Genomic DNA, 144179 nt, shown 5'->3' on the forward strand with positions numbered 1-144179 from the left:
TATTAACAAAAGAAAAGATAAAAATCAAATGATCCTATCAATAGATGCAGAGAAAGCATTTGACAAGACCCAACAACGGTTTATGTTGAAAAGCCTCGCCAAAATGGGAATAGAGGGGACTTTCCTCAATACAGTTAAAGCCATCTACCACAAGCCTACAGCCAGCATCATCCTCAATGGTAAAAAACTGAGGTCCTTCCCTCTAAGATCAGGGACGAGACAAGGATGTCCACTCTCTCCACTGCTGTTCCATATAGTACTGGAAGTACATTCAATAGCGATTAGGCAAGAAAAAAATATTAAGGGCATCCAGGTAGGAAAGGAAGAAATCAAGCTCTCACTATTCGCAGATGATATGATACTATAATTAGAGAACCCTAAAACCTCTACCAAGAAACTCCTAGAAACAATAGACTTGTAAAGTTAAGTTGCAGGCTATAAAATCAATACCCAAAAGTCCATGGCTTTCCTATATGCAAATAGTGAAAGAGTAGAAAGTGACATGAAAAAAACAATCCCGTTCACAATTGTGCCCCAGAAAATCGAGTACCTAGGAATCAGCTTAACTAAGGAAGTAAAGAACCTGTACAAAGAAAACTACAAAACGCTACTTCAGGAAATAAAAGAGGACACGAGGAAATGGAAAAATATCCCCTGTTTATGGATTGGGAGAATTAACATTGTCAAAATGGCAATACTTCCCAAAGCACTGTACAAATTCAACGCAATCCCTGTTAGGATACCCATAACATTCTTCAAAGAAATGGAGCAAACACTACTGATATATATGGAACTGATATATATATATATATATATATATATATATGGAACAATAAGCCCCCATGAATAGCTAAAGCAATTCTTGGGAAAAAGAAAATGGGAGGAATCAATCTCCCTAACTTCAAACTCTACTACAAAGCAGTAATAATTAAAACAGCATGGTACTGGAACAAAGGCAGAGCTGTAGACCAATGGAACAGGGTTGAATATACTGACACCTCCTACCAAGCATACGGCCATCTAATCTTTGATAAGGGGGCAAGAAAAGTGAAGTGGAGCAAGGAAAGCCTCTTTAACAAATTGTGCTGGCAAAACTGGATGGCTACATGCAAAAATGTGGGCTCAGATCTCTGCCTAACGCCATGTACAAAAGTAAGATCAAAGTGGATTAAAGACCCAACATCAGACTGGAATCCATAAGGTACAGTGAAGAAAATGTTGGCAAAACCCTCCATGATATTGAAGCTAATGGTATCTTCAAACATGTCACGCCACTGGCCAAGCAAGTGAAAAAGGAAATAGACAAATGGGACGATCTTAAACTAAGAAGCTTCTGCACCTCCAAAGAAACAGTGACCAAAATACAAGGACAGTCTACAGAATGGGAAAGGATATTCACCAAATACACATCCGAAAAGGGGTTGATATCAAGGATATACAAAGTACTGGTTGAACTCCACGAGAAGAAAATATCCAACCCCATCAAAAAAATGGGGTGATGAAATGAATAGAAACTTTCTCAAAGAAGAAATCCGAATGGCTAAAAGGGACATGAGAAAATGCTCTACATCATTAATCATCAGGGAGATGCAGATCAAAACCACAATGAGATATCATTTCACACCACAGAGACTGGCCCACATCCATAAGAACAAAAGCAACTGGTGCTGGTGCAGATATGGCGAGAAAGGGACCCTCCTTCACTGCTGGTGGGAATTGCCGACTGGTTCAGCCCCTTTGGAAAACAGTATGGACGATTCTCAAAAAATTAGAAATTGAGCTCCCATTTGACCCAGCAATACCACTCCTGGGAATATATCCCAGAGAAGCAAAAAACTATAGTCGAAGTGACATCTGCGCTTGTTTGTTCTTTGCAGCACTCTTTACAATAGCCAGAATCTGAAAAAAACCTGAGTGCCCGAGAACAGACGACTGGTTAAAGAAACTTTGGTACATTTACACATTGAAGTACTATGTAGCTGTTAGAAAAGACAAAGTCATGAAATTAACATACAAGTGGTACAACATGGCAAGTATCATGTTAAGTGAAATAACTCAGAAGAAAGGGATAGACATAGAAAGATTGCATTCATGTGGGGAACATAAATTAAGAAAATAGGAGACTAACACCCAGAATGGCCGAAATTAGTACCAGGAATTGTACTCCATGGCTTGGAGGCCAGCCACACATGCTAGGGGGAAAGGCAGCTCAGATAGAGAAGGGAGCACCAAATAAAGGGTGTTGGGAGGATCCTCCCAGGATGGAAGAAGCATGCTGAAAGCAGACTGTACACCAAACATGATTGTCACCCATTGCCTCTTTTACAAACCACAACAATACCCAATAAGAGAGAGAGAACAAAAGGGAATGCCCTGCCACAGAGGCAGGGTGGGATGGGGGAGATGGGGGTGGGGGGGATACTGGGATCTGTGGTGGTGGGAAATGGGCACTGGTGGAGGGATGGTATTTGATCATTGTATAATTGAAACCCAAGCACAAAAATTTGTAAGTCTACAACTATACCTCATGGTGTCTCACTAATAAAAATTTTTTTAAAAAATGGCCTTTGCCCATCCACATGCCAACCAAAGGAAGGACTAGGCCTGCTTCACACGTGAGGCCATGAAGGTGTATAGGAAAGGAGGATGTGAGCACAAGTAGGATCCAAAGGGTCACATCAGCCCTAAAGTCAGGGACTCTATCAGAGTTCCATGACAGGGTATGGGGGACATCCTGCGAGCCATCAAAGCATCACGAGGGCTCAGGGGATCTCAGAGAAAACAAGTAGACATGGCTCAAGCAACAAGAGCCAAAGTAAAGAGCAGGGAGGGGAGAGGGACCTCAGGGTTCCCCGAGAGGGTGTGGTCTGTGTATGTCATGGCTATGGTTACCAACCCCACCTTCTGACCCTTTATGACATGTCACTGCTTCATAATGGAAGTGGGACTATATATAAAGGCCCTTTTTGCTCAGGGTTTCAGTTTCCTATGGAATTCGTTAGGAAATGCCTTTACCTTATTCCTTTGGTCCTCCATGTGAGGACTCACCTAAAAATAATTTAATTTATGTGGATTTGCTCCTGTTCCTGTTCATTATCCTAACTCTCTTTATCTACTGCCTCAGCCACTATGCATTTGAGCAGCCGAACTTATATCAGGTAAGCACACAGGGCGAGCTCCTGAAGTATTTTGTGGCAGGCCTGTGTGTAAGACTGAATTTGTTCACTTCAGTTCACTTCAGTGAAGTCGCCACCAGTGTGGGCCAGCCTGAAAAGACTGAAATGATGTAGAATTGTAAATGATTCAGGGAAGAAATGATTCACAAAATTCTGTTGTGCTCTCAGATTGACTGAGTTTTTTGGTGATTGAAAGGAGAGAACCCACAAGCTCACTCTTTCTTTTCCTCACAGCCTGGAAGGACAGCTAGGCGCCGTCGGCGACGCCAGAGAAGGAGAGGTAAGGATCTCTCCAAAGAGAGACCTTTCTCCCGAAAGTAGGCACCTCTGAGTGCTGAGGGGTGCTGAGTGGTGCGGGAGGTTCTTTGTGACTCTTGGGACAGAGCTGCCCGATGCCTCTGGGAGCGCTGGAGAAGCAGCTCCGCTGCTGCTCCCCTGACACGAGCCCCTCTTGCTTCTCTAGGAACCAAAGTGACATGCGACAGCCAGTCGGGGCAAGAAATCTTCAAGACTATCTTGGCGACGAGGTGATTCCTCTTTCCATCTTCCCGATCCAATTCCAGAGTCCTGGTGATAGCGCCCGTGGACAGGGGTGGGGGAGCCCTGGTAATGGGGTGACCCTGTCTACTGTGATAGGACGAGAAGCCTAGGGAGGTGTAACTGCACGGGGTCCCCCTCGCCCTGCCAGCCAGAAGGGCGGCTAGGGTTTCTCCTGGATTGATCCCCGTGCTCTGTGTCCTCTGCAGACACCAGATTGCCATGGGCCGGAAGGGGACACCAAATCCGAAAACCACCATCTTGGCCTGCTGGGGAGGAGCCGCCGCAAGACCTGACGTTCGCAACCTGCCCCGGCCTGATCACTTTCCCCGCCGCGTGTCTGGCCCTACCATCATGGGCGACGTTCGCAACCTGCCCCGGCCTGATCGCTTTCCCCGCCGCGTGTCTGGCCCTACCATCATGGGCGCCACGATGCCACCTCCTGTCTCTGGGCCTTTTCTCCCACCACCCCCTGCCCCCCCCTCTCCACCCCTCCTCCCTCTCACCCGCTTCCTGACTCCACCGCCTTTGCTCTGCCCTCTGATAGTGTCTTGCTGGAATCTGCTCGCCTGCCCCCCATTTCTCTCGAGGCCGCCTCGTTCCCCTCAGGCGCCTCTGGCCCTGCCCTCCCATGACCATTCACCACGGGGGGCTCAAACATCTGGGGCCTGTCGGTTGGGGAGATTTGAGACCCTGGATTCCCTGGTGGCTCTCAACGATGAGGACGATCCGGCCAGCGCCGCCGTGGCCATCGAGGGCGCCCCGGCTGGTCCTCGGTCCCTGGACACCGTCAGGGGAAAGACTCCCCGGGCTCGCCAGCACCGTTGGGAAGAGGAGATGGACAGAATCGAGGAGCTCGAGGAGGCTCCAGAGCCTGGAAGCCGTGGCCGGCGTTGTGGAGCTGCTGGGGGGTGGGCACAGGGCCCAGAGTCCGGGGACGGGTGGCGCGGGGCATCTCGGGGCGCCAAGCGCCAGGAACAGCAGCCCCGCAGCATTTTAAAGAACCTGAGGTTCAGCCTCCTGCAGGGTCCTGCTGGGGACTCTAGAGAGTTGCTGTGGGAGGGGCCGGGCCACAAGGCTGGCCGAGTCGGGGGCTGCTGGGAGGTGCTGCGCTTCAGACGCAGCAAGAGGTTCCGGTTTACTCTGCCCAAATGCGAATCACTCTCGAGGTCAATTCGTTTCCCAAAATGCCTACGGAAAATGTTCTGCTGCAAAGAAAGCATGACTTTCCAATAAAAGTTTTTGTCCAACGACTATGGTGGCAGACCGGGACATTCTGTGGTGGGAAGGGGGACGAGGGGGCCAGGGACTCGGAGCTTGGGCTCCGGGAGAGACCAGGGATGATGCAGCCCCAAGACTTGGTCTTGCAGCCCGTGCAGCAAGGGCTATTTTGGAAAATAGAAGGATGCGCCTCCCCCACTTCCCTGGGGAGGGTCGGAGCTATCTCAGACTTCCTGATAATGGAGTGTGCCCCCCCCCCGCCCCTCGCATTCTAGGGCCACGACAGCAAGAGAATCAAGAATACAGATGCTTCCTCCCTAGAAGTGTGACCAAAGTTAACGTCAGCCAGACTGACAGGGGGTGGAAAGGCTTTCTCCATGGAAACAAGGGGTCCCCTTATGGAAAGGCACCCTGGAGAAGTGACCTCAAACCACAGCATTAGCTGTCGCTTCCGTGCTGAGACACTCAGCAGCACTGTGGGAGGGGACACTGACCTGGAAGCCATGGTGACCTGGGGCACCTAGAACTGAGAAAAGGGAAGCGATGCCTCCTGGGAGAGCAGGGAAATGGGGATGTGAGCCACAATTGCCATAAGATTTTGTCCTCTGAGGAGGACCCTGGGGTAGGAGCTTCTCCAGCTGCTGACTCCCCCTGCTCCCTTCCCCCACAGTGGGTCCAGGTACTGCAACAGGATGCAGGGAAGTGTCCCACACAGCATCCTGCTGCCTATACAGGGACAGTTCATATGTCTTTGACAATGATGGTCTGTCGGGATGCTGTCGGGCATGTCTCCCCCTCTGAGGATGTTTTCTGGGTTCCTCAGACATGCAGGACAATACACATGACCCTTAGCTACTTATGCATTGGTTTCTGTGAAGGAGCAGCCCCATAAGGTCTTCATGTTTTTGCTGTCACTGATGTTGGTGGGCCCCACATGTAGTTCATGTGAAGTAGGAGAAGTCCATCAATTTTTCCCGATCCGCCTCTGCCACCCTGGACCCAGGGTTACCGGGTTCCCGTATCACCCCCAGAAAGAAATTTCATGAGTAAACAAGCAGTGAAATAAAATTGATTTTATTTGGTGGGTTTTTGAAGGTGTGGAAGGGGAGTGAGTGAGAGAGATAGAGAGAGAGAGAGAGAGAGAGAGAGAGAGAGAGAGAGAGAGAGAGAGAGATTGAGAGGGGCTAGAGCGATAATCCAGTGAATAGGGTGCCTGCTCTGCTTGTGACTGACTGGGGTTCAATCCCCAGCACCCATTATGGTCCATCAAGCTATGCCAGGAGTGATTCCTGAGCCGGGAGTAAGCCATGAACACTGCTGGGTGTTGCAAACAAACAAACAAACAAACAAAAAACACCTCTGACCTTCTCCCATCCCATTGCTCTTAGCACCATCATCTCTTCTCTGGTTCTATGAACCAGAGAAGCCCCACTGCTGGGCCCATGGACAGAAAACCTACTCCTCAGCCCCTGGTCAGAGCTTCTTGACACACATAAATGAGGTCAGAGTTGAGCATCAGCAGAGTGGGTCTGAAAGGGCAGGTCATGGGTTGGAGGATTGAGCAGTAAAGCTTTCCTGGTTCACAGGACTGGGGAAGAGGTGATGGCACTGGGAACAAGAGGTCAGAAGGCTACTTAATTATTTTTAGGTACTGGAGCATAACAGTGGGTTGGGTGCTTGCCTTGCATGCAGCCAACCCTGGATCATTCCTGAAAGGAACCCCAAACTCTGCCAGGAGTGACCCTGAGCACAGTGCTAGGAGTAAGCTCTAAGCACATCTGAACATGGCCCAAAAACAAACCATAAAAGGTTTTTCTAATGATAGTCACATAGGATATAAAACATTAAAAATAAACATCTCTAACTTTTAATTTTATGCTTAAAATAAGTTTCTTAACTGTATAAACAATTGCCTTAGCTTTATAAACAGTATTTGTAACTCTCAGAGAAATAAAATAAGTAGGAACTGTGTTCATGTGTGTGAAAGAGATTTCCTTAAAACAGTTGGCTTATGATGTCATTGCTGACCCTAGTCAAATGAGTCTGAAATCCAAAGCATAGATACAAAGAATAGATCACAATCAAGAGGTACCTCCATGGGTACAGATCAAAGCTATTGCTCACAAACAGAATTTCTTATTTTACTAAGCCAGGAACAAGGAATGCCTAGTGTTCATTACTATTTTTAATGTTCTGACATTGCAAGAAAAAGGTGAAATGGGGTGTGGGGAGTGTGGAGTAATAATACAGTTGGTAGTGCATTTGCCTTGCATGCAGTGGACTCAGGTTTGATCCCCACCAGACCATATGGTGCACCCAAACCACCACAAAGACAGAAATAAATCCTGAGCACTGCAGTGATGTGGCCCCAAAACAAAATACTATAAAATAGTTCTTATGAACACTGGAGAAAGTTAGATAAAATGGTGTTTCATTATTTTCATATACTAAAATAAGTCAAAGTCAGTGATGAGAGTCATCACAATTATTTGATGGCTTAACAGAAGTTAGGGCTGGAGCGATAGCACAGCGGCAGGGCATTTGCCTTGCACACAGTCAACACAGACAACCCGAGTTCGATTCCTCCGCCCCTCTCGGAGAGCCCGGCAAGCTACCGAGAGTATCTCGCCTGCACGGCAGAGCCTGGCAAGCTCCCCGTGACGTATTTGATATGCCAAACACTGTAACAACAAAGTCTCCAATGGAGACGTTACTGGGCCTGCTCAAGCAAATCGATGATCAATGGGAGGGCCTTTACTTTTGCCTTTTAACAGAAGTTAAAGCAATACCTTCTCGGGGGTATGGTGCCGCCAGCAGGTCAATCTATACTTGTGAGGTGAATGCATCAGCAGCCTGATGGCGCCTTCAAACTTCCAGATACCCCAAAGTGGCTGCTGTGCCTTTGGCCAGACCCCAACAACTTGGGCAAAGTTTACCAAGAAAGTAAACGTCCAAAAGTCAGGTATGTGGGAGACACACCCACAAACCACCTCCGGCTCAGCTATATAATTGGAGGCATGGCCTCTCTGGTTCCTGATTGAACTGCTTAACGGCCATGATTCCAGAGACTCAGAAACAAATCTCGAAACCCAATGACTTTTGGCAGAAATGCGTCCAGTCCCTACAGTAGGTTACCAGTGAGGGGTCACTCCAGGTGGGAATAGGTTTTGTGCCTTGGCCTGTTCCTCCTGGTGGCCCAGTGGTCATCATCCTCCAGAGGCCATTGGACAGTCAAGTTTTGGCCCACAGTGATGAGACATGTGGGGCCTCAGGGGATAGGGATGGAGCTGGCCCTTTCTTCCCCCCCCCCCCGAGACCCCTCGTTGCCACCCACAAACGGCCTCTCTGGCCCCTGATCAGGCTGCTTAATGGCCATGATCCCAGAGACTCAGAAACAAATCTTGAAACCCAGTGGCTTTTGGAAGAAATGCGTCCAGACCCCAAAGTAGGTTATGTCGCCAGACCACCCCAGAGTGAAAAGGGTGCTGTCCCCCCGCCTGCTCCCCTTAGGCGGCTCGGTGGCAACCATCCTCCAGAGGCCATTGGACAGTCAGGTTTGGGCCCTCAGTGACAAGACACGTGGGGCCCCACAGGATGGGCGTGGAGCCGGCCCTTTCCTCCCCACCCCAATGAGACCCCAAGTCGCTGCTCATGAACAGCCTCTCTGGCTCCTGATCAAGCTGCTTAACAGCCATGATCCCAGAGACTCAGGAATAAATCTTGGAACCCAGCAAGTTTTGGCAGAAATCCCTCCAGATTTAATTGTTAAAATTTCGAAATTTCAAAATTACACGGCCACTACTGCAGCCATGCAACATCCTATGTTATTCATAACCAGCAATAGAAAGCAAATTGTCTACTGTTGCCTTTTCAGCAGATCTGAGTGTTGGGGTAAAATCCCAAATAATAATGATGGGTCTGGTGTCAAAATATTGAATGTGATCAAAGTAGAAAGAGAGAGTAATGTGGAAATCATTTGCCCCACAGGTAGGGGGAGGGTGTGGGATGGGGGTATACTGGGGTTTTTGGTGGTAGAGAATGGGCACTGGTGAAGGTACGGGTGTTTCACTGTATGACCGAGAATTAAACCCAAAAGCTTTGTAACTGTTCTCATGGTGATTCAATAAATAAAATTATAAAAAATGAAAAAATAAAGTAAGGTGGAGTTCATGCCCAATTCAATCAGCTAATCAGTGGTTGAATAAATAGCAGTACTCCGACATAAAAAAAAAATCAATACCTTCTCTATCCAACCCAACAGTGCTGAGGACTCCTGGCTTTGCAACTCACAGATAATTCCTGGAGGTTCTTGTGGGACCACATACAAGGTGCTGAGACTTGGGCCCAGATTTGGTTCATCCAAGACAAGTGCCTTATCCACCCTACTGTCTTTATGGTTCCTCTAAGATAGTTTGAAGTAATAAATATAACCTGTTCATTGTCATTGTCATGGGCTGGAGCAATAGCACTGCAGTAGGGCGTTTGCCTTGCATGCAGCCGGCCCGGCCGAGCTGGGTTCTATTCCTCTACCCCTCTCGGAGAGCCCGGCAAGCTACCGAGAGTATCTCGCCCACACAGCAAAGCCTGGCAAGCTACCTGTGACGTATTCAAAATGCCAAACACAGTAACAAGAAGTCTCACAATGGAGACGTTACTGGGCCCGCTTGAGCAAATCGATGAACAATGGGAGGACAGTGCAGTGCAGTGCATCCACTGTCATGACAAATCACATAGAATTAATTTAAATGAAGTATATACGATATACAAGAAATATCTTTTAACACTTATTATACGCCAGGAATTGTAGCAATAATTTGTCTATTTAACTTCAATAATCCTATGGGATGGTAACTATTAATATCCCATTATAAAGATCAGAAAATGGCACAGAGAGAGTAAGTAGTTTTCTAAGAACACACAGTTGGTAGGTGATAGGGGTGAGGGAGAGACGTAGTATTCAAACTGAGTGATTTTGAGCCCCGACATTTAAAAAAATACAATTTTTAAATAGTTGTAATCAACTGAAGACATGGTTGATCGGTAGATTGCCTGCTGCCTGCTTTCATGTGTGAGGCCTTGGGTCAGACACAAGCATAATTATGTATGGAGAGAGAGAGAGACAGAGACAGAGAGAGAGAGAGAGAGAGGAGTTAAACTCATGCACACTAACTCCAATACCTTATCTACTGAGGATATTCAGCTCATCACTAGAAAGAAAACAAACATAGTTTTCAAATGAAGCTGCATTTCTGACCTAATGGTGAAAAATCAAGGTTGAGAGGATATGGAAGAAGGATATGGCTTGAGAAGGATATGAACGATAATTCTCCTGCATTTCTGAAGGAAATGTGAATTTTCCAGATTTTGGGGAAACATTCTGGCAATATTTTTTTCCCTTTATTTTATTTTATTTTTTTTTACAGTTGTAGATTTACAATTTTTTGTGCTTTGGTTTCAATTATACAATGATCAGATACCCATCCCTCCACCAGTGCCCATTTTCCACCACCATGGATAATATCCCTCCCACCCCCATCCCCCCATCCCCCCTGTCTCTGTGGCAGGGCAATCCCCTGTGTTCTCTCTCTCCTTTTGGGTGTTGTGGTCTGCAAAAGAGGCATTGAGTGGCAAACATGTTCAGTCCATAGTCTACTTTCGACATGCATCTCCCCTCCTGGGAGGATCCTCCAAACATCCTTTATTTGGTGCTCCCTTCTCTATCTGAAGTGCCCTTTCCTCTAGGATACCCGACTGGCCTCTAAGTTATGGAGCAATCCTCCTGGTGCTGATCTCAGCTATTCTTGGGTATTAATCTCATACTTTGTTACTTTATATCCCCCAGATGAATGCAATCTTTCTATGTCTATCCCTCTCTTTCTGACTCATTTCGCTTAGCATGATACTTTCCATATTGTACCACTTGTATGTAAATTTCATGACTTCATCTTTTCTAACAGCTACATAGCACTCCATTGTGTAGATGTACCAAAATTTCTTTAACCAGTCATCTGTTCTTGGGCATCCAGGTTTCTACCAGTTTCTGGCTATTGTAAAGAGTGCTGCAATGAACAAACAAGTGCAGATGTCACTTCGACTATACATTTTTGCCTCTCTGGGATATATTCCCAGGAGTGGTATTGCTGGGTCAAATGGGAGCTCAATTTCTAATTTTTTGAGAATCGTCCATACTGTTTTCCAGAAGGGCTGAACCAGTGGACATTCCCACCAACAGTGAAGGAGTGTCCCTTTCTCGCCACATCCACGCCAGCATCGGTTGCTTTTGTTCTTTTGAATGTGGGCCAGTCTCTGAGGTGTGAGATGGTATCTCATTGTGGTTTTGATCTGCATCTCCCTGATGATTAATGATGTAGAGCATTTTCTCATGTGCTTTTTTGCCATTTGGATTTCTTCTTTGAGAAAGTTTCTGTTCATTTCATTGCCCCATTTTTGGATGGGGTTGGATGTTTTCTTCTTGTGGAGTTTAACCAGTATTTTGTATATCCTGGATATCAACCCCTTGTCAGATGTGTATTTGGCGAATATCCTTTCCCATTCTGTAGACTGTCTTTGTATTTTGGTCACTGTTTCTTTGGAGGTGCAGAAGCTTCTTAGTTTAAGATAGTCCCATTTATCTATCTCTGTTTTCACTTGCTCGGCCAGTGGCGTGGCATCTTTGAAGATACCATTAGCTTCAATGTCATGGAGGGTTTTGCCAACTTTATCTTCAATGTACCTTATGGTTTCTGGTCTGATGTTGAGGTCTTTAATCCATTTTGATCTTACTTTTGTACCTGGTGTTAGGCAGAGTTCTGAGCCTATTTTTTTGCATGTAGCCGTCCAGTGATGCCAACACAATTTATTAAAGAGGCTTTCCTTACTCCACTTCACATTACTTGCACCTTTATCAAAGATTAGATGAGCATATGATTGAGGGGAGATGTCAGTGTATTCAACCCTGTTCCATTGGTCTGCAGTTCTGACATTCTGGCAATATTTGTTAAAATTTAGAGTATTCTTTTTCTTGAAGCCAGAAATCCCACTTAGTAATCTATCTATCGATTGGAGGACACTTCTGTACCTTATGAGAAATTCTAGAAATCAAATGCCTGTTAATAGAATAATTGCATAAGCACTGAAAATTAGTCATATTGTTAGGCTCTGTACTCATTGTTTTAAAAGATTTTCCAGGATCCCAGGACACTGAGGCTCAGTGCAGCAGTGGCATTGGAGACCTGGCTTGCTATTCAACAAGGAGGTAAAGGACCTCTACAAAAAAAACACAAAACAAAAACTACAAATGCTACTCCACGAAATAAAAGAGGACATGAGGAAATGGAAACATATCCCCTGCTCATGGATAGGAAGAATTAACATTGTCAAAGTGGCAATACTCCCCAAGGTACTATACAGATTCAATGCAAACCCTATAAGGGTACCCATGAAATTCTTCAAACAAATGGATCAAGCACTCCTGAAATTCATATGGAACAACAAACGCCCACAAATAGCTAAAGCAATTCTTGTGGAAAAAACGACGGGAGGCATCACCCTCCCTAGTCTCAAGCTCTTCTACAAAAGACAATTAAAAACAATTAAAACAGTACGGTACTGGAATAAAGGCAGAGCTTCAGACCAATGGAAAGGGTGGAATATCCCTACACACAACCTCAAAAGTATGAACATCTAATCTTTGGTAAGGGAGAAAGAAATGTGAAGTGGAGCAAGGAAAGCCTCTTTAACAAATGGTGCTGGCATAACTGGACAACCACATGCAAAAAAATGGGCTTAGACCTCAACCTAACACCATGCACAAAAGTCAGATCAAAATGGATTAAAGGCCTCAATATCAAACCATAATCCATAAGGTACATTGAAGACAAGGTCGGCAAAACCCTCCACGACACTGAGGCTAACGGTATCTTCTAAGATGACATGCCACTGACCAGCCAAGTGGAAACAGAGATAAACAAATGGGATTATATTAAATTAAGAAGCTTCTGCACCACAAAAGATACAGTTGCCAAAATACAAAGAAAATCTACAGAATAGGAAAGGACATTCACCACTACCCATCTGATAAAGGGTTGATATCAAGGAAATACAAGGCACTGGTTGAACTCTACAAGAAGAAAACATCCAACCCCATCAGAAAATGGGGCGATGAAATGAACAGAAACTTTCTCAAGGAAGAAATACAAATGGCAAAAAGGCACATGAAAAAATGCTCTTCATCACTAATCATCAGGGAGATGCAGATCAAAACAACTATGAGATACCACCTCACCACAGAGACTGGCACACATACAAAAGAACAAAAGCAGGGGCTGCAGCGATAGCACAGCAGGTAAGGCATTTGCCTTGCACACGGCCGACCCGGATTCAATTCCCAGCATCCTATATGGTCCCCTGAGCACCGCCAGGAGTAATTCCTACTACTGGTATCTCCTTTAATTTTAATTATAAATGAATGTATAGAACGATACATTTTGTCTATCCTCCATTGGTTCAGAAGGGTCACAAAAGTAGTAGTTGTGTATGCTTTATCACAGGGTCTTGGACTGACACATAAAAAGCATTCAGCTTAAAGATTACAGAATAAATAATGGACAATCTATTATTGGTGGATCAATATCTATAGTATAGAAGTAATTCAACCCATTTCATCATCAGACAGTGAATTCTACTTTTTTTAACCTGATAAATTGTGAGTTTCAAAAGAAAAATGCAGAGGCATGCGGGATGAGAGCATTCAGTGGCTGAGAACCGTTCCCCTGGCCAGCCCACAGCGAGAGACGGAAGAAGGACTGGGGAACAGAGAAATAGGAACTGAGGCCCAGGCTGGTTGATAGACAATTTATTTCTCTCTCTCCTCCCCAGCATAGTCTAATTTCTCTTTTTACAGCACAATCGTAGTCGTGGTTTTGATCGTAATCCCACTCATCACAGTTCCATCATCCTAGTCTCCTCATAGACTCAAAGTCTTCTACTAGTCCTTAGATTTCTAGTCTAGTTCTTCTCTTTCTCTTTCAGCATAGTTATATAGAAATCATGAAGGGTGGGGGTACACATAGGTGGGGTTGAACATTATCATAACAACAAGCAGCTGTAAAGCCACTCTTTCAGGGGGAGTTCTAGGAGATTAACTCAAGGACAATATCTCATCTGAGGGTTCAGCACTCCAGATTACTTAGTAGATCTTCTCAAGGGCAAGATTCCATCCAGGGAATCTTTTCTGCAACTTTTAACCAATCATAGTAAATTTACTCCTTATAATATTTATAGTCATTTTGTTTGAAACAGTAAGAGATATACTAAGCTTAAAGGTTGGTTCTTTCTGGGAACATCTTGCTATATATCCCAGACAACAGTCCTCAGATCAGGTTAGCCTTTCCTAAGCCCAGCAGGGTCCTTATTCAGTTACTTCTTTTTTGGGTCATGACAGACTTTGCCCCATGACCATGCTCTTAACTTATACTTATGGTGCTTAGCTTGTCCCTTTCCAATGCCAGTGTAGCTTACAGCTTACCCTGGGTCCACCCAGTTCATTTGTCGGGACTCTGCTTTTTGAGTACTATTAACTAAAGGAAACTGAGGCTTAAGTCAAGTAAAAATGGATGCCCAGGAGTAAATATTATTTTGGAGTCAATTAACTCCCATATTAAAAAGCATAGCATGAACTGTTTTCCTGTATCTATACAAAAAGGACATTGCAAAACCTTGCAAGTGACATAAAGGGAAGAGAAAAGCAGTATAGGATTATTAGTGCCTGATGGAATTGGTTGTGCCTCAGGAGCACTGGTGTGGGAGTAACTCAATAAACCTAAGCTCCTTGAGAGAGACGCAAGGAGAACCCAATGTTATCCAACAATAGATCTGGGACATTGACTGTGGTAGGCTACTCTCCAGTGATGTCCGCAACCAATTCCCCAGAATCTGAAAATGTTTTACCTTACACAAGAAAAAAAGACTTGAAGGTATGATCAGTTAAAGGTCTGAGATGAGATTATTCTGACTTATCCAGGTAAACCCTATTTCATCACAAGGATCCTTTAAAGCAAAAAGTAGAAGAGGGCTTTAGAGTCAAAGAAGATTTGATAATGAAAAAATAAGTCAGCACAATGTGGCCATAAGCCAAAGAATGAGGAGAGCCTCTGAAAGCTGAAAACCATATGGAAGTTTTCTCTCCTCATCAATCGATGAACAATGGGAGGACAGTGCCATTTACCAATAGTTGTGGGAAACTAACACATCCTGTAGAGAAGGCCAGGGGACTGCAGATTAGACTGATGGAGTGTTCTGCACTGCACTGTAGCACTGTTCTCCTGTTGTTCATTGATTTACTCGAGCGGGCCGAGTAACGTCCTCATTGTGAGACTTGTTGTTACTGTGTTTGGCATATTGAATATGACACGGGTAGCTTGCCAGGCTATGCCATGCGGGTGAGATACTCTTGGTAGCTTGCCAGATTCTCTGAGAGGGGTGGAAGAATTGAACCTGGCTTGGCCAGGCTGGCTGCATGCAAGGAAGATGCCCTACCACTGTGCTATATCGCTCCAGCCCAATGAAGTGGAGTGCTCAGGGGGGAATAAAGGGAGGCTTGAAAATGAGGGCATACCAGAGGGGAAAGGGTGTTGCTCCCTTCCGCCCTCCTCCCTCTGGAAAGAAAGATGGCGGCCACATGGGAGCCTTGTGGACAGCAGGTATGAGCCGGGGGTGTGGGGGCGACTAAAACCTCATGGGAAGGGGGGCGTTCTGGTCCGTCCTTCACGCCCTACCGAGGTCACCAGTTGCCCCCCGCGAGTGGCTCTCCAGCACAGCCACGGCCCCAGAAGCACAAGGACTTAATGCAGAACCCAGCAGCTTGGAGCAGAAAAGTGAACAGACTCTGCATTGATCCAGGCCATCAAGTCTGCCGGAGGGGAAAGGGTTTTGCCCCATTCGCCCTCTCCTCTCTGGAAAGAAAGATGGCGGCCACATGGGAGCCTTGTGGACAGCAGGTATGAGCCGGGAGTGTGGGGGCGACTAAAACCTCATGGGAAGGGGGGCGTTTCGGTCCGCCCTTCACGCCCTACCGAGGCCACCGGTTGCCCCCCGCGAGCGGCTCTCCAGCACGGCCAGGACTCCAGAACACAGAAACCAATTTCTTAACTATCTGACTTTCAGTAGAAATACTTCCAGGGTCAATAGGTAAAAGAGCAGAAATCCAAAACCAACATTTAATTCTTGAACCCAGCCGTAGAAAGCAAATCACTTCACAATGCTTTTTCAGCATGTCTGATTTGGGGGGGGGGGGGTAAACTCTAAATAATAGTGGTGAATCTTTTATTGAAACAATGAATCTAATCAAAGCAGATAGAGTGTTAACTAGAATTCATCTGCTTCACAGGGACGGGGAGGGGTGGGGGGTGGGGCTTTATTGGGGTTCTTCATGGTAAAAAATAAGTATTGGTAAAGGGAAATGTGTTTGATATTTGCATGACTGAGACATAAACCTGAAAGCTTTGTAACCTTTCCCACAGTGATTCAATAAATAAATTAAAAAAAAAAAAAAAAAGAAAATGAGGGCATAACACAAACTTCCAGAAGAAAAACGCAGGTATGCAAGACCAGGGACTGAAGACTCTAGGCCACATAGTGGCAGGGTTGGGCCATCCCTTCCCATCTCCTTGCCCCTTCGGGGTCCTGACTGTTATGCCCACCAACTGCCTCCAGGCACTATTTAAGCACATTAATGGCCTCGATCCAGAGACTCACAAATAAATATCAAAATGGATTAGCTTCCTACAGAGATGTCTCTGGACCCCAATCATTTACAATTTTAGAATTCCAGGAGTGCGTGGCTGCTTTTGTGGCCATGCAACCTCTCATGATATTCATAATAAGCAACAGAAAATAAATTATCTAGCTAGTACCTGCCTCTGGCTGGCAGGCTTGAATGATGGTGGGAAAATTCGAAATAATGGTGGTGGGATTGGTGTTGAAATATTGAATGTAATCAATTAACATGAACAACTCTTATTAAAATAAAATTTAAAAATAAAAAAAGAAAATGAGAGCATAAGAGTTCACAGTATTATGTGACAGCTATACAGAGTAGATGGGATTAGAAAGGACATACAGAGTATGTAGAGTAACAAGCGAAGAGAACCAGCAATAGGATTAAATTAGGTATTCATGACTAATGCCCTTCCCCATAGTTTGTGCAGTTTGGTTAAATGAAAGAAAATGCTACAATAGAAAGTGAAACAAAGCGGGTTAATAGCCTAAAATAAACTTTAGAACTTTGTCCACAACCTGTTTGAGGGAAGCCAAGTAACAATTGTTTACGAACCCCTTCATTCGGCACTCTGGTAGTTCAACCCTATCTCTCCACTATATGATTTCCCCTGTTTTATATCTTCATTCCAAAACTTCTATAGCACTCTGCTTGCTCCTTTATACTTGCCAATGATTTTTATGTGTCATAATTCATTGATAAAAAGCAAATCAGAAAAGAATCCCTTCACTCTCTTTCCCTCAAAATCTGTAACTGCTTTCATTTGTCTTCTAAATCTATTATTCTTATATACCTGCATTTACCTTACATGCCGTGTTAAGCCCGGGATTCTGGGTTCCCAAGCGGTGAGACGGACAGAAACATGAACTTGATAATGTAAAAGCAGTAGGAGTTTTATTCCAATATACTGGGGTCACCTATATCACCCACAGAGTGATCTCTTGATAGCGACCCTGACTTCAGACAGCAAGCATTTTATATAGGGTTTGATTACATAAGCAATTACATGCCTTACTGTGTCTCAGAAAGAAATCTTACTTAACTACCAAACAAGGTATTTTGGCAAGTGTCTAGGGTAACAGTAGCCAGGCAATAGTTAAACAATAGTTTTCACTAGCAGTTATGGTTATATATGCTACTCGTTCTTTTTAGGGTTAACTCAAGGCAATTTCTGGGGCATTGTGAGAATTGATTGATTGAGCCCACTTGCTGAGTCCAGGAACTTTTCCAGGTGGGTTCAGGTTGGCTAGATACACATTGTTTCATTGCTGGGAAACCAAGATTGTTTTAGTTCTGATAACTGGACCTAAGGCCTAGCTGATTTCTGTCACCTGTCATGGTGTCCGTTTTGCCTTTACAGCTGTAACTACAGAGAAACCTCCCACTAAAGGCCAACCCCTCTTCTTATGCTCTTCCCTTTCTTATTTTACCCATACAAATGCTCCCCCCACCTCTTCCACATCATCAACTTCTCTTTAAGAGAGTATATCTTAGGATCTTTCATTCTTAAAGTATCTTCCATCGACCCCTTAGTCCCATCCTGCTCTCTGCACCCAGTTGCCTATCATTGTCTCCATTTCCTCATATTTGTTCCTCAGGCATTCCATATGTTCTTTCCACCCCCCTTCTTTAGAGACTACTATGCCAACCTTTTCATTAGTCTCTATACTGATTAATCTCATAACCTGTGGCTTCTGTGTTACTATGCTCTGAATTGCCTCCACGGTTTCCTTTCCTCCTCTATTTGACCTCCAAATAATGAGCAGTTGCATAGCTTTGTCTTTATCCCTTTCTCTTTAACTACATTTTTTTCAGGGCATCCCTTCCCTTCCAAGAAATTGAACTTATCCAAATGTCTACTTAACATCTCGTGCACCTCTAAAAGTCATATTCAACTTAACCAAACAATTCCCTCTCAGTCTGCTAGTTCCATTTTTATAGTTTATAAGTAGAACCACCATGCACAATTTCCCAAGTTTAAAAAAACACCAAACTAAAAAAAAAAATAAAGTACACTCTAGTGTTCTCTCCTTAAATTTAGCATCTAAACCACTAGCAAGTCCTATAGGTCTTACCTCCAAATTACTCAAAATTCATTTAATTTTCTGTTTTTCTTTACTCCTTATCCCAAGCTACCGTTTGTTATGCACTTGTGGATGTATCAGCTCTGCCCTTCTTTTTCACATGATGCTTGTTCCTTATTATTTGTTAGACTGGATTTTTGCCATTTGGATATTAGCTTCAAGCTAATATCTGAGGTAGAGTAATAGTACAGTGGGTAAGGTGTTTGCTTTGCACCCAGCAGAACTCTTTTTGGTCCCCAGCTTCCTGTGTGGTTCACCCCACCAAGATCCATGAGAGTGCAGAGCTAAGAGTAATCCCAGGGCACTGCAGGGTATGGCCTCAAAACAAAATAAAAATCAACAACTGTAGGATAACATTGGTTTGTCCTTTCTCCCTTGCCATAGGGATCTTAGGTTTATTGGGTTACACCCATCACAGTGTTCCTGAGTCACTCCTATTCCTTTATCTGTAACCCTTTTGTGCTCCGCTTTCCCAACTGGTCTATCACCTTTTTCCTCTAATCAGACTCTGTTAACCTGTAAGGCCAGATCCTTCTAAGGACACTTGACTTGTATTCATGAGTGAAATATTGCCTTTCACCTCTCCTTATGTCTTTTGCATGGTTCACTTTAAAGCAATATTCAAATAAATAAATAAATAAATAAAGCAATGTCCTTTTTTGTATAGACACAGGTAGACAGCTAATATTATGCTTTTGTAACTTGGGAGTTAATTTACTTCAAATAATATTCACTCCTAGAATCTGCTTTCTCGACTTGAGCCTCAGTTGCCCTTAGATCCTAGCACTCCAAAAGCAGGGTACTGATGAGAGACTGGATGGACATATGGCAAGCTGTGAGCTACCCTGGCATCAAAATAGGTCAGGCCAAAGTGTCACAATACTTAACTATATGTTAAGAGCATGGTCATGGACAAATTCTGTCATGATCCAAAAAGTAATGACCTGAATGAGTACCCTGCTAGGATTAGGAAAGACTAATCTGGCCTGAGCACTATAGTCTGAGATCTATAGCAAGATGCCCCCAGGAGAGCCACCTATAAGCTTAATGTATCTCTTACTATGTCCATAGAAAACTGACTAATATGATGAATGTTTATATATTTATCATATTCATAAGTAAAGGAGAAACACACCCATAGATGGAATTTCACTCTTAGATGGGTTATCTTACTAGATGAGAATCTGTCCTAGAAGAAGCTTCCCCTGAGAGAAGGATTTCACCTCTGTTGATTGTATGACCAAACGTGTAATTATTATCCCAACCCCTCATGATTTGGGATTTAACTAAGGCTGGAAGAGTGGGCTGAGGGATGCAGAAGCAAGAAGGAGAAGTATAAAGGAGGAGGATGAAGGGGAAGAGGAAAGGGGGAGGAAGATAATGGAGATGGGAATGAAATAAACTGCCACTGACACCAACCAGCCTGACTCTCCTTTCCTCCTTCCACCGCCTATAGCCATCAGCTGCCCTAGCCTCCGGGGAAGGCCTCTTCGGGTGGGACGGGCACTCCCGTGGCATGCTGGGAATTGTAGTCAACGACTGGAAATACATGGAGATGAAAGGTTTTGAGACTCCTGCTCAGGAAACCGTGAACTAGGACTTGCTGCGTTGCATGCTGGGAAGTGTAGTCTTTCACACACGCACACCCGCGTACACACATGCGCACACACGTATGCACGCACTCCCCCCTACACACGCACACACCCCTCTCACACACACGCTCACACGCACCCCCCCACACGCACGCACATACACACACACCCCACACACACGCACGCGCGCATACACGCGCACACACTGCGCCACCGTACGTCAGGGGTGCGGCAGCCGGGAGCCAGCGCGCAGGCGGGCTGAGCCCCGGCTGCCGGCTCCGCCCCCAGGGCGCCTGGCCCCGCCCCCTCCCAGGCCCCGCCTTCCCCCACGTGTCTGCCGCCTAGGGGAGGCGCCTGAGCCGGAGCGGGCTGGCTACCGGACCCCGTCGGCTCCCTGGGTCCTGTCGGCGGCCCCCGGAGCGGCGCGGCTCCCCGATGCTCCCGCCCCGGCCGCCGCGGGCCGGGCTGTGCATTTAGTGCCCCGCTCTGGCCCTTTAAAGTGCCGGCGGGGGAGGGAGCGGCCTCGGCCCCGCGGAGACGGAGCGGCTGGAGGACGAGGCGGCGGCCGCGGGGAGGAGGATGGGGGCTAACCAGTTGGTGGTGCTCAACGTGTACGACATGGTGAGTGCGGCCCCTGGCGGCCCCGGGCCGGCTCGAGCCCCCGGCCCCACGCGCTTCCTGCCTCGGGTCTCCGCCTCCAGCCTAGTTCTCTGGGCGTTGCGGGGGAAGGAGAGGAGGTCTCGTCATTATTAATTTTTAAAATCCTGTTGGCGTGAGAGCTTTGGCCGAGGCTCGGGTTGGAGGAACCTCTCCTTGAGCCCCTGGGGGGAAGGCCTCAGCTTCGTCCGAATCCTGGCTGTGGGCCCGACCCCCGGAACGATGAACCGTGTCCTTTCCGCCGAGCTGCCGTCGTGGCTCAGACGCCTCCTGCCACGACCCGGCTGCCCCACTTTACTCGGGCCGATCTCCGCCTGTCGGTTCCCGTGGCTCGGCCAAGTCTGCAAAAACTCCCGAGTCCCCCCCGCCCCCCTCCACCCCACCCCCGGCCACCTCCCCGATGCCCCCCTCCATCCTCCCGTAAGTCCAGAAAGTCTCAGCCCTCACGCCTAGGCGAGAATCTCCTCAAAGGTGAACTGGGTGAACTGGAGCCAGCACACCCTTGCCTCTAAGTCAACGTCGTTAAAATGAATGAGGCAAAAAATTGTCCGGAAAAGAGCTCCGCTGAATTATTTAGACATCATGGGCGTGCACCTTCCCTAGATTCTGAGACCACTTTGCAAGTGGTGCAACAGGTCTCTGACATGCCCAGAGGAGAGGGGATGGAAGAACTTGTTTGTTCTCTCTTAATAACTTTGGAATAGTGCAAGCGCAACCGCCGAGTCCAAGGGTTGGTTTTTGCCTTGGAAATTGCCACTGAACTGCCCTGGCCGGGAACATGTTTGAGGTTGTTTCTGCCTTGTAAGAGGGTCACCTCTGCCCATAATGTTTAAAATTTCTCTGAGTGGAATTGACAAGTGAACAGGCTCGGGTCTTGAATTTGTAATGATGCCAAAGAGTAAAGTTAATAGCGATCAGAAGTCTTGGTCCTTATTCGTCCAAGTTTTTTGGTTCCCTTGTTTATATGTGACTGAATGTACAGTGTAAATTCTTGGGTAGGAAGGAGATGCCATCATGGGGGGATTTTGTCAGCACGTTGTCGAGACTGCCTGAGAGTTACTTGGGTGGAATGGAGTTCTGATGGGGAGGCGGAAGAGATAGGTCTGAAAATCGAGAAAAGTGAAATGGGAGAGAAAAAGTTACTCTGAAAATCAGCTGGACTGGTGCAGAGGGAGGTTCTCAAGCGTTCTTCCTTATTTGAACCTCTTGGTGAGTTTCTAATATCTATTAATGTCTTTCTTATATTCCACAATCATGATCGTGACATCCTTTCTGGGGTGGAACCCAAGTTTCCATATTTACTGTTTGTTTAGGTGATTCCCATGCACGGTGTGCTTTGAGAATTGATGTAGAGGCCCTGGTATTAAAATAGCACTTTTTGAGGTCTTTGGCCTATGTCACTGGTTAAGAAATATTTCGCTAGATTTAATTTTTGTATAGGTTCAACTGAGTACTTACATATTTTGAAACGTTATTGCACTTGTGCTGTTTCTGGACACAGTATCCCATAAGAATTTGACTTCTTATTCATGAGGTATCTTGCAAAGCATTCTCAGGATATATTTTTACTCATATGTCTTTTCTTTAAACCCTTTTATAAATTAGAGTTATGCAGTGGCTGAAGAGCTGTAGTTTCATAGCCTGAAATTTATCTATGGAAAAGGAAGAAGAGTTTTATACTTTTAAAATAAAACAGAAAATACATTCTTTGACATGTGAGTTCATTAAACTATTATGTGAATAATGAAAATCATCCGCGTGCCAAATGTGGAGAAAACTAACAATGATATTCATACCAGTGCATTTTAAAGCAAAGAATATTTTGAAGGATGTTAAAAAATGCTAGCTAATTGACAAAGATCTTATTCCTCTTATCTTATTTGTTAAGAGGGTAGGTATAGAAAATAGAGAAAATAATTCAACCTGCCCAGATAACTGAAAATAACATTTCTTTGCAATGGTGTGACTGTTATCTTCTCTACCCAATAATCCTCCATGTTTATTTCTTAGGCATCACTTTTTCTTAAAAGAAGGAGCATATGGATGTTTGTCATAATGGTAAATACTTGGATTATTAGTTTTCTATTAAACTTAATGCTGATATCTTCTTTTGAGAGTTCCTGTCTGGGACTTCAAAGCATACTAATTTAGCACCCTACAGTTACTTATTTTTACTCAGTAGATGTCACAGAAACGAACAGGGAGGGTACGAAAGTAGTAATAATTCAAAACTAGAGTTTGATTTTATATAGCCAGGAAACAACTGTGTGCAGTTATAGCGTTAGGCTTCTACACCTGTTGAGAAAAGGACTGAGGAGCGTGGTCCAAAGGAGTGATATCAGACTTTTCTTGTTGGTCGATTTCTGCTGGATTGAGATACTGATTTGTGCCTTTCACACTCATTTTTCTCTAGTCATTTTTGGGGTTTTGAAACATTTTTTGCTTAATGTCAAGGGTAAATTCCTTTTGTTAAAAATAAAATCTTCAATGATACTTTCTGTTCTTCATCAATTCCTTTGAAGAGGATTGTACAGAACTAGTACATCAGCTCTTGTCCAAACTTTGTGAACACGAAACTCAGCCTTGATATTTGCTTAATCTCTGTTTATGACTTCTTGCTGTACATCTATGTCACCTGCTCTCGTGCTGATTGTATTTTTCTTATCCAGGTGGCTGCTGATCATTTCTTTGGCCATAGGAACCATCTGTGGGGAAATAATTGAATCAGTGTCACTTAAATTACTTCCTTATGATGGAGGAATAGTATAATCCTCAAAAAAGTTGTGTTATATTACATAGGGCTGCTAAATTATTGCTCACCTTCTCAGTCATTACATTTGTCTGTATCCTTTAAGATAACCTACCACCATTAAGCAGCTCCTAGAATTATTTGCTGCGTTTTCTTATCATGTGATTCTAATTTGCAGAAATGACATGGTAAAGCAGGTGATTCAGGAGTCCTTTCAGTTGCTGGGCCAATCTCTGGTGTCACTTCAGCAAAAAGTGTTTCTCATTCAGTTACATTTTCAGATTGTCTTGGTTACTAATTTCTTTAGTGTAAAGATACGTGTTCACAACGTGTATAGATTTGTTCTGTAATCAGTTTTTATTTTGTTTGGGGGACAGCTGTTAGTGCAGGTTCTCTCCTGCCCCTGCCCTCAGGGATCACTCCTGGTGGTCTTGGAGGTCCAGATGGGATACCAGGTATCAAACTTCGGTTGCCCAGCAACACAAACTCTGTACCTTCGGTACTATCACCCCAGCCCTTCAATGTTTTGTTTTGTTTTTTGTAAATAAGATACTTTATTTAAACATCATGGCTTAAAACTTGTTATTAAATATAGTTATTAGCAGACTTTCAGTGTTCAAATACCAACCCTATCACCGAAGTGACCTTCCCTCCAACATTGTCTCATTTACCAAAACAACTCTCCAAGCCGCACCCCTTAGCAGTAACACAATAATTAATTTTATATTGCTTGTTGCAACTAAATAGCTAAAGGAAATTAAAAATACTTAAATAAAAGAAAATTAGTAAAAAATGTTACATCTCACCACCGGCTTGTTAATTCCTTGCCTAAGGATTTATTAAGCAGTTTGTTGATAACTGAGCCTTCAGTGTTACTGTTCTTATTTGTTCAGTTTAGTTGGAGTCCATGCTACTTTCCCCTGTAATTTGGTGTGCTTCTACTGGAATCTCAGTATTAACGAATCTGGAGGTGTTATGCACAGAGTCCAGACACTTTCGAATATATGATCTGGGCCAGTGAGTTGAGAACACCCCAAAGTTTGCAGTCTGGACACCAGGAGCACCTGAAATATTTTGCAGTTTGGTATCTCTGCAGAGAGTTTTAGTGAAGCGGTAGAGTTGAGCTGTTGGTGTGGTTGCAGTGGTGGGTTGTGGGTACAGCTGCCGAGGCTTCTGCAGGCTGGGGATTTGGCCCACTACTCTCCCTAGCAGTTTCTCAATTTTTAAATAGTATCAGTATATCTTTAGGGTCTTCAGGGGCGGGGGGGTGGAGGAAGTTTCTAGGACTCTTGAAAATAAATCTTTTTAGTGCTTGGGAAACTCTTTGTGGTGCCTGGGATTCAACCAGGGCCAGATGTGTACACGGCAAACCCCTTTCCTTTTCTAATATCTATATCTCTACCCCCACATAAAAAAGTTTTAATTCAGATTCCATTCTTTCAGCCTTCCTTTATATCTCCATTAGATTCCTCCAGGCTGGAGCAATAGCACAACGGGTATGGTGTTTGCCTTGCACATAGCCCACCCAGGTTCGATTCCTCTGTCCCTCTCAGAGAGCCTGGCAAGCTATCGAGAATATCTCGCCCACATGGCGGGAATTCGATATGCCAAAAGCAGAAACAAGAAGTCTCACAGTGGAGAAGTTACTGGTGTCCACTCAAGCAAATCCTTGAACAGTGAGAGGACAGTGCTACAGTGCTACAGATTTCCTGCAAGAGTGAGATCATGGATGGGATTTGATCTAATTTTGCATACATCTTTCGATCTGATGCAGACCTTTCAAAACAGGTTTATACTCGAAAACTAAATGATTCTATAACCGCTGTAAATTAGTTATGTCCAGGAACCGACTTTCCCTTCTCCTTCCGACAGTAGATCTATTTTACTCTACCTGACATTTTCCTCTCCCCAGAATAAATCTTGGGTTTTTTTGTTTTTTTTTTTTCCCTTTTTGGGTCACACCTGGCGATGCACAAGGGTTACTCCTGGCTCTGCACTCAGGAGTTACTCCTGGTGGTGCTCAGGGGACCATATGGGATGCTGGGAATTGAACTCAGGTCGGCCACGTGCAAGGCAAACGCCCTACCCACTGTGCTATCTCTCCAGCCCCGTAATTAGCAGTTTTTTGAATTCAGCTCTCCAAGCCAGAACCTTGGGCAGAAAATTAAATTTCTCCTTATTATGATCCTTTCACAGTCAAATCACCAGGCCTTGTCTTATTGTTTACTTTCATTGATTCTGTCTGAAAGTAACAGAGCTTTACTATCTTAAACTGGCAGGATACTTAAATCTAAAGATAAAGTCTCTGGCTTAGTTCACAGCTCAGCCAAGTCATTAAGGACCAAGATTTTCTTTCTATCTGCTAACCTCTACAAAGCATGTTGTCATTTGGTTTTGCTTCTTTCCTCATAGTTGTAAAAATGATTATCATGGCACAGAAGTGTAAGTATCCTCAGACAGCAAGAAGCAAAGGTAGGTAAAGACAACCAGGGCATTTCTCTATATGTCTCTCTCTCCCTTTATGGATAAGAAATGCTTTGCCAGAGTTTCCTTTCTTTCCCAGTAGATTGTCCAGAATTGGCTCCATGTGACTGTTGAAACCACGATAAGGTTTATCTGTTTTTCCTAGTTTTCAGAGTGAATAGGTATGCAGGACATTGTAAATGACAGCCAGGAATCTATGATGTATGTCGTATTTTTTGCTTTCTGAATAGTCTTTAAATTGCTTATCTTATCTCCATTCTCTCCATTATTTTTCAAGTTCAGCTTCTCATTATCTTCTTTTGTATAATATAATTGCCCTCTTCAGTGTCCAGATATTACTTCATTTTAATCTATTTTCTCTTCTGTTTTCAAATAAATCTTTTCGAAATGTGTATGATTGTGTTATTCCTCTGCTTAAAATTCTCCAGGACGAAGTATTGTGCCCTTTATGATGGTCGTCTAAGGCCTGTTTTCTACTGGTCCCCCACTACTTCCCACCTCATCCCAAAATACACACTTTATGCTGACACAATAATTTTTTTTGTTTGGTTTCTGAATATGCTATTCTAGTTCACACCTCAGTAGCTTCTGTATGCTGTCCTCTCTCTGAAAGGGCCTATTTCACCATTGATCAGCTACACCCCCCTGTTCCTCCTGGCTGTAGCATTAATCTTTATTCATCAGACTTGGATGACCACCTGTGCTGTGGTGGTACCACTGACTATGGACAATGAGAGACTAGACAATGTGCATATCCCCACAGAACTGAAAATCTGAATGTAACTTATTGACTCCCTCAAAACAACCACGAACAGCCTACTATTGACCAGAAGCCTTTTGAATAGTAGTTGCCTAAAGTATACTTTACATATTGTCTGTACTGTATGCTGTATTGTTAAAATAAGTAGAGAAAAGCATATTAAGAAAATCATTAGAAGATCTATTCATGACGATCACGACCATCCTGTTATTCATTGATTGCCTCGAGTAGGCCCCAGTAACGTCTCCTTTCGTCCTAGCCTTGAGATGTTTAAAAAGGTGCCATATTCAAGGCTTTTTCAGGGTTAGGAGAATGAGACCCATCATTGTTACTGGTATTTGGCATATTGGGTATGCCACGGGGAGTTTGCCAGACTCTGCCGTGTGGGCAGGTTATATTCGGTAGCCTGCCAGTTTGTCCGAAGTAGGAATGAGATAATAAGATGTCACATGGCCGCAAATGCGGCCGCGCGCTTCCAGGAGCTGGGTTTTATAGTCCCTGAGTCTTGGCCATTAATGGGATTACACAGCACCAGGGGGCCAGTTGGTGGGTGTGACCCCTGCCTACTGGAATTCGGAGGATCTGGGTGGAGGATGCTCAGCCTCGATCCTAGCAGGCTTGGAGATCTCAGCCCCAGGACCCGCATGCCTTTGTTCCTCTGCCGGTACCTTCATGCGTGTGGAGAGTGGTCTCAGCGTGGTGGTGGTTGGTTCTGGAGGTCTTCGGCTGCCGGAACCCTGGTTGGGGTGGGGAGGGAAACTCAACCCATTCCCCTCCAAGGGACCCGGGTGAGGACAGCCTGGCACAGGGACAGGAGACTCTGCGCTCTTCCAGGAGCTGGGTTTTATAAAGAAAAGTTCTATTATGGCGTACTATATTCTCTGGGAATAAAATTGAAAAAAAGGTGCCCCTCTCACTTCAAGCCTGAATTATGAAGGGTCAGTGATACTAATTGTATAAGTATCAGTCACTGCAGGTATTTATTATAGTTCTTTGTGGCTCACTAGACTGTAAATTCTTTGATGACGTCATCTTGTGTATCTAACTGAGCACCTAATGATTGTTGCTTTAACTAGGCATTTTATTAGGAAAGAAGCAAATACAATAAATGGCATCTGATCCCCCTTTATGAATTTTTCCACATCTGTTTTGTTTTTTTCCATTTACCTAGTGTGTTGCTGGATTTCACCTTTGAGTATTGGAATAGGATGACCAGATAACGCTGGGGGAGGAATATAGAAGTGGGATAGGAAAAATATTGTATTCTCTTTTGATGGCCGGGGGTGGGGTGGGGTTACAGGTAGGCATGGGCCTTCCCAGGAATGCGCCTGGGGTCTGACAGCCATCCCCTGAGGTGTTTCACTCCTACATTGCCAACCTGAGAGTTTGGTGCCTGGGGCCACCCGAGCTGTGCCCCTTCTACCTACTCCCTCCTTCCATCGCTCCGCCTCCTTAATTGCTCCTATTTCCCTCTTCTTTCTTGTTTTTAATTTAACGTTATGAGAAAAGAATTTGGTCTGTTTCTTTTCTATTGCTGCAATATTAAAAACTTGCAATGAGAAGAAAGAAAAATAGTTTAAAACTGTGATGATTAGGCCAGAGAAATAGAGCAGGTTTTAAGGTGCTTGCTTTGCATGCAGCTGACCCCAGTTCAATTCATTAGCACTGTGTAAGGTCTCTGAACACTTGCAGAAGCAAGCCCTGAGCACCACTGACTCTGGTCCAAAAGCCCAAAGAAAATAAAAATTACAAATACAACAATGAAGATTAATTATCTCACACTTCTGTCCATCAGAACCAGTTTCACGTGTCTGAAATTGAGTTAAATCCTCATATATGCCTGAGATCAAACCCAGATTTACCATTTTGCAAAGCAAACACCTTTCCTGCTGTGCTTGGGTCAAGTACATTTTTCACCAATATTCACTTGCTTGCACCAGTAGAGCTGAGCTCTCATTTCTTGCTTGCTATATCTTGGAACCTTTCTCAACTGCTTAAAGCTTCTGATAGTATTCCTCTTCTGTTTCCTTCATCTCAAACCAGCTAAAAAAGCCAATCTTTCTCACCTCAAATATATCTGACCTCTCCTTCTGCCATTTTATCCTTTCTCTATCTAGAGGAAATTCTCAGCTTTTAGGGGCTGTAGCGATAGCACAGTAGGGCATTTGCCTTGCAAGAGGCCAACCCAGGTTCAATCTCTCACATCCCATATGGTCCCCCAAGCACCACCAGGAGTAATTCCTGAGTCCAGAGCCAGTTGTAACCCCTGAGCATTGCTGGGTGTGACCCCAAAAATTTCTCTGCTTTTGGAGACCCATGTAATTTGAAGGAACCCACAAGGATTGTTCCAGAGTTTCTCTATCTTAATTGTGTAGTTTTAGAGGGATCAGAGCAATAGTACAGCAGATAGAATGCTTGCCTTGTACATGACTGACTTGGATTCAATCCCTGGCAGTCTATATGGTGCAAGTCCACTAGCAGTGATCCCTGAGTCCAGAGCCAGGAATAAACTCTGGATACCACTTTGTGTTCCCATGCCCTCCCCCCCAAATTGCATGCATAAAGCCCCTTTGTCACATAACATGTTACAGATTCTGGAGACTAGGGTATGGACATCATAGGTTGTCATTCTACCTACCATATCATCTAAGGAAGGTAATTTGGAAATTCAATAATGTCTAGTGTTCCCTTTCAACAGTTTTCTATCTTGGCTGGAATAATATTAACCTAATAACTTTTAAGAAATTACTCACTTCCCTTATTGCATTTTGTTCTACTTTATAATTTACTCATAACTTACCAGTCACACTGGTCTTTTTTAAAAAATAATCTTTAAAAATAGCTTTTAAAAAATCTAGGGGTCAGGAGCTAACTAACTGGACTGGAATGCATCCTTTTAATACAAGGAGGTACACATTCAATCCCTAGCAGAACATGATCCCCTAAGATCTGCAGAATGCCCCCAGATACTGAGCCACAGGAGTAACAAACCTGAACACTCCAGATGAATCCCTGTGACTCCCTCCCCCCAAGCAATTTTTGTGAGTTATTGAATTCTTCATAAAATAAGCTGTAGACATTTTTCATGATTGGTATATATTTATTTTTGAACATGACTAATGACTACAGGCCCTTGAAATTGCAGTGTTTTATAGTAAATTCTAGTAAATCCTACATCATCAGTGGGTTCTTGAGAGAAGTGACACTAGTGAAATGTCTAAGGAAACCAAAATTATTCTGTAGCACTGTCCTGCTGCTTTTTATCGATTTGCACGAGCAGACCCAGTAACGTCTCCATTATGAGACTTGTTGTTACTGCGTTTGGCGTATCGAATACACCACAGGGAGCTTGCTAGGCTTTGCCATGGGGGCAAGATACTCTTGGTAGCTTGCTGGGCTCTCCCAGAGAGCGGGGTGGAGGAATCGAACCTGGGCTGAACCTGGGCCAACTGCCTGTAAGGCAAATGCCCTGCCTGCTGTGCTATTCCTCCACAATTAAAAATAACTTATTTTTAATTAGGAATGGGGCTGTCAGCTTGGGGGAAGCAGGCAGGGTGGGGAAGGTGCATGGAGGGTGGGGAGTTAGAATCTGAATGTGGGGGCACAGGGCGTGAGGGGTGAGCTGGGAGAGGGGTGGACTGGAGACAGAACAAGGCCAAGGAGGCAGAGGGAGTTGAGGGTGGGACCAGAGCAAGGAGGTGGCAGCCCCCAGGCCCTGGATGTAGTCACGGAGCTGTGGGTCCCTCCATTTCCAGGTTTACAGATGCCCCCAAGGCTGGGGTCATCAGAGAGCAGTCCCCCAAGAGCACCAAGGCCGGAGCAGCCCCCCTGGCCCTGCTGGCTGTGGTTCCAAACCCATCCTGCACCCACCTCCCCCCCCCAAAAAAAAAAACACTGGAAGAAGAGGGGAGCAGGGCGGGGCTGTGGGCAGGGCGGGCTGTGTGAAGGCAAAATGGGGGGGGTTGTCATTGGGTGGCTGCACTGGCCCCCACCCCGAAACCTCACTTTCTCTGTGCTCTGCGGCTCAGGAGGGCGGAGCCTGAGGTGTCCCCAAGCTGTGCAAAATTGGTTTCCCGAACAGAAAACAAAGTGGAGGGTGGGAGGGGGCTGATATTCATTGGTTAATTAATAGAAATTAGAGTAAAGTTTCTATAGTGTGTTTTTGGTTACAAAAACATCACTAAGCTTCTAAATAATGACTAAACATTTCTATAAGTAATGATTTGTGTTCGTTCACTCTTTTTCCAACCCACTTATTCCAATTCAGAGTCATGGGTGGCCAGATCTTATCCCAGGAGCTCAAGCTTCAAGGAGAGAACCTAACCATGGAAAGGACTAGACTCCTTTTCATCACAGGGTATATTTATATCCCCATTCACACTCTTCAGACTGGGACAATTAGACACTCCAGTGGCTCTAATAGGAGCATTGTTGGAATGTAGGAGGAAATCAGGAACCCAGAGAAAACCCACACATAAATGGTGAGAACATGCAGACACCACACACATGGTGGCCCTAGCTGGAAAACTGAACATGGATATACAAAAACCCATATATGTAACCAGTAATTCATACATTTTTCCTGTTTTGTTTTGGGGCTACACATGGTGATGCTCAGGTGTTATTCTCGGCATTGAACCCAGGAATCACTCCTGGCAGTACTCAGAGAATCGTGTAGGATGCCAGGGATAGAACCCACATTGGCCACATTCAAGGCAAGCACCTTGCCTGCTCACTGTCAATCCAGCTCCTCCAGCTCCTAACCATACTGTTTTTTTTTTCTCCAGAAAATGACATTTTTTTCTTCTAATTTTCTATTATTTGTAAAGCTTTTATTAAAGCCCCATAATTTACAAACTTAGTCATATTTGGGTTTTAGACATACTGTGTTCCAGCAGCAGTCCCACCACTAGTGTCACCTTCCCTCCCATGTTTTTTCCACCCACCATTTCATCCCCAGCCTGTCACCTTGGTAGGTACATTTTTAAGTTCAGTTGTTGAAGTTTGGATCTCTTGTTTTCAGTATTGCTGACTCTGTGGATTGGATATTGTTCTGCCGCTTATTTACACCACCTGTTACTCGGAACCCCTTTGCCCCTCTTCCGCATTGCTCCCCATTCTCTTCCTGTCCCACCCCCCACCTTGATTTCTTTTCCTCTCTTCCCTCTACTCTGGGGCCAGGGGTGACCTAGACATCCCCCCTTACAAATATTACATTCCCTCACCCAGTTATTGTACATACCACATTCAAATGAGATTATCTTGCTCATTTACTTCATTTAACATGATATTTTCCAGGTCCATCCATGTTAGAGCGAACTGCATGATTCCATCATTCCTTCCAGCTGTCTCTTTATATACATTCTATTCCACTGTGCACATGAACCACATCTTCATGATCCATGTAACTATCATTGGACACATAGGTTGATTCCATATCTTTTTTTATTTTTTGCTTTTTGGGTCACACCCGGCAATGCACAGGGATTACTCCTGGCTTTGCACTAAAGAATTACTCCTGGCGGTGCTCAGGGGACCATATGGGATGCTGGGAACGGAACCTGGGTCGGCCGTGTGCAAGGCAAACGCTCTACTTGCTGTGCTATCGCTCCAGTCCCATGATTCCATATCTTAGCTGTTGTATTAAGTGCTGTAATGAATAATGGTGTGCTTATGTTCCCCCACCCCCATTGGTTCTAACTTTATTTATTTATTTATTTATTTATTGAATCACTGTGAAAAAGGTTACAAAGCTTTCAGGTTTAAGTCTCGGTCATGCGATCATCAAACACATTTCCCTTCACCAGTACTTATTTTTCACCACCAAGAACCGCAATATACCCCCCTCCCATCCCTCCCAGTGCCTGTGAGGCAGATGAATTCTAATTAGCACTCTATCTACTTTGATTAGATTGATTGTTTCGACAAAAGATGCCCCATTATTGTTTAGAGTTTACACCCCAAAATCAGACCTGCTGAAAAGGCATTGTGAAGTAATTTGTTTTCTACAGCTGGTTACAAGAACCAAATGATGTCGCGAGGTCGCAATAGCGGATTTTTGATATTTTACTTATTAAGCCTGGAAGTATTTCTGCCGAGAGCAAGATAATTATGAGATTGGTTTCTGTGGCTCTGGAGGCATGGTGCCGTGGATTAACGCATAGTCCATTCACTTTTCTGCCGCATGCTGCCGGGCTCTGCATTAAGTCCTTGTGCTTCTGGAGCCATGGCCGTGCTGGAGAGCCGCTCGTGGGGGGCAACCCGTGACCTCGGTAGGGTGTGAAGGACGAGCCGGGAACGCCCCCCCTTCCCATGAGGTTTCAGTTACCCCGTCACCTCCGGCTCATACCTGGCTTTCCAAAGAGCTCCGAGGTGGCCGCCATCTTGCTGTCCAGGAGGGAAAAGCTTATATTGTTTTTGAGTGAATGTTTTTGTGACCTGGTGGTAGATACCCAGAAGTGGGTTTTATTTTTGTTTTGTTTTTTTTAATTGGAATTGCATTAAGCCTGTGTGAGCTTTTGCAGGGGCGGGGGGCATATTAAGTGTAATTCAGTAAAAATGAACTACCATGGGAGTTAGGATCAGAAATATCATGCAGGAAAAACATGAGCCAAAATATCCTAAAGATTTGGGATCTTTTATGAAAGTCCAGTGTGACTGGTAAGTTATGAGTAAATGTTAAAATGGAACAAAATGCAATATGAGAAGTGAGTAAAATTCAGATTCTATCAGTCTACGTGTTATTAAAAGGAATTTATACTTTAGAGTGCCACATCTATAGTGGAAAAAGCTCAGATGACTTTATAAATATAGACAGACATAAAAACTACAGCATCTATTGGAATATGTGGAAGAATAGGCAGATTTTGGAAAGATGTCAAGATTTGAAAGAGAAAGTGAGCTTACAGCCTTAGTAGATAGGATGGGCTTTCCATTGTAGTTTCCAGCCTTGAGGCAAGCAAGACACATTCAGCACAGAGTCTGGCTAAAGCCCAGTTGAAAATTTGACATTTTGCTGGTCTTTGAAATTAAAGTTGAAAACAAGCTAAAGCAAATGGAAAACTTTTAAGTAGTATTTCAGTAATTAGAGAACTTGGAATCAAGAGTGCTGAGAAGATTATAGTACATTTTGTATATACCTAAATGTCTTACTGGTTTATGTATTACATGCACAGATTAGAGTCAAAGCACCCTTGAAAGGACAAAAGAACTGAGCAGAAATTTGAGCTCACATTCAAAAGAGACATTGCAGTCAGTGTGAATCCATCTGAATTAAAAATATGAAAGCAAAAGCAATATTTTTTAGAGACTTAAGAATATGTAAAATATCTATGATAAGATCTAAATTATTCTACAAAAGAATCAGTACAACACTGCCTATTTTCTCAAAAGAAAAATTAATATAGATTGAAACTGCATTCAGTGATGGGATGGAAAATATAGCAGTCATTAATATGCATGAAATCTTAACAAAGATATAAGATCTGTTATTTTTAAAGCATACAGGCTTTAGAAATGAACAATATCTGAATTTTTTTATTCTTTGGAAAAAATGGAGATAACAAGGAAAGAATCAGTAATTTGAAAATAAGAGTGTATTAAAATGTCTGAAAAGCTTTTTCTTCCTTCAAATCCAAGTGATAACTGGGCAAAGTAGAGTGATTCTTGTTAGGAGGTCTTTTGTATTCAACCTTCTGTGTTTATATATGTACACACATATCATATATCATTCTGTTCTAGTAATAATCTGCTCATAATCTTAAAAGAATTCTTTTATATGTGAATCATTGCCTTTCTCTTGCTACTTTCAGGATTCTGTAATTTTTTTTAAATTTTACTTTTTTCATTTTGGTGCCAGAGATCAAACCAGAACTTCTCACATGCAAATCATGCACTTTACCTACTGAGCTACTTCCCTGGCCCTATACCATTTTAATTGTAACATATATTGTTCTTTTAAATGGGAAAAAATCTTTGTATACCAGTTACCTACCAAGGGGTTAATCTTTGAAACATAAATATAAAGAACTCACAAAATTCAGCAGAGTAACAGCATCATCAAAAAATTGGGAGAAGGGCTGGAGCAATAGTACAGCGGGTAGAGCATTTACCTTGCACGCTGCCGAACCAGGTTCAACCCCTGGCATCACATCTGGTCCCCCAAGCACCGCCAGGAGTAAATTCTGAATGCAGAGCCAGGAGTAACCCCTGAGCATTGCTGGGTATGTCTGAAAAAGGAAAAAAAAAATGGGAGAAGAGCTGAATATACAGTTCTTCAAAGAAGACGTACAGATACTCATAACGAGCATGAACAGAATTGCCCAACATCACTGGTTTCTCAAGACGGGAACACCAAATAAAGGGTGTTGGGAGGATCCTCCCAAGATGGGAGAAGCATGCTGAAAGTAGACTATCGACCAAACATGATTGCCACTCAATGCCTCTTTTGCAAACCACAGCACCCAAAAGGAGAGAGAGGGAAATGCCCTGCCACAGAGGCAGGGTGGGATGGGGGTTGGGGGGTGGGAGGGATACTGGGATCCGTGGTGGTGGGAAATGCGCACTGGTGGAGGGATGAGTGTTTGATCATTGTATAATTGAAACCCAAGCACAAAAATGTGTAAGTCTGCAACTGTACCTCATGGTGTCTCACTATTAAAAAAAAAATTTAAAAAATCACTGATTTCTCAAGAAAATGCAAAACAAAATAAGTGAAATCTCACCTCACATTAATGATGATGTTCTAAATCAGTAAAACCAGAAACACAAATGCATGTGTAGAAAAAAGAACCACCTTCATTTTCTGTTGCTGGGAATGTAAACTTTTTCAGCCTCTATGGAAAACTGTATGGAGATGTCCCCAGCAAGTGAAAATGGAACTCTATGATGTAGCAATTTTACTGAGAAGTGTCTATCCCAAGAACAGAAAAACATTGCTTGGAACAAATTTAATCACACCTATGTTTAATATAACCAAGCTCTAGAAACAACCCAAGTGCCCAAAGGCAGATGAGTGGATAAAGAAGATAAAAACATCAGAATACTTCTGAAATGTAAGAAAAGATAAAAGTTTTGCTTTTTTGCTTTCAAATGAACGGAACTGTAGGATGTGCCATTCTAACGGAGAAAGAAGAAATAACATAGATTTCACACATAGGTAGTGAAAACCAGCCTTTACACATCTGACAACAGAGTGTGAAGGTTACCAGAGTAGTGAGGTCCTGGAGGTGTGGGGGATGAGAAAGTAGAGAAAGGTCTTGTGGACTAGAGTGAAGAATATTAGTACTTTGGTGGTAGGCTTAGTGTGATCACATTGTGCCCCTAATAAGTATTCTTAAAAAACTAAGAGTTTGACTCAAAACATTCTTATAAACTAAACGTTCTTATAAACATTCTTACAAAGAATATGACTCAAAACATTTTTGAATATAAAATATAGTATTTCTAGGTATGTAAGTTTTTTTTTTTTAGAACTCTTAGTTTACTGAATCTGGGTTTCTGTCTCCATCAGTTTAGAGAAGTTCGTGACTGTTCTCTCTTCAAAAAAAATTTTTTTTAACTTTAAAAAGTTTTTCACAATAATTGATTACATTTAATATTCAAACACCGATCCCACCACTATTATATCTTCCCACCACCATATTTCGAGTGATTCCATTCCTTACCCCAAATCCTAGGGCTGGAGCAATAGCACAGCGGTAGGGCATTTGCCTTGCACGCACCAACATGGTCGACCCAAGTTTGATTCCTCCGCCCCTCTCGGAGAGCCCGGCAAGCTACTGAGAGTATCTCGCCCGCACGGCAGAGCCTGGCAAGCTCCCCGTGACGTATTCGATATGCCAAACACAGTAACAACAAAGTCTCCAACGGAGACGTTACTGGACCCGCTCGAGCAAATCGACGAACAACGGGAGGGCCTTTACCTTTTACCTTTACCCCAAATCCTGCCCCCAAAGCGCAACCAAATTATTTTATATTTCATAATACATTTCTTATTATGAATAATATGCTAAAAATGAGACCAAAAGTTTTCTTAGAGGAAGGTGTGTGAGGATAGTTGTATCTCAGCCAGGAGCCATTAAACCCTTCTGTAAGAGATTAGTAACATGTTGTTAAAGGTTGAGCCTTGTGTACTTATATCTATATCTGAATAAATATATTATCCCCCTAAGATTGGCTGCCTTCTGCTTTAAACCCCACCAGATGTAGTGTGTTACTCTTGGTGTATCAGTGGTGTAAAGTATGAGATATCCAGGAATAGATTCCCTCGTGGGTCAGGCCTGTCTGAGCGTGTAGAGAGCAGCCATGGTCATGGCAGTGGTTGAGTTCTGCAGGTTTTTGGCTGCTGGGACTGGCTCTGTTGGGGTGGGGAGGGGCCTCACCTGCCCCCCCCTCCAGGTTACCCCAAATGAAACACCCTGACATGGGGTCTGGAGGCATCTTAATGGTGTAGCATTCTATACTCTCTTCTGAAAGATTTACTCTCCAAGAATTTTTGCCGATTTTGAATATGGTGCCCCATGCACCATCAGAGTGATTTCTGAACACAGCTAGGTGTGGCCTCAAAACAAAAATGTTCCCCCTCACCATAATGCTGCTCACAGTAGAGAGTAGAGTACATACCTTGCATATGTGAGGTCCTGGGTTCAATCCCTGATGCTGAACAAAAATGAACACTTCCCTCCTCCCCTCCTCCAATCTGCCCCCTTTCTCTCCTCTTTTCTTGGTCTATCTATGATGTGAATGTTACTCTTCTTTTTCTTTTTTTTCCCTTTTCTTTTTATATTTTTAAATTTTTATTAGTGAAACACCATGTGGTACAGTTGTAGACTTACAAATTTTTGTGCTTGGATTTCAGTTATACAGTGATCGTCAGTTATACAGTGATCGAACACTCATCCCTCCACCAGTGCCCATTCTCAACCACCACTGATCCCAGTATCTCTCCCATCTCCCATCCCCCTCATCCCACCCTGCCTCTGTGGCAGGGCATTCTCTTTTGTTCTCTCTCTCCTTTTGGGTGCTGTGGTTTGAAACAGAGGCATTGAATGGCAACCATGTACGGTCCACAGTCCACTCTCAGCACGGATCTCCCATCCCAAGGATCCTCCCAACACCCTTTATTTGGTGCTCCCTTCTCTATCTGAACTGCCTCTTCCCATAGCATGTGCGGCTAGTCTCCAAGCCATGGAGTAAACCTCCTGGTACTTATCTCAGCTATTCTTGGGTGTTAGTCTCCTATTTTGTTACTTTATGTTCCCCAGATGAATGCAGTCTTTCTATGTCTGTCCCTCTTTTTTCTGACTCATTTAGCTTAGAATGATACTTTCCATGTGGTTCCACTTGTATATAAATTTCATGACTTCATCTTTTCTAATAGCTACATAGTACTTCATTGTGTAATTTCCAGGTGTTTGACTTGGTTCTCCGTGTCTGCGTGTGATTCACTTCTATTCTCAGTGCATCGTGGACTGAAAAGATTGTCAATACTATTTCTATCTTCCTGATTCTATTGAGGTATGTTTTGTGTCTTAGCACATGGTCTGTTTTGGAAAATGTTCCGTGTGCACTGGAGAAAAATGTATACTCTTTCTTTTTGGGGTGTAAAGCCCTGTATAGGTCTATAAGCCCTCTCTCTTCTATTTCTTCTTTCAAAGCCAATGTTTCCTTGTTGAGTTTTGTTCTTGTTGATCTATCCAGAGGTGATAAAGTGATGTTGAAGTCTCCAGCTACTATTGTGTTGCTAGCAATGTCTTCCTTAAAATCCTTTAGCAGTTGTTTTAAATATTTAGCTGTTTCCTCATTAGGAGCTTAGACACTTAAGAGTGTGATTTCTTCCTGTTGTACACATCCCTTGATGAATAGAAAATAGCCTTAGCTGTCCCTTCTAATCTTTTTCAACTTGAAATTGATGTTGTCGGATACTAGTATGGCGCCACCCCAGCTTTTTTGAGGGAGCTGTTTGCTTGCAGTATTGTTTTCCACCCTTTAACTTGCTCTGACTGTTGAGACGATTTTCTTGTAGTCAGCAGAATGTTGGGTTCTGTCTCTGAATCCATTTGCCACTCTGTGTCTCTTAATTGGTGAATTTAGACTGTTGACATTGAGAGATTATTGTTATGGGGTTTTGTGTCATCTTTCTGTAAGGGTCTGTTGTGCTTATAGGGTTTGTCTTATAGTAGCCCCTTTAGCCCTTGTTTTAGGTTTGGTTTTGAGTTTGTGAAGTACCTGAGCTGCTGTTTATCTAGAAAATAGTGTGCCGCTCCTTCGAGTTTGAGTGAGAGTTTAGCCAGATAGAGTATTCTTGGTGAAGCATTCATGCCAGTGAGTTTTTTCACTATATCCCGCCATTGCCTTCGGGCTTGGAGGGTTTCCTCTGATAAGTCTGCTGTGACTCTAAGGGGTGCTCCTTTGTATGTGATTTCCTTCTTTGACCTTGCTGCTTGCAGTATTGTATCTCTATCGGCAGCATCGATCATAGAATATGACATGTCTTGGAGTGTTTTTGTTAGGGTCTCTTTTAGCTAGCACCCTTTGGGCTCCTTAAATCTGAATGGCTGCATTGTCGAGCTCTGGGAATTTTTCAGCAATGATTTGTTTAACCGTGGCTTTTTCATTGGGATGGTTTCCCTGAGCTTCTTGTACTCCTATGATTCTAATGTTGTTCCTCTTGGAATCATCTCCTAGGACTCTGATATGCTCTCAAGCTATTTTGAGGTCTCTTACCATTGTTTGTTGTTGCCTGTTGGTTTGGTGCAGCTGATCTTCCAGCTCACTGATTCTCTCTTCAGCTGTGGTCATTCTACTGTTGAGGGCACAAACTGAGTTTTTTATTTCATCTACGGAATCTTTCATTGGTGACATTTCTGTGCGTAGCCTTCCAATTTCTGCTCTCATTTCTTCCTGTATTTTATTGATTGTGTGATCCATTGTTTCTTTCATGTCCTCTTTCAATTTACTGGATATCTGTCTGATTGTTTCATTAAGTTCATTGAACATCTTCATGACTTCATCTCTGAATTCTTTCTCAGAGAGGTCCCTTAGGTGAGTAGCACCTACTGAGCCTTCTGGACTCTTCATTGTCCTCCCCACATGGTGGGGATTTGCGTTGTTTCTTCATGTTGGTGTGTAGGTATGGGAACTATGATGTTACATTAAATTTCTTGGTACACTAAACTACCTGCGGCCACGTGAGCATTGGCCCGCCTAAGATTAGGCCACGCCCACTTCTGAGGATGTCACGCCCGCTTCGAAAGAGGCCACGCCTGGTTGGGGGTGGGGCAAAGGCTGGAGGGGGAAGAAGACCCGAGCAGCGTTGGGGGTGAAGAAGAAGAGGCTCATGTCTGCTTTTGTCCCAGGGTCCTAGAAGACTCCTGGGGCTGTGCAGGGGGAAAACCAAGTCCCGGGTTTGAATACTGGTGGGCAGACTGACCTGGGTGGGGAAAAAGACCGGAGCAGCGTGGGGGTGAAGAGGAAGAGGCGCACGTCTGTGAATGTTACTCTTCTTGATGCTGCCCCATATAGTTTTGTTTTCTTCATCAGTTTTAGTTCTTTTGCTGATGTCTTTTGATTGTTTCCAATACTTTAATTTTACTACTTTGGGTTTTTTGTTGTTTGTTTGTATTTTTGCTGTTGATTCCTTCTATTGTACTTTTCAGTTCTGCTGCTATATTCTTTAAGCTCATGGTTATGTTTGGACTTCTCTCAAACTTTTTCTCATACTTTCTGCCTTTGCTAGAGTTCACTTCCTCTGTTCTCTTTTCAGTCTGGACTAGTGCTATAAAGTCTTCCTCAGGTAACATGTTTAGCTTGGTTGCATTGGGAGTTTTTCTCAGGCTGTTATCTTGATCCATCAGTGCCTATTCCTCTATTGCCCTGTTGTTCCACAAGAGCTTGGGAAGGACCCAGAAGGCTGTTTTTGAGCAGGCAGTGACCAGGAAATTTGAGGTCACAGGCCTGATCCCCTCTGTGGCTGAGTTCAAGCAGGCCTGGGTTGCCCATGGGGGTTTGCTGTCATTAGTGCCCAATCCCAACTTTGGCCCTGAGTACACAGGGACACCTGTGTATGCCAGATATGAGTGGGCATAGACAGTGGTCAGGAGTGGTCAGAACAATGGCCCAGAGGCCTTGTGGGCCAAGTTTGAGAGGACCAGGACAGCAATCAAGGGCTCAAGGTCATGACCTTGTAGTTGCCATGGTCCCAGAGACCTGGGCCAGGTCAAGTTAAAGAGAAGGCTGAAACCTTATTCTCAGCTTGTCTTTTAGTGAGCACTCTGGGACTGGCAGAGAGCAGAGGTCAGCTGGCAGTGGACAGGCAAGGGAGCTTAATACATTGTGGGGTCCTCTTGCTTCCTTGCCCAGCTTTTGGGAGTTTGCAGCGTTCTATCTGTAGGGACACGGCTTGCTGGCAATCAGATGGAAACTGGCAGGGGTCTGGTCTGTTTGCTAAGAGTAAACACTTATTAATTGTCACTCACGATAGCACAGCGGGTAGGGCGTTTGCCTTACAAGCGGCCAACATGGCCGACCCGAGTTCGATTCCTCCGCCCCTCTCAGAGAGCCCGGCAAGCTACCGAGAGTATTCGATATGCCAAACACAGTAACAACAAAGTCTCCAATGGAGACGTTACTGGGCCCGCTCGAGCAAATCGACGATCAACAGGAGGGCCTTTACCTTTACCTTTACCTTTGCTAGAGCTGGGTAAAGCTTTCCTTCGCAGTCATCCTCAGTCTGGAGTGTGAGGTCCAGTTATGGCTTCCACCAGCACTGCTGTCTGCAAAGTTGTGCAAGGTCACCAAGATAACACCTTCCAGTGATTCATATCCCTCTTTAGACTCTCTATAAAGGTAAGAAGGTTTATAATTTCTCACCTCCTTTTCCAGTGTGATACACACAGGATTGATTGTAGGATCTGGGTTGCAGACATTCACTGTACCTCCCCCCACTTCTCCTCAGTAGCATTTTGCACCTTAGAAATTTCTAATTGTAACTGACTGTCAGACAGTGAGGGGGGTTTCTTTCTTGGGGAGGGTGTATCTGGGTCCGACTCACCTGTTTCTTCTGTCTCCTAATGTGAACACTTTGTTGTCAGGGTTTCAGGTCAGTTTTTGTGTACATTAATCCAAGTTTGTGATCATGGTAAAAATTGTATGTGTGACTAAAACTGTTGTTTTATGACTTTTCAGTTTCATGTCATCCCAGAAAGACCTGTTTTGGGGGCACAGCTGGCTCTGCTCAATGTTTATTCTAGCTATGTGCTCTGGGGTTCTCCTGGCCACGTCTGAGGGACCATTTGCAGTGCCAGAGATCAAACCTGGGTCGTCTGTGTGCACAAAAGCAAGTGTAGCCCTACCTGCTGTACAGTCTCTTTGTCGTCCCAGAAAGACTTTGTTCCTAAAATTTCTTCATGCTTCTCCCCAAATGAAAGGCTAATTATGTCAGTACTACCTATTGAATGATCCTTAGTTTCATGTGTTAATGGGAGGTACATGCTACATTTATGCTTTCAAGTTGCCTTTTCCTAAACCATTATCAGATGCTTAATCACAATAGTCTAATATGTTTTGATATCCAGTGATGCAAAATTTTCTGAGTTTTTTTCCATATTCTTCTTCCAAATAATATTCAGATTCTTCAAGACTCTGTGGAATTTTAAGTATAATGCATTAGGTTTAGGATTTAGTGGAAGACTTGATATATTTACAACATTGTGTAAATATATAAGAGGTACAACGTTTTAAAGTTATCTCTTTGCCAGTCATTGCACTAAGCCGTTCCTTTTTTAAATGTTGAAACGGAGCGTAAAACTTGTTCAGAGTCATTCTATCAGTTGTCTTTTTTTGTTTGTTTGTTTTTCTCTTTGGGTCACAACTGGCAATGCACAGGGTGTTACTCCTGGCCCTACACTCAGGAATTATCCCTGGTGGTGCTCAGGGGGCCATAAGGGATGCTGGGAATTGAACCCGGGTTGACCGCGTGCAAGGCAAATACCCTGCCTGCTGTGCTATTGCTCCAGCCCCCTCTATAAGTTGTCTTGAACCAAGAACTCTGTGGCTATAATCAGTCTTTCTTCCTCCCATCCACATTTCTCTTGTCCATTTATTTGTCCCAATTTTCACCCTTCCCTGAACTGTGCTCTGGAACTCATAAACGGGTATCCCGCAGTTTGCAGTATTAGCTCTTCCCTGGGTTTCCAGCCTGCTGTCTTGACAGTTTTACAGTTACCATCTTGCTCAAAGGCACGAGCCAGTTCTTACTCTCTGCCTCCTTAATTGTCTGCCTACTCATCTGATTGATTCTGTGGTCTACCATTTTATTCAGTTTCTTTACACTTATCTATCACCCTATAACTATTAATCTTCGTTAAATTGAACTCTATATCTACCCTGCACCTTAGAACTGAATACAGCCAGAAAACAAAACAAAATTGTACATTTATTACCAAAACGTTTAAATTGTTACCACAGCGGCTTAGGAGGTGGCTCCAAGGGTCTGAAAGCGTGCTTTGCATATCAGAGGCCTGGGTTGATCCCTAGCACCACATGGTTCCCCAAGCACCCCCAAGTGTGACCCCAAAGTAAAAAAGTAGTTACAAAACCCTTATATCTGTTCATCTGACTCTCCCACTCTTCAAGACTCTCTCCCATTCTTTATTCTTAGGTGATTACCTATCTCACTTTATTTATTTATTTATTTTTGCTTTTTGGGCCACACCAGTGATGCACAGGGGTTATTCCTGACTCTGCACTCAGGAATTACTCCTGGCGGTGCTCAGGGGACCATATGGGATGCTGAGAATCGAACCTAGGTCAACCGTGTGCAAGGCAAACACTCTACCCGCTGTGCTATCTCTCCAGCTCCTGTTTGTTTTGTTTTTTATTTTATTTTTATAAAGTAGTTCACAATATTTGATTATATTTAGTATTTGAACACCAATCCCACCACCATTAAACCTTCCCAACACCATATTTCGAATGTTTCTATCCCTAACCCCAACCCCTGCCCCCAAAGCAGAACCAAAATAATATATTTTGTATTGTTTGTTATGAATAATCCACTAAAAATGATCCAGTAGAGGAAAGTGTGTGAAGATTGTTGTATTTCACCCAGGAGCCATTTAAGCCCAAATATATATATATATATATATATATATATATATATATCCCCCTCTGCCCCAAAGATTGGTTGCTTTCTACCTTAAACCCCATCAAGATGTGGTGCACTGCTCATGGACTAATAGTGGTGTGAAGTTTGAGATGTCCAGGAGTAGATTCTCTCATGGATGAGGCCCATTGGAGCATGTGGAGAGCGGCTCTGAGCCTGGCAGTGGTTGAGTTCTGGAGGTTTTCGGCTGCTGGGGCTTATCCCACTTTTTTTTTTAAAGGAGTATTTGAAGACAACTTTTCTCATCCTTCCACTATCATTTTCCACCCCCGTATCACAAATAAGGAGTTAATTCTCATGTCCCATCTGAGATCAGACCTTTCATTATAGGTTGAATCCCATAATCTTTCTAAGCAAGGGCATCTCTCTTCAGAACTGTCACCCCTTTCTCCTGCCTCATCGAATATGAACAGCTTACTAAATTTCCCAGTCATCATCCATTTTAACTGAGAATTGATGGTATACCTTAGTTTTTACCTCTATTTGCCGTCATCATATTGTACCGTCTTTGAAGCTTCTGGAGGTTTATGGGGTTTTGGAGAGGGGGTTATTTGTTTTCTGTTTCTGTTGTTTGGGCCACACCCAGCTACGCTCAGGATTACTCCTGGCCCTATGCTCAGGGATCCCTGCTGCCAGGGATTGAACCCAAGTCTGTTGGGTGCAAAGCCAGCACCTTACCCACTGAATTGTCTCTCCAGTCTGGTTTGTGGTTTTTTTGAAATCAACTTTTCCAGAAATATATATTTATGTAATATATTTAATAATAAATTAAATATGTTATTTAAAAAGATAAACATGAAAGAATGCAAGAACTGTGTCAGTCTCCTTTTATTCTAACCTGTTATTTTTTCTGTCAGTATTGAACAATAGTGCCACAGCATGGATTTTGCAGTTCTTCATTCTACAGTGAGTTGGGGGGTAAAGTTGCTCTTACTTTTTATTCCCAGACTTGGTATATAGAAAGTACTTGCAGAATTTTTTAATTGGACCCACTGGAAATTCCCATAGGAACTGTCGTCCTGAAACAGTTCCTTCCTCCACTCTACCATCTTGTTCATGGCTGCTGTTCATAGGAGCATATAGATTTGTATTGCTGGACACCAGCAATTGTTTCTGTGTGGCTGCACATCACAGTGAACCTGCTTCTCTTCTGTCCTACTATATCTCCTAGCAAGTAAGAGAGTCCCATAGAGTCACATCATCCACACTAGGTCGGAACAAAAATATCAGTTGAGAAAGAATAAGGTCTGAGGCAAACGGTCCTCCTACTTGGTCAAGCCTGCTGTCTGGACTCTGCTATAATAGCGTAATGCAGTTCTTTGTCTTATGGGGTAGCCTGGAATCGGTCTGTGTGGACTTATCTCCTTCCTCCTGCTCTTAGTTGTGTGACTTTAGGAAAATTACTTAACTTCTCTGTGCTTCTGTTCCTTTTTGATATGAGAATTATACTGTACTTAGCTCATAGGGTTGTTAACAATAATCATGAATTAACATAAACAAAATTGTACCCAGAAGATAATAAGCACTAAGGTATACTAGCTATTGTCATTACCAGCATTTTTATATGCAGGATATTAGAAGCTAAATGAGCTCTTGTTTGGATGCTTTCAGCAATTAGAACATTTAATACTTTAATTTTTTGAATTTTCTCACTTTTTCTAAAGGAGTATATATAATATAGTGCAAAATGCTCCAAAAATGACCATTACAAGTAAGCTTATCTTTGACACAAGCTCTATGATAGAATCACTAAAGTTGGGGTTAATTGGATAGCCTTTCTCCCTTGTGTTAGATTTGACAGCTGGTCTGCTGAACCTTTCAGCCAGATGAACTTAATGGAGCTAATTCATATGTCAATATTTGTGGAAATTAGGGGGGGGCGGTGGCTGGGAGGGGAAAGTTAGCCTGTGATGGCATAGTATACCTTAATATACTGATAATTTCTGGTTCATAGTCCAGCAATAAATTTTTTAAATAACAAGGCATTCCAGCATGTCAAATTGTCCCTAGCAGTCTCAGTATAATCTGTTGTATATTTTATAGTTTATCAGGAAGTATAAAAAGAGTTGTTGGAGAATGAGTGCAGGAGTTTAGGTGATTGCCTTTCATGCAGTTGGCTTGTGTTTGATCTCTGGCACTGCATATAGTCCCCCAAGAACTAGCCAGGGCTGATGCAAGAGTACAGAGCCAGGAATAAACCCTGAGCACTACTAGGTATGGCCCCCCAAAACAAAAGAAAGTTCTCAGAGGCTAAGGATAGAGTACATACTGGATTCAATCCTGGCACCATAGAGCCTCCCAAAATATTATGGGGCCAGTCCCCCAGCTCCTGAGCACTGTTGAGAGGAAGAAAGGAAGGAAAAAGGGAGGAAGGGAGGCAGAGAAGGAAGGAGGGAGAGAGCGACCTTGTTTAAGTGCTATTGAAATCCTGATTTCCATAAGGAATTTATCCACTGGATTCCCCCCTTCAGGTGTGAGGGTTAGTTGCAAATCCCAAAATAGGAAGTCTCTACTGTACTGCATTAGTATAGGCACACCTTAGGGGTAACTGTAGGTCTACCTCTACACCACTGCAATGAAATTAATTTTGTGATGAAATAAGAAGAGAACTTTGGCTTCCTGGTACATATAAAAATAATATATTCTCACTATATTTTAGCCCAGTGTTTATGAAAGTTTACTAGCGGTAGGTGGGGCTGGGTCGGGGTTGGGGGCAGGCAGTAGTAACCTCAGGAGATGCAGGTCAGGGGTGTTTTATGTTTGTTCACTTAAGTAAGATTGATTTCCGTGGGCACTGAACAAATTTTTTTTTCCTGAAAAGGTGGTATTAGCCAAATAAGTTCAGAAACCTCCGTGTACTCTGTTAAGTAGGCAGTACTAGCATTATGTTAAACACACACACACACACATAACTTTAAAAAATACTTTTATTTGGAGGTTGGAGCAATAGCACAGTGGGTAGGGTGTTTGCCTTGCGTGCGGCCGACCCAGGTTCAATTCCCAGCATCCCATATGGTCCCCTGAGCACCGCCAGGAATAATTCCTGAGTGCAGAGCCAGGAGTAACTTCTGAGCATCACCAGGTGTATGACCTCCCCCCCCCAAAAAAAATACTTTATTTGGAAAAAAGAAATACTACACTTCCCTTGTGTGTAGCCAGTTGGGCTCAATCCCCAGCACCGCATGTGGTCCCCTGAGCACAGAGCCAGGAGTAAGTCCTGAGCACACTCAGGTGTGCCACACACACACACAAACACACACAAAATAATAAGGGGGGAAAAATACCTAATGGTAGGGCCAGAGAAGGTGGCTCAGCCATAGACACTTCCCTTGCATGTGAATGAGCTGGGTTCTGTTCCCATTGCCACAGTCACTGCCAAAGAATGATAGCCATCACCTGAACTTTTTTTTAAATTTTTTAATTTTTATTAGTGAAACACCATGAGGTACAGTTGTAGACTTATAAATTTTTGTGCTTGGGTTTCAGTTATACAATGATTGAGTACCCATCCCTCCACCGGTGCCCATTCCCCACCCCCCAGTCCCTCCCCACCCCTGTGGCAGGGCATTCCCTTTTGATCTCTCTCTCCTTTTCGGTGCTGTGGTTTGCAAAAGAGGCATTGAGTGGCTATCATGTTCGGTCTATAGTCTATTTTCAGTATGCATCTCTCATCCTGGGAGGGTCCTCCCAGCACCCTTTACTTGGTGCTCCCCTCTCTATCTGAGCTGCCTTCTCCCTCAGCATGTGCAGCTGGCCTCCAAGCCATGGAGTGAACCTCCTGGTACTTATCTCGGCTATTCTTGGGGATCACCTGAACTTTAGTCCAGTCATAATCTTTTCGCCACATACCTTAAGTTTATTTTAAAATAATAATTAAAAAACACACTCAGTGGACAATAACACAAGTAAGATATGCCTATGTAATGAACTGGGCACATTATACGGCAAATAATTAATGATTGCTATTTCTTTATTGTGGCACAAGGGGTTACAGTTATTAAGGACAAATGAATAACAGTAATGTGATTCTATCTTTATCTGAAGCTGTTTAAAGTAAGAACTTTAAAAGAAATTTAAACATGCAGTTAAGAAAATGTAGAGGAACCCTAAGCCACAGAGAATAGTTATTAGGAAGTGGAATCATATGATAGGAAAAGCAGCCAGTGTAGGCTGAGAGACCTGGGCTTTATTTATAGGTGCAGTCCTTATCATGTGACCTTGGAAGATTTATTTGTCTGTACATCCCTAGGATAATTTATGCATTTTAAATAGACTTACATTATAAAAAATAGTAAGTGAAAGTTCATTTTAGAGTGACATCTAAAAAAGGAGTTATTTATGCTATATTAATGTATTTGTTTTAACCCTTAGAAAATTGTGATTAATTCTTTAAACTCTTAATGAGTTCCTGATAGACTAGAATGGGAATTAATTATCCTGTAACCCCAGTGTCTAGCAAAGTCTGACACATAGGAGATGTGCTTATACTTTATTGAATCAAAGTTGTCTTTTGGTTTTATTCAAAACTTTGCTGGTAGTAAACATTTAAAATGCAATTTAAACTGAGAAGCAGTTTAAGAGGGACCCTTTGGGGCTGGAGTGATAGCACAGTGGGTAGAGTGTTTGTGTTGCACGCAGCTGACCTGAGTTCGATTCCCAGCATCCCGTATGGTCCCCTGAGCACCGCCAGGAGTAATTCCTGGGTACAGAGCCAGGAGTAACCCATGTGCATCGCCAGGTGTGACCCAGAAAGCACAAAATAAAATAAAAGGAACCCCTTTAGTGCTATGTTTCTTAGTTTTGTCCCACACCAACTAAGAAAGACATTTTGTATCATACAGATTATTACACACATACCTGAAACCAATGTACAGAAAATGCCTTATTATGTTTGATATTTTCTAATATAAGTTCTGCTTCATTATATTTCATTCATTTAAGATAATGCAGGGCTGGAGAGATAACTCAAGGGGCTGGGTGCATGATTTGCATGTAGAAGCCCAGATCTGAGCCCTGTAACCCATCCTCTGAGCCCTACAGAGCACTGCTGAGTAGAGCCCCCAAAGTAGAATAATAAGAACAAGAGTATAAATATATGGGTGTAACCCCTACTAATTTTAGTATTCTCGTAAAGTTTGTAGTTGAAAGCTGGTGGGGATGTTGACTAACCCAACGTTTTGGGAAGACAGTATGGGCATTCTGAAAAAGCTAGGAATTGAACTTCCATATGACCCAGCAGTTCCACTTCTAGAGATATTCCCCGTGGGTCCAAAAACAATGCAGAAAAAAACCTCTGCCTCCTTTGTTCATTGCAGCAGTATTCACAAGTAGCCAAAATCTAGAAATAACCCACTTGTCCAAGAACAGATGACTAGATAAAGAAGCAGTGGTGCATATATACAATGGAATATTGCTCAGGTGTAACATGAAGTCATGCAGTTTGCTGATACATGGATGGATTTGAAGAGTATCATGCTGAGTGAGATGAATCAGAGGGAGAGGGACAGACTCAGAATGATCACACTCATATGCTGGCTATAAAAAAAAATAGAATAACTAATGCCCAAAGGCAATAGAAATGAAGACTAGGAGAATGGGAGGGAATAAGTCAAGAGAAGGGACCACTACAATAGAGACAGAAGAAAGTGGTCTTTCTGGACAAGGACTGGGTGCTGAAAGGAGGTAAAGTGATACACATGATACCATATCAGTAACAGTAATAGAAACCAGTGCCTAAATGAAAAATAAAAAAGGAACAAAGAAAGAGAAGATAGTATATGCCATAGAGGAAAGGCAAGCTGGGAGGCAGCAGTGGGGGTGGGGGTGGCGGGGGGAAGCAGAAGAGAAACTGGAGACCTTGGTGGAGGCCCTGAAATTCAGTTATGAATAACTGTAATTCACAGTGGATCCAAAAAAGAAAGTTTAAAAAAGTTCAAAACTATAAACCAACAGTTTGTAGGGTCAGGGAGAAAGCTCAAGGAGCTGGAACCGTTCCTTGCATGCACAAGGCCCCAAGTTCAATCCTTGACACCATATGATTCTCTGGGCAGTGCCGGACATAGTTCCTGAACACTGTTCCGTGTGATCGAACCCCACTCTCCCCAGATAAGGAGAGATCTCTCAATAAAGCTTCCTAGGAATAAGGCCAATCTTGGGGGGTGGGGAGAATGGCTTACCAGGCTGTCCACTTGTATACAACTAGTGTCTGACACAGTGTATGTTCGAGAAATACATTTTGAATGCGTGAAAGAACCGATTTTCTTTTTTTGAAGAAGAGAGCAAAGAGCATTACACTGTCCTTGCTACATTAGAACTCGGCAAGTATTTGAATAGTCTGCTAGGCGTAATACGTACTAAGCAACAAGCAGAATGTAGAGTTAAGGTGCAGTTCCAGAGCTCATTCAGTGGGCCAGTCAATGACAAGGAGGCCTTAAGAGAATTTTCAAACTTTTACCACTGTTTAGCCATCAGTCACTCAATAGGTTTGCCAATATCATGATTTTCTGGTAGAGATAATGGTGTCAAGACCAAGAATTGGCAATAACTTACTCACTTTATTTCTTAGCACTAGCGCAGTGTTATATAAAGTATTACATATTACTGGTTAAAAAATATTCAAAGCAGGGGCTGGAGAGATAGCACAGCAGGTAGGGCGTTTGCCTTGCGTGCGGCCGACCCGGGTTCGATTCCCAGCATCCCATATGGTTCCCTGAGCACTGCCAGGAGTAACTCCTGAGTGCAGGGCCAGGAGTAACCCCTGTGCATCGCCAGGTGTGACCCAAAAAGAAAAAAAAATATTCAAAACAGCTTAATAAATTGTTAGAGAAGAATTTAACATTGATCAGATGCAACAATTTTCACATAAAAATTGATTCTTTATACTTACTGATTTTACTATTGGAGCTTTGATATCTCATCAATTTCAACTCTAGAATTTTATCAGTAGTTGTGGCTTTTGTCTACATTAAAATAAATTTAAGATTAAAAAAATATTCAGGGGGTATTTGGTTCACTGTTGATTTGACCGTAAAATCTGTTCTTTACACAGCTTATCAGCCACATTGATCCTGTGTCTCACTTGCTGTGGCTCCCCAAAATTAGGTCGTTCTCAAATGATTTGATTTCAAATTTGTTTGGTAAAGAAAGGAACCTTTTATTTTATACACTTTATACACTTTACATAGTACCACATTTTCTTTGGCTGAGGCTGCTGTGCACTGTATAATCATGTGCACTCACACACCTGAGTTCAGACACTAAAGAGATGTGAAGACTCCTAGTATAGGCCTTAAGAAGGTCAAATTTATGGGGAGATTGCTTCACAGGCTCAAGTATTGCTTTGAGTACAAGAACCCTGGCTTAGCGCCTGGGCATTGCATTGTGTCCAGAGCGCTGCCAAAGAGTGATCTTTAGACACTACCAGATGTAGCCCCAAAACAAAACCAAAAAAGGCCAGTTTTAGAGTAGCCTTAAATTTTATTATCAAATTTGGGACTTGAGGGTAAAAAAGAGTGCAGCTGAATACTTTGGAATAATAACCCTGAAAAACAAAATTGGGGCCCGTTTCACCAAACCAGAAGTATGATTTCTCCTTTAGTGTATGTGTTCCTGTGTTTGACTGATGTCTCATAGGAAAAAATAACTTAACGGTTTTTGCTTTTAAGCCACACTCAGTAGTACTTAAGGGCTTCTGCCACTGTGTTCTCAGGAGTCACAAAACATTTACAGAACTCAAAAGAACTCAAACACTACTCAAAAATTACATCCTCTGTAATTAGGAGAGATTGCTTTGGGACTGGGGGTGGGGAGTAGTTGCTGCACCCTTGGAGATGCTCAGAGCTTACTCCTGGCTTAACACTCAGGAATTCCTCCTGGCAGGATTCTTGGGATCATATGGGATGCTGGAGATTGAACCATGGTCAACCTCATGAAAGGCAGGTGCCCTTATCTGCTGTGCTATCTCTCCAGCCCCAGGAGAGATTACTTTTAAAGATTGTCACTGTCACTGTACTCCCATTGTTCATCGATTTGCTCGAGTGGGCCCAGTAGCATCTCCATTGTGCCAATTGTTACCGTGTTTGGCATATTGAATACGTCACGGGGAGCTTGCCAGGCTTTGCCGTGTGGGCGAGATACTCTTGGAAGCTTGCCGGGCTCTCCGAGAGGGGTGGAGGAATCGAACCCGGCTCGGCCATGTTGGCTGCTTGCAAGGCGAACAGCCTACCCACTGTGCTATTGCTCCAGCCCTTTAAAGGTTGAGACTTTTTAATAGTTAGCAAAAATGTATCACTGTATCACTGTCATCCCATTGTTCAATTTACTCAAGTGGGTGCCAGTAACATCTCTATTCATCCCAGCCCTGAGATTTTAGCAGCCTGTCCTTGCTTGTCTTTCCCAACGGTTGGAGGCTCTTTCAGGGTCAGGGATTGAGACCTGTTATAGTTACTGTTTTTGGCATATCGAACACGCCATGGGGAGCTTGCCAGGCTGTACCAATGTGGGCAGAATACTCTCAGTAGCTTGCTGGGCTCTACAAGAGGCACATACATATTTCTTCGTATGATTTGTTGTCTACTGTCTGAACCCCATCAAACATGGTGTGGCAATTATGGAAAGTGGGTAGGAAGTGTCTTATGATGTGTCCACGGCCACACAGTCCAGAAAGTGGCCTAGAGTGTGGCAGCGGTTGGGTAATGGAGGTCGACTGCCAGGGCTGCGTCCCTTGGGGCGGGAAGGAGTTTCACCCACCCCACCTGGGGCGCCCCAAATGAAAACAGCCTGGTGTGGAGTCCCAGCAAAAGTATATAAAGAATGTTGTAATGAAAATTATCATCTTATTATCTTATCATCTTATTATCTTATCATCTCATTCCTACTTTGGACAAACTGGCAGGCTACCGAATGTAACCTGCCCACATAGCAGAGTCTGGCAAACTCCCCGTGGCGTACCCAATATGCCAAATACCAGTAACAATGAAGGGTCTCATTCTCCTAACTCTGAAAGAGCCTTGAATATGGCACTTTTTTAAAAATCTCAGGGCTAGGACAAAGGAGACCTTACTGGGGCCTGCTTGAGGCAATCAATGAATAACAGGATGGTTGTGATTGTGATTGTAATGAAAATGCTTTTTGTTATTCAAATATTTTCTTCTTAGAACCTAGAAAATAGTAATATGCTTATTTTGTTTTTTATTTTGGTGGTAGGGGTGGGGAGTGCAGCACATAGGGGCTACTCTTGGCTCTGTGGTCAGGGATCATAACTGGTGGTGCTTAGGAGATTTAATTATGTTGTGGTGCCAGGGATCAAAATTAGGGTTGGCTGAAAACTTTGGCACTAGGATTGACACCTTAACACCTGTAGTATATTTCTGGCTCTAAATAATAAGTTATACTCTTTTAAATAGGCATATTTTCAATAATATCTTCTGCTAATGAGAAGATTGGACTTCTTAAAAAAATAATAATAGAGTGGAATGTGTGTGTAATGGCATAATCTATGTCTGATGGCATAATTTCTTACAGTATAAAGCATATTTTATAGACATAGCCCTAGATGTTCATGATTTCATCTAAAGTTATCAAGAATGTCTGAGTGCATGTGGGTGAGTTTTTATTGATTCTAACCTCCATGGTAAAAAAATCATAGACAACCGAAAAATCATAGGCAACATATGACATGAAGTTCTATAAAAACAGATTGCTCGATGATTACCTATCCAGCGTACCAAAAAAGGGCCTTTAAAGGCACTTTTACACCATGGACATCAAGGACAGTTTTCTAGGAAATGGCACAATCTTCTAATTCAGTTTCTTTGGACTTTAGTGTTTTAATTGCCCTCTAGATCCTAAGTGCCTTTTTATGAGAAGTAAGAAAAACACTTCAACCACATAACCACCGGTTCTCTGTTTTTTAGAGGGAGTGGATCACCATACTTTGTACTCAGATCATCTGTTACTGTCTAATAAGGAAATCAGGCTTATGTCCTAAGTGGTTATATCAAGTGTTTTTTATATTCTATACTAGGACAGTAGCATTTATCTTTAAGTTACTTTCAAAGAGAAAACATAAAAGTTAATTGCATTGGGGTGGGGGGGTGGGGGGTGGGAGAGATAATGGGATCAGTGGTGGTGGAGAATAGGCACTGGTGGAGGGATGGGTACTCGATCATTGTATAACTGAAACCCAAGCACAAAAATTTGTAAGTCTACAACTATATCTCATGGTGTTTCACTAATTAAAAAAAAAAGTTAATTGCATTGATAAGGCTAGTCACTGACTAAAGTTTAAAAGTTTTCTATCTTTTCTATCAAATAATTTCACATTTTATTGATTTATATTACTATAATGTAGCATAGTTAATTCATTTTTGTAATAATTTAAAATATTTAGGCTCTATTTTGGCACTGAAGCCATGTTGAGCTCTAGTATAATTATTTTTAAGAATTTAAGTATATTTAAGAAGGTAGTTTCACTACAAATTCTTTCTCCTCTTTATAGATTTAATACTTAAAAATGCCTTGAAAGGCCTTCTACACTTCAGTGATGTTAGTTGGTATCATAGGAGATAAAGTGTGTATTAGTGGTCCTTCCTTGCCCCCCTCTGTATGCATGAATTTGGGAATCGTAAGACTCTTAAGGTTCTAGCAAATCAAAATCAAACCAAAATCAGTTGTTATCCCCCAACCCTCTGCCCATATCGCTCATGAATACATAAGCAACCTTTAAAATTGCCTTCTTTACAGAGATGTTTTACTCAAATCTGTATTTCTTGAGTAAATAATTACTTGTAGAGGTCTAAAGTAGAATCAAATTAACTGCCATTTGCTATTCCTTTCAGTGATGCCATATTTTTCTGTACTGTTTCACTTCTCCTCTCCAGTAGACATCAACCTCTGAAGGTTCTTGAAATTCTTAGGCTTACTTGCATTTGTGTACTCTTTTCCAGTATGTAAAACAAAAAATATTGGGGAAGGAGCACACTGTCCATGAATATGTGTTTGTTAAAGCACTTTTCAAGGGATATGTAATCATTTAATTCTCACAGCCGTACTCTGGTAAACTAAAGAATGAGGCCAAAATTTGACAAGGCGTTCTGACTCCAGAATCCTTGAGATAGATTAGGTACCAAATTGGGTTGTAGGACCTCAGGCTCTCAACTCAGCCCAGTGTTTTTGCATAATGTTCAAAGGTTTCGGCTTGTGTTATTTGTAATATTTGGGTCTCTTTTTTTATTGTAAGCAGTAATCTCTGAAATTAATTCAAATATAATAGAAGAAATGACTTTGTGGTCTAAACTGGCATGGAGGAAACTCTTTGGCCCTCAGGGAGAGATAGCTGACCAAACTGATACTCCAGTGTTGATAGTTTAGATAGGCGGTTGGCAGGGAAATGTTGTAACTCTTGTGTCATTTCATGGCCTGAGAAAAATTCCTTTGTGTTAGCATCTGACCGATTTACTGAGAGGTTAGAAAGGTGTTAGAGGAGTCAAACTATAAACTGATTTTCAAATGAAAATGTGATTTCCGGATGCAGGAGATGGCGCAGAGGACTGGAGCATATTCATGCATGTGGGAGCCCAGAATTTGATCCCTGAACACCACCAGGTGTGCCCCTGTTCCCTCCCAAAAAGAAAATCTTAAAGACAGCATGGCTTGCTTTTGTGCGATTAAACTTTCTCTTCAAGTTTGGCTCCAGTATATATTATTCTTTACCCCAACTTCTGCAGTTGTCTTGGAGCAGTTATTCTTAGTCTCCTGCGTATTTATACTTTTCAACTTGGAACAAACTCTGAAGAGTTTTTCCCAGTTCAATTTAGGAGCAAAGATTTTAAATAAAATTGTACAGGATCTTCCTTTACTCCCCCCCCCCCCCCCCCGCACACACAGTATATAATTTATTCATTTTGTGTTCTGAGCCACCAGTGGAGAGGAGGGGATCATGTAGTGCCGGGGATGGAACCTGGATCTCTCACATGCAGACAGAGCATGTACTCCAGCTCTTTGACCTATATTCCAGCCCCCATAAGCATGTAATTTAAAATGTTTGGCATCTATTACTGTTTAGACAGCAAAATCAGTAAAGGCATATGCAACAAAAACTAACAGAAGTCTTGCTAACATACCTAATTCAGCAGCTTGGTTCATTTGTTTCTCTGGGTGCATATTCTTGGCTGTGATTTCATTTTGCATGTTAATGTTGGATTTTCTGTTAGAAAATATCAGTGTTTATAGTGTTCTATAAAAACATGAATTTCTACAGATTAAGTTTGAGAAACGAGTATTTTAGGGAGAATTTTGCTCAAGTTTTGACACATGAAAATAATATTTGTTTTTGCTTTTGCTGCCACATCCAGTGGTGCTCAGGTATCACTCCTGGCAATTCCCAGGAGACCATATGCGGTGCCCAGGATTGAACTACAGTCTGCCCTGGGCAGAGCAAGCACCCTATTCCCTGTACTATCACTCAGGCCCCGTGAAATGTATTTTGTTTTTTGTTTTTTTTCTTTCCCTTCTCTGAGTAGGGTACTTTTTAATAATAGAAAAGCTAAAATGTGTCACCATGCAGACTGAATTATTCATAACTTAGATGATATTTAGATGAACTTAGATGATAGAATAGCTTGACTTTAGTGAATGATGAAAGCATTTTTAGGCTCTTACAGTCATTGAAGAACCAAAGGTGAAGGCTGTGATCGTTGCCCCGGTAGCTACATGCCCACGATTCCTGACCATAGCCCCAGTAGCTACAGGCTGTAGCCATTGGTCCATGATCACACATTGTCTGACATGTAAGGAGAGGCTGCCTTGACTTTGGTCAGTGTTCACCTCTTTGGCATATTTTTATCTTCAACCAATCCACAATACAATTCTTTCCAAGAAGGAAAGAAACTCTACCCCCCCCCCCCCCCCCCATTCACAGCCAAACATCAAGCCTGAAAAGTTTATTCACCTATGATCTCATACCATGGTAGTGGTGGAGACCAGAGTAAACACCTACATCCTACTACAGTCACTTTTTTCTTAACACTAAAATATCTTCTTATGTGTTCAATTCATATGTTTTATAACAGGAGACTAAAGAATAATTTTTGTATGTAGAATCCCAAAAGCTCCTCTTGTAGCCTTAGTTGATAAAACATAATAAAAGATAAATTGTTAATAATTAGCATATATGGGTTCTTAATCATTTTTCTATGGGCAGTGCTCAATGTTTGTATTATCCACACACATATGAATATTTTGAAGTTTACAATTTGAACAGCAACTTATTCACATCAAATTCTGATTAGAATTTTATTCCTAAACAAACTGAAAAGAACCAAACATGGTCTGGACACATGGATATGCCTAATTCATGACAAAAATCATTATTTGGTCAAAATAGTAAACATGATCAACATCCTAAAGCATATAAAATATGTAATGGCGCTTATAATCATGAGTCACATATTAATTTTGTAAATTGTTATAACTACTTTAAGAAGCCTTACTATTTTTTCAAACTTACTGATGAGGACACTTATACCTTGACAAGTAAGTTTTCCTTAATTATAGTTCTAATAAGTCACTGTCACTGTCCTCCTGTTGTCCATCGATTTGCTCAAGCAGGCCCAGTAACATCTCCATTATGACGGTTGTTACTGTATTTGGCAAATTGAATACCGGTAGCTTGCCAGGCTTTGCCGTGCGGGTGAGATATTCTCGGTAGCTTGCCGGGCTCTCCGAGAGGGGCGGAGGAATCGAACTCGGGTTGGCCATGCTGGCCGCTTGCAAGACAAACACAAACACCCTACCCGCTGTGCTATCGCTCCTGCCCAGTTCTAGCAAGTGTAAGAAATAAAATTTAAAGATATGCATTTATGTGCTAAAGCTTCTCTCTATATGGCTCAGTGATAGACCAGTATCATAAGACATTTCCTTTTTATTGCGTAGTTGCACACACTGTCGCTTCTATTGTCAGTATAGGCAATAGCCGCAGTTTAAAAGGTAAACTGGCACTTTGGCTATTCTTGTCTCCTGTGTGCATTGTGAGTTTATTTTTATAACTACTTGTAATCTACTGATGATAGTGAAAGTTTCAACTATTACTTTTCTAAAATTTGTTTCTTATACATCATAAAATACCCGTTGCTTTGGATGTAGTAGATGTTCCCACATAGTTGTTAATATATTGGAAAAATTAAAGCAAAAATTAACTACGAGTGAGAAGATTTTTTTTTAAATGTAGGAGTATTGCTATTTATTCAGCCATTGATTAGAAATATATTTTGATGCAGACAGTACTGGAGGGCCATGGGCTTGGTGGTAGTGGTAGGGCACAATAACTTTGTACAATACTATACCGAGAGTATTCGATATGCCAGACACAGTAACAACAAAGTCTCCAATGGAGACGTTACTGGGCCCGCTCGAGCAAATCGACGATCAACGGGAGGGCCTTTACCTTACCTTTACCTTATAAATTTAAACATCATTGAAACCTTTTTACCTAAATTATAATTTTTTAAAATTTTTAATTAACTACAAAAAATGGAAACCAAACAGCATTGAAAAACACGATTAATTCCAGAAATCTGAAATTATGAGACTATCACAAATTACTTCTACTTGAGTAACAAAAGCAAATCATTAAAGGGTATTTCACAATTGAAATCATTTCATTAAAGGTATATACTATTTTTTATAATTACCTTATTAGATGACCACTTAAAGTAGGCATCATCCTTATTATCAGTATCATAGCCTTGGCAGGACTTTGAGACACACCTGGTAAGGCATAGCACTGTAGCACTGTTCTCCCGTTGTTCATCGATTTGCTCCAGCAGGCACCAGTAATGTCTCACAACAAATGGTGAGATTTGTTGTTACTGTTTTTGGCATGTCCAATACGTCACGGATAGCTTGCCAAACTTTGCCGAGTGGGCGAGATACTCTCAATAGCTTGCTGGGCTCTCTAAGCGGGGCGGAGGAATCGAACCTGGGTTGGCCATGTGCAAGGCAAAAGCCCTACCCACTGTGCTATTGCTCCAGCCCCTGATAAGTCCTATTGACCTTAAATTAGACACTTCCCTGTCTTCCACAGGCATCCTGCCCCATTTTTAAAAGACTGAGCCTTCTAGTTACTTTTCTCTAATAAAGCTAGCAAACCTTTGCAGATAAGGCATAGCACTGAAAAACCTACTTAAGGCATCTCTTCTGAATCCATTCTGGCAGAGTGCAGGGTGGGGGGAAAACAAACATTTGATTCGCTTCATAATGTAAGATTTCGGTACTTCTTCAGCAATGTGCTTTTGTTTATATACAATAATAGCACAGCGGGTAGGGTGTTCGCCTTACAAGCGGCCAACTATGGCCGACCCGGGTTCGATTCCTCCGCCCCTCTCGGAGAGCCCGGCAAGCTACCGAGAGTATTCAATATGCCAGACACAGTAACAACAAGGTCTCCAATGGAGACGTTACTGGGCCCGCTCGAGCAAATCGACGATCAACGGGAGGGCCTTTACCTTTACCTTTAAGGTACATAATCAGAATAGAGTGGACTTGTTTTCTGTCACAGCTATACAACTTGCTTGTATTCTGTCTTGCGTATATTTTTGAAGGCTGCTGTCTGGAGTTAGCATCCCACTCTAATTTAAAAGAAAACTTTTAAAGAGCTTTTGATTGGGGATAAGAAGAGTTTGAGGACTAACTGGGCCATCTTCTGTGCCATTAAAAATGTTTAGTATAGTTTTTTTACTTTGTTTTTGAGACTCCCACCCTGTTATATGTTTTATTTTTCTCACTCAGTTTATAATGGACCTTTCTGATCCCCTTTGTATTGTACTAGTTCTAATAACTAAGGGCTACACACTTGGTTTTATACCTGTGTTTGTTGCCTAGGGTCGCACTCCTTCCATTGTGTTCAAACATGTTCTGGTTGCCATGGTCCCCCTAGTGTCATGCTGGTACCAGGGGTTGCACTTTCTGGCTATGGTGTTTGTAGTCCTTCCTTCCTTTCTTCTTCCTCTCCTTCATCTTCTTTCTTCCTCTCCTTCCTTTTTCCCTTCCTCATGCAAGGCAGGTGTTCTGCTGTTGAACTATATCCTGGCCCTGCTCATCTTTATTTTTTTAACAAGAGATAGAACTACTTCTTTTTTTTTTTAATTGTTATTAGTGAAACGCCATGAGGTACAGTTGTAGACTTACAAATTTTTGTGCTTGGGTTTCAGTTATACAATGATTGAGTACCCATCCCTCCACTGGTGCCCACTCCCCACCTCCAATGCTCCCAGCATCCCTCCCACCTGCCACCCTCCACCCCACCCCACCCCTGTAGCAGGGCGTTCCCTTTTGTTCTCTCTCTCCTTTTGGGTGCTATGTTTTGCAAAAGAGGCTTTGAGTGACTATCATGTTCGGTCTATAATCTATTTTCAGCATGCATCTCTCATCCTGGGAGGGTCCTCTCAACACCCTTTACTTGGTGCACCCCTTTCTATCTGAACTGCCTTCTCCCTCAGCATGTGCGGCTGGCTTCCAAGCCATGGAGTGAACCTCCTGGTACTTATCTCGGCTATTCTTGGGTGTTAGTCTCCCAATTTGTTACTTCATATTCCCCAGATGAATGCAGTCTTTCTATGTCTGTCCCTCTCTTTCTCTTTTCGCTTAGCATGACACTTTTTATGTAGTACCACTTGTGTGTAAATTTCATGACTTTATCTTTTATGCAGAGTACCCCATTGTGTAGATGTACCAAAGTTTCTTTAACCAGTCATCTGTTCTCGGGCACTCGGTTTTTTTCCAGATTTTAGCTATTGTGAATAGTGCACCAATGAACATAGAAATGCAGGTGTCATTTTGACTGTGCCTTTTTGCCTCTCTGGGATATATTCCCAGGTGTGGTATTGCTGGGTCAAATGGGAGCTCAATTTCTAATTTTTTGAGAATCATCGATACATGCAGTAGTGCATAGGGCAGGGTGTGGGGTGGTTATGTGGTAAAAGGTATCACATTAAGAGCTTCACAAATGCTAGATTTGTTTGCCACAATTTAAGCTATATCCCTAGTTCTGTAGTTTTATCTCTCAATAATCTAGGAGTGACATTGGTGGGTCTTGTAGTAGCTCTAGATTTCATATTAGAAAAATGACCAACTTCTCTTAAACTCCCACCATTTTCTCCTCATCATTTCAGTTTCTATCAGCAGTTATTAATAGGATGGTGATTAGTGTGATCCTTGTTCATGCTTGTTACCATCTGTCTTTCCTAGTATAATCATTACAACAAGTATGAAATGATATCTAATGGTCATTTTAATTTTGAATCTCCCTACAATGCCTGTTTAGATCCCTAATCCATTTTTAAATTGGGTTATTGGGTTATTTGTCTTGAGTTCTGAGAGTTCTCTCTCTCTCTCTCTCTCTCTCTCTCTCTCTCTCTCTCTCTCTTTGTTTCTGGGTCACACCTAGCTAGTTGTGCTCACACTTGTTCCTGGCTCTGTGCTCAGGGATCACTCCTGGAAGTGCTGGAGGGACTGTATGAAATTCTGGGGATCAGACCCTGGTCAGCTGCTTGCAAGGCAAGCTCCCCACCCTCTCTGTTGTCTGTTGTTAAATATATGATTTGCCATTGCTTCTTCAATCTGTGGGTCACCTTTCCACTTTATTGACAGTGCCCTTTTGAAGCACAAAAGGACACTTTTTATGAAGTTCACGTTATCTGTTTTCATAGTTGCTTATGCTTTTGGTATCCCGTATTAAAAAAATCATTGATTATTGTAACAACATAAAGATATGTTTTTTCCTAATAGTTCTATAGTTTTCACTTTAGGTCTTTGATCTGTCCTGAGTTAATTTTTGTATATGGTGTGAATTAGGAGTCCATTTTCAGTTATTTGCATGTGGATAGCCAGTTACCCCAGTTCTATAGCTTTTTTTTTTTAAAAAAAAAAACTTTTCCCATTCACTTGTCTTGGCAAATTTGTTGACACAATTGACCATAAATGTAAGGGTTTATTTCTAAATTGGATTTCCTATCACTGATCTCTATTTCTGTCTTTTACTGCTGTCGCTTTGTAAGTCTTGAAATCAAGAAGTACAAATTTTCTAACTTTATTCTGATTGTTTTGGCTGTTATGGACATTTCCAGCATTATTTGTCAATTTCTGTCATTTAAAAAGGGCAGCTGGTCAGTTTGGGGTGTATCTTAACAATAACCCATTTAATATCTGAGTGTGCTATGTCTTTTTATTTAGGTTATTTTTTAGTTTCTTTCAATAATGTTTTTAGGTTTTCAGGTAAAAGATGTAAAGTTAATTGGTCAAATGTAATCCTAAAATTTTTGGTGCAACTGTAAATGGAATTTTTTAATTTCATTTATTATTGATTGCTAATTATGAAAACAGTTTTTTATATTGACCTTTTACCTTGAAACCCTTATTTTACTTATTTTTAGTGTTTTAGTAGTCCCTTATATATAAAGAAGATCATGATATCTGCAGATACAGATGATTTTTCTTCTTCTTTTCTGATCTGATTGCCTTAATTTTTTCCCCCTCAAACTGTGCTAGCCAGAATCTCTAGCATAGTTTCATAAATGGGGTAAAAGCAGACTTCCTTATCCTGATCTTTAAAGGAAAGCATCACTTTCAAGTATAATATTGGTTGTGGGTTTTTCATAAATGTCAGTTAAGGAGGAAGTTTTATTCTGTTTCTAATTTGTTCAGCATTTTTATTATGGAAGAGTATTGAATTTTCTGGGGGGGGTCAAGCTTTGGGGTCACACCTGGTAATGTTCAGGGCTTACACCTGACTCTGTGCTCAGGAGTCACTTCTGGTGGTGTTGGGGACCATATACAGTGGCAGGGATGGAACCAGGGTCGGTAACATGCAAGTTCCTTACCACCTATACTATTTCTTCAACTCCAGAGTGTTGGATTTTTGTCATGGTTTTCTGTGTCTTGAGATGATTTTGTAGCACCTCCCCAGAGAACGTGCAGGAGCATTGGGACCTTAAGTGACCTTCAGCCCAGAGTTGTGGGGTGGTGTGGGACTGATGGGCTCAGTACTCAGCCTAGAGGTAATGGTGTGGGGTGGGAGAAAGGGGCCTGTGGTACCTAGGATCAAATTTTGGGTCTCATGTTGGCAAAGCCTGCACTCCATTTCTTCAAAAGCACTCCTTGGCCTAATCATGAGGGTTCCGTCCTTTATTCTGTTCTTAATGTTCTAGTAATTGACTTATTTCATTTGTTAAACCTATATTCCATTCCCAAAATAACTCACACGTGGTGCGTTCAGGGTATTTTTGTTTGGGGGCCACACCCCATAGTGTCAGGGCGTACTCCTGGTGGTGCTCAGGAGCCAGCCTGGGTCAGGTGCATGCAAGGTAAGAGCCTTGCCCACCATACTGTCACATCGGCCCCGACTTGGTGCTTCTTAGATGTTGCTGCTGGATTCAGTTTTCTTGTATTTCGTTGAGAAATTTTGATTCTATATTCGCAAGAGAGATTGTTCTGTAGTTTTCTTGTGACATCTTTGCTTCCATTGTCGAGTTAATGCTGGTCTCAGTTGCTTGAAAAGTATTCCTCTTCCTTTTTTTTTTTTTGGAGTGCTTGTGAATCATGAATAGAAATTCTTTAAATATTTTGTAGAATTCAACAAAATTATCTCATTGTAAGCTTTTCATTGTGGGTAGTTTTTCAACTTCTAATTATGTTCTCATTCATTATAGATCCATTCAGGTTTCCTAATTCTTTTTGAGTCAGTTTTGGTAGTTTGTGTCTTTCCAGTAGTCTGTCTTTCCAAGAATTTTTCCATTTCCTCTTAATTATCCAGTTGTTTGCCGTACTATTTTCTGTTTAATTAGTGAGATTGTTATTTCAAGTTTATTGACCACCATTTTTTTCTATGATTGCTTATCTGGGAGTTTGGGGGAGGGGGTTGTTTGTTTTATTATTATTTTTTTAAATTCTCTCTCTTTGGTTGGAGCAATAATATACCGGGTAGGGAGTTTGCCTTGCACGCGGCCGACCTGGCCGACCCAGGTTCGATTCCTCCGCCCCTCTCTGAGAGCCTGGCAAGCTACTGAGCTACTCTCAGTATCTGGCAAGCTACCTGTGACATACTTGATATGTTAAACACAGTAACAAGTGTCACAATGGAGACGTTACTGGACCCGCTCGAGCAAATTGATGAACAACAGGAGAACAGTGACAGTGATAGTGAATCTTCTCTCTTAACTGGGACCCCAAGTCCCAGCCTCTGTACATGCTTGGCACCAGAAATTGAAGCTCGTGACTTTGTGCTTGTGATTAAACCATCTCTGGTCCATTTCTTGCTCAGAGTCCCCAAGAACGGGGCTGTCAGGATCGTCACAGTGCTTGCACACGCACCAGGGCTTGAGCTTGTGGCCTTCAGCCAAGCACGCTAAGCCAGTGGCCATCTCCCAGAACCTGTTCATAAAATTTCATATAATCTCCCTTTCTAAACCAGAGTTCCCAGGCTAACTTGGCCTACCACATCTTTTCAGAAAAATATCACTTAACTGCTCCCCCCCCCCCCCATCTACTTTTTTAAGCAAACAAACGGAAAGTGCCCTCAAGTTGCACTCCCATTACCTGCCTGGATTGTCCCAGGCTGCGCCCTCTTTGACCCCCCCCCCCCACCACCTGGTGTCTCACTTTCTGACATTGGTCAAAACTTTGGATTCCCAAACTCTGACATTTAAATGAATTCGAGTAAATGTTTTGAGAAGTTCCTTACTGTAGGCACCATCACTACTCTCCTAAAATCAGATTGGCTTGGATAAATTGGGTGGATTTACTTAACCACTCACATTGTGACTATCCAAAATTGGAACCAAATAGAATAAGTTAGAGGGAATGTGGCCTCATACTAATTTTTGTTGTGTTTTACAAATTTTCACTCCCCGTGCTTTAATTTTTTATCTTGTTTATATAATTTCCCATAGTAAAAAGCTACGACTCTTATGTTGAGTATCTGTTCTGTTTCCTCTATGAATTCAAGGTTTGAATTTTCTTAGGTTGGCTTTCCATGGAAGGTTTTAATATCTTTTTTTTCCTTGTTTTTAGATACATAAATGCATCTTTATGCATATTTGTCAGGGAGTTTTTGGAAATTAATCCTTTATCTTTTATTTATGTGGGTCACATGTTTGCGACCACTCCTGGCAGTGCTCCAAGTCTACTCCTGGCTCCATGCTTCAGGGTTGCTCCTGGCAGTGACCAGGGGACCCTGCCCTGGGAGCTAACCTAGGCCTCCTGAATACACAGCATGCACTCAGCCCATTCATCTACCCCTTAAGCCCTATCATTAATTTTAATTTCAACCTTGTTTTAGCCCAGGCTTGTGATTCTCAGCCAAAACAGATAAAGGTTCCGTGTGAGAGTCTGAGGATTTGGTGCTGAGAGAGCCCAGCAGCCTTGGGAATACCTGGGCCACCCTGATGCTCAGGGGCCTCCTGGGCTGCACCCACCGATGCTCAAAGGATTGTGTCCTGCCAGGGATTGAGCCAGAGTCAGCTGCATGCCTTAATCCTATACTTTGTCTCCACCCTTATCATTAGTCTTAAATACCACCTTTATCATATGCCAGATTTTTTTTAGTGTACACGGATCTTTTTTTGCTACAGTACCATACACTTCTAACAGTTATTTTGATATCGAAATGATAAAAAATCTCATGCTTTTTCTTAAGTTTTATGTTGCTATTTAATTTTTCTTCCAGATGTATTTTAGGAGGAAAAAAACTCGACTTACCCCCTATGCTTCCTCTAGCAATATATGAGGGTGTGCATTTTATCTGATCTGGAAGAAATTTGGCTAGGGGTATGGAGCAAAGTTAAGAACTGAATAAAACAAAAAAAATTAAAGATAATACAAGAGGTAAGGTGCTTACCTTGCATGTGACTGACCCAGATTCAAATCTCCAGCACCACATATGGTCCCCTAAGCATTGCCGGGATCATTCGTGACATAACAGGAAAAGTATCACTGGGTATGGCCAAAACCTCCCCCACACTACCACCAAAAAAAAAAAAAAAATTAAAGACATTACATTTTAATTCATCTGATAGGCTTGTAACACTGTTCAGGGTTTGCTTCCTAGGAAATATTCTCCCCCATTTACACTTTTTCTGTTTTTGGTTTGGGGGCACACCCAGCTATTAGAGGCTATTCCTAGCTCTGTGCTCAGGCATGACCCCTAGAGGTACTTGGGTGCCTGGGTTTCCAACCAGGGTTGGCAAAATGCATGGCAAGTGCTTTAACCCTTCTACTCTCTTTGGCCCTATTCTATGCTCTCAGCCTCATTCATGATAGAAATTTTCCCCCCAAATTTCTATCATGTTACCTATATACATCTTCTTCCTGGTATTTCTTCCCATTTCTCTGTATCCCAGCCCACTCCCAAATTTTCTGTCTGGGAAAATCTTACTTGTTTCTAACAACCGGTTTAGACAATACCTTAACTGGAAAATTGTTCCTCATGTCAGTAATAAGATTGTTCTAACTTGATTATTTCCTGTCATTATCAAAGTTCTAGCTAGGTCAAGACATATACCTGTCACTGTCAATGTCCTCCCGTTGTTCATCGATTTGCTCGAGCAGGCCCAGTAACGTCACCATTGTGACAATTGTTACTGTGTTTTGCATATCGAATACGTCACAGGGAGCTTGCCAGGCTTTGCCGTGCGAGCTAGATACTCTCGATAGCTTGCTGGGCTCTCCGAGAGGGGCGGAGGAATCGAACTTGGGTCGGCCATGTTGGCCGCTTGCAAGCAAAAGCCCTACCCGCTGTGCTATCTCTCCAGCCCAAGACATATACCATAAATGAAAAATAATAAAATATTTTTATTAGAAGATCTGAGTACTCACCAGAAAATTAAACGAAAAAATTTAAGTTAAAGAAAAATATATATGAACCCAACTATGAATAACTTTGTAATTCACAGTGCTTTAATAAAATAAAATTTGGAAAAAATGTTTTTTTTAATAATTGTAAAACCATGAAATAAAAAGAAAGAAAAATAGATATGAAAGAGATTATATGTCACCTTGCTTTTAAGTTACTAACAGAAGACCTTTTAATCCAATTATAATTTCAACCTGGCCAGGTTTAGATTTTATGGTTTATGCACTAAACTTTAGATAGATAATATGCCAGTACACAACGTTAGGCATTCACTTTGATCCATGAAGCCTTTTCTCATGGGTTTACACAAAGATTGGACAAAATGAATCAGTGTCATGGGAACTTTTAAAGCTATGAAGAAAAATACCAGGACATGGGTTAGAAAGGCTTGAGTATCCCATGAAAGATTTGGGGTGTTAGATCTTCTTACTGGGTTGTAAATAAACTTGAATTTAAATTATTTTCTATTTTCTTTAGTACTGGATGAACGAATACACTTCATCCATCGGAATTGGAGTATTTCATTCAGGAATTGAAGTTTATGGCAGAGGTAAGTGTATACTTTAAACTTTCTAAAGATTTTCTCTAAAGGAGTGTCAGTTATGACTGTAGTTCTGTCATATTAGCTATTTCTGTACATTATTACAGATTCCATATTTGTTTACATAGTTGGCAGCGAAATAGTAGAAACCATGTACTTTGTTAACTAGTTTGATTAAAAACAAGTCATTGGGGTTGGAGAGGGATTGCGCTAGAGAATGTCAAACTTGAATTTAAACTTACAGATACATATCAGTAAATATCAGTATTCAAGTAGTGCCTTTGCTTCCGTCCAGCTTTGTGCTCATAAAGTCCCTTTTTATTAACTCAGACCTTTTTATTATTTATTACCCTTTATTATGATAAAACATGACAAGAGCCACTGAAACCCAGCTAGCTCTGTTTTCGACATCTATTTCCTTCGTTGTAGTTTCCACTCTTGGTGCAAGTTAACCAACACCTGATCACGCTGTAAGCTATAGTGGACTGCTTTAGGCAGATCACATTACCAGTTCCATCAGGGTTGTAATAATCTTTTGTTTTCCCTCATAATCTCACCTTGGAGTAAATATGTCTTTATTCTTAAATTCTACAAGAAAGGGAAAATGTTTATCTGTGTTAGAGTGGTGCTTTCTACTCTCCCTTTTTGTGTATCATATTGTTTGCTTCTAAGTACAGCATATTAAATGTTGGCTGTTAAGATCTGCTACTTTGAAGACTGCAACTACCAAATAATTCCAAAACACAGAGACTCCAGCTGAAAGTTTCAATAGTTAGAGTATTGCTTTGGCTTTGCTCCTGTGTTTGATTTACTCTTTCCAATGGTTGTGCATATATTCTTTTTTTTTTTTACTGCTATTTTTTCAGCCACTGATTAGCTGATTGAATTGTGCATGAACTCCACCTTACTTTTTTTTTTCATTTTTTATAATTTTATTTATTGAATCACCATGAGAACAGTTACAAAGCTTTTAGGTCTGAGTCTCAGTCATACAATGAAACACCCGTACCTTCACCAGTCCCCATTCTCCACCACCAAAAACCCCAGTATACCCCCATCCCACATCCTCCCCCTTCCTGTGGGGCAGATGATTTCCACATTACTCTCTCTCTACTTTGATCACATTCAATATTTTGACAACAGACCCACCATTATTATTTGAAATTTTACCCCAACACTCAGATTTGCTGAAAAGGCAACAGTAGACAATTTGTTTTCTATTGCTGGTTATGAATAACATATGATGTCACGTGGCTGCAGTAGGGCCATGTGATTTTGAAATTCCGAAATTTTGACACTTAAATCTGGAGGGATTTCTGCCAAAAGCCACTGGGTTTCGAGATTTGCTCCTGAGTCTCTGGGATCATGGCCATTGAGCAGCTTGATCAGGAGCCAGAGAGGCTGTTCATGAGCAATGACTTGGGGTCTCGTTGGGGTGGGGAGGACAGACCCAGCTCCACCCCCATCCCGTGAGGCCCAACAAGTTTTGTCACTGCGGGCCCAAGCCTGACTGTCCAATGGCCTCTGGAGGATGATGACCACCGAGCCGCCAGGGGGAAGCAGGTGAAGGGACAGCACCCTTTCCCCCCTGGGGTGGCCCGGTGACAGTAACCTACTGTGTGGTCCGGACGCATTTCTGCCAAAAGCCGCTGGGTTTTGAGATTTGTTTCTGAGTCTCTGGGATCATGGCCATTAAGCAGCTTGATCAGGAGCCAGAGAGGCCGTTTATGGGCGATGACTTGAGGTCTCGTTGGGATGGGGAGGACAGGCCCGGCTCCCTCCCCATCCCATGAGGCCCAACAAGTTTCGTCACTGCGGGCCCAAGCCTGACTCGTTGGGATGGGGGTCTCGTTGGGGTGGGGAGGACAGGACCAGTTCCACACCCATCCCGTGAGGCCCTGCGTGTCTCGTCACCGGGGGCCCAAACCTGACTGTTCAGTGGCTTCTGAAGGATGGTGGCCACTGGGCCACCAAGGGGAACAGGCCAAGGCACAAAACCTATTCCCACCTGGGTTGGCCCATCACTGGTAACCTACTGCAGGGACCAGACGCATTTCTGCCAAAAGCCGCTGGGTTTCGAGATTTGTTTCTGAGTCTCTGGGATCATGGCCATTAAGCAGTTCGATCAGGAACCAGAGAGGCCATGCCTCCAATTATATAGCTGAGCCAGAGTGGTTTGTGGGTATGTTTCCCACATACCTAACTTTTGGCTGTTTACTTTCTTGGTAAACTTTGCCCCAAGTTTTTGGGGTCTGGCCAAAGGCACAGCAGCAATTTTGGGGTATCTGGAAGTCTGAAGGTGCCATCAGGCTGCTGATGCACTCGGCTCACAGGTACAGATTGACCTGCTGGCGGCACCATACCCCCGCATATATTCTTTCTTAACTCGGTTTTGCATGATGTCTTTAAAAAGTTTTTAAAATGGTGTCAACTTTTGTACCACATGACCATGAAATTGGCCCCCCCAAAAAATTAAGAGCTACATTCAGACTTAAAACTAGCTGGCTACTTGAGCAGGGACAGTTGTCTTTTTCTTGTCCTTCTTCCAAAAGCCTAAGTGAAGGATCAAGAAAAGGACAACTATCCCTGGGATTCTTGACCTTGTGCTCGGCAGAGCCCCTTGTGGTGATTAGGGACCATATGCAGTGCTAGGGCTCAGTCCAAGGTTAACTGCATGACAGATAGGTGCCTTTTCTCCTGTACTATCTCCTGCCCCATTTTCTACATTTTTCAATGAAGAAACTGAAGGTCAAAGCAGATTCAAATTGTATATCTAATAATTAACAGAACTAAGGACTTCAGCACAAGTGTTTTTTTCTACTAGTCTGCATAATCAGTGTTCTTCATAAGACAGTTTGGGAATTATTTGAAACAGTATACAGAATATGTTTGTAAAAAATATAGATGGATTTGAGAAACTGGGGACTGAGAAAATTAAAAATTCAAATGTACTTCCATATGTAACCTGTGTTTTATAAAATTCCATCTTGAAAAAACATCAAACGTGTATCTCAGAATTGAATGCAGGAGCCAGAGAGATAGTACAGGATTTAACAAACATGCCTTGCTGACCCCAGTTCAGTCCCTGCATTGGTGCTGTGTGATCCCCCAGGCATCACTGGATGCAGTCCAGTGGACCTACAGTCCCCAAGTACTGCCTGTTGTGGTCCTGGATGCCCTCAGCAATGCCTTTGGCCTGGGAGTACCTGGCATTGCAGGGCCTGCACAGCACCACACGCCCCTGCGCTACCGCAGTGCAAGCCTGGTTATTGGAATTCCCTGAGCATTGCTTAGGAGAAATCCTCCCCCCCCCCCTCCAAAAAAAGAGTGCTGGATACTGTTTCTTGAAAGTGCTATTTTTCCAAAAATCTGAATCAAAAATTAACCGTTTCCCTTGTTCTTTCCTATGCTTTGTTCTAAGGCCTTTCAAGTTTTTGTTAATTAATGTAATGATGAATTTAATGTAGTATTCCAAATTCTTTAAGACTTACCACTTAAATATCTTAAGGTATCTCAGAATTGTAGTCAGAGGTCATTGCTCCTATTAATAAAAAATGCTTTCGCCATTTTTGTTCTGAATGAGAGTTTAGCTCTGGTATCTTAAACATACATTCACTATAGTACAAGTCGTTCTTCCTTGCTAAAAATTTTGCTCTAGAGAGTATATGTCTGTGATGGGTGTCTTATTTTGGTATCCTATTTTGAGGGAAATTGTATTCAGTTTTTTAGGTTTGTTCATGTTCTACTTAATCATTGTTATTAGATGGGAACAAGTTTGAAATTTGATCCCAACTTTGATTTAGTAAGTAGTAAAACACTGACTGAACTGACCATCTATTTCATCTGGTGGTGTGATAAGATAGAAAGACCTTATCCACTGTTTGTTATACTTTTCTTAAATATGTAAGTTCATTTTTTTCATCATCTAAGTTAGGTCTTTCACATCAACTATTCAAGATAATAGCTAAGTGATAGGTTTGTATAAGTACTAGTAAACTGAAAAAAATATTTAAATATAACTGTCTTCATCATTTGTTAAAACCAGTGCAGCATTCTGGTTAAATATTATGTGACAAATACTTTAAAAGTTTTCTCTTTTCAGAATTTGCGTATGGTGGACATCCTTACCCATTTTCTGGAATATTTGAAATTTCCCCAGGAAATGCTTCTGAATTGGGAGAAACATTTAAGTTTAAGTAAGTAGGAGAATAATTTTTATTACTCTATCTTAGATATCTAAGCTTGCTTTCAAGCTGTCGAATTTATTCTGAGGATATATAGCCAATTCAAATGTTTTTTAAACATTATTTTAAAATAAAATTTAAGTTGTGTGTAAAGATGGTAGTCAGCCAGTTGAGGTACCTGAAATAACACAGTCTACTATTTTTATTCAGGATCCATGTAACTTACTTACACTCTGCTGTTTTGTTTTGTGTTAATGGGGGACACACCTGGCGGTGCTCAGGGCTCACTTTTGGCTTTCTGCTCAGGGATTAAACCTGGATCAGTCACATGTAAAGCAAGTGCCCTACCACTATACTAACTCTCCAGTGTACTTTTCTACTTATAAATGATGTTACCATGGGGCCAGGAATGTGCATCAATGATTGAGTATATGCCTGGCAAAATTGCATGACATAAGGCCTGGGTTTAACTACCAGCACTACAAAAGAAAACCAAAAACCTTTTCACTTGTATAGCATAAGTTCTCGTTTAGAAAATGTTCATATTTGGGGCCAGGCAGATGGCTCTAAGGGCTAGAGCTTGTATTTTGCATGCAGAGACCTCAGGTTTGATCTTTGGCACTGCTTGGTACCCTGAGCATACCACCTGGGAGTGGCCCCCACACACCTACCCAAAAGTAGCAGCAACAACAAAAGCAACTCTAATGGTCATATTTTATGATTGTTTTTCCTCAGTCTTCTCCTTGGGGAAGATGACAGTTTTATTGTGATCTTAGATGATCACTCTTAAAAATATTTAATAAGTAATTATACTAATAATACATAATCATAATACGGTAATATATAATATTGTATAAAAGTACCACCACTATTAAAAGTCTATTTTCCTAATGAAAGATATTTTTAAATATGAAATACTAAGCAGGGAATTAGCCAGGAAACTGTTGCTAAGATCCATGTGATATTCGTATTGATGAACCTAAAATGTATGGATGTTAGTATACTCACATCCTTGGAGCCTTATCAGTAGTAAATAGCACTAAAATCTGCATGCTCCCAGTCAGTATTAGCATTCCGTAACTGAGATTTGTTCATAAAGTGGTATTTAGAACTTGGTTTCAAGGAGTTCTTTGTTTTTGTTTTCTGGGCCACGCCTTGCAATGCTCAGAGTTACTCCTGGGTTTGCATTCAAGAATTACTCCTGGCAGTGCTTGGGGTACCAAGGATCAAACCTGTGTTGGCCACATGCAAGGCAGATGCCCTGCCCACTGTACTATCGCCCCAGCTCCCCAAGGAGTTCTTTTGAAGAAACTTAGGAATCTGTACAGATTTTTAGCTTTTTTAGATGACTAATATATATTTGACTAATATTCCACTTTCTGTTCAGTAGTGTCCATTGTATTTCAGGGCAGTAGTCTGAGGGAGGTGTTTTGCCTGTAGAGCTTGGTTTTGTCATACTTTCTTAAAATCTTAGCTTTCTGACAGTTCCTCTCACTGGAGCATAGTGGCAGATAACTTAAAAGATTCTCAGGGAGGATCTGGCCACCCATTGGTTAGCTACTGTTAAATAAGACTATTTGTAGAATGGATCTGTTTCTAATTAGTAGTGTAACTACTAAAAAATAGGCCATTTTCATAAAATGTTATATTTCAAAGTACATATTTTGCATTTTTATTGTTCAGATGTACATTTATTATAGTAAAGTCAATACTAGAATAATTAAAATGTTTTAAGTATTTTTAGTCTACTTAACACTGTTAAATCAAACAGTATTATTGGAAATAAGTAAATGATTAAACATGCTTTTAGCAATATATAAAACACAAATATGTTTTTTACTTTTTTTCTTCTTATTCTTTAAGAGAAGCTGTTGTTTTAGGGAGCACTGACTTCCTTGAAGATGATGTAGAAAAAATTATAGAAGAACTGGGAAAAGAATACAAAGGCAATGCCTATCATTTGATGCATAAAAACTGCAATCACTTTTCTTCAGCTTTCTCAGAGGTAATTTTTTTTTCAGTTCTTTTTGTTGAAGTAATGTGATCTGCAACAGTTTCTATCAGAAGTAAACTATTCTAGATTTTTTTTTCTGATTTTTCATGTTCTGACCTTGTATGAATGACCTTTTTCAAAGGTGGTTAAAAGTCTGCATAGTTTTAAATTGCAGTTTTATTCATGAATTTGCAGTGGGTAGAGTGCATATTCTGATTATCTCTTATTCTAATGTGTTACTTACTACCACTGAAAATTTCACTTAATGAAAAAGTGTGCCCAAGCAAGGAATTGCTTGGGCACACTTAGCCCATAAGATTTTTTTTTTCCTAAATATTAGTTACCAGCTTGATTTTTTTCTCTTACTAATAATTCATTTCTTTCATCTTGAAATTTTCTTCTACCTGTTATCAGTTATTTATTTGCCTTTCCAATTCTGAATCCCAAACAGAAACCCAAACTAGATCCAAATTGAAGAAACTTTAAGAAAATGAAGAGAAGGAATCAAAATATATAAAATGAGGGCTAGAGCAGCATTTCTCAACTGGGAAAATTAAGGAACACTAGAAACAGTTTCCCAACTCGATGACTCAGCATCAAGTACCAAGGAAGTGTGAGAGGCACACAGGAGCTGCTGTGACCTCTGCAGCATACCGAGCCTCTTGCCTGGCACTTTCCATTACCCTCAAGGCTTCCATGACAGCTTTCAAACAGGATTGTAGCAGACTTATTAATATCCTTCTCAGATTATGTTTTAGGAACTGGAAACATCAGTCTTATATAGAAATTTCTCATCCATGATTTTTTTTCTAACTATCCCACAGATTTACTGAATCAGAATATTCATTTCAACATGATCCTCAGGTGATTCATAAGAACTTAAGAAATAGAAAGTCACCCCAGTCTAGCAGATGCTTTGATACCCGAGACACAAGGTCATCAAGCCTTTCTTGACTGTAGACAGTTACTTGTGAGGTATACATTCAAAGAGCCATAGAATGTTAAAGTTGGCCAGAGGTATTAGACAGCATCTCAGTCTAGCTTCCTTATCAAGTTACAACAAAACAGGCCTGGTTGGGGAAATGGCTTAGTAAAGATAGTTGCAGAGAACTCAGAACCTGACTTGCCTTCCCCTCCCCCCCCCCGCCCCACGCACACACACTCCCCTGCTTTTGTGGGGGAAGGGGGCAGCTCAGACCATGCCTGGCAGTGCTTAGATTTTACCCCTGGCTCTGTGCTCTGGGATCATTCCTGGCCAGGCTCACAGGGCCAGGGATCAAATTGATCCAGAGTCAAGGCTATAGAGATAGTGGATGGGGCACTTACCTTGCATGGGGTCAGTTCAGGTTCAACCCCCTGGACCCCATATGGATCACCAAGCCTCACTAGGAGAAGCCTTGGACATAGCCTGATGCCTCCCAGCCCTCAATTATTTTTTTTATTTATTTTTATTTATTGACTCACTGTGGGAAAAGTTACAAAGCTTTCAGGTTTAAGTCTCGGTCATGCAATCATCAAACACATTTCCCTTCACCAGTACTTATTTTTCACCACCAAGAACCCCAATATACCCCCCGTCCCAACCCTCCCAATGCCTTTGAGGCAGATGAATTCTAGTTAACACTCTATCTACTTTGATTAGATTGATTGTTTCAACAAAAGATGCACCATTATTATTTAGAGTTTACACCCCAATATCAGACCTGCTGAAAAGGCATTTTGAAGTAATTTGTTTTCTATAGCTGGTTGCAAGAACCAAATGATGTCACGCGGCCGTGGTAGCAGATTTTTGTTATTTTACTTAGCCTGGAAGTATTTCTGCCAAGAGTCAGATAATTATTAGATTGGTTTCTGTGGCTCTGGAGCGAGCCATGTCCATCCCGGAGAGCCGCTCGTGGAGGGCAATTTGTGACCTCGGTAGGGCGTGAAGGATGAGCTGGGAACGCCCCCCTTCCCATGAGGTTTCAGTTGCCCTGTCAAGACTGGCTCATACCTGGCTTTCCAAAAAGCTCCGAGGCAACTGCCATCTTGCTGCCAGAGGGAAAACGGCAAAAAGGAACAACACCCTTTCCCTCCTGGGCAGGCATAGTGGCGTGGATTAACACATAGTCCATTCATTTTTCTGCCACAAGCTGCCGGGCTCTGCATTAAGTCCTTGTGCTTCTGGCGCCATGGCCGTGCCCGAGAGCCGCTCATGGGGGGCACCTCGTGACCTCGGTAGGGCGTGAAGGACGACCCTCAATTATTTTTTTAAATTGATCCAGGGTTAGCTGCATGTAAGGAAAGCACCTTAACCCCTATATTATCTCTCTTGCCCCAGAATCTGGCTTCTTAACCCACTGCCTTTATATGTAATTTCCTGCTCTGGTTCAGATATAGTCTCCTACCCAAATAAATTGATTAGTTAAATGTTTATTAAATGTTAAATGTTCTAAATAACATCACCTTGACACTGGTTGTTAACTGAAACCTTAGTACAGGTAGGGACCTGAAGAACAAGTCAGGATGTCTCTCGAACAACTTTAATGATATTTCAACACTTCTAGATATTACAATGTTTTTTTTTTCCTAGATGAATGTTGAATTATTAAAGTGAGATTCAGAAGTTAGGGACTTAGGCAAGGCAGTGTAAATTGTTAGTGACAGATGAGTCACTTGAATAGTGAGGGACTTAAGGAGCTGTTTACATAAACTCCATATAATCAAAGCAAATAAATTTGAAGTTTAGTAAACCTAATGTATATTCACACCTTTTACAACATAGTTTGGATGTGTTCTGTTTCAATAACCAGTTACAGATAGACAAAATCATAACTAATTCCCTTTGTTAACCTAATGTTCAACAGTACCACAGAAATCCTAAGAAATACTGTTTAACATCATGTTATTAGTTCAGATACTTCCGCTGAAATATTTTCTGCTTGACTCTTTATCAATAAAAATTTGCTTACTCTACTTTATAGGTTAGATCCATTTATAGCTGATTCAAGTTGGCTTTAATCAGTCAATGAACTAGTGTTGGGCAGCTGAAATAGAAAGGTTGAAACCACTGGTCCTTGATATAACTACCAGTCTGTGGACTGGTATTCTGTGCAGGTTCTTGTCTACAGGTATAAGACAGTTTAAGAAAATTAGCTTGAATAGTAAGGAAATGTATCTCAATGTAGCAAGAAGTTGGTTGTTAGACAGGATTCGTGCAACTGTGATCAGTGTCCCAAATGATATATGTCATCAGCAACCTATGTATGGTCTTGTCATATCATTGAGCTATATTCTTAGGATGTTAACTCTGCCCTCAGGCTAGCTCCTTCTATGATTTTCAGGTAACCATAGCCGTGTTGAGCACCATATCCAGACACAAAAACATCCAGAAGAAGAAGAAAACCTTTTTTTTGTTTTTCTCTAAGGAACCATGAGATCTTTTTCTAGAACTTTCTATCCTTTCTGAAAGCAGGCCATCTTTTATGGTCTGAGTTAGGTCAAGAGGAGGGGTTCTGGCTCAGTTACAATACAAGCTTGGTATGTATGAGACCGAGATTCAGTCCGTGGAACCATAAAAAAAAACAGGAGTCATGACATAATACAGAAGCCGGGTAGATGCAATTGCCCACCCCAGGTTCTATTCCTGACACCACCTGGTCTCCCACACGTAGCTCTTAGGACTCCTCAGCCCACTGTGTACCACTGGAAGACCTAAAACAAACAACAAGAATTAGGCCAAATGCTCTTCTCTAAACTAATCACTAGCAAGAGAAATGGTATTACTGTTACTTTCTTAAATACATTTTAACTGAACATTTTTTGTTAATTAATATTTTTAAATACAAAACAAGTGTAAAGTAGAAAAGTAGTATAAAGATCCTCTGTATACCAATCACTTAGCATCAAAAATTACCAATTCGTTGGTAATCTTGTTTCATATATAATAAAACCATGCTGAAATTCCACTCCTAGATTACTTTGAAATAAATCCCAAACTTTTTACTTTGTTGCTGTAAAGATCAGGGGTTTTTCTTAATATAGACACCAAGAAAAAGAAGATTAAGATTTGTGTCTTCGCCAAATATTTAATATTGAAACTTACTCAGTTGTTAGAAATATTAAAAGTTTGTTTAAATCAGAGTCTAATAGATCCTAATAGAACTTGTATAAATGACCATAGTTTATGGTGTAATCCACATAGGAAAGGCAGTCTAGATGATTTTGTATTTCCCTTTACTTAACAGTCTTCAAAAACGGAATTAGTTCTTGTGCTATCCAGAAGCTTTAGAAAGCCTTCTTGTCCAGTATCTTATTAGAACCTGGCTTTTAAGAAGGGTCCTGCCATTCCTACATTTGCTACAAGTGGTGCAATATGACTGATATCTTTGTTAAAATAATTTGGTTTATGCTAAACAGCCAGTTTCCTTCTGGAAATTTGGTACACTTTAGACTAAGTGCCTTCATTACCAGTCCCCCCAAAAATCTTCAGGCACTCTTTATAGTGAACTTCCTTATAGACTAATACTTCACATAGTTGAATATTTAGCTGGGATGATTTCTGAACAGTGTTAGAGGTATATGGCCCGCTTTCTTTTTGCTGCGTAGAGTGAAATGTGAGGAGCAAGATATATTGAGGGAATGACTCTTAAATAGAAAGGGAATCAGCACTTTTAGGTAATTTTGGAATTTCTCAGCTGGTCCAGATTGCAAAAGGTACTCAAATTGGGAAATTTAGTATTAAGAAGTCATAGAGTGGGGAGAAGGCCAACGGTTTGACTGGGTGACCTTCCGCTAGTGCTGAAGAGATCAAACATGTAACTCATGGTCCTTGCAACCAAAAGCGAGGAATAGAAATGGGGTTTTCCAGAAAAGATCTGTGAAGGAACTCTTGTTTGAGTCAGTTCCATGATACACAAGGGAGAGGCACTATGTTTCTGAGAGTATTGTATTAGCAGAAAAGTTGCCCACTTGGCCTAACAGGTACAGAAGACAGAATGATAGTTCCTGGACTCTCAGCACTGTACCAGACAAAAGAAAACCGCTTCAGAAAAAGAATAACTTCAAGGGCCAGAGAGTGGATCTGAGGATTATTGCCAGACCTTGAAACATAGGCCTACTTAGGTTTCAAAGTTGTTATATACTAGCAATTCCTTTCTCCGTTACAAGAAAAGACATTCTTTTGGAATAAGAATGTTTGTAACTTATTCTCTTGCCTGTCTACCATTATATCTAGTGAGTGTGCTGTACACACTTTTCTCCTCTTTGCTTCTTTTTTCACTTAACAATGTGTCCTGGAGTTCATTCTATAACTCTATTCTGTATTTCTTTTTATAGTTTTTTTCATGTGGGTGTATGTTCATCCAATTTCCACTTGGTAGCATTTTGGGTTGTTTTTTAGCCTTTTTTTTTTTAGGCTGTTAAAAAAAAGTGCTCTAATAACCTAGTACAAACCTCTTTCACAGGTTTGCCAGTGTCTCTGGGATAGAGCCCTAGAAGAAGGATGGCTGGTGGTTTGCAGCTTAAATGCAAAGTGACTTTGCTATGTAAACCAAATATGTTTTGTTTTGGGGTCACACCCTATAGTACTTACGGGACCATCTGTGGTACCAGGGGCCGAACCTGGATTAGCTACATACAAGGCACGTTCTTTGCACAATATTCTATCTCTTTGTCCCCTTATCTAAATATTTTTGGTTTGAATTGGCAGCATCAGTAAATGGGGAAAGGTAGGGGGAACCTCCCCAACAGTACTCCGATGGCCACTTTCAAAGATCCTTGGTCTGGCTGTGCAAACAAGATGGTTTCTCGGGTCTGATCAAGCGGGGCTAAGGCTCAGTGGTGCTCAAGGGATTATGCAGTGGAGTGTGGAGCCTCTGCAAACAGGGAATATATTCTAGCTCTTCATTGTCCCAGATATTTTTTGAACACTATGGTATTAAGTACATTTGTGTCATGGCTAGCATATATACATATATACATAAGCACACATAAGTATCACAGCTACCCTACAATCTGCAACTGGGTTAAAATGTTAAGTGATGCTGACAGGACCAAGGTTTGGCATGCTTTCTGAAAGGACCCTATAGTAAACATTTTTAAGTTTTTGATTATTCATAGTTCTCAACTCAGACTCTGTCCTTGTATCCCAGGATCCATTGGCAGTAAATAAAAAATGACTATACCTACAATTTCAGGTACAAAAACAGGTGACTCTAGTTTGCAACCCTACGATCAGGTTAGTTCGTCCACAGTCTCCTGGATTGGGACAAAGTTAGCATCTGTGAGACATGAGTATGCGGTAGGTTACTAAGTGAGGACAGGACTCAGAGGAGGATAAAGAGTACTCACTATTGAATACTAGCCATTGGATAGAATATTAGCTCTTGAATAGTTTGTGGTGGCAGTTTTATTAAACTAAACAGCCCTAGTCATCATGTCTGTAGTTAACTATCAGATAAGCAAATATCCATGAACATGTTTACTAGAAAAATATTTATTTTCCTGTGTTTTTAGAATAGACATTGCTCAGCTACCCCAAGATCTAGCTCATGTACACAGTTTCTAAGTATTTGTGTTGCGAGTTGGAGAAGGCTCTCCAAGCAGTACTTAGAGAGCCCAGAGGCCACTTGTAGTGGTATTGAGCCTGGCATTGTTGTCAGGACACTTCAGTGTGCATTTGGAAGTGCGTGGGTGACAGTTTGTGCCAGGCATTGATTTGGGGGCCTCTGCATGCCAGACATGCACTCCAGTCCTTTGAGCTATGTCTCCATCCCTCTTCAAATACTAATTACTAGGAAGTCAGAATGGTCAAAATATGCCATCTTACATCCAGTGAAATTGTCTTGTGATTAAGACAAATTTTGTAGTGTTGAAAGTGATCAGTTATGAAAGTACACAGAACTGTGAAGAGAGGGCGAAAACTTTAGGAAGAAAGGTTACATTGCATAACTGTAGAGGTCAGTTTATTTTAATTTCAGCTAATTTGTGGGGGTGGAGGAGTGATTCTGGTGGGTGGACCATATCAAGCAGTATTTATGGGTCACTCCTGGTGCTGTGTAGGGGGAACTGTGTATAATGCCAGGAGTCAAACGGGTTGGCCCAGTGAAAGACCGTAACCCCTGCATTATCTCTCAAGCCCCAATTTTTAGCTAAACCTCTTTCCAGAATCATCAGCTAAGATAAATGGCATTTCCAATTTATGTCTTTGATATGATTGGAGGGAAAAACACTGATGGAGCAGTGAAACATACATTCACATCATCTGGCAGAAGGGAAAAAGGAAAATACAGAGTGAAACTACTACTAGAAGAGATCGAGCGCTTATATTTGCAAAAAATAGTTTATAGAGGAAAATGGTGTGAGGTAGCTCAGGAATCTTGAGGAGAAGTTAAGGACAGGAAGAGGACAGATAGCTGCAGCAGGTTTTTGGATCAACTGGAAGATTCCTCTGGCTCCCATATGCATCTCTGCTGCTTGTAGAAGTCCAGTGCTCAGCCTGCTCCTCTGCCTTGTTCTGGCTGCAGCCCCAATTCCCCACAGAGTCCAAAAGCAGGACTTCATTTGGGGAGTTACATCTTCTGGACCATTACGAGCTTCTTGGGGCTGGGGCAGGGGAGAAGGAATGGGCCCGGGATGGGAGTAGTCAGTAGTAGTAATAGTAAAATGCAGGCCAGGAAAATCAGAGTGGAAACTGGAAGAAGTAGAAAATGATTTCTTGGAAAAGGAGAATTTACAAGAAGCCAGGATTAACTCCCTGAAGCCTCTGTTAACTCATCATTTCTTTGTATGTCTTTTCTATGTGGTTCAAAGTACTTGTACAAAAATTAAGGGAAGAAAGGAGCCAAGTGGAATTAGCTTGATCTTTACAGGTGGGAGAAGTAAATAGCTGGCATAGTTCTTCAGAATAGAAGGAATGAAACTGACAGGAGGGAGCCCAGGCGCCAGTTATAGAACTGCTTAAGGATCCCACTGAAGTGGCTTTGCTGAGCATCCATCTCCTCCCCGTACCCAGCACTTCTTGGCTGTTGGTCCAATAATCTTAACACCACTCACCTAATGTACAACTCTTTCTCTTCTGTAGATCCTTTGTGGGAAGGAGATTCCTCGCTGGATCAATCGACTTGCCTACTTCAGCTCCTGTATACCCTTTCTACAGAGTTGCCTCCCAAAGGAGTGGCTCACTCCTGCAGCCCTGCAGTCTAGTGTTAGCCAAGAGCTCCAAGATGAACTGGAGGAAGCAGAGGATGCTGCCGCATCTGCTTCCATGGCAAGCTCTGCAGCGGGCTCCAGACCTGGGCGCCACACTAAACTATAAATGTCTCCAAAGTCTCACATTCAGAACTGTCTCTGGCAGTTGACTATCACTAGAGAAAAGTAAAAGTGAAAATGTCCTTTAGATATTTTGTATGCAAAGATGGCTCTCCCCCAAATCCCAGTTTTTTCAGCTCAGGATTATATTTGTAATCAAAAATATCACTTGGCGCAGGAGGGAGAACTTTGTATAAAGCTGCCCTCTGTTTTTTTTACCCACTTGTAAATTTGGATTTACTTCTTCTGGTTTATACAAACTCCATTTAAGTTATGTTTACAGTATTTTGTATCGCTGTTTACAAATCTTGCATGGACTCCTGCCTCAGTGAAAGAAGAAAATCTTCATGTCTTCGGAAAGTAGGCAGGTTATATCTTTATACACTTCTGACAATTGCCAGAGCTGTGGCATAAATAATAGGCACACAAAAAGGTACTTAACACAGTTATAGTCACCATTGCCTGCTTAAGAATTGTCTTTTAGGTCTGTTTATTTTTGTTAACATTTTGGCACCAGGATGTGGAGAGGAAGGCACATACATATAGCCCTGAGGGCTTGGGACCCGGGTTAGCATGAGAGGTGGCCTACCCCTGAGCCTGGTACCTCTTCTAGCACTTTCATTCTAAGTAGCACATCCCCTCAGGTTCTAATGGAATGGTTGCTTTCTTACAAGACTAAGCACGGTGGGACATTCCTGTGTCCATCTGGCTTTGATGCCTCTGAGTCTGTAATTACTATTTTTGTTTAAGAGATTATTGCTAGTAACAGACAAGAGTTTTTGCACATTGTTGGGGGCCTCGTTTTTTTTTTAAATACATGTTAATATCCTCTCTGCACCTCATTTTATTTGTGGGAAAGGAATATCCTAAGTGGTAGCCCTCTGAGTAGCAGTATGAGCTGACATTCAACTTTTAACTGTCTAGGCTACCTTTTATACTAGACCATGAAAACCAGAGTCTCCAACATAACAAACTCCAAAAATGTAATTCTTTGATATTTGAAACGTTTTATGTACCACATCGCAAAGCGTATATTAAAGTTTGGTGGTTTGTTACGGGAATAAGATTCACCTCATGATAAAAAGCCTGGTCCTAAAGACCTCTTATTAAACAATCATATTCACATATGAGAAATTCATCTTTTTTTTTCCTGTTTTCTCCGGTATATGTCATATAACAAACTCTAAGAACAAAATTGTCACCATAGATCGCCACACCTCATTAGCAAGGAATCTTGTCTGTTCAAGTCTACTCCCAGTTTGACCCTTGGATGTAAGAGCCAAGTCATTACATGTCAGTTCAATTTTTCTGCCTTAAGAATGAATGTCCTATGTAAAATATTGGATGCAGTGTATAAATTATACAAGGCAGTGTCTTCAGCTTTATATATAGAGAGAGAAATTGTTAGTTTTAAAGTCATCTACTTTTATTTAAACTCCTAGATTGTTTGCTATTGCTCTTTGTAAAGATACATATCTTTCAGTAAACTACATTTTTAACTTTTTCATAAGCTGATTTTGGTTCTTTATATCAACTTAAGCACACCCTGTTAAAGGGGGAAATAAACATTGGGCTTTAAGCATTAACCTGTGTTAAATGAAGCCACTTAACCTAATTTATGCTTTTGACTGTTCTGTATATGGAGAGGAAAGCCTTTATAAAAATTATTCTGTTTTCTGGGTTGGGGCAAAGGCGGGGGGGGTGGGCGGGTGATGCAGAACATATGACAGGAAAAAATATGTAGTCATGAAAAGCAGACATGGTTTGGGCCAAAAATGAGATTTAGACTAAAACACTAAGATTCTAGCTGTGAATTTACTCACTAACGGTCTATTCCCAAAACACAAGTTAGTGAAAAGTGTTTAATACCGTTTTCTTGGTATTTTTTTTTAACGTGAATTACTGATTTTTTATAATCCATGCAGATAATACATGACTTAATCTGGGCTACTGACATTTCAAAAAGTGGCCATTCATTAGAAACTTTCTGGTGAATATCCAGGAAACCCCATCTGTGCTTATCCAGAATTCACCTCTACACACAATTGATTTTTTTTGTTGTTTTTATTTTTTGCATTCACTTTCATCTATGGTTTGGAATTTTAAAATAGTGTAAAGGATATTAGTAGAAATAACTAGTGGCCTGAGGATTATTATTAAACTAATAGTCAGCAAATAAAATTCTAAACATAAGATTGTTTTTCAGTTTTTTATATCTAAGGCTGAGAATATCTTTAGAAAATCTTAAGATGGTTCTTTCTCTGAGTTCAGAATTGAGAATGGATTTCATTAATTAGCACTTAACCATCCTTTCCTTGCCTGGGAGGGAATGAATATTGTTCTCAAACTGATCTCTGTTTAAAAACAAGTCCTGTGTTCTAAGTTCAGTTATTAAGAGAGATGTAATATGATGGAGTCAGACATTTTCTCTTCATCCTTGTAACCAAGTGAAACCTATTTCTCATGGTGGGTTGGGTCAGAAGCTGCTGGTTTTCTACTGCTTGTTTTTAATGCCCTGGGGCATGGGGTGTTGCTAACCCTAAGGAAGGGGCCTGTGGAATTACAGAAGATGGTGGTACAATAATAGAGCCACCACTTGATGCCTGAAATCCAGCCAACTATTGCTCTGACCCACAGCAATAGTGCAAGTTACCTTCACCAGCATTTGTACACAGCAGGGAATTCTGGTTTTTAGCTAATTGAGTGTTGTGTGTGTGAAGAAATTTACAAGTAGAGACAGCTGCAGAACTCTATATCCATGGCTTCTTTCCATCATAAAACGGGTAGAAACACTTTCACTGCTTCAGGACTCTCATCTGTGTCTTCTTATGACTCCATTGCCCTAAGATACTCTGTAATTTTGAAACATGCTGTATTTTTATTTTCATGACTTAATTTAACAGACTTGGTTTTTATTCAGCAAGGTGGTCATACTGCTATTGAACCCCCTTCTCTAAGACGGTTTTAGAAAATAGCTTAGGTATTACATTTTCATTGTCTGCTTAATCACCTCATGTACATCTTCACTGTTTGAAAGGTGTTACAGCTGTTAAAGAATCTTCATGAATCTGAAGATAATTTCTTGTGAAGTTGAATATAAATGTACTGTCGTTCATAGTGTTTATATAAAAAAAAAAATACCAGGAATCTTCACTTTTGCTACCTTGATACAGCATTGAGTTATCATGTTAACAACGTTGAAATACATCAATTTATTAAAAAAATACTTTTCTAAGAAATGTTTTATAGTGCTTTCTGACTTCCAGGAAACTACAGCTATTCTGTGTGTTGGGAATGGGAGGCTATTTTTAAAACTCAAGAATCCCATCTGTTCCGCAGAGATATGGCCAGCCCCTCTCCACCATATACTCACAAGAGCATTTATTCACGTGTTTCTCTTGAGAGGTCAAGCCCGCATACCTACTCTTGAGCTGCCACAGAGAGCACATCCTTCTCATTCCCCCATGGGCAATGGGTGTTAATGCCCTTGCTTCATCAGGAGTACAGGGGAAAGATCCTCAGATTAAAGCCCCCTGCCCTGGCAACTGGAGTTATAGTACAATGGGGAGGGTGTTTGCCTTGCACACAGCCAACCCGCGTTCGATCCCTGGCATCCTAGATTGTCCCCTTAGCACATCCAGGAGTGATTCCTGAGTACAGATCCAGGTGTAAGCTCTGAGCATCTCCAAGTGTGACCCCAAAACCAAAAACAACAATAAAAAGCCCTCTGCCTATAGACACACTCCTTATACTTGAGACCTCAGCGATTTGGTCCTCATGTTTTTCCAAGCCTTTTCTGCCACTCATTTCTCCTTTGGCTTTTATGCACTCAGCTGAGTAATAATTCCCTTCACTAATTCAAAAATTTTCCCTTGAATTAAGTATAGATAACCACAGACTTCTGCAAACTGTCCATCTATGTGCACTTTCTGCTAAGTAGGAATGCTCTATAACTCATTAATTCTTACCTTAAGGACAGGAATCAAAGGGACTTCCTACCCCACCACCACCCCCAGTCTAAGTAGATTCTATTTGACTAGTAACAAACAGATCTGGAAAGGTAACTGATCTTCCTGTAGGAAGGATGCCAGATGTACTAGGCAATAGTAAGACACCCCACCCACATTATTGCAACTGCTAAAGTCCTATTTGTCATCTAGATGCCCTTGTTCTAAGTTTACAGAAGTCTGCTTTTGGTGAAAAACGTCATGCAATATTTTTTGAGAGGTCTCTCGGAGGCAGAAAGCTAATTCTTTACAGATTCTGAACCCAGATAACTAATTGCTCAGCCTTCTCAGACTTGTCTCTTTGATCTTTTCCCCAAAAGAAGATGTTCCCCAAGAGGATACCTTGACCCTTTGCTGAAGTGTGACCAGGAGGAAGGGCAAGAGAGTTAAAAGGGGCCTGATCTCAACTTAAACAGAGTGTATTCACCGCCAAAGGCTAGACTGGCCAACAGATACTCTGCAGCTCTGCACTCATGCAGGCTTCATGGTCCTCGTAAAGAATACACTATCACCTTCTGTTCAGGAGGGGAGTTAAGCCACCTACCTTGCTTCTCCCTGATCAACTCCTTCGCTCAGCAGCAGTTGCCCATTCTAACACTCCCAACCACTTAACTAAGTCAGGGAAGCTATTTAGCTGCAAGGCTCTTTGCTTCACCTCCCAGCTCCCAGTCATCTCTGGCAGCATTCTTCAGCCTTTTCACACCAACAGACTTCAACCTTTCTATATACCTGCAGGCTGACATTAAATCTGGGGTTCAGTGCCTAAGCAACCTTTAGGTACTTCAGAAATTGGCCATTCAGAAGGGGTGACATGCCTCAACGAGAAGTCCTTAAAACTGCAGATTGTTGATGCAGGAATAAAGCTACCAACATCACTAAGACAGCTTTTTGGAAAGAGGGAGGGTGGGAGACCCATTTTGCAGTGGAAGAGGAACATGCTTTTTGGATGGGATGGAGGAGAACAAATTGGGTAAGGAAGAGCAGTGCTGTGCATCTGGGCTTTTTTCTCAGTGGCCAGTGATTACCCACTGATTGCAAGGACCGGCACTTTCAAATCACAAAATGGGAAGAAGACTATGGGAATGGGAGGACTTTCAGACTGTCTGCAAAGAACATTTTGCAGGACTGAAGCAATATCATGGCGGGTAGGACATTTGCCTTACACACGACCAATCCAGGTTCGATTCTCAGCATCCCATATGGTCCCTTGAGCACCACCAGGAGTAATTCCAGAGTGAGAGCCAGGAGTAACCCCTGTGTACTGTGGGGTCAGTGAGTGGACACCACAGAGAAGTTCTCATGGCCTCAGACACAATCCAGTGTTCTCACAAAAAAAAAAAAAAAAGGAAGAAAAAAGGTGGTGTCACCATAAGTCTGGAAGGGCAGAGGATTTTGTGAACAAGGAAGGCCAAAAGGAAAGTCCTCTTGTGCCCCTGCTGTCGAGCTTTTGCGGGTACTTTTCTCGAATAACTTACTCATCCCAATAGCCTTGATACTTTTCCTGTTTTGCCCAAAGAAAACTGAGTGATTATTAGCCCAAGACCACACATGGCATAAGAAACATGTGGATCTAGCCAATTGCAGAATTCCAGTCCAGCATTCTGCCTTTTTGAAATAGAGAGTCCCTGACCCAGTCCCAGTCCCTTGCTGAAACAAGCAGCATTTGAATAAGGTCCCCCAGGGAGGCACTTGTAATCCAAGGTGAGAAGTACCTGTGTTCTACAGGACTCAATTCTGTGTGGCTTAAGTCTACACTGCCCATTGAAATTGGAATGTCCTAGGAGAGATGACTTTCAGGAAGCCTGGATACATGACCCAGTAGCTGAATCTCTCAACTTCAGCAGAGTCGTGGTATGAATTTCTAAAATATTCCTGGGTTTAGGTCTATATAAATTACTGAGAATTTCAGTAAACAAGCATATGAATTTGAACCCTCTGGGCAACAGCTACCCCCAAAGCCTCTCCTGTGAACTGATGATGGATTGCCTCCCGAGTGTGACCACCTCTGCTTATTTTTCAAGTCTCCCTCGCACCCATCCCCAATCATCTCACCACTCTGAGCCTGTCATCTGCCAGCCTTCCTAATCATCCTTACAGACATCCTTCCGGGGTGCCCTCTAGACCTTCCAGTCTTTTTTTTTTCTTTTTTGGGTCACACCCAGTGAAGCTCGGGGATTACTCCTGGCTCATGCATGCAGGAATTACTCTTGGAGTTGCTCAAGGGACCATATAGGATGCGGGGAATCGAACCCGGGTAAGCCGCATGAAAGGCAAACGCCCTACCCACTGTGCTATCGCTCCAGCCCTTGGACCTCCCAGTCTTAACAGGCAAAAGCCCCAGAGCTAGCGCTTTCTCAAGACTCCTCTGCTCTATCTGAAGCCCTCCCTGCATTCCCCTCTGGCCGCTTTTCCTCCTGGGCGATGTGCCCTCTCTCTCCCACAGCTGCTGCCAACTCCTTTGTCCTCTCCTCCCAGTTCTGCGGCTCCCTGAGCCCGTGCTCTCAGAAAGCAGCTGCTCCCTAGCTGCTGTCAGCTCACTTCCTTCCCGCTCTATCTGCTCCGTCCTTTGCTGTCTTTGTGAAGCGTCCGCACTGATGACCTATTTAATAGCCTGGCCCAGCACTTTTCTCCTGGAGCTTCGCTGCCTTGTGACAACGGATGATGGTTTGTGAGACAACCCTCGCAAGACCTGACATCAGTACACTTAATTACTAGCCTTTTCCCCCCTCATTGCCACATCAGTTGTTCCCACACATTTTACTTCCAAGGAGCAAGCAATCCTGTCCTTGGTTTTGAACCACTGTCAGTGTTTATCTCAATCCACCACACTCAGAACTTAGCCTTGTCAGCCCTAGTAATGAACCACTGCCAAAACCTTCGAGCATCTGTGACTGCTAACTTCCCAGCTCACCCTAATTTTCCACACAGAAACATCTTGACCTTATCCAAATCCATGAAAACCAGTACTTAATTCTCTAGTATTACCTCCCTCCCTATTTCCACTTTTTTTTAAAATCAACCCAGTTCCATCCCATAACTAAATCATCTCCATATGCCACTTTCCCTCTTCATCATCCCCATCTGGCAAACCTAGCCCTGTTCAGACTCAAACTTACCTAGCAGCTGAATGTTGCTAGAACAACCAAACTGGTTATATCACTCTTTTTTCATTGGAAAGGGATGATGATGAAGGTGTTGATGATGACACCATGATTTACAGAGTTGTTCATAATAGAGTTGCAGGCCTAACAATATTCAAACACCAATCTCACTATAAGTGTCAGCTTCCCTCCAACAATGCTTCCAGGTTCCCCCCTACCAGCATCCCCTGTCTGCCACCTTAACTGGAACATTTTTATGTTTGGCTATTGTAGTTCTGTTCTCATGCATTCAGTGTAGTTGACTCTGGTTAGTTTTATCTTAGTCCTTTTTTGTGCTATAAACCTCAAATGGACACTCAGCACTGTACCACAGTTTACCAGTTACCTTGTAAGACTGCTCTCCTGGATGACATTTAATACCATCTCTTTCTTCAGATCCCCCACACATTTTCACTTGAGATTCATTTTATGCTACTTGAAAATAAACAATTTAAGCATTTGGCAGCTTCTGTATTAGCAGAAATCCCCAGTTCTCCCACTTTTTTTCCTCCTTTACTTCATAAAATATTTCATTTCTAAAATTTCTGCTCACTAAATAAGGAGGGTGGATTTCCCATACTGAGCAGTTCTTCACATCTGTGACTCAGTGTCCTTCAATTTAACTCAATTCTGAGAGCAATACCACAGATGCCAGAAGACTGCCCACTTCAGATGCCAGTCACAACAAGGTCCCTCTGGATTAAGTTACCACTTCAGTCTGATATGACAAATTAGAGGGCCCCCATGAACCCTTCCTCAAGTTCAACTAATTTTTTAGAGCAATTTATAGACCTAAGGAAAATATTTTTGTTTATCAATTTGTTTAAGTATATGGTGAAGGATACAAAAGGACATCCAGATTAGGAGATACATAGGGTAAAGTCTGTGAAGGTCCCAAGTGCAGAAACATCTGTCCCCTGGAGCTACATGGGTCTCCCAGTCTGTGGAAGTATCTGCCAACATGGAGGATTGCCAACGCCCACGCTATTAAAATGTCATGGAGGCTTCCTCATAGAGGCATGACTGATAATGAACTTCTCTTCCTGCCCTTCTCCCCCCTTTGAAAGGTCAGGATGAGAGAATGAGGCTGAAGATTCCCAGCTTCTTGTCTGGGCTTGTCTTCACATGATCTGCCCCTATCTAGGATTTGACCAGGAACCCAACCAGTCACCTCAGTAGGGAAAAAAAAAATGCCTCCAGGATTCTTAGCACTTACGACAAGGGTTTTGGGAGCCTGTGCAGGAACTTGTCCAGTTATTATATATATGAATCTATTCAGATAAAAGTTTTAGTAGGAGGCTGTATAATCTCCTGGGCCAGCTAGGGGAAGCCCCAGTGGCTCTCCCTCTTGCCGCCCGCATTCGGTGGTCTAGGGCCACTCTCCCACCTGGGGCAGTTCAGGCCATGGGCGGATGAAGGAGGAAAAGAGGGCCAAGCCGGTTGGTGATCAGTTGCCTTTTATTCCATCCTTCCCACGCTCCTGTTCCAGTATCTCTTAGCCCCCCATTCTAGTCTCACACAGCCCCTCATTCTCGTCTCCTCCCGTCTCTCCTGCTCATCTCTCCACACTCCATCTCGCAGCCTGGCCTCTCTCTATCCACACACCTGCTCCTCATTCTTCTCCTACATTCTTCTCCCTCTGCCCCCCCCCCCTTTGCTATACTCTCCTCACTCCCTCTTGCTGCCCTGCTCTCTCTCTCCCTCTGAGGTGACTCTCTCTCTAACTTTCTGTATTGGGGGTAATCACCACACACCCATCAGCAAAATCAACATAAGAAAGCCCTTCTTGATCACCAGTCAGGCTCAAGGCTGGAAATACCACCTAGGGGGTGTTCCTCTTCTCCTTAGTCCAATATATTAACATCTTAATTCTACTTCTTAATATTAGTTATTTTGTATGGACACAGTAAGAAATATATTGAGCTTATAGGGTGGCTCTCTCTCCTGGGGACATTTCTCCACAGACTCAGACTACAGTACTCAGGCCGGATTAATCATTCCTAAACCTAATAGGGTCCAAATCTAGTTATTGCTTTTTGGATCATGACAGTCTTTGTCCATGACCATGCTCTTAACTTATAGTTAAGCATTATGGCACTTTGGCCAAACCCGTTTCAATGCCAGCTTGCTTTGGGTCCATCCAGTTCCTTTGGGTCCATCCATCCAGTCAGGACCCTGCTTTTAGGGTGCTAGGAAGTGAGGGCAATTGAGGCTTAGGTGGATAGAACAGATGCTCAGGAGGTAATATTATCTAGAGTTAGTGTTACAAAAGCATAACATTAACTGTCTTCTTGTGCCCATACAAAAAGGACATTGCTCTGAATTAACTATGCAAAGGACTTAAGGGGAAAAGAAAAACAATATTTACAAGTCAACAGAGCACAAAAAAAAGAAGTTACAAATAAACACAGAGGAATGGGAGCACTGTGATGGGAGAAATTCCATAAACCTAAGCTCCCTGCAGCAAGGTGGAAAGGACAAACCGATGTTATCCTACAGGAGACTGAATCTAAATCACCAAGGAAGTATATCCCATCCCAATCTTCTTTCCTCTGTCTTCTGCCATCACTAAAGTAGCTTCTCCGTTCCTAAATTATTAATAGATTTACACATCACTCTGCCACCTCTAATCTTCCATTATAATACATGGGGCTGCCCTTCCCCAGAACAGAGTATGTATACTGGGGGTGGGGTGGGCACAACTCCAGGAGGAACCTTCCACCAGCTTTTACCTTTGGAGGCCCTAGCTAGACTCAATTACCCTAAGATTTGGGTGCCACCCCATTTCTTACGGGCCAGGGAAAGGAATTTCTACCCTCAAACTGCCTTTTAGCAGAATGTATCCCGGGAGCTGGAGCAATAGTACAGGGTGTAGGACACTTGCCTTGCAACACGTAAAGCCAGGTTTGATGCCTAGCACCCATATGGTCCTCTGAGCTCCATCAGGAATCAGCATCTCCTGAGCGCAGAGCCAAGAGTAAGCCCTGAGCACTGCCGAGTATGGCCCAAAAACCAAAAACCAAATTAAAAAAATAAATAAGGATGTGATCCTCTTTTTCTTAGACAGCAGTGAGCATGCATTCTTGAGGAAAACCTTCCTCCTCCATACTCATCCTCTTAAAGCATTGCTTTATTGAGTTCTTTATCTGAATATATTTTCAACTGAAATATACTGAAGGAAGCAGAGGCTCCTGGACTCACCCTTAGGGGCAGCTGAGGACCAACCCCTACTTGGTTGTTTGGCCTTGTGTAAGATAACACTCTTTTGTCCTTCCTCAGGTAGCTTAGGTTTGTCAGGTCACACCCATCTAAGAACACTGAACTTGTATTGTAAGCAACGTCCTTTCTGTGTGGACACAGGAAGACAGTTAATATTATGCTTTGTAACTTGGGAGTTGATTGACTCCGAATAATATTTACTCCTGGGCATCTGATTTCTTGACTCAGTTGCCCTTAGTTCCTAGCACCCCAAAAGCAGGGTCCCGACGAGGGACTGAATGGACCCAGGGCAAACAGTGAGCTACCCTAGCATCGAAATGGGCCAGGCCAAAGAGCCACGATACTCAACTATAAGTTGAGGGCATGATCATGGACAAATGCTGTCATGATCCAAAAGTAAGTAACGACGAGACTAGGACCCTGCTGGAGCTAGGAATATTAACCTGGCCTGAGGACTGCGAAATGTATAGTGAGATGTTCTCAGGAAGAACCAAACTAAATTTATATCTCTTACTGTGCTCATACAGAATGACATTGCTAGAAATATTAGAAGTAGATTTATTACAACTATTTAAGTAGATTACTAACTGAGGGAAGAACACACCCTTGCTGGGATCCCACCCTTGGGTGGATCTCCTAGTAATCTGAAGTAATCTCTGTAGATGAGATTTTATCCTTGAGTTAATCTCCTGGAGGAGTGGTCTTACCTCTCTTTGTTGATTCGTCAGTATCCAACCCACCTTTATGTCACCGCCTTATGTGACTGCTATATAAACTAAGACGTAAGCTCGGAAAAGGGGTCAGAAGTGAGAGAGCTCGGGCTCCAGAGATCCAGAGTCAGAGCCAGAAGGAGAGAGCTTCCAAGACTGAGGCCCAGGAGAGAAGGAGGCAGAGAAAGACAGGAGTGAAGAGGATTGGAATAAACTACTATTGATGTAGACCGGCCTGGCCCCCGTTTTTTCTTCCGTCTGCCCTTGGCCAACAACCGTTCCGATCCAGGCCACACACAGTGGCTCAAGAGCACCGAACGCAGGCGGTGAAACAGTGCCGTCCAGTGAGCCCGTGAACATACAACCTTCGGCGTGATAAGATTTTACAGCCTTGGTTAACCCCAGTACGCCTAACAGCGTGTATTTATATAATTATTATTATCTCACAATTGCTAGTTTCCCACTCAAACACCCTTGAATTTGTTCCAGTCATCCTCCCTGTAACAAGTGGATAAAGGTCCCTGCTGTTACCAAAGGCTAGTCTTTCTGTGGTCACTTAATTTTAGTGTCACTGCTTAAGGACTCCACACCAAAGGATTGGTCCCTTACCCTTGCTCCATTGGTTCATTTTCCTTCCTTCACTGAATGATTCCTGTCAGTATCAATGTGCTCCACACTTTCTGAACTAAAACCAAAAACCAGACATACCCTCCCTAGACCCTCTCCTCAAGAGCTGTGCAACATTTCTAATTTTCTCCCTAATAGAAGTTTATAGCCCCCCCTTGTCCCATTCACACTTCTAAACATCCCTGGAGGTGCTTGAGGACCATATGGGATGCTGGAGATTGAACCCTGGTTGGCCATGTACAAAACAAGGACTCTTTCAACTGTAGTATTGCTCTGGCCTTTCTAGGTCCAATTTTTAAATTCTTTATGGATTGCTTGATTTTTCACCTGGTTATTGGTTGCCATTTTTCTACTTTGTGGCATGTATAATAATTTTCTGTTGCTGTTACAGATTTTGAATGTTAAATTGCCAAGAATCTGGATTTTCATTAACATTGGGACTTCTTTCTGATTGTCAGTTAAGTCACTTGCATCACTAGACTGATCCTGCTATCTTAGGGCAGGTTCATAGTAACCTTTGCTCTGGAGATTATTCACTACTACCTTTTGCTTGGTTTTGTTTTGTTTTGTTTTGTTTTGCTTGGGGGCCACATCCAGTGGTGTTTAGGACTTATTCCTGGCTCTGTGTTCAGGCTTCACTTCTGGCAACATTTGGGCGACCAATATCAAGGACTGATAACCCTATTTACAGAGTGTGCACCCCCTTCAGTATCACTTCTGAATATCCCAGGTGATCAATGAGGCTTTTCTTTCTAGTCTGACTTATCAGAATCTGTGGAGCTCTGGGAATTGTTCAGCTTTAAATTTCCAGAATCTTCTTTACCTAGACTTATGGAAATTTACCCTACTTCTTTGTACCTTAGTCTTCAGTAAAGTCTCAAGGGGGTCCTGATAAAAAGTTCTGGGATTTTTGTATGTAACTTCCCTCTGGAGCTCTGTCCCGCAATGTGTAGCATCTTCTCTCTTCCTGCACGTGGGTATCTGTCTTCTCAACTCAGCTATTTGTGCACTGTTGGGGCTTTTCCCCCTATATCGAGATGGTGCCTCTAGGCATCAGGTCAAAGAAATTGCAGGGTACACCTCAGTGTCTCCTTGTCTTACTCTCAGAACCAAAGTCCTGATTGTTCTGGAGTCCAATGTATGCAAGTAGTTATCCTGTATATTGTTTTCAGTGTTTTAGAAGTTTATAGCATAAAAGGAAGATATAAGTCTACTAGTCTGTAAGTGGCCATTTCTTTTAATTTCTTATGATGACAAATTGCATTAATTGAGTTCTAAAGAATTGATTTTCAGTTCTACATTCCTTGCAGAATTCCATAAAACCAACTTTCAACTTGGTTTAGATTAGATATGCAAATAACAGGTAAGTAGAGAAATGACAAGTAAATACTCTGAATTCTTAGTGAAATTGACCAGTTTTTACTTTATTGAATCACTCTTGTCTGGTTTTAGATTCAAACTTTTGTTAGCTTTATAAAATGATTTAGGGAGGGTTTCATCTGTTTTCTAGATTTGTATATGAGTGGAATATGTTCTGTAAATATTTTGTAGAACTAAATAGTCAAGTGGATAAAACCTGATATTTCTTTGTGGAAATATTCTTAACTACTGCCCTAATTTTAATTAATTCAGGTAATAATTACAATGTTGTTCATGCACTCAGTTGTTTCTTAAACCTATTTTTATAAGTTATATTTGTGTAAGAATTTATTCTTTTTATCTTATTTTCCAAGTATAGCACCTAAAATTATTTGGGCTACCATTTACATTTATGCTATATATGTAATTTTGTCTTTTATTATAAATACTACCTCTCAGGTCTGAGGCATAGTGCACTGGATAAGGCCCATGCTTTGTACACAGCTACCACACGTGGTCCTCAAAAACCTGCCAGAAGTGAGCCTGAGTGCACAACTAAGTGTGAGCTCCAAAATCAAATAAATAAATAAATACTTTCTCTCACTGTATCCTCTCTGTTACCCTTCATATAATTTGGTTTGTCTGTTTTAGATTTTGTTTTTATGCTTTAAAATCACTCTTTAATCGATGAACCAAAACTTAACAGTGTTAAGAGTTCATGCACTTTATTAACCCACACAGGTAAATTATTTGTCTTCTGGTTTGTTGAAACAGTATGTCAGACAATATTTGCCAAAATAATGTCTGTCAAAGTAGCTGGCCATAAAAACTCCAGCACCACCTTCATCTGAAGGGCATTCATTCCCAGTGAAGGAAGCTGATTTTGCCATTCTCATCCACCTTGTAGTACTTCAGGACAGCCAGTTTAACCTTCTTTCTCTTATGCTTATTCTTCTTGGGAGTGGTGTAAGATTTGTCTGTTTTAGATTTTTAAGTTTTTTTCAAAACATTAGCTTTTAGTTCTATTTATACTTTATTCTCTGATTATTTTTGCCCTATAGTTAACTTCTGCTTTTTCTTTCTTCCTTTCTTTCTTCCTTTTTTTTTTGGGGGGGGGGGGGGAGGCACACCTGGTGATGCACAAGACTTACTCTTATCTCTGCACTCAGGGATCACTCCTGGTGGTGCTCACAGGACCATATGAATGCAGGAGATCAAATCCTATCCACTGTGCTATCTCTCCAGCCCCATAAAAAAATTCCCCTTTTTTAGTTTGCTTTTTAGCTTTGGGGCAGGAGGGCGGTGTAGGGTACCATAGGGGTGGAGGGACAGGACAGGAAGTCTCCAAAGCAGTGCTCAGGAGGTCTGAGGAGCCCTCCAGACTGGCCATCAGTGTGAGGACCTGAGGATGCCGTGCTGGGAGGCCTAGGCCACCCTGTTAGTGCTTAGGGAGCCATGTCTTGCTGAGGATAGAACACAGGCCCACTACATGCAAGACAAGTACCTTAACCCCCGTAGTATCTCACTGGCATCTTCGTTTTGCTATATTATTTTTTATTTTTAAGAATATTCATTTTTTTCAGAAATCAAGACCTTCCTTTCTGATTTAAACCATAATTTACCTCTACATGTCTCTCATTTTGTTATGTAGTGTTAATGACATCTTTTCGTTCAGAAAAGTCTATTACTTTCAATGTGATTTATCCTTTTATTTGTTTGGGGGTTACACCCAGTGGTGCTAAGGGCTTACTCCTGGCTCTAAGGTTGGGAATCACTACTGGTGGCGCTGGGGGGACCATATATACAGTGCTGGGGATTGAATCAAGGTTAGCTACATGCCAGGCAAGCACCTTACCTCCTACTCTGTCTCAAGCCCCATACATTTTCTTCTTCTTTTGTTGCTGTTGTTGTTTGGGGACCACACCTGGTAATGGTCAGGACTTACTCTTGACTCTGCACTTAGGGATCACTCCTGGCAGGGCTCAAAGGTCCTTGCGATCAAACCTGGGTCACTGTACCCTCTGTACTATAACTCTGACCCCAATAGAATATATTCTTTAGCCCACAAGTTACTTAGAATTATATTTATTGCTTTTCAAACTTACGGAAAGTTTCTAATGACCTTTTATTGATTTTCCACTTAATTGCATTGTAGTCCACAAATGTTTGTCCCTCCCACACCCTCATCCCTCCATATACACTTCTGGCAGTGCTTGAGAGATCATATGTTACCAAAAACCAAAAGCCCTTTATATACAGGGCTCCTGTATATGAAGTATATGCCCTAACCCTCTGAGTCATTTCCTTAACCTCTCCCCTGCAAATGTTGACTGTACACAAAATCTTTGAAAATTGCTTACATTCAATAGCCCAGGACCAGGGACAGAGCTCTGTTACCTCCAAAGGCTGTAGGGTACATCTTATTTGGCTAAGTCAGGTTAGCATTACATGGTCCCTAGGTTTGATCATGGTACCCTACAGACTGCCTGGAGAAACCCCAAGCATCACTGGGGGAACCCAAAATACAAACCAATGAAAATATTGAGTAACCGAGCATATGGTCGGTTTTTCTTTTTCTTTTATTGATTAAGATTCTGTAGTTTACAATACTGTTAATCATGATTTCTCATGCACATAATTCCAACACCACACCCATTACCAGAGAATCTACCGCCCTCCCCCAAAAACCTCTACACCTCTGTCTCTCTCAAAACCCCATCAACAACAGTCACAGTCACAGTCACAGTCCTTCCCTTGTTCATCGATTTGCTCGAGCGGGCCCAGTAATGTCTCCATTGTGAGACTTGTTGTTACTGTGTTTGGCATATTGAATAAATCACGGGTAGCTTGCCAGGCTTTGCCGAGCTACACAGCACTGGCACTAAAGACGCAGGGAAGCCTTCGCCAGCTGCTGCTAAATTTGAGGTCGTTTCATTCACCATATATGGAGCAGATAAAACTCGACCTTGCAAAGCGGGCCAGGAGCAAAGCCTCGTAAGAGAACAACAACAATAATAACTCAATTGCATGGATCAGCTTTCCCTTTATGTTTCCTTTGGCCTTTGTTGCTACTTTGCTGTGTATATTTAAGTCCCACCTCTGAGAGATCATTCTGATCCTTTTACTTTTTTGTGATAAACTTTTTCTCAGGTGTTTCTTCTTGAGTATTCACTCACTAGTTGTTGGCTGACACGTTTTTCTCTATAGTTGAAATCAAGTTTGTTCATTGTGCTATTAAAATCTGCTAAATTCTTACTGATCACTTGATCACTTGATATCCCGTTATTCATCGATTTGCTTGAGCGGGTGCCAGTAACGTCTCCATTCATCCATGTTGCGTGCTAGCATAGCCCAATGGCATCTGCTCATTCTAGGAACATGAAGAGCCTCAAACTGATCGTTCAGGGTCTTGACGAAGAAATCTGGCCATCTCGTAGGTGGGCGTCCACGCGATCTTGTGATGTCCTGTAGAATCCAGTCGGTAATGGCTCTAGTCCAGCAGTCATCTCTAAATCTCATTACGTATCCAGCCCATCTGATTTTTGATGCCTTGGCAAACGAGACAGCATGCCTGATTCTTGAGCATTGACGGAGGTTGGAACTTCGGATTCTTTCTCTCATTTGAGTGAAGCGTGATACTGCAAGCATAGCTCTTTTGATTCCTCTTTGAGAGACCCAAATAGCGTTCTCATCCTGTTTGCATAGGGCCCAGGTCTCTGGGGTGTATGTTAATGCAGGAATTAGAGTGGAATCAAAAAGATGTGCTCGGAGCAGGAGGTTTTTCATCCTCTTAGCTATTTCTTTGATGCTCTTGAAGGCATTCCAAACCACTCTCTATCTCCTGTGCAACTCAGGTGCCAGGTCATTTGTCATATTGACTTCTCGACCTACGTACACATAACTGTTGCATTCAGAGATGGTCGTTCCATTGAGAGTGAATGGAACGTCAGGAACAAGTCTGTTTTTCATGAACATTGTCTTTGTGAGATTCAGCTGTAATTCGACCTAATCACACTCACAGTCAAAGTTGGTCAGCCTTTGTTCCGCTTGCCTGATGTTTGGTGTTATTAGAACAATGTCATCAACAAAGCAGAGGTTGTATAGTTGCCGACCATCTAGCTTCACTCCCATTCCTTCCCATTCCAGTCGTCGCATGACATTCTTGAGGGTGGCACTGAAGAGGTTCGGTGAAATGGTATCACCCTGCTGAACCCCTCTTTGACATCGATGATCTCTTCCTTGTAGAATGGTGAGATCCTGAATCCATAATACAGCTCACGGAGAACCCCGATGTATTGAATTTGAACGCCCTGTTTGGCTAGGGCTTCGATCTCAACTTCTGTCTCAACAGAATCAAAGGCCTTCTTTAAATCAATGAACATTAGACAGAGTGGCATCTTGAACTCTGAAGAAACCTCAATGAGCTTGGTTATCGTGTGGATATGGTCAATGGTGCTGAATCCTTTTCGGAACCGGCTTGCTCACAGGTTGTCCTTCATCTAGTGTTCTTTCAATCCTATTCAGGATGACTCGCGTGAACAGCTTGTAGACGGCAGACAACAGGCAGATGGGGTGATAGTTGCCAATGTTGTGGATGTCTCCCTTTTTGTAGTACAGTCCTGCTGGTTTTCCATTGGGATGGAATCTTGCATTCAGACAGGTACCGTGTGAAGAGCGAGCCAGTGTATTGATGAGTACTGATGGTAGGTTTTTCAGGAGTTCAAGTCTGACCTTGTCTGGGCCAGGTGCTGTTCGCTTCTTTACCAACGAAAAGGCATGTCGGATTTTGGAAGGGAGAACATTGGGAATAATATATCCATCCTGCAGAATTTGGTATGTGGGCAGGTGGACGTGGCTATCGAAGAGATCCGAGTAGAAGTCATGGATAATCTTCTCCATTGCTCTTCTGGAAGATGTGATAGATCCATCAGGACATCGGAAGGCAGTCATCTTGGTATTGTAGTTGGTGAAGGACAGGCGGGCATTGCGAATGCTTTTCCCGGCCTCTGTTGTATCTACCAGCACTGCTGCTCTTCTCTTTTTGAGGTCTTCCTTGATCGCTTCTCTGCACTGCTTTGTGAGTTTGGACATTCGCTTGTAGTTGCCTGAGGCTTGCGCCAAGCCACATTGGCAAATGAGCTAATGAGTTTTCGAAGAGAGGCTTTTTTTGTGGCTATCTCTCTCTTGGCACTCCTCATACAATCATGGAGGTGCTGAACCAGTTGATCGTATTCCTCATTAATGTTGTCAATGACGGCATCTTCCCATGTTGCTGCAATAGTGCCAAAGAGCTCCCAGTTTGGTGGTCGTTCTGGGAGTTCTCTTCTTAAACTTTGCAGCCCTTTCTCCCCACTCTGTGAAGTAGAATTTTGCATGAAGGAGACGATGGTCTGATCCTGTTTGGAATTTTGACAGGACATAGGTCAGGAAAAAACATCGATTGAATATGATGTGGTCAATTTCATTGTGGAACCATCCTCTGGGAGACCCCCATGTCCAACGTTTAGATTCGGCCTTCTGGAATCTTGAGTTACCATGAAAGGTCTTGGTCGACATGATAAACTCAGATAGTCTCTCACCTTGTTCATTCCATTCTGGGCCATGGGTCCCGATGTGGAGTTCTTCAGCTGATCTTCTCGGTCCTATCTTGGCATTAAAATCACCCACAATGATCTTGTAGAAGGTGTGGTCTTCTTTATAGAACTTCTCCAGCTCCATGTAGAACTTCTCAAGTTCTCCTTCATCATAATTGGATGTTGGTGCGTAGACAACGAAGATAGAAACTGCCAGCAATGAGCCACATCTATTCAAATGTAAACGTCCGATTCGGGTTGTTAGGCATTCGAATGAATCAATGCTCATGGCCAAGTTCATGTTGACAAGGACACCGACACCACCAATGCCTCTTTTGTTGCATGTAGATCTATTTATGTTCACTTTCCTTAAAATTCAGATATTAGACTTAACACTTCCCTCTCCTGGTTGGGCAAGTGCCATGTTGCCGATCCAGATACCTTCCACCCCTCAGATTTTTTGTTTTATTTTGGGGCCACACCTTTATTTTGGTGCCCAGGGGTTATCCCTGACAGAATTCAGAGGACTATCCATGATGCCATGGATCAAACTAATCAGTCACATGCAAGGCAAGCACCGTGCTTCCTGAAATATCTCTCTGGCACCACTTCCCAGATTTTTAACTCGGCTCAGGGTGATTATTACTAAAAGCAGTAGAACCAGCCTTCCTTTGAACCCAACCCACAGAGTCCAGTTGCAAAGAATGAAACAGACACATTTGCTTGTCCAGGTTGCAAACTATCCTTAATAGCCCTGAACAAGGGAATAGGCTGGCCAGTTATTAAACACAACTTTAGCTCCTCCACCTAGTTCCCTGACTCCATTGTTACCATTAACAAGCACTTTAAACACAGCTATATTAAAAAGCAAAGGCTGGGCTATTTACAAAGATGCAGACATAGGGTGAAAAATGATCAACAAGCCCCTTTAATGTATAGTATTGAGGTCATGGAACTCTCCTATTCTATTTCCTGTGGCTGGGAGCACATTTGCAGCCTTCATTGTCTAAACTAAACTAGACTAGTTTTACCCAGGGGACAATCCTGATCTTGAAGTTATTATAAAGAGATGATTTCCCACAAGTGTATACTCTTCCCCGAGAATCCCCTACACTCAGAGGCAGATATTCATTTTGATCTGTGACCAATATACAATTCCCAATGACCCTGTACCAGTACTGGCCCATTACTTTCTCATTTTGCTCCCACCATAACAACTCAAGGTAAGAGACTGTGAGGAGGCAAAGTATTTTCTTTTCAGACCAGCACAGGCCCAACATCCTTTATACAGTGTGTGCTTGTAGCATGACTGAAATCTGTAAATGACAGGGGAGAAAGGTGGGTCCTGGGGGATCCAATGTTTAACATAGTTTGTGAGATCTCAGTAAAACTTGTAAGTTGGGGTAAGTGTGCTACTCTTTAGTCACCTGTAAGACAGGTTAAATGTTGATGAAATAAGTAGAATGCGTGTGTGCTAAAATAGCATGAATGGAGCCAGAGATACATTCAGTGACCTGCCTTGCATGTGAGGCCCTGAGCTCAATCTCCAGCGCAATCAAAACAAAACCCCAAAAAATCATATGGATGGAGATGCCAAGTAGGCACCCAAATTGTCACATGAAGCTTCAAATACTTATTCCATACCATATGCCAAATAGGCATGTCAAGTTCCAAATATTTATTACATACCATATGACAACTCTAGAATTCAAAAAACCATGTTATAGTAAATATACATGATAAAACTGAACCACACAGGCAGGCAGATAGGGAAGGTGCTTCCCAAGGATATCAGGTCTTGGGAATTAAAACCAGCTAACTCTAAGACTGCCAAGACCCACTTTGTGGACACAGGAACTAAAGTCTGATCAGACCTTTCTTTACATGGCACCTCTGTAGGCCCAGAGAAGGTGGAGAAAAACTCCAGCAAGAACAAAGAACAGAAAAGGAATATCAAAGTAGACCATCAACTTCTCCCGAGTCTTCCCCTTGACAAACACCCTAGCAAAGGATTCTTACCTAGGTAGAAAGCCCCACGTGGGGCAGCTTGGGGAAAATCCAACTTGGAACAAAGTATGCACATGTGCTGCCTTGGTATATGGTGCTGAATACGTGTCACCATGCCTTCCCTCTTGAGATGTGGACTTTCATACTTTAACAATGGGATGTGTACAAGGGCTCTTCTCCACCTTGGAGAAACCTACGTTCTCTCTTGAGCACATTTCTCTCTTTGTGTCTCTATGTCTCTGTCTCTGTGTCTGTATCTGTGTCTGTGTCTCTGTCTCTGTGTTTCTGTGCTTCTGTGTCTCTTTTTGTCTCTGTGTCTCTGTGTCTCTGTCTCTCTCTGTTTCTCTCTGTCTCTATCTGTCTGTCTCTGTCTCTCTCTCACTCTCTCTTTCTCTCCCTACCTCTTTCCCCCAGGAGTTTTAAATAAAACCTGTTTTTACTTTTACTGTTTGTCTCCTCCTGAAATTCTTTTCTGAGAGAAAGGAGATGAACCAGAAAAGCCTGGGTAACGTCTAGGACTGACTTTCCTTTCCTGCAAAGAGCAAGGTTCACACTGCAGATTCTTGCCAGTCCTTGAGTGCCCCAGCTGTTTCCAGGTGGCGGAGGTAGATGAAGAAGAAAGGGCAGATACCTTTCTTGAGGCTGTCTTCTCTCTTTCCCCCACTTCACATAAGTCACCTGGGTCCCCTCCAACCAGCATCCTAACTAAATATGAACTAAAATACATGATACACTAAATATGCATAATGTATTTGAGTCTTAAACTGGCCACAGTTCAGAAAATGTACCCAGGATTCCAGGTTTATTAGGACATACAGGTGCAGAAATGACTGTCATGAAGAAAGACATTTTTATACTGCTAGATCCCTAGAAATAGGAGCTACATACACTACATCATGCATGACCATGTGGGGAAGAAACAGGGAAGGTCAGGAGGCAGCATGCTGAGAGGAAGCCAGAACAAGACTCTTTACTGTGTTTTTTCCTGGAAGAAACAAGAAGACAGAATAAGCAAGCTGAGCAGGCAAAGATGGATAATTAAAATGATTCAAATATCATGCCCTGGGTTTATCAAGTTTATCTTTGGTTTTCATTCATGGGCCTGGGGTGGTTTGCAAGTGGGGAAATAGTGTCTTGGATCAAAGAGCCTGATAAGAGCTGACAGAAAGTGGGTGGCAGTGGTGTAATGGATTCCAGATATGCTGACAAACAAGTTGTTGCCTCGATCTAGGAACTAAACACCCCAAGAGAGGTAATCTCTCTCCAGTCTGCAAAGCCAGAGATGCCAGAGCACTGTAAAATATAAAACAAAAAAATGTGTTTTTTAAAACTTTTGGGGTCACACCCAGCAATGCACAAGGGTTACTTCTGGCTCTACACTCAGGAATTACTCCTGGTGGTGTTTGGGGGGACCATATGAGATGCTGGGAATTGAACCCGGGTTGGCCGTGTGCAAGGCAAATGCTCTACCCACTGTGCTATTGCTCCAGCCCCTAGAAAATAAAAATGTTTTTAAGCCATTCATTAGTGACACCATCCTGACTCTGGTCACCCAGGTAAATGCTCCAGCTACACCATAGGCTAATTAATGAGTCAGGAAAATTCATCTCATATCTGTCTTTGAAAAGAGTGAACCTCAGACATCAAACTAAAGTCTGCTGAGCTGCCTTGAGAGTCCACAGCTCTGGTCCTCCCTCCCATCCCCATTCTCAGGACAGCTGATGAAGCTGAATGAGAGAGATCATGGGATTCTTCATAAAGTTTATGAGACAAGTTTCAGGGCCCTTCACTTGTCAGGGACACTAGTGGTCCAGGTGGAGAAATAAAACCCAATTTGTGCTCCTGAACTAAGTTAACTTGTCCTTTTATGAGCTCCCCATCTCATTCTCTTGCTTTGGCCGTCCGTTTTCAAATGACTATGTAAATCACATCATTTGGCCTTCTTAGTTTGGTCTGTGAGATTTGTCCCTTGACCTGGTTTTATGATATACATAATATACATGTGTATCTTTGTTTTATCAAAGATCAATTATTAGTATGTCCCAGACCCTGACTTCTCCCAGAATACATGAGATGATGTGAAGGTATAGAGAAGGTTCCGCAAAGCTTTTTTTACCACCTTTTCAGCTCACACTTTATGCCCAGAGAGACTGAGGAGAAATAATCCAAATAAGGCAACAATATACGTATATTATATTTATACACATACATATACATATCGTTGGAGCAATAGCACATTGGGTAGGGTGTTTGCTTTGCACATGGCCGACCTGGGTTTGGTTCCTCCATCCCTCTCAGAGAGCCCGGCAAGTTACGAAGTGTATCCCACCTGCACGGCAGAGCCTGGCAAGATCCCTGTGGCATATTCAATATGCCGAAAACAGTAGCAACAAGTCTCACAATGGAAATGTTACTGGTGCCTACTCAAGCAAATCGATGAACAACAGGAGGACAGTGCTACTCAGCGCTATATATATATATATATATTACATTTTTATGATACACATGCATATTCAAGTACATATACTTAACCTCTGTTCAAGGTTGCCTTTTCCTACCTTCTGGCCTGCTCATAAAGGAGTGTTTTTGGAGCAAGAAACAGCCTTAAGTTTGTGATCATCCATAATCACTGCTGTGCGGGTTGTAAGACCTGAAGTTAACAAAATGTGATTGTTAATATGTACCTAAAATGAAAGGGGGGCAAAGGCAACTATTAAAGAAATTACTGAAGTTTTTTGAATTTCCCTTTATTTTGTTTTTGAATTTTAATATCTCTTCAGAGAGTTTACATGTGGAATGTAAATATGTGGAAGCATCTTGATATTCAGTCTGGCTTTCTTCCCCATCTGGCATCAAGAGGCAAATTTAATCTTCTGTTCAGTTAGAGGGTGAGGGGGGCCAGAGGAGTCACACAGAAAATGCTTCTTTGGGTCCCACTGTCCTCATATGTGAAAAGAGAAGTGCTAGTCCGAGAATCACTTTCTTCTGGTTCCATGTAGACATACACAAGCAGCTGCAGATAAGGCATAACTTTGGAGAAAATCATCATGGCTCAGGAGGGGACCCAAGGATAGAGAGAAGAATCCAAGGAAACTTTCCTCTCCAACTCCCACCCCTTCACAGTAGGCCTACAAAATCACTTGGAAAATAAAATACAGATCTCCCTTAGCATCGCCTCCAGATAGCCTGAGTCAGTAGACCAGGACAGACCCCAGAATATTCATTTTGAACAAGTGGTCCTGACTTTGAGGGGATTCCAGCCATACTTGCAGGGACACTGACTTAAAGAGAATGGTGGTGATAACCTTTCAGTACCTGTATTGCAAACCATAATTCCCAAAAGGGGAGGGGGGAGAGAGAGAGAGAGAGAGAGAGAGAGAGAAAGAGATGAAAGTGCTGTACTATGCACCCTATAATATTAAGATAGAATTTCCAAGGATGTATCCCAGTGCTTTTGAACTCCTCAGATGACTCTTATGCAGCCAGAATTGAAAACCAAAAGCAAAGTTAATCAGACCCATCCAGGTTCAGAGCAGGAGGAATGGTGCAGACAGTGGGGAAAAACAGTGAAAGACAGACCCCTGGCCACTCCCCCTCAGCCTTCTGAGTGGAAAACTAAAGTTAAACTTAAGCTTTGGTCCCCTGGACAGTTACCTGGGTGAGAATGGAAACTGGGCAGTTCCCAGGGACAGAATGGAAACAAACCTGTTGGTGTTACCTTAGTTTGCCCTGGTTATTTTGCAGGACTGTCCTAGGTTGTTCTTTGTTCTGCCTTTGTGTATGTTCTATGTGATATACAAATCGCCTCCTGAAAAAGTCTGAAGCACTTAGTATGCCCAGACCAACCTATTACCACAAGCTACCAGGTTTGAGCTTGCAGTATTATGATTCCAAAGAAACATTTGTTGATGCTGCTGCAGAGATTGCTGTGGATGGTGTTGGAGATGCTCTTCCAGGGGCAATCCCAAGATGGATCCCAAAGTCTGTGTGGTATGGAAGAGTGAAGCATTGGGACCCATCACCTAAGTTTGGTGTCACCTACAAAGTGCCAGCTGAATTGAAAGTTCTGTGGACACAGATCTACAAAAACTTTGGAAAGCATCAGGAAGTCTACCTAGCAGCCTCAGCAGTAGGTTTACCACCTCTTTAAGCCTAAACAAATGGAATCAGTCACCTTGAACAAATGGGCTCAACCTTACTTTGTGCTATTCAGTGGGCAACTAAGAAACAACTCACATTACAAATGAAGTCAGTAGGCTTCAGGAGTTACAAATGAAGCAGGATGCTCATTTAGCTCAAGCTGACTACCAATGATAACTAGAGGACCTTGTGTTCTGCTTAGTATGCGTGAGGGAGGAAACTACCAAACTACCACCTGGGTTAGGGTGGTGCTACCAGACTGGGTTGGGATTCTGAAAATTAGAAGCCTATTGAGAACTCTACATCTTCAGTGGGGAAGGCTGACATAAAGAATAGAGGAATGGGCTGGAGAGAACGAATGCTTGACTCTTTGTTATGCAAAACCTGAAAATGCAGCTGGAACACATTGAAGGGATGGAACCCAGTTTGCTGGCACCTTGGTTTAAGTTCATACATACTAATGCATGCCTGTATATCATTTCAAAATTAAACTCTGTACTAGGTTTCATCAAAAATAAGAAAAGGCAATCAAAGAAACATTTGACTTTCAAATTAAACAAAGTTTTTCATTCCTTTCGACTGAATGATGGGCAATTCCCAGGGAAACAATTGACTGATATATTCTTGCTGCTTGCCTTGTAACTACACAAAAATGTAACTTTACTGACCTTGAGTGTGACAATTTGACTGGCCATAAAAGCCTCATTACAATGTGAAGAAAAAAATGAGAACAGAGTGTTTTAAAAGACAGGCTACTAGAAATCACTTGTCTTTTGTGTTCATTGGAAATTTAGAATTTCAAAGAATTAAGAGCAATGCATGTATGTAGAAAATGTGTGAGAAAAAAAAGAAAGAAAAAAGAAATGTCTTTTCTGAATAAGGAAAGACAAAGAACATTGGGGGAGTTGTTTGTTTGTTTTTTATAATTATTTTTATTTTATAAGATAGTTCACAATATTTCACTACATTTAATATTCAAACACCAATCCCACCATCATTACACCTTTCCACCACCATATATTGGGTGTTTCCATCCCAAACCCCAATCCCTGCCCCAAAGCTGAACCTCGGAGAGGGGGCAGGTGTGTCCCTCCACCTGCCCCCCAAAAAACCCTGGCAGCAGCACACCTCTAGAACTTTATCACTGCCACACTCACAGCTGACCTTCAAAGGCTCATCTCCAGGCCAACCTGGGTTCAATTCCCAGCATCCCATATGGTCCCCCGAGCACTGCCAGGAGTGATTCCTGAGTGCAGAGCCAGGAGTAACCCCTGAGCATCACCAAGTGTGATCCAAAAAGCAAAAATAAATAAATAAACAAACAAATAAATAATTCGGAAACATTTGATGAACAAAAACTCTGCTTCACTAACATATTCTTTATAATCTGCTCAATCATTCTTATAAGTTTAACCTTTTATTTATAAACTGAAGTAAATCCCGAATTGCTCTAATATCTCACTATGATATTCCAGACAAATGTTTTCTGTTTCTTTTACTTGATTTGCATTAAGAACTAAATACTCAGCGCTGCAGAGATATTGCAGAGGTTCTGTTGTTTGCCTTCCATACAGCCAGTCCCAGTTTCATCCCTGGCACTGCATATGCTCCCCTGAGTGCTACCAAGAGTGATTTTTTGAGCATAGAGCCAGGAGTAATTCCTGAGAACTGCTGGGTATGGCTCCAAAACAAATGGTCAAAACTAAATATTGTCGCTCTCTGTAGACTTCTGAGTTATGGAACTCCTTGAGTATGAACCAACATAGAATGAGAGAGGAGCATACATGCCAAGTCAAACAGACTCTTGTAAACCTACATACTAATGAATACACAACGGGATCCTGAGGTGGAAAGGCTAGAGATGGAAGGGTTCCAGCTTCCTGGTAGGAGGCATGCTTATATCAATATTGTATAGATCAAATGATAATATTGGTACTACTATATTAATAAACGATAAAAGTTTAAAACTTAAAAAAATCTATGTGACTACTTCATCCTCCACAACTTGGTGGGGATATCCAGAATTTTTTTTTCTATACTGAAGCCCACCCTATTCACGGGGAACTTTAGGGTATATGACTGCTATGGCTGGACTTACTATATAACTGGAAAGGAAAATGCACTTGGACACAACCCTATATTCTTGTAGAGTGCTAGGAATCCAGCCTGATGTGCCCTCCAGCTGTTATGTACTGGGCCATCAGGTACAGACTTTGATTTGGAAGCTCAGATAGAAGCCCCAGTCACATCACCATTTCTTTGAATCAAACCAAATATGCATTCACCCTCTTTATGAAGAAGTAACACAAACCTAGAAAGTGGTTTTAGAGAACTATATGGCATTGAGCATGTTGACCACTGCATAGGGCATCACATGTAATGTGTTGTATACAGAATGCTGTGTATGTACCTCTGATGGTTTTCCTCCCTCTCCTTAGTGTGGTACAACTTTTTATATTATTGTAGGGGAATATTTGGTACTATTTAGATGCTTCATGGTTTATTATATTTGTGAAATATGGATGCAGTTGACGGCAGCCATATCAGAGACTTCCTGGAAAATCTGTGACACACAGAATGTAGGGGTGGTAGTATAAAGTGAGGAGTGATGAAATGTGGGGAAATGAAGTCAAAGACACTGACCCCTTTACCCCGCCTTCTAGATAAGAAATTAGAGCTGATCTTGGAAGTTAGTCCAGCTAAAATGTTCCCAGGGTAAGAATGGAAACATATTGGGCAGTTCCCAGGGATATAATTTAAACATATCTGGAGTTGTAACCTTTATCTTTCCTGTTCGGTAGCACAAAATCTTGGAACAGTTCTTATCTTTCTCTCCATTGTGCTATGCTTGTTCTCATCTCTGTCTTTGAGTTGTATAGTATATAACCGTTCCTGAAAAATCCCCAGTCCTGATTGCTCTCACTTGACCAGCTTGCCTAGCTGGTCTTGCTTATCCAGCTAGTCCTGTTAGTGAGCTTCTAATGTCTACTACATTAAACCTGGTATCTACTCACTGGTCCTTTAAGTCCACTTTTGGAATTAGCACGTATCAAGCTCAAATTCCAAAGATCTGGGCTTGCAGCATTACAAGATTTCAAGACTGAGACTCAGGAAGAAGGGAAACTTTTTGTTTTTAATTTTTATTTTTTTATTTATTTATTTTTTTGGTGAAATACCATGAGGGACAGTTGTAGATCCACAAATTTTTGTGCTTGGGTCTCGACTATACAATGATCAAACACCCATCCCTCCACCAGTGCCCATTTACACCACCATGGATAATATCGCTCCCACCCCCATCCCCCCATCCCACCCTGCCTCTGTGGCAGGGCATTCCCTTTTGTTCTCTCTATTCTTTTGCATGTTGTGGTCTGCAAAAGAGGCATTGAGTGGCAAACATGTTCAGTCCATAGTCTATTTTCAACATGCCTCTCTCCTCCTGGGAGGATCCTCCAGACACCCTTTATTTGGTGCTCCCCTCTCTATCCGAGCTGTCCTTTCCCATAGAACACCCGGCTGGCCTCTAAGCTATGGAGTAATCCTCCTGGTGCTGATCTCAGCTATTCTTGGGTATTAATCTCATATTTTGTTACTTTATATCCCCCAGATGAATGCAATCTTTCTATGTCTATCCCTCTCTTTCCGACTCATTTCGCTTAGCATGATACTTTCCGTGTTGTACCACTTGTATGTAAATTTCATGACTTCATCTTTTCTAAGAGCTACATAGTACTCCATTGTGTAGATGTACCAAAGTTTCATTAACCAGTCATCTGTTCTTGGGCACTCAGGTTTCTTCCAGTTTCTGGCTATTGTAAAGAGTGCTGCAATAAACAAACAAGTGCAGATGTCAGGAAGGGAAACTTTTTAACGTGAATTCTTTTACCCAGCAACTTGAGAAATGAATATTTCACAGCAAACAAGCATGTACTCAAGGTAGATGAGAGCATCTGTCAAGGACAACATATCCAGCTGGATTCTTATGCCAATAGCTGACAGCTCCAGGATTAAAAAATACTTTCTGGCACCAATAGCAGCCAACATTCCGGGACCTGCCTATTCTCTCCCTATGCTGGTACAGGTTTGGTAGGGGCACAATCCAGGGAGTTATTCTCCCCCTTCCATTTCCCATAAGAACCACAAATGGATCCTGTTAGGTGGAACTTTCACTATGGCAGCTTGATCACTAGAAACACATTAGGCCAATAGTCATTAGCCCCACCTCAATTGATATTACACCAAAAAAACAATATTGACATTGAGAGTGAACGCCTAAACTACACAGGTCACAATGGTAAAGTAATGCAGAAGCCCACCGAGCTTAGTTAGTAAAGAAACTAGCCCAGAAGACCCAATCAGTAATGAAGCGCTAGACAACATCTCTGACAAGGAATTTAGAAGGGAGCTACTAAGGATGCATAGGGAGCTAAAAGAAACAATGGAACACACCACCAGTAAAATACAAGAGAATTTGAGAGCAGAAATGTGGATAATGCAAATAAAATTACAAACGAAAATGACAGATCTGAAAAAGCTGGTCGGTGAATTGAAAAACTCAATGGAAGGCCTCAGCAGCAGAGTAACAGCTGCTGAGGACAGAATTAGTGAGCTCCAAGATGAAGTGCGGAGACTCTCCGGACAACAGCAGAAAGTGGAAAAGAGACTCATAATGAACCAACAGATCACTGTCACGGTCCTCCCGTTGTTCATCGATTTGCTCGAGCAGGCCCAGTAACGTCTCCATCATGAGACTTGTTGTTACTGTGTTTGGCATATTGAATAGAACCAACAGATGTCAGAAGAAAATTGGGATGAAGCCAAGAGAAATAACATAAGAATCATTGGAGTCCCAGAGGGACAGGAAGAAAACCCTGATGAAGAAGAAACAAAGACATCATTGCTAAGACATTTCCAGAGCTGAAGAGCACATGTGACCAGATTCAGGAGGCCCGAAGGGTATCAGCCAGAAAAATCCAAATAAAAATGCCCCAAGACACACCCTGATCAAAATGATGGAAATCTTAGACAGAGACAAAATTTTGAAAGCAGCAAGATCAAAGAAAAAAATTTCCTATAAAGGAGCATCCTTAAGATTGACAGCCAACTTATCTGATGAAACCCTCAGGGCCCAAAGACAGTGATGGGATATAGTTAAAAAAAAAAAAAACTCAATGAAATAAATACCTCACCAAAAATACTTTACCCAGCTAGATTCTCATTCATATGAGAAGGAACAAAACACAATTACACACAAACAACAACTCAGGAACTTCGTAGACTCAAAACCATGGTTACAAGAACAACTAAATGAGCTACTTTAAGACAAGACAAGCCTCAAATGCTTCTTACAAAATTGGTTTCAAGGCTATGAATGCCTTGAGCTGTTTCCTCTCCCTGAGCTGTTTCCTGTCCCTGAAGCTCTGTATTGTTCCTTCAAGTCTGAATAATAACCTAGCTGGATAGAGTATTCTTGGTAACATGATCATTTCTAACATAAAACCAAGAATTCATTTTTTAGGATAAAACACACTTCTATGTAGTGTGAATATAGGTCTATTTAGATTCTCCCCTTAAATGTCTTTTTTTTTTGTCCTTGGGTCACACCTGGCAATGCACAGGGGTTACTCCTGGAATTCCTGAATTCCTCATGCACTCAGGAATTACTCCTGGCAGTCCTTGGGGGCCCATATGGGATGCTGGGAATTAAACCCAGGTCGGCTGCGTGCAAGGCAAACACCCTGCCCATTGTGCTATCGCGCCAGCCCCCTTAAATGTCTTTTAACTTATTTTGCTGTTAATAAAGTAAAGTAAAGACCCTCCCGTTGATCATCGATTTGCTCGAGCGGGCCCAGTAACATCTCCATTGGAGACTTTGTTGTTACTGTGTTTGGCATATCGAATACGTCATGGGGAGCTTGCCAGGCTCTGCCATGCGGGCGAGATACTCTCGGTAGCTTGCCAGGCTCTCCAAGAGGGGTGGAGGAATCGAACTCGGGTCGGCCATGTTGGCTGCGTGCAAGGCAAACGCCCTACTGCTGTGCTATCGCTCCAGCCCTTTGCTGTTAATAAATTTTACATTTCTAGGATTAATCTTTTTTATGTAAATCTTAGAATGTTTTAGCACAGAATTATTCATAATATTAAAATTTAATATATATACCGTTACAAAAAGATATAGTTAAATTATTTTATACTCTGTCACTGATTTACAGTTTTGTGGCATTTCAGATTTATTCCTTTAACCTAGATGTGTAGGTGTCACAACCTCCACAATTTAAAAAAAAGGAGTGATATATCCCAAATTTGAGATAAAAAAGAATCATTGTAAAAGAATAAACAAATGATCAGTCATCATTCATCTGAAAATTTTTATCTATAGAACTTAAGGGATGGGGGAGGTCCTTGGGACACTGGTGGAGGGAAGCAGACTTTTTGGTGGTGGGTGAGGTATTCTAATGATATATGTGAAAAGTCAGAGTAACTCCTGGTATCTTGATTAAAATGTTCTTTAAAAAGTTGAGTTGAATATACAAAATGTACTCCAATGTACGATACATATATTCAGCCACATTACTCTCTCCTATTTTGATAATCAAAATCATGCAGTTCACATAAATTTGTGTGGAATTGGAAGGTACCATGATGAATGAAATAAATCAGAGGCAGAACAAATACAAAATAATCTCTTATCTGTGGTATATAGAGAAACAAATCAAGGATATGAACAATATAAAATTGATTATAAACCTTGTATACTGATGTACTCAGGTCTGGGAGGAGAATGGAGAGGAACAATTGGGTTGATTGGAAGTAACTCAGGAACATCAGTGGAGGATCTGTAGCATGTGGGTGGTGCTAAGGGAAGGAACAGTATACACCAAAGACATAACTAACAATCAACAAAGAACAGGGGATGTGTCGGAGGGAAGAAAAGTCAGACCAGAAATGACAGGGATGGGGGTGAGGGGGTGCTATAGGCACTTAGATGCAGTGGTGTACATCAATACCTTAAACCTTGTCCAGTGAATTCCCTACCTAATATGGACTGGATGTTTATGTCTCTTGCCAATTCATGGGTTGTTGTCTCTTTGGAGACATGGTTTGGAGACTTCAAAAAAATTGAGAATAGAGCTCTTTTTTTTCTTTTTCATAAATTTATTTATTGAATCACCGTGAGAGCAGTTACAAAGCTTTCGGGTTTAAGTCTCAGTCATACAATGATGAAACTTCCGTCCCTTCACCAGTGCCCATTTTCCACCACCAAAAACTCCAGTACACTTCCCATCCCACACCCTCCCCCTACCTGTGGGGCAGATGATTTCCACCTCACTCTCTCTCTACTTTGATTACATTCAATATTTCGACACCACACCCACCATTATTATTTGGAATTTTACCCCAACACTCAGATCTGCCAAAAAGGCAACCGTAGACAATTTGTTTTCTATTGCTGGTTATGAATAACATATGATTTTGGAATTCCGAAATTTTAACAATTAAATCTGGAGGGATTTATGACAAAACCCGCTGGATTCTGAGATTTGCTCCTGAGTCTCTGGGATCATGGCCATTAAGCAGCTTGGTCAGTATCCAGGGAGGCCGTTTTGTGGGCATCGACCCAGGGTCTCTTTGGGGGGAAGGAGGGAAAGGTCCGGCTCCACCCCCATCCCATGAGGCCCCATGTGTCTCGTCACTGCGGGCCCAAAACTGACTGTTCAGTGGCCTCTGGAGGATGGCAGCCACCGAGCTGCCAGGGGGAGCAGGCCAAAGTACAAAACCTATTCCCACCTGGGGTGGCCTGGTGCTGATAACCTACTGTGGGGACCAGACGCATTTCTGCCAAAAGCTTCTGGGTTCTGAGATTTGTTTCTGAATCTCTTGGATGATGGCCATTAAGCAGCTTGATCAGGAGCCAGAGAGGCCGTTTGTGGGCAGCGACTCGGGGTCTCGTTGGGGCGGGGAGGAAAGGGCCGGCTCCACCCCCATGTGGTGAGACCCTGCATGTCTCATCACTGCAGGCCCAAACCTGACTGTCCAATGGCCTCTGGAGGATGATGACCACCGAGTCGCCAGGAGGGAGCAGGCAGAGGGACAGCACCCTTTCCTCCCTAAGGTGGCTCAGTGCTGGTAACCTACTGTGGGGACCAGGCACATTTCTGCCAAAAGTCGTGGGTTCCAAGATTTGTTTCTCAGTCTGGGATCATGGCCGTTAAGCAGTTTGATCAGAAACCAGAGAGGCCTTGCCTCCAATTATATAGCTTAGCCAGAGGTGGTTTGTGGGTGTGTCTCCCACATACCTAAATTTTAGCCATTTACTTTCTTGGTAAACTTGGCCCCAAGTTGTTGGGGTCTGGCCAAAGGCACAGCAGCAATTTTGGGGTATCTAGACGTCTGAAGCTACCATCAGGCTGCTGATGCAGTCATCTCACAGGTACAGATTGACCTGCTGACAGCACCATACCCCCGAGAATGGAGCTCTTTGACCCTTCGTGCCTTTTGTGTTCTCAAAGAGCATAAGAACTCTAGCACAAAAGAATAATGCACACCTATGTTCATCACTACATTATTTACAATGGTCAAGATACACAAAGGTACACAGGTCCCGGGGCTGAGATCTCTAAGCCTACTCGGATCGGGGCTGAGCATCCTCCACCCAGATCCTCCAAATTCCAGTAGGCGGGGGTCACACCCACCAACTGGCCCCCTGGCACCGTGTAATCCCATCAACGACCAAGACTCAGAGACTATAAAACCCAGCACCCGGAAGAGAACAGCACAGAGTCTCCTGCCCCCACGCCTGGCTGTCCTCGCTGGAGCCCCTTGGAGGGGAGCGGGTTGAGTTTTCCTCCCCGCCCCGACCAGGACTCCGGCAGCCGAAGACCTCCAGAACCAGCCACCACCATGCTGAGACCACTCTCCGCACACATGAAGGTACCGGTAGAGGAACAAAGGCATGCAGGTCCCGGGGCTGAGATCTCCAAGCCTACTTGGATCGGGGCTGAGCATCCTCCACCCAGATCCTCCAAATTCCAGTAGGCGGGGGTCACACCCACCAACTGGCCCCCTGGCGCCGTGTAATCCCATCAACGGCCAAGACTCAGAGACTATAAAACCCAGATCTCCACAATTTTCTATGAAAACATCTTATCATCTCATTCCTACTTTGACAAACTGGCAGGCTACCAAATGTAACCTGCCCACACGGCAGAGTCTGGCAAACTCCCCATGGCATACCCAATATGCCAAATACCAGTAACAATGAAGGGTCTCATTCTTCTAACTCTGAAAGAGCCTTGAATATGGCACTTTTTTAAAAAGTCTCAGGGCCAGGATGAAGGAGATGTTACTGGGGCCTGTTCGAGGCAATCGATGGATAACAGGATGGTTGTGATTGTGAAGATACAGAAACAACCCTAGTTCTTAACAATTGAGAAGTAGAAAAAGTATATTTATATTTGTGGTATAAATATACAGTGGAATGCTCTCTGCTATGAGAAAAGATGAAGTCTTGCTGTTACTTGTTGGACATTTGGGTTGTTTCCACAACCTGGCTACTGTACTGCATGCTGCATTAAACATTAAATGTGCATATGTCTTTTCAGAAGAGGGAAACTCAACCCACCCTCCTCCAAGGGGCCCTGGTGAGGAAAGCCAGGCGTGGAGGCAGGAGACTCTGTGCTGTTCTCTTCCGGGAGCAGGGTTTTATAGACTCTGGGTCTTGGCCATTGATGGGATTACACGGCACTGGGGAGAACAGAGCAGAGTCTCCTGCCTCCACGTCTGGCTGTCCTCACGGGGGCCCCTTAGAGGAGGGTGAGTTGAGTTTTCCTCCCCACCCCTAGCAGCTGAAGACCTCTGGTTCCAGCCACAGCCATGCTTAAGACCACTTTCCACATGTTCAGAGGAGCCTCACACATGAAGGAACCAGCAGAGGAGCCCAGGTGTGTGGGACCTGGGACTTAGATCTCTAAGCCTGCTCGGATCAGGATTGGGCCTCCTCCACTCAGATCCCTCATCTTCCAGTATGTAGGCATTACATCCACCAACTTCCCCCGGCACCGTGTAATCCCATCAACAGCCAAGACTCAGAGACTATAAAACCCTGCTCCCAGAAGCACGAGGCCACATTCGCAGCTGTGCAACATCTTATCATCTAGTTCTTACTCTGGAGAACCTGGTTTCATTTCATTTCATTTCATCATCCTGTTAATCGTCGATTGCCTCGAGCAGGCCCCAGTAACGTCTCTTTCATCCTAGCCCTGAGATTATATTCACGGCTCTTTAGGAGAATGAGACCCATCATTGTTACTGGTATTTGGCATATTTGGTAGGCCACGGGGAGTTTGCCAGACTCTGCCCTGTGGGCAGGCTACATTCGATAGCCTGCAAGTTTGTCCAAAGTAGGAATGAGATAATAAGATGTCATAAAGAAAAGTTGTGATAAGATGTCGCGCGGCCGCATTTGCGGCCGCGCGGTTCCGGGATCTGGATTTTATAGTCTCTGAGTCTTGGCCGCTGATGGGATTACACGGCGCCAGGGGGCCAGGTGGTGGGTGTGACCCCCGCCTACTGGAATTTGGAGGATCTGGGTGGAAGATGCTCGACTCCAATTCGAGTAGGCTTGGAGGTCTCGGCCCCGGAACCCGCGTGGCTTTGTCCCTCTGCCAGTACCTTCAGGTGTGCGGAGAGTGGTCTCGGCATGGTGGTGGCTGGTCCTGGAGGTCTTCGGCTGCCGTAGTCCTGGCCGGGGCGGGGAGGAAAGCTCAACCCGCTCCCCTCCAAGGGACTCCGGGAAGGAACACCGAGGCGCGGGGGCAGAGACTGCACTCTTCTCGTCCGGGATCTGGATTTTATAGTCTCTGAGTCTTGGCCGCTGATGGGATTACACGGCGCCAGGGGGCCAGTTGGTGGGTGTGACCCCCGCCTACTGGAATTTGGAGGATCTGGGTGGAAGATGCTCGACTCCAATTCGAGTAGGCTTGGAGGTCTCGGCCCCGGAACCCGCGTGGCTTTGTCCCTCTGCCAGTACCTTCAGGTGTGCGGAGAGTGGTAGAACCTGGTAGGCTACCAAAAGTATCCTGCCCACATGGCAGTCTGGCAAACTCCCCGTGGTGTATTCAATGTGCCAAAAACCAGTAACAATGATGGGTCTCATTCTCCTGACCATGAAAGAGCCTCGAAAGTAGCGCTCTTTAAAATCTTAGGGCTAGGACAAAGGAGATGTTACATCTCTGGGGTCTGCTCGAGGCAATTGATGAACAACAGGAAGACAGTGATACAGTGATGTCTTTTCAAATTAATGTGTTTATCTTTTAGGGGTTAGGTTTCAAGAAGTTGAATTTCTGGGTCATATGCAACTCTATTCTTAGTTGAGAGATCTCTACAATTTTCCATAGGGGCTGAGCCACATAACGTTCCCACAAGTAGTGATGAGTGGTTATTTTTTCCATCTTAAACACATCCCCACCAGCACTGGCTATTTCCTGTGTTATTGATATATACTGGTTTCACTGATATGAAATGATACCTCATTGTCTTTGATTTGCATTACCCTGATAATAAGTGATGATAAACACTTTTTTTCACAGTTATGACCATGCATATATCTTCTTTGTGGAAGTTTATGTTCGTTTCCTCTCCAGGAAAGTTTATGTTTCTTTGTTGCTGAGGTTTGTGATTTATATATGCTGTATATAAATTTTTATCTGATATACTATATATTATATAATTATATATTGTATATATATATGATATACTGTACCCCAGAGTTACCTGGGATCCCAGCCTCTCTAAGAACTGTCAGGCTACGTTCTAGTTCTAAGACTTCTTTGGTCAAAATTTATGTCCTATTGATTCCTAAATACAGTTCAAAGTCTCAGCTAGCACATCTGCTTCCTGGAACATGAAGACATACCTTTTGCTTATTATTATTAAGTTTTCCAGATAAAGGATAATCTTTTTTTTCCATTTAAGGTTTTTTTCTTGTATGCCATGGTAACATTCAATGGTTACTGTCAATATTAACTAATATCTAGGTGTCTGGAAAACTGTTGTTACTTTTTAAAAAATTGGACATATTTTCACTATCAGCATATTGATTCCTCACATTGACATTTGACCCAACATATTAAGGGTCTCTGATTGTAATTCCATTTTCACCAAGATCTGTCACATTTAACTTAGATTTCTTAAAACTGGGCTGGAGAGATAGCACAGTGGATAGGGTGTTTGCCTTGCAAGCGGCCGACCAGGTTGAACCGAGTTTGATTCCTCCACAACTCTCGGAGAGCCCGGCAAGCTATTGAGAGTATCTCGCCTGCACAGCAAAGCCTGGCAAGCTCCCCATGACATATTTGATATGCCAAACACAGTAACAACAAGTCTCACAATGGAGACATTACTGGGCCCACTCGAGCAAATCTATGAACAACGGGAGGACAGTACTACATACTGTATGCAAATATCCTCTTCCTTTCAGTAGGGTGTAGTTTTATTTGAACTTGAGTTTCTTTTGTCATGTAAAACTTTTTTATTTTGATGTAACCTAGTAATTTCCTTTTTTACCCACTAGTTTACTATTATCTTTGCCAGTGCGATCCCGTGATTGAAAAAATTTTGAGGTCAAGATCCCGGAGCAGGGGGCCGAACTAATAGGACAGTGGGTAGGGCGTTTGCCTTGAACGTGGCCAACCCGGGTTTGATCCCCGGCATTCCACATGGCCCCCTGAGCACTGCAAGGATAATACCTGAGTGCAAAGCCAGGAGTAACCCCTGAGCATGGCTAGGTGTGACCCCCCCCCCAAAAAAAAAGAACCTGGAGCATTCATCTTATATTTCCTCAATATATTATATATTCCTCAATATATTTTCTTGTCTAATCTTACGTATTTAATCCATTTAGAATTAACTTTTGTCTGTTATGTGAGATACAGATCAATCTTTTCCTCCCTCTCCTTCTTCCAATTTTTACAGCACCATTTGTTGAACAAAATTTCCTTCTTCTGCTTCACACATCCAGCTACTTTGTGGTAGATTTACTGTACATAGATCTTTAAGTTTATCTCTGGATTTTTTATTCTAACATATAGTCGTACTATCTTCATTCCAGAACCATGTTTTTTTTATTACTATAGCATTAAAGTATAATTTAGGGACAGGAAATGTGATACTTCTCAACTTTTCCCCTCCAGAATGAATTTGACTATTTGGGGAATTTTATGATTTGTCACAAATTTTGTTAATGATTCTTCTAGGAACGTTTTGATATAGAACATTCATGCTGGTGTGAAGTAATATCTCATTGCCATTTTTATATGTATTTCCCTGATAATCAGTAATTATAAATATTTTTTTCATGTATCTGCCGACCAACTTCATGCCATCTTTGAAAAGTTGTCTTTTTATCTCCTTCTCTACTTTTTTTGTTTTTTGGTTGTTGAGCTTTGATCATGATTTTAAAATAAAAAAACCACTTTTATTATAACACTGTAATGTACAAAGTTGTACATAATACAGTTGTTTCATGCATTCAATGTTTCAACACCAAACCCACCAGCAATGTGACCTTATTCTCTCCATCAACGTCCCCAGTTTTCCACCTCCTTCCCCCAAGCATGCTCCCTTAGCGGGCACAATACGTTTACTTCATATTTCTTGTTATCAAAAAAATGGAATTATCAGAGAATAGATGAAGGGCTGGAGTGATAGCACAGAGGGTAGGGCGTTTGCCTTGCATTCGGCCGACCTGGGTTCGATGCCCAGCATCTCATATAGTCCCCTAAGCACTGCCAGGGATAATTCCTGAGTGCAGAGCCAGGAGTAACCCCTGTGCATCGCCAGGTATGACCCAAACAGCCCTCCCGTTGATCATCTATTTGCTCGAGCGGGCCCAGTAACGTCTCCATTGGAGACTTTGTTGTTACTGTGTCTGGCATATCGAATACTCTCGGTAGCTTGCCAGGCTCTCCGAGAGGGGCGGAGGAATCGAACTCGGGTCTGCCATGTTGGCTGCGTGTAAGGCTAACGCCCTACCCGCTGTGCTATCGTTCCAGCCCAAACAGCAAAAAAAAAAAAAAAGAAAGAAAGAAAGAAAGAAGATAAAAGAAAAAAGAAAAAGAAAATAGAAGAAAAAAGTGAATCTGTAGAATTGTTATATTTCATAATGGTGTTACTGAAATATTTACTGAGATGGTTGGTTGTGACTGAGATTTCTGTGTTATTGTTCATGCTCATTGAATTTGGGGAGCTTCTATGCAATTTTCCCATCAACTATTTAACTGTTAGTATTGTGAAATATGGAGAAGGTATCATACAGTCCAGGAATTACAGAGCTGGGCCATTTATATGTTGGTGGAGGTGGGGTGTAGTGGCTGCTGTGCCTAGCTGGAAGAGAGAGGAATCTGCCCACATTTATTCTGAAGGCTGCAATATTTTCAGCTTAGAGATTGATCTACATGGGACGATTTGAATTGACAGCTTGTTAGAGAATGCTTTATAAATGTTGCATATTAGCCTTTTGTATAAAATGATGTGGATGGGGGAATGGGGGGATGTGATGTGTAAAGAGTTTCTCCCCGGCAGGGTTGTCTTTGTGAGACTTAATTGTTACTGTGTTTGGCATATTGAATACATCACGGGTAGCTTGCCAGGCTCTGCCGTGCGGGCGAGATATTCTCGGTAGCTTGCCGGGCTCTCCGAGAAGGGCGGAGGAATCAAAGTCGGGTCGGCCATGTTGGCCGCTTGTAAGGCAAACGCCCTACCGCTGTGCTATTGCTCCAAATTTCAAATTCCTGGAGCATCCCCCATCCCGTGAGGATCCTCCCAACACCCTTTATTTGGTGCTCCCTTCTCTATTTGAGCTGCCTTTTCCCCTAGTGTGTGCGGCTGACCTCCAAGCCATGGAGTAAACCTCCTGGTACTTATCTCAGCTATTCTTGGGTGTTAGTCTCCTATTTTGTTACTTTATGTTCCCCAGATGAATACAATCTTTCTATGTCTGTCGGTTTCTTTCTGACTCATTTTAAGTAGCATGATACTTTCCATGCAGTACCACTTGTATGTAAATTTCATGACTTCATCTTTTCTAACAGCTACATAGTACTTCACTGTGTAGATGTACCAAAGTTTCTTTAACCAGTCATCTGTCTTGGGCACTCAGGTTTTTTCCAGATTCTAGCTATTGTAAAGAGTGCTGCAATGAACAAACAAGTGCAAATGTCACTTCGACTATACTTTTTTGCCTCTCTGGGATATATCCCCAGGAGTGGTATTGCAGGGTCAAATGGGAGTTCAATTTCTAATTTTTTGAGAATCGTCCATACTGTTTTCCAAAAGGGCTGAACCATTCAGCATTCCCGCCATCAATGAAGGAGGGCCCCTTTCTGGTCACATTCGTGCCAACACTAGTTGCTTTTGTTCTTTTGGATGTGGGTCAGTCTCTATGGTATGAAATGATATCTCATTGTTGTTTTGATCTGCATCTCCCTGATGATTAATGATGTAGAGCATTTTCTCATGTGCCCTTTAGCCATTCAGATTTCTTCTTTGGGAAAATTTCTGTTCATTTTGTTGCCCCATTTTTTGATGGGGTTGGATGTTTTCTTCTTGTGGGGTTCAACCAGTACTTTGTATATCCTTGATATCAACCCCTTGTCAGATGGGTATTGGGCGAATATCCTTTCCCGTTCTGTAACTGTCTTTGTATTTTGGTCACTGTTTCTTTTGAGGTGCAGAAGCTTCTTAGTTTAAAATAGTCCCATTTGTCTATCTCTGTTTTCACTTGCTTGGCCAGTGGCGTGGCATCTTTGAAGATACCATTAGCTTCAATGTCATGGAGGGTTTTGCCAATTTTGTCTTCAATGTACCTCATGGATTCTGGTTTAATGTTGAGGTCTTTAATCCATTTTGATCTTACTTTTGTACATGGTGTTAGGCAGAGATATGAGCCCATCAAATCTTTTTTTTTAATTTTATTGAATCACCGTGAGATAGTTATAGTCACACAATGAGGAACTCCAGTGGCACAACTGGTTAGCGTGTGGTACTTAAATAGCAGTACATACAAAACAATTTTTAAAGAAAGAGGCAGGATAGAAAGAAAAAGACATCTTTTAGGACAGAAGCTCGTCTAGAAACCACATCCCATGAAACACGAGGTACAGAACTTATTCAGACATTCTCTCTCTGAATGTTCACCTCCAGGTTTCAAAAGGATGGCAGTCATGGGCTTCACTAATATGAATGAGGCAAGTTGTGATGTATGACTTACCTAATAGTCCATTCTAACAAAAACTGCACAGTTCCACCTCCTTGCTTCCCTTTTTTAGGGAAGCAATTTTAGTTTTTATTATCCAGGGGCTTGGACTAGAAGTAGGGTTACTGATCAAAAAGCAGCTGACTACCCATGAAGCAGCCTGGCTTCTCCATAAAAATGAGGGTAATTTCTTCTCAGATATGGCTATAATTAGAGAAATTGGCTATCAATGATAAAGAAGAGAAAAATGGTGGGTAGCAGAGCTATGATGGGACTGTATGGGCTCAGAAGAGCAATGGAAAGAACTGGTTCCACAGTTGCCTGAGCATCTTCAGTGTTAGGTATCAGTTTAAGTACAGAATAACTTTACGGAAAACATTTTCCCTTGAAGAAGAGTTAAGGGGAGCTACCATAAGGACTCTGAAGCCAATAATACCCAAAAAATAAACAACAAAGATTTTCACTAAAACAAAGACCCTGTCTGATTTATCACTGCTGGTCAATAGATATGATTCTGGAATATTTACACCAGGAAGCACTCAGCCCAATGGTCAAAAATGTCAAAAATGGTTAAATAATGAGTCACTCCAATTCTTTTTACTGGCTTTATGCTTGAAGGAAGATTGGCACATGACAAAAAAAGTCACATTCTGTTCCAAATTAAAGTGAAAATTGTCAACACTATAAAATTTCTGTGCAGGAAAGTGGATATGTATGTAATAGGGGAAGATCTACCAAATGGTACTCCTTATTAATACCCTAATACCTATACCCTCACAGTGCTATGTTTCTGTGTTTTGGGCTTTGGTGGGAGAGACCTAATAGAGTATCAGGCCAGCAAATTCAGCAGAAGCTATCTCTCTCTTGGCTTAGGAAGGAGCTAATACAATTAATTGCAAGAGACACTAATCACAGGCAGATAGCTTTGCCGAAAAAGGTTTTATGTGGATACCTATTAGTGAAACTAGAAAGACAAGGGACGTACATTAAACCAACATAGTAAACTCTGTAAGTTGAACATTTTACCTTACATTTATATAGAGCTAACAGTGTGTGTGTGTGTGTGTGTGTGTGTGTGTGTGTTGATGGACAATACCCACACGGGTCCAGAAATGATTTAGCCTAGAGGTTTCAAATTTATTGACCAACAATCCCCTTTGTATAAAAATAATAACTTAAAGAATAGGTATAGGATCAAATGGGAGATCAAATTCTAATTTTTTGAGAATCGTCCATACTGTTTTCCAAAAGGTTGGACCAGTCGGCATTCCCACCAGCAGTGAAGGAGGGTCCCTTTCTCGCCACATCCATACCAGCACCGGTTGCTTTTGTTCTTGTGGATGTGGGCCAGTCTCTGTGGTGTGAAGTGATATCTCATTGTTGTTTTAATCTGCATCTCTCTGATGATTAGTGATGTAGAGCATTTTCTCATGTGCCCTTTAGCCATTCAGATTTCTTCTTTGCGAAAGTTTCTGTTCATTTCCTCGCCCCATTTTTTGATGGGGTTGGGTGCTTTCTTCTTGTTGGGTTCAACCAGTACTTTGTATATCCTTGATATCAACCCCTTGTCGGACGTGTATTTGACGAATATCCTTTCCCGTTCTGTAGACTGTCCTTGTATTTTGGTCACTGTTTCTTTGGAGGTGCAGAAGCTTCTTAGTTTAAAATAGTCCCATTTGTCTATCTCTATTTTCACTTGCTTGGCCAGTGGCGTGACATCTTTGAAGATACCATTAGCTTCAATATCATGGAGGGTTTTGCCAACTTTACCCCAGAGAGGCAAAAAAAGTATAGTCGAAGTGACATATGCAATTGTTTGTTCATTGCAGCACTCTTTACAATAGCCAGAATCTGGGAAAAACCTGAGTGCCTGAGAACAGATGACTGGCTAAAGAAACTTTGGTACATTTACATAATGGAGTACAATGTAGCTATTAGAAAAGATGAAGTCATGAAATTAACATACAAGTTACATAATTAACATACATGGAAATTAACATACATGGAAATTAACATACATGGAAAGTATCATCTTAAGCGAAATGAGTCAGAAAGAGCGGGATAGACACAGAAAGATTGCATTCATCTGGGGAACATAAAGCAACAGAATGGGAGACTAATACCCAGGAGGCTGAGATTAGTACCAGGAATTTTGCTCTATGACTTGGAGGCCAGCAACACGTGCTAGGGGAAAAGGTGCTCTCTTCTCTATCTGAGAATATCTGAGGTGCTCTCTTCTCTATCTCAGATAGAGAAGAGAGCACCAAATAAAGGGTGTTGTGAGGATCCTCCCAGGGTGGGAGAAGCATGCTGAAAGTAGACTATAGACCAAACATGATTGCCACTCAATGCCTCTCTTGCAAAACACAGGACCCAAAAGAAGAGAGAGAGAACAAGGGGGAATGCCCCGCCACAGAGGCAGGGTGAGATTGGGGGGTTGGGGGGCAGAAGGGATGCTGGGACCAGTGGAGGATGGGCGCTGGTGGAGGGATGGGTACTTGATCATTGTATAACTGAAACCCAAGCACAAAAATTTGTAAGTCTATAACTGTACCTCATGGTGTTTCATTAATAAAAAAAATAAAAAATTAAATTAAAAAAAGAATTAACTTGGTAGTTTTAAAAACCTAAGAGGCAAAAAATATGAGAATAAAGAAGATGAAAGAATTAAAAAAACAAAAGAATAGGTATAGGAGAAAGGAAGGGAGCAATAGAACCCACTTTGGGAAACAACAGTCTAACCCAGTTTCCTTGGCTTCATGAAAAGGAAGTTTGTGGAGGTCATGGATGGTCAAAGTAAACAGGCACAGGAATCTTTAAATATTAAGAGTCATAGAGAATTCACTGTGTTTTATTTTGCTATTTCCACTCTGAAGGAAATAAACCCAAGAAGCACTAGATGGAATTTCTTACATATATTTCAACAGCATTTGTGTTCCAGCACTTGAGGAGTCAGCAATTTGGTGTTTTTTTCATAGTCTCCCCTTTCATGACCTCTTAGATGAAGCATTAGTTCCATGGAAAAAAAATGTTCAGGTCTGGTTGCCTCAGTTTGTGCAGGAAAATCCTCATGGGAAAAATCAATATAACATGCCTGAGAATTCGCTACACCACACACATACTCGTCTCAGCGTTTACTTTACAGACTTAACTCACTCTGTGCTCAGCATACCTAAACTCCCCACTTGCCAAGGTTCACTCCTTACCTGTCAGTTCCCAAGCAATAGTATTAGTGTGCCTTACCTTCTCCCAAATGGTTCCTTGAAGGGGATGCATAAGAGAGACAAAAAGGCTCCCCAAATCTGTGCTGAGCAGACTTTCCTCTGAGGTCTCTCATGTCCCTCAGCCTAAACATCTCACCATTTTTTGTAAATCATTTTACCATACCACCACTTAGGCCCCTCAGCATCTAAGTCCAAGTAACCCACTTCATTAACTTCAACCTCTCCAGGGAAGGGCGATTCTATAGGGCTGCTCCCTGCGGGCCAGCTTTTACTTCAAGTATCTTGTATCCAGGAAAGATAGCAGGACTGGTTTCCTTAAGGTTCAGGACTGGTTATGACAACCATTTTTCTGATGAAAATGCTCTCCTCTCTCACAATAGAATAAACTGTCTGGCCCAAGTCATGTTAATAAAAGTACAAAACACAGTTAATACCAATTAGAGAGAATTCTGCCTTATCAGACTTCCCTGTAAGACCCAAGTTTCTCACCTACATCTGCTTTGCTTTGTTTTCTTCTTTCCTGGGCTTCCTGAGTTTTTGCCAGAGGACCCCTCAGCATATCTCTGTCTGCTAAGCTGGACCATACTCCTCCCTGTTGACTCTTTAGTTAAGGGATAAAGGGAACCCCTACCTGGGAGGTCTCAGAAAAGCCCAAGGGAGCCAGTACATCAACTCCAGTGGAGACTTTCTAAGTCCATAACTCTATTTCTAGTTAGTGAAAAAGGCAGCTTTTTAGGGTAGGTCATAAGGAATAACATAGGTGTCTACAGTGGCCTGAGAATAGCCCTGGGAGAGATCATTTAGAAGCATTTAATAAATACCTTGATCACTCTTCAAGCATACTTGGAGCACCTCCATTTCTAGTATTTTCCTTTCATCCTCACAGCCTGTAGAGCCAGAGTATCATTAGCAAGCAGGGTTTAATAATGAAGAAATGGAAGCTGTTAAAGACCACTCTGGAGTCTCCTGGATTCCTCTCCCTCTGCTTTTATCTCTAGCATTATTTTGTTGGTTTATATAAACTCCTATATATTACCCCAAGCCTTGGTTGGAAAGCTGGTAAACACAGGTTTATAAATGCCCATAAACAAACGATAGACGTAAGAGTTCGCTTTCATCCATTTGCTGGTGAAGAACTCAGCATCTGCTTTTTTAAAATGTTTGCGTTAAGGGCTGGAATACAGCAGACAGGGTACTTCCCTTGCGCGGCTGACCCAGATCCCATCCGGAGCACCACATATGGTCCTCAAGCCTGAGAGGGATTCCTGAGCGCAGGGCCAGGAATAACGACTGAGAAGCCTCCAGGTGTGGATTAAAAGCCAAACAAAAATTGTTTTCTTTGATTTTAAATCCTCCAGGACACTGCACTGATTAAAAACTGCTCCTCGGGTGTGAAGTGATAGCACAGCGGGTAGGGCGGTTGCCTTGCATGCTGCTGTCCCAGGCTAGATTCACAGTATCCCATATGGTTCCCTGACCACTACCAGGAGTAATTTCTGAGTGCAGAGCCAGGAGTAACCCTGTGCATCACTGGGTGTGACCCAAAAAGCAAAAAAAAAAAAAAAAAAAAAAACCTGCTCCTCAACCATCCTGGAGGGAGCAGGGGTGTCTGAGATGTTCAGCAAGACACGATGCTACCCATCTTTTCACTCCTACCGAGTGCAGCAGCAGCTGACACAGACCTAGCACTCAGACCGGCCGGAGACGCCCCGCCAACACCCTGGCCCGCTTCTGTTTCTGGTCCTGGGGCCCGAGAGAAAGTGCCGGTGGACCGTTTTCTTTGCTGAAAATCGCAACGTGGAGACACTTGGTTTCTTAGGCAACCTCCACATTGACAAAACGTTGGGTTTATTTTCCCCCTCTTCTCTTCGTTAAACAAAACCAAGCCAACGCTCTGGCTCGGCGGTGGCAGCGTTGGGACGTCGGGTTGCGGCAGGTGGCCCGGCCCGCGGGCCCCGCGGCCGGCCTAGGCAGCGCCCTGCACGCGGTGCAGCACCAGCAGCGGGATCTCCTCCGGCCTCTCGGGCCGCTCCCGGTGCCGCCTCCACGTCGCCAGCCTCTGGATCAGCCGCTGCAGGTTCGGGGGGCCCCAGCGGCCGTGCTGCGGGGTCGCCGGGCCGGGACACCCGTACTTGGCCTTCTTCCTCCGCGGATCCCGGGCCGCGCCTCTCCGGAAGAGCCGCCACCAGCACCAGCAGCTGGAGCCGGAGCCGGTACCGCCGCCCGCCGGGCCCCGCCGCGGGCCGCCCTGCCTCAGCAGCTCCATCTTCTCCCGCAGCTTCTGCGGCAGGCCGCCGTCCCGCGCCTCCATGCCCGCCTGCGCCCTGTCCGCGTCCTGGCACCCGCGCCCGCCCGCGGCCTGCCCCACCGGCTTAGGTTGCCAGGGAGACCCGAACGGTGACCCACCCCCGCACACACACAATGCTGAGAGTGTCTCCGGTGCGGGCCGTGTCCTCCGGAACCCTGGAGACACCAGCATTCAGGATCCCAGACGGCGGGGATGGACCACATCTGCTCCTTTGAGTTCATCTTCAGTCATGGTCTATTTGATTTTATGTTCGTTCAGTCATGGTCTATTTGAGTTCATCTTCAATCATGGTCTCAAGCAGGCAAAAAAGGGGTCTCGAGCAGGCCAAAGACGGGTGGGACGTAGCCAAGGTCCAACCCGTCGTTTACTATTGGGTTCGGCATTTCTGCGCGCCCTCCACTAGGCCGAGAGTTCGGTCCCAGGCTTGTATTACCCTAAGCTCTTCTAATATTTGGGGCCCTGTTTCCAAGGGCTCTGTAGTTTTATGCCAAGGGGAATCAAGAGTTGCAGAAAAGATCTCAAAATCTGAATTTCTTGCTCTGACCTTATCCGAAGGCCTCTTAAGGAATTGTGATTTCTTTTCAATACTTTTTTTTTTTAACTTGGGGCCAGAATGCAGCAAGTAGGACACTTGCCTTGTATAGAGATGACCCAGTCTCAATCCCCTAAATCCCATCTGGTCCCTTGGGCCAGCATTGATCGATACCTGTGGGCAGAGCCAGGACTAGGACATGAGCACTTCTGAAAGCAAAAAATGTAGTAATAATTCTTTACGTGTTTATGAAAAATAATTTGAAGAGTAGAAGAAAATTCCCTGCTTCTTATTTTTCACTTGTTAATTTCAAGAAAAGATAACAATAGCTACAATTTATTATGGATATTGCATACTGAGCACTCTATCTAGCATGTTTAAGTTTTTTTTTTTTTCTGGGAGTGATAGCACAGGAGTAGGGTGTTTGCCTTGCACTCAGAGGGCCCGGGTGACCCGAGGCTCGATTCCTCCATCCCTCTCTGAGAGTCCGGCAAGCTACTGAGAGTATTTCACCCCGCAAGGCAAAGCCTGGCAAGCTAACCATGAGGTATTCGATATGCCAAACACAGTAACAATAAGTCTCACGGTGGTGACATTACTGGGCCGGCTTGCGCAAATAGATGAACAACGGGAGGACAGTGCTAGTGCTACAGTGCTATTTTCTGATTTATTGTATAGCCCACTGACAGGCATTGGGGGGGGGGGGGGAATTAGCCTGCATTTGAATTCTGCCTTCAACTTTTACTAGCTTTAATTTTGGCCAAACTAAAGCCAAAATTAACTTTGGGGGAGGAGGTGCCACTATACTACATGGTCCCCAGGGTATCTGTGCTTCAGGTGACTTCAAAAGAGCTGGGAGTGTCTCCAGGCAGTGCTGGAGGACGACGTGGCTTCAGTAATCAAACTTGACCCTAACTTGTTAGCAAGTTAGGACTTGCTAAGATACAGTCAGTCCTCCAGTCCTTATTTTAGCCAAGCTATTTAACCTCTCAGTGTCTCAGTTTACCCATCTGTAAAATTCAGAAGCTAATCCTACCTTTGAAGGTGTTTTGAGAAATTATATGTATATTTTTATATGTTAGAGTGCATATTCAAGAAGCATAGTGATCTGTCTGCAACAGAAGCTGTTCACAAGTCAAATGAAGTGAAGTAGTAATTCCACTGTGCTAAGAAAGCTAAAACCTAGAGAGATAAGATTATCTCAGTTAACAGTGTTAAGTTAGATATTATTTCAATTCTAGGATATTAAGTAATTGTGGCGGGCTGGAAAAACAATACAGATTGCACCCATATGGGCCCCCTTGATCCCAATCAAGAATGATCTTGAGCACAGAGCCAGGGGTAACTCTTTTTTTGTGTGTGTGTCACACCCAGTGATGCTCAGGGGTTACTCCTGGCTCTGCACTCAGGAATTACTCCTGGCAGTACTTGGGGGACTATATGGGATGCTGGGGATCAAACCTGGTTAGGCTGTGTGCAAGGCAAATGCTCTACCTGCTCTACTATCGCTCCGGCCCCAGGAGTAACTCTTAAGTACAGCCAAGTGTGTCTCAAAAAACACTCAAAAGGAATATTAAAAAATAAATACATAAATAATCGTGTACAGCTGTTGATCTGTCAACTACTCACCCTACCAATACAGTGTTATTGCTCCTAATATACCTATTCATCCTAGAGGCTCTATATCCACAACGTTTAGGAGTTAGCATTTAATGTTTCTATTACATCTGTCTATGGGCTAGAGAGGTAAATAAAAGGGTAAAGGCAGGAGCAGTAACCTAGTAACCTTTCAACATGCCAATCATTCATGCAGGCACCTTTCAGGACCCTTGACCTCTGTGCACACTATCATTTATTCTTTGGCCTCTTTACTTTAACATGACTGCTCAAAACAAGTACCCATGTCCTTACAAACTGCTTTATATTATATTTTCTGTTCCTGCAATTCTCTACCTCTTCTTCAGGCTATCTGTGCTTCCTGCCTCCTCTGCAGAAGAGTCCAGCACAAGGTAAAGCCTGACTGACAGATTCTACTGCTGAAGAAACAAGCCCCCACTGGAAAATTCCAAATAATAATGATGGGTCTTTTGTTGAAATATTGAATGTAATCAAAGTAGAGAGAGAGTAAAGTGGAAATCATCTGCTATACAGGCAGGGGGGAGGTGTGTGGGGGGGTATACTGGGGTTCTTGGTGGTGGAAAATGTGCACTGGTGAAGGGATGGGTGTTTGATCATTGTATGACCGAGACTTAAACCCGAAAGCTTTGTAACTGTTCTCACGATGATTCAATAATTTTTTTAAAAAAAGAAAGAAAGAAACAAGCCCCCACTAAGTTTATTATGCACAAAGAGAGTTAATAGAAGTGTAGCCAAAAACGCCAGCTCAAATATCAGCTTCCCTATGAGTCCCTGCACAGTAAAATCAAACAAAATGGTGGGATAATCTGTTGGTATAGTGTGAATGTCATGCTTCAACTAGTTTGTAGCCTGCAATGAGACCCTCAGTGTGGAGAGGAAGAAGCAGGAAGTCTCCAGCATTATCAAAATATTGAAAAGGGAAGATAGACTATCCTACAGGAAGAAAGAGTGCTCATGGGAAACCATTTTGCAGGTCCTCACAAGCCTTTTGAGCCCTCATATCCCGGGATTACAGGGTGTTCTGCCAAGATATAGATTCAGCTGTAATTCAAGCCTGGCTGATGTGGGTGTGTACAATTTCTTTATAATAGAGCCATTTCCCTGCAAAAAAAAATAATTTTTATGCTTCCTGAAATCTTTTGTTTTATATCCAGTTCTTACGGGCTGAATTTGTGCTTCCCATTCTCCTTCATATGTTGGAAGTCCTAACCCCTAAAACTTCTGAATGTGAATTTATTTGAAGAGAGGGGTAAAAAAATAGTTAAATTAGTGAAATTATGAGTGTGGACTCAAAACCAAGATGGCTGATCTTTATAGATAAGAGCACAGACACAGAGGAATGAGCATGTGAAGACAAAGAACTCCTTAACCTAATATAATGTTATAATGCAATGTTCCATTTTTTTAATGTGTGAAAAAGGGGCCAGAGAGATAGAACAGTGGGTAGGCAATAGCCTCACATGCAGCAAGCACAGGTTCAATCCACAGCAGTCCCTATGATTCCCTGAGTTCCACTAGGAGTAATTCCTGAATGCAGAGCCAGGGCACTGAGCAGAGCCAGATGTGGCCCAAAAATAAAAACAAGTAAAAACTTTAAAAATATAAAAATGTGGGCTGGAGCCATAGCACAGAGGGTAGGGTGTTTGCCTTGCATGAGACTGAGCCAGGTTCAAGTCTCAGCATCCCATATGGTCCCCAGAGCACTACCAGGAGTAATTTCTGAGTGCATAAGTCAGGAGTGACCCCTGTGCATCGCTGGATGTGACTCAGAAAGCAAATTAAATTAAATTAAATTAAAATGTGTTAGAAAAGGAAAGGACTGAGGGAGAAACTGGCCATCTGCAAAATTAAAGAGAAAGGCCTCATATAAAAAAAAACTTGCAGACACCTGGGTCCTACAATTCTAGCTTCCAGGACTATGAGGAGATCAACTTCTGTTGCTTAAGACGTAGCTGGAAGGGGGCTGGAGCGATAGCACAGTAGGTAGGGCTGAATCCAAATTCAGCCCATAAGAATTGGATATAAGTGTTCAGGTCTGACCTTGTCTGGGCAGGATGCTGTTCGTTTTTTTACCGACAAAATGGCGTGTTGGATTTCAGAAGGGAGAACATTGGCTTGTACACAGCTGACCCAGGTTTGATTCCCAGCATCCCATATGGTCTCCCAAGCACCACCAGGAGTAATTCCTGAGTGCAGAGCCAGGAGTAACCCCTGTGAAAACCGGTGTGACACGAAAAGCCAAAAAAAAAAAAAAGAAGAAGAAGACGTAGCTTGGAGGGGTGACATAACTGAAAGTAGGAGGTCATGAAAAATTTGACAACACTAAAATATTTTTTGAATACATGACAAACACTCACACACACACACACACACACACACACACACACACACCACAAGGGGAAGAGGGGATCACTTGACTTCCCATTAATCATCAATTTGCTCGAGCGGGCGCCAGTAACATCTTCATTTTTCCCTGTCGCATGCTAGTGTAGCCCAATGGCGTCTGTTCATTCTAGGAAAACCGATTGTTCGGGATCTTGATGAAGAAGTCTGATTATCTGGTAGGTGGGCGGCCATGCGGTCTTTTGACATCCGGTGGAATCCAGTCAGTAACAGCTCTAGTCCAGCAGTCATCTCCAAATCCCATTACGTGTCCAGCCCATCTGATTTTTGACACCTTGACAAACGAGACAGCATCCCTGATTCTTGATCATCAACGGAGGTCGGAACTCCGGATTCTTTCTCTCATTTGAGTGAAACGTGATACTCCAAGCATAGCTCCTTTAGATTCCTCTTTGGGAGACCCAAATTAGTGTTCTCATCCTGTTTTCGTAGGCCCAGGTCTCTGAGGCGTATGTTAATGCAGGAAGAACAGTGAAATCAAAGAGATGTGCCCTGAGCCGGAGGTTCTTTGTCCTCTTAGCTATTTCTTCAGCGCTCTTGAAGGCATTCCAAGCCACTCTCTTCTTCCTGCACAACTCAGGTGCCAGGTCATTCGTCATGTTGACTTCTCGACCTAGGTACACACAACTACTGCATTCAGAGGTGGTCATTCCGTTGAGAGCGAATGGAGTGTCAGGACCAAAGCTGTTTCTCATAAACATTGTCTTTGTGAGATTCAGCTGCAGTCCGACCTTTCCACACAGTCGAAATCGGCCAGCATTTGTGCCACTTGACTAATGTTTGGTATTATTAGAACGATGTCATCAGCAAAGTGGAGGTGATGTAGTTGCTGACCACCTATCTTCACTCCCATTCCTTCCCATTCCAGTTATCACAAGACATTCTCGAGGGTGGCACTGAAGAGTTTCGGTGCAATGGCATCACCCTGCCGAACCCCGCTCTTGACATCAATGATCACTTCTTTGTAGAATGGTAAGATCCAGTAGTGAATCCGTAATACAGCTCACGGAAGATCCTGATGTATTGAGTTTGAATGCCCTGATTGGCTAGAATTCAATGACCACTTCCATCTCAACAGAATCAAAGGGCTTCTTTAAATCAATGAACGTTAGACAGAGCATCTTGAACTCCTGAGAATCCTCAGTGAGCTTGGTTATCATGTGGATATGGTTGATGGTGCTGAATCCTTCTTGGAACCTGGCTTGCTCGCATGGTTGTTCTTCATCTAGTGTTCTGCAAATTCTATTTAGGATGACGCGAGTGAACAGCTTGTAGATGACATATAATAGGCAGATTGGGCGATAGTTGCCAATGTCGTGGATGTCTCCCTTCTTGTACAGTAGTACAGTCCTGCTGGTTTTCCATTGGGATGGAGCCTTGCCTTCAGACAGGTAGTGTGTGAAGAACCGAGCCAGTGTATTGATGAGTACTGACGGCAGATTCTTCAAGTGTTCAGGTCTGACCTTGACTAAGCAGGGTGCTGTTCGTTTCTTTACTGACAAAATGGTGTGTTGGATTTCGGAAGGGAGAACATTGGGAACTACATATCCATCCTGTGGAATTTGGTATTTGGGCAGGTGGACATGGCTATCGAAGAGATCTGAGTGGAAGTCATGGATAATCTCCATTGCCCTTCTGGAAGATGTGATAGATCCATCAGGATGTTGGAGGGGAGTCATCTTGGTCTTGTAGTTGGTGAAGGACAGGTGGGTATTGCAAATGCTTTTCCCGGCTTCTGCCACATCTACCAGCACTTCTGCTCTTCTCTATTTGAGGTCTTCCTTGATCGCCTCTCTGCACTGCTTTGCGAGCTCGGACATTCGTTTGTGGTTGCCTGAGGCATGCGCCAAACCACGCTGGCGAATAAGCTCAAGAGTTTTTGAAGACAGGCTTTTTTTGTGGCTCTCTCTCGGCGTTCCTCGCACAATCATGGAGGTGCTGAACCAGTCAATCGTATTCCTTGTCAATGTTGTCAACAATGGCATCTTCCCATGTTGCAGCAATAGTGCCAAAGAGCTCCCAGTTGGTGGTCGTTCTGGGAGTTCTCTTCTTAAACTTTGCAGCTCTTTCTCCCCGTTCTGTGGAGTAGAAATTTTCACGAAGGAGATGGGGGGGGGGGGGCCGTGGGGGGGGGTCCGATCCTGATTGGAATTTTGGGACAACAGCGACATCTCTGGCGGTTGGTGGAACCAGACAGGGCAGGGTAGGGTGGGGCTCCTGATTTTAATCCCTTCGTCACCTGTGGTTGGTTGGAGCAAGCAAAGAATCTCTGTCCCCGGGTCCGTTGAGCCTGGAGTCCAAGGTCTCAAGAGTTCCGCTTATCTTATTCTGTGGGGCTTCAGTCGTGCGTGAGTCTCAGCTTGAGCGTCCGGAAAGCGTCCTGGAGTGTGGTGGCGGCTGGGTAGTGGAGGTAGTGGAGGTCTGCCGGTGAGGTATTTATCTGGTACAGTAGGGGTAGGGTGAGTCTTCTGTGCGCAATCCAATCCCTGGGTCTCTGGTGGTTGGTGGAAACAGACAGGGCAGGGTAGGATGGGGCTCCTGGTTTTACACACCACAAGGGGAAGAGGGGAAGGATCCAAAATCAACAGCATAACCAATCCAAGCTGTTTCTGATAGCATCCCTGGGTGGCATTTCTTGAAAAAGGGGTTGGTAAATAGAAAAGGTTTATGAAATGCTGATCTATGCCATTTTGTTTTGTTTTATTTTGTTTTGTTTTGGAAACATATTCAGCCGTGCTCAGGGTTTACTCCTGGTTCTAAACTCAGAGATCACCCCTGGTAGGCCTCTGGTGACCATACAGGTGCTGGGAATAGAATCCAGGTTGACCGCCTGCAAAGCAAGCACCTTATCACTGTACTATCTCTCTGGCCTCAGTCTGTGGTGTTTTATATTTTTATAACAGCCTATAAAACTGAATCAGTGACTTACTGACTGCTTCATATTTTCAATGGAGTTCAAACTCCTCTTATTGCTAGGTCATTCCGATCTCAAGACACCAGGAAGCACTTCATTGGCATCCACTGCTGGCCTGTGCAGTTGCTCTCAGGTTGTTCCTTGTCCCCACATCACCAAGGAATGTCTGGGCAGCCTCAAAACAGACTTTAGGACCAGAAATATTGCTCAAAGTTGAATGTTTTGTACTTGGGAGTCTGGAGCTTTCAAAACTGCATGGTCTCCAGAGCAACATCAGGAGCCACCCCTAAACAACAAGTTGGGAGTAACCCCTGAGCTCTGCAGGGTGTGGCCTAAGATTAGGAAGAAAGAAGGGAAGGGAGGGAAGGAGGAAGGCAGGGAAGAAGGGAGGAAATGAGCATGAGGCCTGACTTAAGGATACAGATTTTTAGATGCTTTTTACCATCCAAAATTGGCTGAAACTAGCCCAAGAAGACCCTGATTTGTCAGTTAACAAATAAAATACATGCTGTCCAGTTAAATTTTCAATTTATGAGAAAAATAATATTTAGTGTACCTATATCCACAATATTATATAGAAGAATAATAAAAATCATTTATTTCATTTCATTTCATTTCATCATCCTGTTATTCGTCGATTGCCTCGAGCAGGCCCCAGTAACGTCTCTTTCATCCTAGCCCTGAGATTATATTCAAGGCTATTTAGGAGAATGAGACCCATCATTGTTACTGGTATTTGGCATATTTGGTACGCCACGGGGAGTTTGCCAGACTCTGCCCTGTGGGCAGGCTACATTCGATAGCCTGCAAGTTTGTTCAAAGTAGGAATAAGACAATAAGATGTCATAAAAAAAAAGTTCTGTTAATATGTCGCGCGGCCGCAAACCCGCGTGGCTTTGTCCCTCTGCCAGTACCTTCATGTGTGCGGAGAGTGGTCTCAGCATGGTGGTGGCTGGTCCTGGAGTTCTTCGGCTGCCGTAGCCCTGGTCGGGGCGGGGAGGAAAGCTCAACCCGCTCCCCTCCAAGGGACTCCGGGAAGGAACACCCAGGCGCGGGGGCAGAGACTGCACTGTTCTCGTCCGGGATCTGGATTTTATAGTCTCTGAGTCTTGGCCGCTGATGGGATTACACGGCGCCAGGGGGCCAGGTGGTGGGTGTGACCCCCGCCTACTGGAATTTGGAGGATCTGGGTGGAAGATGCTCGACTCCAATTCGAGTAGGCTTGGAGGTCTTGGCCCCGGAACCCGCGTGGCTTTGTCCCTCTGCCAGTACCTTCATGTGTGCGGAGAGTGGTCTCAGCATGGTGGTGGCTGGTCCTGGAGATCTTCGGCTGCTGTAGGCCTGGTCGGGGCGGGGAGGAAAGCTCAACCCGCTCCCCTCCAAGGGACTCCGGGAAGGAACACCCAGGCGCGGGGGCAGAGACTGCACTGTTCTCGTCCGGGATCTGGATTTTATAGTCTCTGAGTCTTGGCCGCTGATGGGATTACACGGCGCCAGGGGGCCAGGTGGTGGGTGTCTCTGCCCCCGCGCCTGGGTGTTCCTTCCCGGAGTCCCTTGGAGGGGAGCGGGTTGAGCTTTCCTCCCCGCCTCGACCAGGGCTACGGCAGCCGAAGACCTCCAGGACCAGCCACCACCATGCTGAGACCACTCTCCGCACACATGAAGGTACTGGCAGAGGGACAAAGCCACGCGGGTTCCGGGGCCAAGACCTCCAAGCCTACTCGAATTGGAGTCGAGCATCTTCCACCCAGATCCTCCAAATTCCAGTAGGCAGGGGTCACACCCACCACCTGGCCCCCTGGCGCCGTGTAATCCCATCAGCGGCCAAGACTCAGAGACTATAAAATCCAGATCCCGGACGAGAACAGTGCAGTCTCTGCCCCCGCGCCTGGGTGTTCCTTCCCGGAGTCCCTTGGAGGGGAGTGGGTTGAGCTTTCCTCCCCACCCCGACCAGGGCTACGGCAGCCGAAGACCTCCAGGACCAGCCACCACCAAAAATCATTTATTGTTGACCTGAAATTCAACTTTATCTGGGAAGTCTATACTTTTATTCACTACACTGCCAAGGATATAGGAGAATCACAAGCTCTTTCCATCAAGGAACTTTGAGGGATTTTTTTTCTCCAGGTTCCTCAGCAGATCTGGACCAAAATCTGACCAGAGCTGAGAAGATGCTCGTTAGCCCCCAATCTTGAGCAGAAGCAGATTTGTAGACCTAAAGTCTCCAAAGTTAAAAAGGGTTCACAATAAAGTATATGGACTCCCATTTACCTCTTCCCCAAGGCTTTAGAAAGTGACAGTATATTAATACATGACCCAACATAGCCCCAAAACCAGAAAAAAAATCCAGACTAACAGCAAAAAAGAACATAAACTTTGGGGGTGGAATGATAGTGCAGCAGGTAGGACCCCTGCTTTGCATGAGGAAGACCTGGATTTGATCCTCAAGACCACATATGATCCCCCAACTCTCACTAGGAGTGATCTCTGAGCACAGAACCAAGAGTAAGCCCTGATCACCCCCTCACAAACAAAAGAATTAGCAACACAAAATATGATCTTGACGAAATAGAGATTCTCTCGACTTCAGCTGTCTCCTCAGGCGCTCTTTCAGTATCATCAGAGTATAAACAAATCTTACAACATTGGCACCGTGAGGAACAAATGAGACAAAACACAAAGGTTTGAGACAGTGCCTGATACAAAGCAAGTACCCAATACATGCTCACTGCTGTTGGGCGTTTTCTCCATTTCAGCCAACTTGACTCTCCCCCAAATACACCCCAGCACCCAGCTTTTCTGAACACGAGTCCCAGCAGTGGTTTTGTTTACAAAGGCCTCAAGCTAATGACAGGCTCTGTGAGCTCAAAGTCTTGGAAAGTTTCCCAGGAAAATTTGGGATGATGAGATAGGGGACAGAGAAAAACAGATGGCCTTGGGTGGGTTTTTGGCTTTTTTTTTTTTTGGCTTTTTTACATTTTTTGAAACATGGGTGGTGAAAAGTCACTTAGTTCTGCAAAAGCAAAAATCACAGTGCCAAAGGCACATGGCCTATAAGACAGTCTCCATCACCTCCACAGCCAAATCCTGCCTTGTCAGATACCTGCTGAACACATAGCCAGAGAGAGGGGGAGCAGCACCAGCCAAGACCCCAGATTAGAAGATCAAGCCAGCCTCAGTTCAGCAAAGCTGAGGGAGTGACATCATCCCTATCTGTGAAAGGTAACAGATTTATAAGCAGAAGCATAAGTGGGAGAGTGAGCTCACCAGGGGACACCTGCCATTACCCCATAACACTGCCAGAAGTGAGCTGTGGAATTTGAATCAAGTAGATAGAATAAATTTTGCTTCCTTATGTGTGTCCCCCTCATTCTAGGATATAGATTTTTACAAGGTAATGTTTTAAATTTACTTTTTATTATAAGCACCAGATGTTTTCTCCAGATATTTTGGAATACATTTTTGTTTGTTTGGGGGACCACACCCAGTGATGCTCAGTGGTTATTTTTAACTCTGTATTCAGGAATTACTCCTGGTGGTGCATGGGGTGCCATATGGGATTCTGGGTATTGAATGTGGGTCAGCCATATTCAAGGTAGATGCCCTATCTACTGTACTCTCTATCTGATCCTGAGACATAATTTTTAATGAAGCTTTTAACATCGGAGTCTCATGCATTGTGTTCCAACTCCAAACCCACCACCAGTGACATAACTTCTCTACCGTTTGAATACATTTATTTTTGTTTGGTTTTTGGTTTTGGGTCCACACCATGCACTGCCCAGGGATTACTCCTAGCTTTGTGCTCAAATATCATTCCTATAGGTGCTTAGGGCATCACCGTATGTGGTGCCAGAGATCAAACCCACATCAACTGCATTCAAGGTCAGTGTCTGACCCACTGTTCCATTTATCCATATATAGCTTAGGATATATATTTAACTCAATAAATACATTATTAGGTTTCTGAATGATCAAAGTTGAGCCCATATCAAGGAACACTGGATAATTCTAAACTCACATGCTTCTATGCTGTGTTAGTGACTATGTGGGAGCCAGATTCTCTCCCCTCTAACTTTGCATGGGTAGATTTGCCACTAATATAGATAGGCTGCAGAAATGTTAGTACAACATTGATATAAAACAGGGTCTTCCCCTGTAAAGTTCCTAAAATCAAGGCCTTAGAAAATTCTCAAAGCACCCCTGCCCTCCACACACATAGGATTTCTTCAAATTTTTTGTCTCCTAGTGCCCCTTTCTATATGAACTTTGTTCTGATTTTCACAAAATCTTCTCCCACATAAACAATGAAACAGTCTGATATTCATAAAATTTCATGTAAATTTTGGAAAGGAAAGTTAAGGGGCTTAACTGATATGAGTGTAAATGTCCCCAAATTAGCAAATGTTACAATTCTTAAGAATCTCACTTCTTGACTTCTGCAATTGTTTGTTCATTGCAGCACTCTTTACAATAGCCAGAATCTGGAAAAAACCTGAGTACCCGAGAACAAATGACTGGTTAAAGAAACTTTGGTACGTTTACACAATGGAGTACTATATAACTGTTAGAAAAGACGAAGTCATGAAATTTACATACAAGTGGTACTACATGGAAAGTATCATGTTAAGCGAAATGACTCAGAAAGAAAGGGATAGACATAGAAAGATTGCATTCATCTGGGGAACATAAAGTTACAAAATGGGAGACTAACACCCAAGAATGGCCGAGATTAGTACCAGGAATTTTACTCCATGGCTGGAGGCCAACCACACATGCTAGGGGAAAAGGGAGCTCAGATAGAGAAGGGAACATCAAAGAAAAGGGTGTTGGGAGGAACCTCCCAGGATGGGAGAAGCATGCTGAAAGTAGACTATAGACCAAACATGATTGTCACCTATTGCCTCTTTTGCAAACCACAACACCCAATAAGAGAGAGAGAACAAAAGGGAATGCCCTGCCACAGAGGCAGGGTGGGATGGGGGGATGGGGAGTGAGAGGAATGCTGGGGCCCGGGATGGGAGGATGGGCGCTGGCGGAGGAATAGGTACTTGATCATTGTATAACTGAAAACCAAGCACAAAAATTTGTAAGTCTATAACTGTACCTCATGGTGTTTCACTAATAAAATAAATAAATAAAATTTAAAAAAATAAAATTCCGCTTTAATATTAAAAAAATACAAAAATCTCTTTAAGAACAAAAGTTAAAAGGGAGAAGTTAAGAGAGAGAGAGAACAAAAGGGAATGCCCTGCCACAGAGGCAGGGTGGGATGGGGGAGTGGGGGGTGGGAGGGATACTGGGATTCGTGGTGGTGGGAAATGGGCACTGGTGGAGGGATGGGTATTTGATCATTGTATAATTGAAACCCAAGCACAAAAATTTGTAAGTCTACAACTGTACCTCATGATGTCTCACTAATAAAAATTTTTTAAAAATTTTAAAAAAAGAATCTCACTTCTGTGGAGCCTCTGTGGAATTAGTCTCTGTCTGATTTGGTTTTGTTCTGTTTTGTTGGGGGTGGAGGAATCTGTTGGGGTCATACCAGGAGGTGCTCAGGTGCTATTCCTGGCTTTTTTCTTAGGAGTGACCCCTGGCAGTGCTCAGAAGATCATACACAATGCTGGGATGGAAACAAGGTTGGTCCCATGTGAAGTAAGCCTTACATGTATGTGGCTGACTTCAGTCCTTTTCCAGCTCCTCGCAACCCTGATGCTACTCTCTTCTCTCCACTTCCCCTTCCTCCTGCTCTTATGAAGAAAATTAAACATACCTCTCTTGTCCATGGCGCAGTTTTCCCCATTCCACTGATGTCTTGAACTAAAATTTCCAGAACTTAACTACCTGAGTCAGCTTGCTATTTTCCCAGAGAGAATGCACCAATCTAATCGAAAATCTTTTCACCTTACATTAAACACTTTTATTGTTTTAATTGAATCTTTTTGGGATAACTGTTGGATGACTTCCTGATGACATCAGAAATAGGAGGGTGGGTGGGTTTAGAAGAGGAACATTCTTAAAGAAGCACCATCAGTATCACCATCACCATCACCATCCTCGTGATCATTATCATCACCAATATCATTCACTGATTGTTCATTTTTGGGCTACACTGTAATATAAGGGCATGAAGTGCATGATCTCAATTCAGCCTCACAGAATGATTAAAAAAAATACAGCATTCTGAAAACTCTGCACCTGAGTGTGTGTGTGTGTGTGTTTGTGTGTGTTTGTGTGTGTGGATCAATTAAATAGCATGTGCTGAATACGTACTGAAAATACACCCAGCATTCCCTGTCACAGGTGAGGACACTGTAATTGTAATTGCCTTTGAATCTACTGCTAAGAGATAGCAAGCTAAGTCTGGGAAGGCTTGCAGATATAACGGCTGCCTTGTGAACCAATTGCCAAACTAAGTAAAAATCTAGGTCATTTTCTCAGGCAATTCTCATTAGCTCTGATACAGGTGGTTTCACTCTTCTGCTCACGATGGGGGTGGAAGGGTAGAGAGTGCGGGAGGTCTGTCTTCATATTTGACTATAGAACGGGAGGGCAAATCAGTCTATTTGTGACCAGAAGTGACATCAGGTGGAGGTGGAGGGTCATGGGAACTTCGGTGGCAGTGGCATGCACTCTCTTTGTACATCAGTACCAGAAACATGAACAATATTGTAATCCTAATACCTAAACTACAATTCAAAAACCTTTTTTAACTAGACAATAATTATATACCACACAACTACCTTGATCTTTGATGTCAAAGACTTCACTGCCCAGGTCAAGTGGAGGACAGCTGGGATTGCAACATGATTCTGCATAATTCTGGAAGGAACTCCTGAAGTAGCCTGGTAAAAAACCCAAGACAAAACAAAATGGATGAGTTCATACTGGAGGTAAACTCTAGGTCATTAGGAAGCAGCTTCATTCCAATCTCTGCTTTTTCAAGAGTTAGCCAAGAGATGATTTATTTTGGCAAATGTTTCTTTTAAGGGAATCCAAAACATTTGTTTCAGTCAACAAATTCCTTATTTAATATGTGATAGACCACATAGCCTCCAAAAGAAATATTCAAGCAGTTAAAGTTGCTTCTGAAAAGATGCAGACACAAAGTGCGTTTACACAATGATTCCTAAAATGTTAGATTTGTCCAGACTTTCCCACCCTATGGAAGATGATATAGAAGTAGATGTGAAGAGATCATGGAGAGTCGTCAGGGAGGTCTCTATTACTGGCTCTTGCATGGGGAGCCCGTTCTTCCAGGTGGGGAGAAAGCCGTCCCTAGTATGTTTCCTTGCCTGCACTCATTCTGGAAATGGAGGTGGTGCCTGCCCTGCCCCCCTCACCCCATTTCCCATTCAAGGATTACTTCAACCTCTCATCCACATAATGAATGACCCTGTCCTTCCCATACCATAGAGACCAGAATCCAAAGTGTGTTTGATACATTGTCCCACACAGGATTTTAAGATTGTGACAGAGGTTCCGGTTTAGTATATGTGGGCACAGAATGCTGAAAGTCAGGTTAATTTAAGAATGAGGGCACCATTATTCCCAAGTTTTATGTAGATATAAATGTGGGGCTGTTGATCCTTTCAGTGTACCAAAACCCTTTCAAGCAAGAAAAAGTCATTGTGTTGAACTGGACAAAGGTTACTCGACAGATATGTGAAGCAATTTGCCAAGGTTAAACAATAACACACTAGAACATCAGATGGAAATTTGAATTTTTTAAATCCAGAAACAATGACAATGAGAACTGCTAGCTCCCCAGGAAGACCAAAAATACAGTGCTTCAGTCCCCAGATGATGTGGATTAAAATATCTGACAGAACTAAGCCCTAAGCATCATTGTAACCTGAAAAATCTAGGAAGATTATCAAAACCAGTAGCATTCCGGCAGAAAATTTCCAGCCCCTGAAATCACTGTATCCAGCAAACCTTGCAAATTATGTATATTTTAGGTGATGAGTGCTATCTTCAGCTCTATTTTTAGAATTCCAATCCTACAAAAGCATT

General features: G+C 42.7%; 2 protein-coding genes across 2 annotated transcripts; one reads left to right on the top strand and one right to left on the bottom strand.

Annotated features, from left to right (window-relative positions):
- The first annotated feature begins 20669 nt into the window (after positions 1 to 20669).
- DESI2 (desumoylating isopeptidase 2) lies at positions 20670 to 83791 on the top strand. Its single transcript, XM_056137278.1, has 5 exons — positions 20670 to 21007; positions 67581 to 67653; positions 71747 to 71840; positions 73692 to 73833; positions 81884 to 83791. Exons 1-5 carry the CDS (start codon positions 20966 to 20968, stop codon positions 82115 to 82117), a joined length of 585 nt encoding a protein of 194 aa, XP_055993253.1. The 5' UTR covers positions 20670 to 20965; the 3' UTR covers positions 82118 to 83791.
- Positions 83792 to 128315: 44524 nt separating this feature from the next.
- On the bottom strand, positions 128316 to 128679 carry CUNH1orf202 (chromosome unknown C1orf202 homolog). Its single transcript, XM_056137280.1, has one exon. It carries the CDS (start codon positions 128677 to 128679, stop codon positions 128335 to 128337), a length of 345 nt encoding a protein of 114 aa, XP_055993255.1. The 3' UTR covers positions 128316 to 128334.
- Between the last annotated feature and the right edge of the window lie 15500 nt (positions 128680 to 144179).

Source organism: Sorex fumeus, unplaced genomic scaffold, assembly GCF_029834395.1.
Source record: "Sorex fumeus unplaced genomic scaffold, SorFum_2.1 ptg000007l, whole genome shotgun sequence".
Lineage (NCBI taxonomy): Eukaryota > Metazoa > Chordata > Mammalia > Eulipotyphla > Soricidae > Sorex > Sorex fumeus.

What these genes read in the sequence shown, in the direction of transcription:
- DESI2 (XM_056137278.1), top strand. Translation starts at nt 20,966, where the DNA reads ATGGGGGCTAACCAGTTGGTGGTGCTCAACGTGTACGACATG. An exon ending in TGCTCAACGTGTACGACATG is followed by an intron (nt 21,008 to 67,580) that starts GTGAGTGCGGCC and finishes TATTTTCTTTAG; the next exon opens with TACTGGATGAACGAATACAC. An exon ending in AATTGAAGTTTATGGCAGAG is followed by an intron (nt 67,654 to 71,746) that starts GTAAGTGTATAC and finishes TTCTCTTTTCAG; the next exon opens with AATTTGCGTATGGTGGACAT.
- CUNH1orf202 (XM_056137280.1), bottom strand. Translation starts at nt 128,679, where the DNA reads ATGGAGGCGCGGGACGGCGGCCTGCCGCAGAAGCTGCGGGAGAAGATG.